The sequence below is a fragment of the Oncorhynchus clarkii genome, chromosome 14, assembly GCF_045791955.1.
Source record: "Oncorhynchus clarkii lewisi isolate Uvic-CL-2024 chromosome 14, UVic_Ocla_1.0, whole genome shotgun sequence".
NCBI classification, from domain to species: domain Eukaryota; kingdom Metazoa; phylum Chordata; class Actinopteri; order Salmoniformes; family Salmonidae; genus Oncorhynchus; species Oncorhynchus clarkii.
The window spans coordinates 20047295-20191473 of NC_092160.1; the positions used below are offsets into that span (position 1 = coordinate 20047295).

The following is a 144179-nucleotide window of genomic DNA, read 5'->3' on the forward strand; positions in this document are numbered from 1 at the left end:
TTACATTAGTTATCAGACAAAACGCCCTAATATGGATGCCGCATTGCTATAGTAACTTTGAATGCAAATTAAGACTCACAAGAAGTCAGTTCTTTATCTTGATATGAGTAGCATTAGATGTATTTTAGTATCAAAATACATTTTAATTGCATGTAATTGATAATAACTTAAGCATGTCAAGCCATCATACAGTATCTCTTGTGGTTGTAGGCCTATCTATTCCAGTAGAATCACTGTTCAGAGCATGATTACTGTGAGCTATTGAGCAACGGAGAAAAATGTGCAGATTACATTACATAATGGTAATTGAGCTGTGGCATAGTTATGTCATTTACAGCCATTACAGTTAAAACAATGCTGCTTAAAATACCAATAATGACTTTACATCAAATAAAGATTGGCAAGTTGAATTAAAAGAATTAAGCATATCTATAGCCGCTGCTTTATTATAATTAGTCGACTCATTCTGATCGTTTTTTTGCTATGTGTTTATATACCTCCTCATCAATACATATATATTTCAAGTTAAACATGCTAATTGTAGTAAACAATAGTCAAAACAGATCATTCACAAAAAATAGGACATGTTTTTTTTTTTGTCTAGAAAGGGTTAAATGCTCTTGACAGAGTGAGCAGGCTACAGCACTTCAGTATGTTCTACATAAAATACATTGTTGGTTGTCATAGGCCATAGCAGACGTGGGTTCAAATAGAATTTGTTTTCTTTCAAATACTTTAGCAGTGTTTGTCTTGTGCGATTGGACCACAGGGATTGTACCAAAAATGCAAACCCTGATTGATCTAGCACTCCAGGAAAGCTCAATCAAAAGCTCAAAGTATTTGAAAGAAATCAAATACTATTTGAACATAGGTCTGCTCCACACAGCAAGAGAAAGTCGGTTACACGCCACTCATAAAAAAGATTAAGAAGGAAATGAAATGAGAAAGAAATGCAGCACCGTGAGAAACGGCCAAAACTAGCTCTTTAGCTACTGTTACAAATTCTTAAAAAAATACTTAATACATGTTGAAAGAAAAATTGCACTTCAGCACACCGATGACACATCAAGGCCTTTTAGAGAAATCGCCAAGATGCTCCCAAAACTCAATTTAGACTTATGAGAGACTGACAGTAGATTTGATTATTTTCAAAGATAATGGGCCTAGGCTGGGTTTACACTCTACCAAGCGTTCACAAAAGCAAAATGTCACTTACTCTTGCTTAGAGTTAATACAAATTCTGGCATGCACTAAAGTCTCTTTGCGGTTGCTGAGACACTAAGCCTACTGCAGTGTAAATACAGCCTTAAATGAATGCACCTGTCATTTGTGCTGAAACATAGTTGAATCCAGTTCCACTATCCAATCAGATCCTCCCGAGCATACGGGCTATCCACCAGTTGCAGGGCATGATGATCTGACAGATGACACGTCCTCCTTGGTAGTAGTAGGGGTAGGGGTTGAACCCCCCCAGAGGCTCGTAGTAGCGCTGGCAGTAGCGGTAACCACGACGACAGTGCTGGCAGCAGTAGCCATGATCATCCAGACGGTTATCCAGCTCAACTCCAATGTCTCTCTGTGAACGACAAACGGCAAGTCGATGAGAGGAAGGAAAGAAGTTAGGTGCTTTAAAGGACAGGTGATCCACACAAAGGAAAGCCAGAGACAGAGATATTGAGAACATTTAATTTGAAGTATAGATGGGATGGATTGCTTACACCTCACTGGAAAGGTTTATTTTTTCTGTGGTAGCTAAATGTTTCTCTTTTTTTAACTTTATCTTTCTCTGTTCAGTGACGTGTGTGTACTTTAAATGAAATACAATTGGTCTCCTTTTCTTTTCCCTGTGAGTGAGTACCAGCTCTCCCAGAGCAGGGACAGTCAGACAGCAGATTGGATTGGGTGAATTGATGTTCTCGCTTCGGTTGTGGGTCAGAAAAATATATGTAGAAGCAGCTAAACAGAAGAGAAAGATTAAAATGGATGTCTAAGGAAACAAATGGGCAAAATGTTTCCACCATCGACTGTGACACAGGGATCAAGATAGCATTGGAAAGTTATGTTAGTAGTAGTATTACTCTTAGCTTCACCGTGCTCCATCTCACATCCCAGAGTCCTCGGCTCCTTTCTCCCAGGGCTATCTTCAATCAAAGTGCCTCTGACACTGCCGGTTACCGGGATAATTGCACTATTTCTTTCATCTCTGACCTCCCTCTACCCCCCCCCCCCCCCCCCCGCTGCGACCCACGCGAGCTGAGTCAAAATGGCCGCCACTCCTCCATTAGAGACTACAAATTAGAGGCTCTCTGTGGGCGCACTCCCCCTGACCTTGACTTTAAGTGGATGGCACATTCCTAAAGCAATTAGCCGAGTAATGATCGCCTAACAAGGATCTTTTTATTTGCTCGTGCCGACTGGGTGTGAATTTATATAAGGGCCAAATGAAAGCCAAACGAAAGGTAAATTGGGTAGAATTAATGGCCCTTGGGTTTTTCCATTGTGCCGGTCGGCCGGGCGCATGCCCTCTCCAGACGGTGGTAGGGCTGAGTGCCATGCCTTTGATCCAGGGAGACTCTGAATTGGGTTCAGAGAAGTGCCAGTTAACTCTCCGCCCCTAGTTGTGGTCGGCGGCAGCACAAATACATTCGACCACGTTTTCAATCTCCTGCAGCGAGTGAATCTGAGTGAATCTTCACAGACAATTCAGCACTGTCTGGTTAAATAGCTTTGATGAAAGAGACCAATTGTCCCCCTTTTGGACTTTACTTCTTGGAGAAGCGGCCATGCCGCTTTGCTTATGAGTCAGTCTTTCGTAACAGCAGAAAAAAATTACAAATAAATCTAATGAGAGGGGGAACTGAAAATGCGAGGTCATTGTTTCACCCCAGTCTTTCAAAGGGCTGGGGCACATAGGAACACGACTTTGACTCTGATTAATCCTCTACAGTAAATTATGGGCAGTGTGGACTGGAGGCTGTTTGGCTTTCCTATAAAGGCAGTATTAGGCACAGGAAATAGTTTACAGGCCACTAAATGGTCTACGGTCTCACAGATGTTGTTGACTCCACTGTTTGTGGCTGGAGTTAAGCTACATTCACCCTCCCAGAATTTTTGGAGCCAGCATAATATAAACACAACAAATAGTGCAGTAGGTAGGATTCAAATCACGAATCAATCATCACAACTGCTGTGACAGATAAACGTACTAACATTACATACTCCTAATACGGAGGACGAACACCTCGGAAAGAGAAAAAGGGTGATATTTAAAATATGTGTTTTGATTTATGACTCTGACAATGGCTGGTGGGCGATTGCTGATTGATGATGTTAGTCATGTTTAGGGTCATCAGCTGCAAGGCAACAATCTATTATGCAGAAAACACAAAAGCTGTCACTGCAACCGACAATAATCTTATCAGCCGCCTCACAGCTAAAACTGTGATGGTATGAAATCCAAATCCAGAGCTTCAGTTTGGGAAAATTAATGGAAATATATTTATTCAAATGATGGGTGATTACAAAAACAAACAGACAATTGGCATTGTACCTCCGAGACAAATTAATCAGAGGCATCCTTTTTAAAAACGGAGCACGCATAGTAATCATTTTGGCTTCAAATTCCCCTCTTCAACAGGATGTGGCGGCGGATGATTGGAATGGGGCACCGTGGGAAATCTGGGGCCGTCACTCACAAACAAGTGGCATTAACGAAGGGTAAAAGTCATTACCCTCGCGCTCTGTCTGATATCTGACTTGGTCACACACCGAAACGCGTCTCACACGTAACATCATATCAGAGATTTGATCAGTCTGTCAAGTCAAACTTTCAGTCAGTCATTCAATAATGAGGAAGCGAATCGAGCCGCGACGACTCCTTCAATTTCCACACTACTGAGTGTTATTTTACACACGCTGATTACTGTTCTCCTTGTGGCTTGAAACACACAAGCCTCGTTGCTGTTATTTAATCGTCTATATCAGAGCTGATCATCACAGTCTCTTTGATATTCTATTATAACACCAGGGACAACATTTCCATTTCATACTGTCACATGACTGTAGGTGTTGGGATTCGTCTTAAATGGAACCCTGTTCCCTATATAGTGCATAACTTTTGAACAGGCCCCATAGGGAATAGGGTGGCATTTAGGACACACCCTAGGTATGAGATGCAGAAGGCACTGCCTTGTACTCCCAGTGCTGGTTGTGTCTTCTTATATCAACCACATTAACTTCATTATGCAGGCAAGGGCAAAACCTGTAATGGTTAAGCCAAGGGGAAGTATAATATGAAATATATTATAAATATGCCACTAAGCTTTTATCCTGAGCGACTTCGATACATTTTTAGTAGGTGTACAGTATGTCGACCTTGGCATCACTAGCACCACACGCCAGGCTCTTACCAACTGTGCCACATAGGCCCAGGAAGTATCTGTGTTTACAGTTTGGCATAGCCTCGTTCAGGGAGGAGAGGAAGTATTTACAGCCTCTGTTCGCCCTCGGTCTCCTGTGAACCATCACTGCCCACTCAGGGAGGACAGGAGGTCTTTACAGCCTCTGTTTACCCTTGGTTTCCAACCTCCACTCATGCCCGGGCATCCTTGTTTTTTTCAATGCTAACCTTGCCTGCCAAAGAGGCCTGGGCATTGGTACAGGGTCACACTATGGCTCAACCCAATCACCCAACCTCCAACCTGTCACGTTCTGAACTTAGTTTGTTTGTTTTTGTCTTTGTTTTAGTATGGTCAGGGCGTGAGTTGGGATGGGCAGTCTATGTTTGTTTTTCTATGTTGGTTTTTGAGTTCGGCCTAGTATGGTTCTCAATCAGAGGCAGCTGTCAATTGTTGTCCCTGATTGAGAATCATACTTAGGTAGCCTGGGTTTCACTTTTGGTTTGGGGGTGTTTGTTTCCGTGTGAGTGTTTGGGCCACAGGGTACTGTTTCGGTTTTGTAAATTCACGTTGTCATTTATTGTTTAGTGTTCTGAGTTTTAATGAAACATCATCATGAACACTTACCACGCTGCGCATTGGTCCTCCTCTCTTTCTCCCTACGACATCCGTGACAGAAACACCCACCAAGAAAGGACCAAGCAGCATGGTAACTAACGGGCAGCAGCAGCGGCCGGAATCGCAGAACTCCTGGACATGGGAGGAGATTCTGGACGGCAAGGGCCCGTGGGCACAAGCTGGAGAGTATCGCCGACCCAAGGCTGAGCTGGAGGCAGTGAAAGCCGAGAGGCGGCGTTATGAGAAGGCAGCACGGCAGCGCGGCTGGAAGCCCGAGAGGCAGCCCCAAAAATGTATTGGGGGAGGCACACGGGGAGTGTGGCGAAGTCAGGTAGGAGATCTGCGCCAACTTCCCGTGCTTACTGTGAAACGCACAGTGTCCCCGGTGCGCATGCTTAGCCCGGTGTGCTACATCCCAGCTCCCCATATCGCCAGGCTAGAGTGGGCATCGAGCCAGGTGCCATGAAGCCGACTCTGCGCATCTGGTCTCCAGTGCATCTCCTCAGGCCGGCGTACATGGCACCAGCCTTATGCATGGTGTCCCCGGTTCGCCTGCACAGCCCAGTGCGGGCTATTCCACCTCGCCGCACTGGCCTGGCTACGGGGAGCATTCAACCAGGTAAGGTTGGGCAGGCTCGGTGCTCAAGAGCTCCAGTGCGCCTTCACGGTCCGGTCTATCCGGTGCCACCTCCACGCACCAGCCCTCTGGTGGCAGCCCCCTGCACCAGGCTGTCTCTCCGTCTTCTCCCTACAGGTGCTCCCGCCTGTCCAGCGCTGCCAGAGCCTTCCTCCTGCCCAGCGCTGCCAGAGTCTCCCATCTGTCCTGAGCCGCCAGAGTCTCCCGCCTGTCCGGCGCTGCCGGAATCTTCCATCCATTCGGGACCCGTGGCGTGGGTCCCCAGTCCAAGGTCGGTGGCGAGGGTCGCCGCTCTAAAGAGGCCACGGAGGCGGGCTAAGAGGCACAAAATAACTATGGTGAAGTGGGGTCCACGTCCCGCGCCAGAGCCGCCACCGCGGACAGACGCCCACCCAGACCCTCCCCTATAGGTTCAGGTTTTGCGGCCGGAGTCCGCACCTTTGGGGGGGGGGGGGGGGGGGGGTACTGTCACGTTCTGACCTTAGTTCCTTTGTTTTTGTCTTTGTTTTAGTATGGTCAGGGCGTGAGTTGGGGTGAGCAGTCTATGTTTGTTTTTCTATGTTGGTTTTTGAGTTTGGCCTGTCAATTGTTGTCCCTGATTGAGAATCATACTTGGGTAGCCTGGGTTTGGGGGTGTTTGTTTCCATGTGAGTGTTTGGGCCACACGGTACTGTTTCGGTTTTGTAAATTCACGTTGTCATTTATTGTTTAGTGTTGTGAGTTTTAATGAAACCACTTACCACGCTGCGCTTTGGTCCTCCTCTCTTTCTCCCGACGACATCTGTGACACAACCGGCCAAAACACGTTTACAATATAATTATGTGTGCCGGCTGGACAGACTGAGGCCTGCTTCCCAATCATATCTGAAGGCTTATCCTTTCCCCGTCTAGGTGAAGGACAGTGATGTGGCTTCTCCAGCGCTGCCAGATGATAGTTATTCAGTCGGAGAGCTGTCCAGGGCCGCTGCTGCAGCTCTGTGCGAAGGCTCTTCCGTGGTAGCCGCGGCTAAAGGTCGGCCCCATATATCTCCCCACCTCTGTCACTGCAACTTTAATGATTATTAGTCAGGTCGCTTCGAAATTACCTGCCGAAATACGTCATCAGGGGCCCCAGTGGCCGTCAGAGGAAAGGCCACGGTGGAGGCCAGATCCGGTGGAGGGGTGCGGGGGTCAGAATCAGCACTCTACAAAAGGTCTCGGTCTATGTCGGCATCCCACTGTCATCAACAGCAACTTCAGACTCATCCCACTGGCATCAACAGCATCTTCAGACTCATCCCACTGGCATCAACAGTAACTTCAGACTCATCCACTGGCATCTGGCATCAACAGCATCTTCAGACTCATGCCACTGGCATCAACAGCATCTTCAGACTCATGCCACTGGCATCAACAGCATCTTCAGACTCATGCCACTGGCATCAACAGCATATTCAGACTCATCCCACTGTCATCAACAGCATCTTCAGACTCATGCATGCCACTGGCATCAACAGCATCTTCAGACTCATGCCACTGGCATCAACAGCATATTCAGACTAATGCATGCCACTGGCATCAACAGCATCTTCAGACTCATGCCACTGGCATCAACAGTATCTTCAGACTCATCCCACTGGCATCAACAGCATCTTCAGACTCATGCCACTGGCATCAACAGCATATTCAGACTCATGCATGCCACTGGCATCAACAGCATCTTCAGACTCATGCCACTGGCATCAACAGCATATTCAGACTCATGCATGCCACTGGCATCAACAGCATCTTCAGACTCATGCCACTGGCATCATCAGTATCTTCAGACTCATACCACTGGCATCAACAGTATCTTCAGACTCATCTCACTGGCATCAACAGCATCTTTAGACTCATGCCACTGGCATCAACAGCATATTCAGACTCATGCCACTGGCATCAACAGCATCTTCAGACTCATGCCACTGACATCAACAGCATCTTCAGACTCATGCCACTGGTATCAACAGCATCTTCAGACTCATCCTACTGTCATCAACAGCATCTTCAGACTCATCCCACTGGCATCAACAGAATTTTCAGACTCATGCAACTGGCATCAACTGCAACTTCAGACTCATCCCACTGGCATCAACAGCATCTTCAGACTCATCCCACTGGCATCAACAGCATATTCAGACTCATGCCACTGGCATCAACAGCATCTTCAGACTCATGCCACTGGCATCAACAGCATCTTCAGACTCATGCCATTGGCATCAACAGTATCTTCAGACTCATGCCACTGGCATCAACAGCATCTACAGACTCATCCTACTGTCATCAACAGCATCTTCAGACTCATCCCACTGGCATCAACAGCATCTTCAGACTCATCCCACTGGCATCAACAGTAACTTCAGACTCATCCCACTGGCATCAACAGTAACTTCAGACTCATCCCACTGGCATCATCAACTTCAGACTTGCCAATTATAACTTGCTACCTTCCCTCCGTCAGTCACAAAGGCCTTTGTTATCTGCTGGGCCCACAAACACTGACTAGCGGTGGCCTTGGAATGGGCAGGTTGGAGCTTTAGCTATGTATTACCTTAACTGATTTTCAAAAGGGGAGTGGGTTTCATCTCCCGGTGTGCTTTAATTGCATAGCATTGCAGCTGGGGCCATAGAGGATGAGCAGGGAGGAGGGGAAGGAAGAGAGGAGGAGAGGGGAGGAGGGAAGGAAGAGAAGAGGAGAGGAGAGGAGAAGAGAAAAGGGAGGAGAGTGAAGGCAGGCAGGCAGGCAGGTATTCCTGGGCCAAGCCTGATAAATGTTAATATTATGGCTGTATGTTTGTTTGTGTTTGTGTTTGTGTGTGTGTGTGTGTGTGTGTGTGTGTGTGTGTGTGTGTGTGTGTGTGTGTGTGTGTGTGTGTGTGTGTGTGTGTGTGTGTGTGTGTGTATGGGTGAGTGTCCGTCTGTCCCTTGGTTCTTCAGAACTCAAAACCATTCTTCCTTTTCTGGAATGAGCTTTTTAATGCTTACCTAGACAGCCTGGGTGGTCTATACTATATATATATGTGTGTGTGTGTGTGTGTGTGTGTGTGTGTGTGTGTGTGTACATTTACCTTTGAGTGCATGATGTGTGTGTTGCTGTTCGTGTGTGTGTTTGCATGTGTGTGTGTCAAGGGTAACTAATCATGGAGCACTAAGCCGCTCACATGCACAAAAACATGGCATTTTGTTCTCTTCCCTCTTTGTTTCCTTCCATGATAATTAAGGCATGATTAATAAATGTGGCGTATCTATTCAGTAATGAGTGACCTTAGGAGTGCTGTTTTGCACAACGTTCGTACAAGCTGCCTGCTAGCTACCTGCCTTTCCCGAAAAGAAAGCAAAAAAGGCTCTGGCTGAGGCTGTGGGGAAAACGTTGCTGCCTTTGAAGGCTAGATATTCCTCTCCATTAATGTAGAGACATTAAGAAAGTCTTAAGCAAGGCAAGTTCATTTAAACAGATATATAGAGTAATTTCTATGCCCTGTGGTACATCAAGACAAGTCTGTTTTATGCTATGAAATTAAGCATCAATTAGCAAGAGTCAATTTCTCTGCAGGAATAAATTAAGGAGAACTAGGCACCACCGTGGCTCGTATCACCTAGTGTGGTGCTGGTTTGCATCCAAAACGGCAGCTTATTCTCTATATAGTGCACTAGAAAGTATTCACACCCAATTACTTTTTCCACATTTTGTTGTGTTGCAGCCGGAATTTAAAATGTATTAAATTGAGATGTTGTATCACTGACCTACACAAAAGTGGAATCTGTATGGTCCCTCAATCGAGTAGTGAATTTCAAACACAGATTCAACCACAAAGACTAGGGAGGTTTTTCAATGCCTCGCATTGAAGGGAACCTATTGGTAGATGTGTAAAACTTTTAAAAGCAGACGCTGAATATCCTTTTGAGCATGAGGAAGTTACTAATTATGCTTTGGATGGTGTATCAATTAGAGGTCGACCGATTCATCGGAATGGCACATTAATTAGGGCCTATTTCAAGTTATCATAACAATCATTAATCAGTATTTTTGGACACCAATGACGGCCTAGGAAAGGTGGGTTAACTGCCTTGTTCAAGGGTAGAACGACAGATTTTTACCTTGTCAGCTCTGGGATTTGATCTTGCAACCTTCCGGTTACTAATCCAACGCTCTAACCACCTGCCTTACATTGCACTCCATGAGGAGCCTGCGTGGCAGGCTGACTACCTGTTACCCGAGTGCAGCAAGAAGCCAAGGTAAGTTGCTAGCTAACATTAAACTTATCTTATAATAAAGAATCAATCTTAACATAATCAGTAGTTAGCTACACATGGTTGATGATATTACTAGTTTATCTAGCGTGTCCTGAGTTGCACATAATCGATGCGGTGCCTGTTAATTTCTCATCGAATCCCAGCCTACTTCGCCAAACGGGTGATGATTTAACAAGCGCGAAAAAAGCACTGTCGTTTCACCAATGTGTACCTAACCATAAACATCAATGGCTTTCTTTAAAATCCTACACAAGTATATATTTTTAATCCTGCACATTTAGTTAATATTGCCTGCTAACATGAATTTCTTTCAATTAGGGAAATTGTGTCACTTCTCTTGCATTCCGTGCAAGCAGTCAGGGTATATGCAGCAGTTTGAGCCGCCTGGCTCGTTGCGAACTGTATGAAGACTATTTCTTCCTAACAAAGACCGTAATTAATTTTCCAGAATTGTACATAATTATGACGTAACATTGAAGGTTGTACAATGTAACAGCAATATTTAGACTTAGGGATGCCAACCGTTAGATAAAATACGGAACGGTTCCGTATTTCACTGAAAGAATAAACATTTTGTTTTTGAAATGATAGTTTCCAGATTTTACCATATTAATGACCTAAGGCTCGTATTTCTGTGTGTTATTATGTTCTAATTAAGTCTATGATTTGATATTTGATAGAGCAGTCTGACTGAGCGGTGGTAGGCAGCAGCAGGCTCGTAAGCATTCATTCAAACAGCACTTTCGTGCGTTTGCCAGCAGCTCTTTGCTGTGCTTCAAGCATTGAGCTGTTTATGACTTCAAGCCTATCAACTCCCGAGATTGGGCTGGTGTAACCGATGTGAAATGGCTAGCTAGTTAACAGGGTGCGCGCTAATAATGTTTCAATCGGTGACGTCACTCGCTCTGAGACCTTGAAGTAGTTGTTCCCCTTGTGCTGCAAGGGCCACGGCTTTTGTGGAGCGATGGGTAACGATGCTTCGAGGGTGGCTGTTGTCGATGAAGTTCCTGGTTCGAGCCCAGGTATGGGCGAGGAGAGGGACAGAAGATATACTGTTACACTGGCAATACTAAAGTGCCTATAAGAACATCCAATGGTATAGAGAGAAATAGTCCTATATTTCTAATAATACCTACAACCTAAAACTTCTTACCTGGGAATATTGAAGACTCATGTTAAAAGGAACCACCAGCTTTCATATGTTCTCATGTTCTGAGCAAGGAACTTAAACGTTAGCTTTCTTACATGGCACATATTGTACTTTTACTTTCTTCTCCAACACTTTGTTTTTGCATTATTTAAACCAAATTGAACACGTTTCATTATTTATTTGAGGCTAAATTGATTTTATTGATGTATTATATTAAGTTAAAATAAGTGTTCATTCAGTATTGTTGTTAATTGTCATGATTACAAATAAATAAATAATTAAATCAGTCGATTAATCTGTATCAGCTTTTTTTTTGGTCCTCCAATAATCGGTATCGGTATCGGCTTTGAAAAATCATAATCGGTCGACCTCTAGTATTAATACACCCAGGCAGTACAAAGATACAGGCGTCCTTCCTAACTCAGTTTCACCATGAGGCCAATGGAGATTTTCAAACAGTTACAGAATTTAATGGTTGTGATAGGAGAAAACTGAGTATGGGTCAACAACATTGTAGTTACTCCAACATACACTTGGAGACAAATTCACCTTTCAGCAGGCTAATAACCTAAAACACAAGGCCAAATCCACACTGGAGTTGCTTTCCAAGATGCCATTGAATGTTCCTGAGTAGCCTAGTTACAGTTTTGACGTAAATTGGCTTGAAAATCTAGGGCAACACTTGAAAATGTCTGTCTAGCAAAAATCAACAATGAACTTATCTGAGCTTGAAGATTTTTTTTAAAGAATAATGGGCCAATATCATCATCATAAAAAACATTACTGTGCAGCCGTATTCATTGATCTGGCCAAGGCTTTCGACTCTGTCAATCACCACATCCTCATCGGCAGACTCAACAGCCTTGGTTTCTCAAATGATTGCCTCGTCTGGTTCACCAACTACTTCTCTGATAGAGTTCAGTGTGTCAAATCAGAGGGTCTGTTGTCTGGACCTCTGGCAGTCTCTATGGGGGTGCCACAGGGTTCAATTCTTGGACCGACTCTCTTCTCTGTATACATCAATGATGTCGCTCTTGCTGCTGGTGAGTCTCTGATCCACCTCTACGCAGATGACACCATTCTGTATACTTCTGGCCCTTCTTTGGACACTGTGTTAACAACCCTCCAGGCAAGCTTCAATGCCATACAACTCTACTTCCGTGGCCTCCAATTGCTCTTAAATACAAGTAAAACTAAATGCATGCTCTTCAACCGATCGCTGCCTGCACCTGCCCACCTGTCCAACATCACTACTCTGGACGGCTCTGACTTAGAATAGGTGGACAACTACAAATACCTAGGTGTCTGGTTAGACTGTAAACTCTCCTTCCAGAACCACATCAAACATCTCCAATCCAAAGTTAAATCTAGAATTGGCTTCCTATTTCACAACAAAGCATCCTTCACTCATGCTGCCAAACATACCCTTGTAAAACTGACCATCCTACCAATCCTCGACTTCGGCGATGTCATTTACAAAATATCCTCCAATACCCTACTCAACAAATTGGATGCGGTCTATCACAGTGCCATCCGTTTTGTCACCAAAGCCCCATATACTACCCACCATTGCGACCTGTACGCTCTCGTTGGCTGGCCCTCGCTTCATACTCGTCGCCAAACCCACTGGCTCCATGTCATCTACAAGACCCTGCTAGGTAAAGTCCCCCCTTATCTCAGCTCGCTGGTCACCATAGCATCACCCACCTGTAGCACGCGCTCCAGCAGGTATATCTCTCTGGTCACCCCCAAAACCAATTCTTTCTTTGGCCGCCTCTCCTTCCAGTTCTCTGCTGCCAATGACTGGAACGAACTACAAAAATCTCTGAAACTGGAAACACTTATCTCCCTCACTAGCTTTAAGCACCAGCTGTCAGAGCAGCTCACAGATTACTGCACCTGTACATAGCCCACCTATAATTTAGCCCAAACAACTACCTCTTTCCCTACTGTATTTATTTATTCTATTTATTTATTTATTTTGCTCCTTAAGCACCCCATTATTTGTATTTCTACTTTGCACATTCTTCCACCGCAAATCTACCATTCCAGTGTTTTACTTGCTATATTGTATTTACTTTGCCACCATGGCCTTTTTTTTTGCCTTTACCTCCCTTATCTCACCTCATTTGCTCACATCGTATATAGACTTGTTTCTACTGTATTATTGACTGTATGTTTGTTTTACTCCATGTGTAACTCTGTGTCGTTGTATGTGTCGAACTGCTTTGCTTTATCTTGGCCAGGTCGCAGTTGTAAATGAGAACTTGTTCTCAACTTGCCTACCTGGTTAAATAAAGGGGAAATAAAAAATAAAAAAATATCAATATCATCATATCATTCCATCACCAAGAATGGAAAGTTTTTGTGTTATGAGAATAATTGCCGTGACCTAACAAATGTTTTGGGAACTTTCACAGAACCAATTTTGGTTTGCTGGGAAAACGTTTGCTGGGAAAACGTTACTGGTACATTGTGTTATTACATTACCTGGGAACTTAATGAGAACTTTGGGGAAGGTTCTGTAATGGTTGTTACAGATGTTATGCACAACATTTAAATGAAAGTTAGGAGAACATTCCAAGGATCTTTCATTTATTTTTATTTTTTTAAATAAAACCCTAATTCAATGGGAATCTTAGCTAATGTTCTGGAAATGTTCCCGGGTTGCTGGGTAGGCCCTATGTACTGCAATACTTTGGCCCTAGTGCACTATATAGGGAATAGGATGCCATTTCAGATGCAGCCCCAGTACAGTACATACGTAGTCGTTGACAGGAACCTGGTCCAGGACGTCACGAGCGACGCGGTTACCTCTGACCTCAGCATCAGGTATGTCCTCCTCATCCTCCACCTCGTGGAACTCAGCATCTGCACCAAAAGGAGGAAGTACAGAGAACATCTGTTGATGTACTTTACTGGATCACAGCAGAAACGTCTGTTTTTCCTGTTTGAAGTGATGTGAAGGAGGGGGTGGAGAGGGGTGGAGAGGCCCCGGTGCCCTGTACCTCTCATGGGGGAGGGATGGATCCAGTGGATGGGCAGCTCCTGGCATATCTCCCAGATCTTGGAGTTGAGGAGGAAGGCTGGATTAGCGATGGGCTCCTCGGCAGGCACCCACACCTGGGAGTCCTCCATCGCCTGCATGTCTATGCCCTCTGTCTCAACCACCTGTCAGGGAAAGCAAACACACGCACGCACACACGCACACATGCACAAACATCTTCATTTTCGTGAAATCTTTGGGGAGTAAAAATGTTTGACCATTAAAAATCGTATTTTCCATAACCCCTAACCCTTAACCTAACCCTAACCTTAACCCGAACCCCAAAAACCCGAACCCTAACTCTAACCTTAACCCTAACCTTAGTGATAAGGAAGGAAATTGATAACTAGCGCTTGCGCAATTCCTAACTAGCGTTAGCGCAAAAACTAGAAGTCTAACTAACTAACTTCCTTCAAACTGGTATCCCTTTAACCATAACCCTGTGACGCTAAGGTACTGCATCTCAGTGCTAGAGGCGTCACTACAGTCCCTGGTTTGAATCCAGGCAGGATCACATCCGGCTGTGATTGGGAGTCCCATAGGTCGGCGCACAATTGGCCCAGCCTGGGTTTGGCCTTGGTAGGCTGTCATTGTAAATAAGAAGTTGTTCTTAACTGACTTGCCTAGTTAAATAAATGTACAATTAAAAACAAACCTTAAGCTTAAAATACCATTTGAACAAATTCAGGACATGAAGAAAGTCCTGCCTTTTCAAAAAAGTGATTGTTTTCCTACCTTGTCAGGACATTCGGGTGAATTGTTAGGACATTGGAGTCCTGATAAGGTAGGAAAACAAGTACACACACACACACACACACACACACACACACACACACACACACACACACACACACACACACACACACACACACACACACACACACACACACACACACACACACACACACACATATACAGTGAGTATCAAACACACCCAGCCTTACATGGCCGCAGGCACGCACACACACCTTCCTCCACACACACCTGTCAGAGCCCAAGAACACACACACACACACACACACACACACACACACACACACACACACACACACACACACACACACACACACACACACACACACACACATATACAGTGAGTATCAAACACACCCAGCCTTACATGGCCGCAGGAACGCACACACACCTTCCTCCACACACACCTGTCAGAGCCCAAGAACACACACACACACACACACACACACACACACACACACACACACACACACACACACACACACACACACACACACACACACACACACACACACACACACACACACACAGTTCTGTACCCTCTGCATTCTCAGCCTTCTCTCCCCAGAGCCACAGCACACAAGCCCTGGCCATGTCCTTTTATTCATCACCCTTTATTGTCCACTGGGAGCACCGCCACTTCCTGCCTCCTAGCCTCCTGCTCATTCTCTGTTTCTTCCTATCAGGCCTCCAGGCAGCCCTTTCTGCCCGACGATTATCCAACGACGGCATAAATTTGACTTTGAAATGACTTTCTAGTGCTTTATACTTTATTGTGCGGTGAAAGGCCGCAATATCATTAAAATACAGCAGCCACAATAATAAGCATAGCGTCCTCCCCCATCCCCTCCTACTGCATTCAGTTCAGCGACGTGCTTCATTTGTTCATACTGTAGTTCATGAGCTGTAAAGTAAACTATTATTGCTTAATGATAGGGAATGCATGTCACTGCTATCTAATAGAGATGTATGAAAGGGGCTTTTGGCGATGCCTGATATTTGTTTCTTTATGTATATGTAAATACGTCGGCAAACAAACCCCTCTTCCCAGTGCCTCGTTAATTAGCGGCTGGAGAGAACAGCAAAACAGTTTACTTGACAAATGTTTTTACAAGGTGATTCTCTCCCGGTTTGAAGCTTAATTGCACATTAGTTGAGCTTGATGAAGGATCCCCGGGCTATGGTTGGAACCACTGGTATCATTTATATTAGGTTGTGCACTCTCGACTCTCCCTCCCTTTCTTCCTCACACCTTGCCGATTCTTGCTTTATTTGAATTTACTGCCCATGCTGCTGTCTCGCTCTAACTGTTTGTTGTGAAGTGACATGATGCCAGTAACCCTGTGGAGACAAACTCGCACCTCGTTCTGGCCAGATGAAAGAATGCGTAGCCACGTGGCTACTCAAGCGCTAGCTGCCTGTGTCAGTGCTTAGCTAAGCTGCCAAGCCACCAAGCCTTTGACACAGTTTGCTCTCACTCTTTTCAGCAAATGTTTAGCCTGGTCCATATCGGGCTAAGCTAATGATGACTCAAAGGAGGACTAGGGCGCTCACTCCCCCTGAACTACAGACATTAAAATGAAGGCCAGGAAACACAAACAGACCTGCCTAATTGGACCTCAGAACCACTGAAGCCGAGCAACTAAGCAAACCTCCCTGAAATGAGTAAGTGGAGGTCAGGACACAGACTGACCAGTTGAGAAACAAGACCAATAAGGAAGATAACCACAATCCGGAAGGCTAAATTGATCATGGCTAGTGTGGAATAGGGATTGAAAAAGGCTATTTGACCACTACAAAGTCAACGTGATTATGATTTTAGAGCTACATTTTTTTATCATGCAGTTATGTCCCAATTTAAGCTGTTTTGTATCTATATAATATTGGACAAAGTAAAGACATTTTGTATTGGGTGTCAGACTAATGTAATGTATTTGTATATTGTAACTTTGAGCCTATGTAAGTACATTCCACACACAATCAGTGTCATACTGTAAGGAACATATACTTGCCCTGTCTTGCTATAATGTCCTAAAGGTGCAAAATGTGTTTTGTGACACATACTTAGGTCACTTGTGTTTGTCATAGATCAATGAACATGTTCTCATGATATCATAAGACTGTATATGACATTACTTCCCATCTGGCTGTCTCCCATACTGAACAGACATTGCACACTTTTCATAATGTTCATTATTTGTATGTTCAAAATGACATACAGCTTTTTGTTTTAGTAATATGACATTTACCTACAGTACATATCATTCCAAGAATGTGTTGTTTTGCATACATGGTATGGCATTTGTTTGTGGTTTTTATCTGAGTGGGAGGTTCTGGCTTGCCAGCTAGGCTGGTTGTGGCCGTACATATTAAGTGGTTCCCCCGAAGAGCAAGAAGGGATCAAATGACACTGTTCTACTGTCTGAAGAAGGAGGACAACAGCAATTCCATCGCTTCAACATTGGAGGAAACTGTAGGGAGGCTCAGGGATTACAGCCTCCCATCATTTCATATGAGGAACACATTGAAAATGGCGGAAAATACTGGTGGCAAACAATTCATGTTTGTCACCTGGTTCTACTCCCCGAGTGCTTTATTTCCTTATCAGCTGCTCGCAGTTTCTCCACCAGCTGCATTGTTTTCACCTGGCCTCTGAGAATCTGAGGCTCCAGACACCCCGCGCTGAGCCCACGTTCACATAGCCCGCAGGCTTGGAGCAGCAGCAAAACCATTACTGTTTTCTCTTCAGCCCCTCTGTGGTTCACAAGGTAGTACCACAGTCAGAACCTTAAGGGAGACTTGTCTGTGAGACAGAGGTCTCCCAGGCCACGGGTGGGTGGATTCTGATGGACAGTAGATCACGTTCTACTTTCTAATGTAGAGGAAGTCTACAAGAGGTCAAAGGTCAGAGAGGTCTTCAAGTCCTTGATATGCTATCCCAATAATGTAGTTCAGTACCACTGTGTGTTATACAATACCGGTAATACTTTACAATGAGCTAATGTAGTAGTTAACATGAGTACATTATCTTATGGAAAATAAGAAACAGATTATAAAAAACAAAACAAAATAAACAAACATGAGTAAAGGATCAATAGATACATTGACAACATTTATAATAACTTAATAATTACAATGCATTGATAGTTAACAAATACATTAATACATGTTTTTTATTAACAAATGCACTGCACAGCACATTGTACTTTAGGGTGTCATAACTTGGTTAAAACTCCTCAGTTAAAAGGCTATGGACCAGTGTGCATATTATGGGACTTGGTTTTCACTAATCCAGTATGATTATGAGCTAACCTTTTGTACATGCACATGTGTGCTTGTGCATCAATGCAGCCTTGTGTCTTTCCCTGTCCTCTGGAGCACCTCCTCCAATTTTCTCCCCTGCCTCCTCCTCACCAAAGACAAGGCACCTACAGTGCCTTGCGAAAGTATTCGGCCCCCTTGAACTTTGCGACCTTTTGCCACATTTCAGGCTTCAAACATAAAGATATAAAACTGTATTTTTTTTGTGAAGAATCAACAACAAGTGGGACACAATCATGAAGTGGAACGACATTTATTGGATATTTCAAACTTTTTTAATAAATCAAAAACTGAAAAATTGGCCGTGCAAAATTATTCAGCCCCTTTACTTTCAGTGCAGCAAACTCTCTCCAGAAGTTCAGTGAGGATCTCTGAATGATCCAATGTTGACCTAAATGACTAATGATGATAAATACAATCCACCTGTGTGTAATCAAGTCTCCGTATAAATGCACCTGCACTGTGATAGTCTCAGAGGTCCGTTAAAAGCGCAGAGAGCATCATGAAGAACAAGGAACACACCAGGCAGGTCCGAGATACTGTTGTGAAGAAGTTTAAAGCCGGATTTGGATACAAAAATATTTCCCAAGCTTTAAACATCCCAAGGAGCACTGTGCAAGCGATAATATTGAAATGGAAGGAGTATCAGACCACTGCAAATCTACCAAGACCTGGCCGTCCCTCTAAACTTTCAGCTCATACAAGGAGAAGACTGATCAGAGATGCAGCCAAGAGGCCCATGATCACTCTGGATGAACTGCAGAGATCTACAGCTGAGGTGGGAGACTCTGTCCATAGGACAACAATCAGTCTTTTGCACAAATCTGGCCTTTATGGAAGAGTGGCAAGAAGAAAGCCATTTCTTAAAGATATCCATAAAAAGTGTCGTTTAAAGTTTGCCACAAGCCACCTGGGAGACACACCAAACATGTGGAAGAAGGTGCTCTGATCAGATGAAACCAAAATTGAACTTTTTGGCAACAATGCAAGACGTTATGTTTGGCGTAAAAGCAACACAGCTCATCACCCTGAACACACCATCCCCACTGTCAAACATGGTGGTGGCAGCATCATGGTTTGGGCCTGCTTTTCTTCAGCAGGGACAGGGAAGATGGTTAAATTTGATGGGAAGATGGATGGAGCCAAATAGAGGACCATTCTGGAAGAAAACCTGATGGAGTCTGCAAAAGACCTGAGACTGGGACAGAGATTTGTCTTCCAACAAGACAATGATCCAAAACATAAAGCAAAATCTACAATGGAATGGTTAAAAAATAAACATATCCAGGTGTTAGAATGGCCAAGTCAAAGTCCAGACCTGAATCCAATCGAGAATCTGTGGAAAGAACTGAAAACTGCTGTTCACAAATGCTCTCCATCCAACCTCACTGAGCTCCGGCTGTTTTGCAAGGAGGAATGGGAAAAAATGTCAGTCTCTCGATGTGCAAAACTGATAGAGACATACCCCAAGCGACTTACAGCTGTAATTGCAGCAAAAGGTGGCGCTACAAAGTATTAACTTGAGGGGGCTGAATAATTTTGCACGCCCAATTTTTCAGTTTTTGATTTGTTAAAAAAGTTTGAAATATCCAATAAATGTCGTTCCACTTCATGATTGTGTCCCACTTGTTGTTGATTCTTCACAAAAAAATACAGTTTTATATCTTTATGTTTGAAGCCTGAAATGTGGCAAAAGGTTGCAAAGTTCAAGGGGGCCGAATACTTTCGCAAGGCACTGTATCTGATTGATTCCACAGCTGTGAATTAAGGTTTAACAGAGAAGTCTAATTAGGTTTGACAGTGGACAAAAGAAGACCAAAATGGCAGTGGTGTAAAGTACGTAAGTAAAAATACTTGAAAGTACTACTTAAGTCGTATTTGGGGGTATCTGTACTTGACTTTAATATCTGTAATTTTTACAACTTTTACTTCTATACATTCCTAAAGAAAATAATATACTTTTTACTCCATACATTTTCCCTGACACCCAAAAGTATTCGTTACTTTTTGAAAATGGTCCAATACAGGAAAATGGTCCAATACACACACTTACTGTATCAAGAGAACATCCCTGTTCATCCTTACTGACTCAGATATGGCAGACTCACTAAACACACATTCTTCTTTTGTCAATTATGTCTGAGTGTTGGAGTGTGCCCCTGGCTATCTGCAAATAAAATAAAAACAAGACAATTGTGCCGTCGAGTTTGCTTAATATAGGGAATTTGAAATGATTTATGGTTTTACTTTATATTTATTTAAAACCAAATGCTTTTAGACTTTTACTCAAGTAGTATTTACTGGATGGCTTTCACTTTTACTTGAGTAATTTTCTATTAAGGTATCTTTACTTTTACTCAAGTATGACAATTGGCTACTTTTTCCACCCGCTGCAAAATGGCAGGAACATATGGTGCAGGCTGGGCAATTAGTATCTGGAAACATGGGCCAGACATTATAAAGATGAGGGAGAAGGGGATGCAGTCTGGTTCTTTGTCTAAACAGCTTGTGTTCTTAAAGTCAGAAAGGGATATCTGTGACTTACTTGGCATGACAATGTACCAACATAATATAGTGTATTTTTTAAATGATGCACCAGGGAAGAGCGCTATGATGATTCCCAGATCCGTTGGAGCCATGTGTAAAATGGAAATGAAAGTGGAGGATGGTAGAGGCGGAAAGTATTGAGAGTGGAGAAGGCTAGTGGTTGAAAGTATTGAGAGTGGAGAAGGCTAGTGGTTGAAAGTATTGAGAGAGGAGAAGGCTAGTGGTTGAAAGTATTGAGAGTGGAGAAGGCTAGTGGTTGAAAATATTGAGAGTATAGAATGGTAAAGGCAAAAAATATTAAGAGTGGAGAATGGTATAGAGGCTGAAACTATTGAGCGTGGAGAATGGTAGAGGCTGAAACTATGGAAAATCTATAATGGTAAAGACTTCAATATATTTAGAGTGAAGAATGCTAGAGGCTAAAAATATTAAGAGTGGAGAACGGTAGAGGCTGAAAATATTGAGAGTGGAGAATGGTAGAGGCTGAATATATTGAGTAAGGGATTCTTTAAAAAAACACAAACACTTTTTTGCACTGTGAATTGTACTGTGGCACCAAGAAATGAGATATTTTGATTGATAGAATTTCGCCCATCATTCTCGCCAAACTTCACATAAGGCTATTGGGCCGGGAGAAGTGAGATGAATGCTATATCTCTTCCTCAGACCCCTCTTTCTCTCTCACACTTCCCCCTTTAGGCTATTTGGGTCAAGCCTTTCAAGAGTACAATTAAATATTTATATTAGTTCAAGATTGGCAGCAAACACCATTTGATATGTGGGCAGCTTTCAGACTGTTTCATGAGCACTGGAGACTGGAGTTTCTTTTTCAGTGGTGGAGGGCAGAGAAGATTGGATGGTCAGGGTGAGTGTTTGTGCTCTGCTCTCTGACTACTCTTCTCTGTTTATTCCTACTACCCTTGCAAAATGCATGATCGTTTCCTGTGGTAACACGCGCGCGCGCGCACACACACACACACACACACACACACACACACACACACACACACACACACACACACACACACACACACACACACACACACACACACACACACACACACACACACACACACACACACACACACACTGAGTGAGTCAGAGAGATGCAGATAGTCATTCTATACCAGTAGCTCTGTGTCCACTGTCACCACCTCTGTCACTTTGGGAAGCTCTGTGGTCTGGGTCTTGATGTAACACCGCTGCTGTTTGGCGAACCAGATCCCTGTGATTCCCTTTGAGGGAAAAAAGAGAGAAGGAATAATAATTATCATTATTTCATCTGTGATGTGGAACAGCTAAGCGCCAGGGCGATATCATTTTTCAACCCGTATCTATGGTCTCTTGAAGAAAAATCTAAGCTCTTAACAACTAAGAGAAGTTAGAATCTAATGAGTGTGCAAAGGGGCTTTCCATCCTCTTTATCTTCTTTAATTTTGTAGTAAATCACAGTTCAAAGACAGCTCGGCACCTACAAAACAAACCTTTTAGAAGAGACTGTGAGTAAAGAACGAGGGGTTCTTCCTAACTAAACAATACTTCATAGAGGGATGTCTCCAGCAGGAGAGTCAAGCGACATGTCAGAGGGCAAAGCAGCAGTTGCACCCCAAATCCCACCCTATTCCTTATTATGTACAGTGCACTACCTTTGACCAGGGCCTATAGTAATGCACTATATAGGGAATAGGGTGTGATTTGGAATGCATCAGGTGTCTCTACGGAGGCTGCCCCAGCTGAATTAGTCAGTCATAGGTCCCTGTCACTCTCTTAATCTGTTCAGCCAAGTGAAGAGCCACTCCCTTCAGCGCCATTGACGATCCTCCACTGTGTGGAATTCAGGGTCTTTTCAATTTGACGACCAGAGAAAGCCTATTTCAACAAAGCAGACATATCTGTTAATTGTCTTTCTGTGTGCCATTCTCTGTTCGACAAAGTAGTTCTGCCGGTATAAGTCTGAAACCCCAGGAAAGCATATCAGATTGTCTGCCGTCTCTAGGGCTACCATATATCAGATTGTCTGGCGTCTCTAGGGCTACCATATATCAGATTGTCTGCCGTCTCTAGGGCTACCATATATCAGATTGTCTGCTGTCTCTAGGGCTACCATAGAATAACATAGAGTCATCAGCATATGACAATAGACTGCTGGATCTTTACCGGCAACGCCTGCCTTCACATTGTATCACGATAAGTGGTAGCATGAAAATGGACTTGATTCAATCAGAATTGAATTGCATCTAAATGGCACAGAGCTCTGATGCATTTCTGACATCTTCTTTAAATCAGTGTTAACTAAGTAATACAGACACTTTTCTCCACTTGTCTCTAGACGCCACACATGACTACACGATATGAAGCAACACCTGTTATAATCTCCTCGCCATAATCCCCCTGTCATAATCCTGTCATAATCCCCCTGTCATAATCCCCTTGTGTATAGTTTCATCTGCGAGGGGGAAAAACAAGGCAATAATAGCCTGCGACACAAAAGCATAATGTTTATGCCTGACTTTATTGTGATGAGCCTGTTTAATTTACTGTAATGGCGAGTGCCGCTACAGAGAGAGGGAAAGGACATTCTCGTGATGAGATGCAATGATTACCGGGATTGGTCAACCAGAAAATGAAGAAAAGACACATCATTACGGGGATAAGAAATGGGAAAAAGATGCGGGCTTATAAAACCACGTCAAAATACCGGCTCGCTATTCTCCCCAATTAAACATGCTACACATACACCAACAGCTTTGAGCTTTCCAACTGAACAATGATTTGATTGGAGGGCCTGTTGCATCGCCATTGCATAGAAAGGTTAGGGGATGCTGTACCAATCAATCAATCATCAATCATACATGGATTTTGTATTGTTGATATGTGGTAGTAGAGTAGTGGCCTGAGGAAACACACTTAACGTGTTGTGAAAAGTGTTATAAAATGTAATACCATGTAATACTTTAAATAGGATATAACTGCCTTAATGTTGCTGGACTAGTGGGGATCCTTAATACATACAAATACATTGTCACTTGGGCTCTATATTCCCGTGTCTTCCTGCGTCTGTTGAGTGTAGGTGACGTGTTGAGGAAACAAACATGGAAGCTCAGGATGCTCATTCTACTTTTATTTAAATAATTATAAAAATTATTAAACTCAAACTCTCCCCTCAGCTCTTCTGAAAGCTGAACCCTTGGCATTAAATATGAAAAACAAAAAAATATGTTTTAAGTGAGAATAGACTCTGAATGGTCTGAAGGCAAGAAATTAACATGAGCACCACAGTGCCTATTCCACACATTCCACTCTAACACTTACTTCAGTAGCTATGTTGGTATTGTACTTCAAACTTTGTGTTGGAAGGTTTATGATTCAAACCTTCTCAAACAGTCTAATTCATACTCTTAGAGAAGGTGCTTCCACAATAATATGATTTGTACTGTATACAAGGTAAACTATTGGATTCTTCACACACCACAGTAAGACATTAACATTATGCTACCTTTCATTATTTTTTGGATTAAATGAAAGTAAGCTTTGCTTTTATACTTACAATATTATCAGGCTTGATTGAGCTGGTTTGTCTTGTAGTAATGTACCTGTATTTCCTTAAACCTTTATTTTAGCAATACATGTCATTGGGGAACAAATATCATAATAACATCATTTTTTGGTCAGTAGGTGCTCAACATAACAACAGGTGGTGGTGTGTGGGACACAGTAGCTCAGATAGATAGAGCCTGTCTGCATTCCTGATGTCTGTAACTGTTATCTTACGTGTAATATGGACATAAGTTCAGAACCTCCTCCTGTGGTCATTTACAATAAACACCTGCTACTCCCTGCGCTTGGAACCAGCTCTCTGTCTCCCATCATGTTCATTATAGAATACCTCACCAAAAACGACAGATTCAGTGGAGCTGCAGCTACGTCTAGCCCGACAGGAGAAACAAATTGATGAACTCTGCGAACCTCCTTCGCCAGTCCATTCCTGCTTCACCGATATCAATTGCCACAGCCTCCTCTCGTTCATCTTGCCCCATATCCATGCCTAATAAATACAATGGCTCCCCAGGGAAATGTCAAGGATTTCTCATGCAGTGTAACCTGTACATAGACCATCCCCCCGCTGACTTCACCTCTGACAAAGACAGGGTGGACTTCGTCATCTCCCTACTCACAGGCAAAGCTCTGGAGTGGGTCACAACCCTATGGGCTGCTCAAAGTGCTGATCTGTCCTCTGAATCAGGTGTTTGACCATTCAGTTTCAGGTCGTCACACCGGGGACCTGTTATGTGAGCTATGACAGGGCCGTCACTCCACCACTGAGTATGCCCTGGAGTTCTGCACCTTGGCTGCTGGCAGTGGATGGAGTGAACCAGCTCTCCTTACAGTCTACCGGAGGGGTCTTAATTGGGAGTTACAGACCGAACTGGCCTGCAGAGGATATTTAACGGACCTCAACCAATACATCTGGACGTCCATATCCATTGGCAACCTACTGGTGGACCGCAGACCTATACAGTCGACCATGGCCTGCGAGTCTTCCAGGCCCATGCAACTCGGCCGTGCCCCTCTCACGCCTGCCGAGAGACATCGGAGGTTACGTGAAAACCTGTGCCTCTATTGTGGAGAGTAACCACCTACTCAATAGCTGTCCGTTTTGCCCCCCACGAAGGGGTGACCACAACCCCTCCACTCCTGCCCGGGTAAGCACCTCTACGTTTTTGAATATTACCAAAAGGCAGTTCGGTATCCCGGCTCTTCTTTCTGCTGATGGGGTCATTCAGTTTGTCGAGGGACTAGTGGACTCGGGGGTCGAAGGTAATTTCATTTACGAACAATTGGCACAACAGTTAAGAGTCAAACTAATCCCCGTTAAGCCTCCCCTTAGGATTAATGCACTGGATGGACAAACTCTCGGAACTGGTCATGTGACTCGCATGACCAAAAGTATCACCCTTCAGATTGGCCTCCTTCACTCTGAGGTCATTCAGTTAATGGTGTTGTCTTTGCCTAAATAACCCCTAATCCTCGGTCACCCCTGGCTAAGCCTTTACGACCCTGCCATCTCCTGGCAGCAAGGGGAACTGCTGTCACGGTCTCCCACCTGTTTTAAGAACTGCTTCAATCTACCCTGTTGAGCCACCTCTATAGAAGGATCGGAGGTTGCCGTTCCAACACACATCCCACCTGTATATGCCCAGTTCCAGAGTGTCTTCAGCGAGAAAAAGACATCCATTCTGCCAACTCATTGCCCGGAGGACTGCGCGATTGACCTCCTTCCTGAGTCATCGCCCCCTAAGGGTCAGATCTACCCCTTGTCCATTCCAGAGAATGAGGCTATGGATTCATCTGTCCATCCAAGTCTCTGGCTGCATCCAGTTTCTTTTTTTGTAAAAAAAAGGATGGTAGTCTCCATCCCTGCATAGATTACTGACCTCTCAATAACCTTACCAGCAATAATTGATTCCCTCTTCCTCTGATTCCGTCCGTACTAGAACAAGTTGGACAGGCTACCATCTACTCCAAACTCGACCTACGTAGTGCTTACAACCTGGTCAGTATACGAAGTAGGGATGAGTGGAAGACGGCGTTCATCACTGCCAGGCGTCATTACGAATACCTGGTTATTACCTACGGTCTCACCAATGCTCTCGCAGTCTTCCAGTCCTTCATGAATGAAGTTTTCCAGCACATGATCAATCAGTTCCTCATCGTGTACATTGATGATATCTTGATCTACCCTGACTCCCATTGCAGAACATGTACAGCATGTGTAACAGGTCCTCCAATGACTACAGGACCACCATCTGTATGTCAAGGCTGAGAAGAGCGCCTTTCACTTTACCACAGTAACCTTCCTAGGTTTTGTGTTGACACCAGGAGGGGTTAATATGGATAAGGCAAAGTCACGACCATGCTTAACTGGCCCAAACCTACCACTGTAAAGGAACTACAACGTTTCCTAGGATTTCCAACTACTACCGCAAGGTTAATCCGAAACTGCAGCAGCACAACCACTCCTCTCTCAGCGCTCACCAGTCAAAAAAACAGTACCATCCAATGGACCGACACTGCCCTTACTGCTTTTGAGACCTTTAAACTCCTCTTCACCTCTGCACCCATCCTTAGGCAGCCAAATCCTACCCTTCCCCTTTTTCTGGAGGTTGATGCAGCCGAGGTCGGTGTAGGAGCGGTTCTCTCTCAGCGGGTAGGGCCACCTCCCAAATTACACCCATGTGGATTATTTTCCAAGAAAATGTCACCTGCTGAGAGGAACTATGATGTCAAGAACCGAGAGCTCCTCGCCATTAAGCTGACTATCAAAGAATGGCGCCACTGGTTAATTAAGAGGGAACTAATCACCCATTCCTTGTCCTTACCGACCACTGCAATTTGGAGTACTTAAGACGTGCTAAGAGTCTCAACCCCAGACATGCTCGCTGGGCACTCTTAATCACCCGTTTCAACTTCACTGTCACCTATCTGCCTGGCAAGAAAAACGTGGCTGATTCCTTATCCCATCTATTTGACTCCCCTTCCTCTAACCCAGCTCCTGAGCCCATCCTGCCACTGTCTTGTGTCGCAGGACCCATACAGTGGGATGTCCAATCATCCGTCCAAGAGGCCCTACAACATGACCCAGCACCTCCCGACACCCCTGCAAGCAAGACCTACGTTCCGGCGTCCATCAGACCCCAACTAATGCAGTGGTGCCATACCTCTCTGAGTTCTGGCCATCCCAGGATCACCCAGACCACGAAGCAACTGACACACAAGTTCTGATGGTCATAAGTAACAGCAGATGTCCAAGATTACATTATTTTCTGTCCTGTCTGTGCATGGGCAGAGAGCCCTTGCCAACTACCTACCGGTAAGCTTGAGCCTTTCCTACACCACACAGATCACGGTCCCACATCGCCATGGATTTCTTCACTAATCTGCTAGACTCTTCGGGCTTCACTATTATTTTAGTGGTAGTGGACCGGTTTTCCAAGATGCAGACTCATCACCCTTCCGCATCTACCTAATGCCATGGAAATGGCCGAGTGCATGTTCCAATAGGTGTTTTGTCTGTATGGGATCCCGGAAGTTCGTCTCCACCAACTGGGGGTCTCCATCAGCCTATCCTCCAGATACCATCCGAGTGAAGTCGCTATCTAGCCTGGGTCGAATACGCACAGAACCCCCTGGTGCATTCCTTACTCCATCTCACTCCTTTGCAGTGTGTCCTCTGATACCAACCCCCCGTGTTCCCTTGGGAGACAGTGCCCGGAACTGTGCCTGCCGTCGATGAGTGGTTTCGGCAGAATGAGCAGGTTTGGGAGACTCCACATGGGCACCCACTTAAAGTTTCCCTCTCTCAGAAACGGTTCACTGACCGGTGTTGCTCCACTCTTCCACCCTGGGCAACGTGTGTGGCTCTCTACCCGGGATATTCGGCTTTGTGACCCCTGCAAAAGTTCAGTCCCCGGTTCATTGGTCCCTTCAAAATAACACACCGCATCAATTCTGTCACCTACCGTCTCCAAGCCATTCCCGTATCTTCTCATCCTTCCATGTGTCCCTTCTCAAGCCTGTGAGGTACAGCCCTCTCCATCCTCCAGTGGCGCACCCCCTCCTTGACTCCAAGCGCCTGGGTGGTCGCATTCACTACCTGGTGGATTAGGAATGGTACAGACCCAAAGAATGACCCGCCCAGGACATCCTCGACCCACCTTAACCGTCCTGACTGCCCAGCTCCATGTCCCCGGGGGAGGCCCCCTGCTCAGCTACTTAGGCCCTCAAAAGCCGCCCGTGGGAGGGGGGGGGGGGGGGGGGGGGGGGGGTTACTGTAACGTCTGCTTCCAACTCACACTCTCAAACACATAGATCCCCTGAATGCAACTCACTCTCCAGATCCCAATCACCAGAATTCTGATCACCTGTTCACACACCTGTATGTCATTATCACACACTATTTAGTTCAGTTCTTTGCACCCCATCATTGTGGGGTATTGTTTGTTTTATGATACACTTCTATTCGGAGCTCTGTTTTCCCGTAATTGAATCCTCCCGTGTTTGATAGTTTTTGCCTGCCTCACTAAGAACGCCTTTTGCCTATTCTCTGTCTGTACCTTAGCCTATAAGATTTCCTCTTATCAACCTATTGCCTGATCTCCCGGACGACTTTACTAGACTTTCCCCAGGCTGTACTGTTGCCTTTTTGGACCCCCTGTGTATGACCTTCTGCCTGCCCCTGGACCCAGCCACCTGCCTCCTCCTGTGTATGACCTTCTGCCTGCCCCTGGACCCAGCTACCTGCCTCCTCCTGTGTATGACCTTCTGCCTGCCCCTGGACCCAGCTACCTGCCTCCTCCTGTGTATGACCTTCTGCCTGCCCCTGGACCCAGCTACCTGCCTCCTCCTGTGTATGACCTTCTGCCTGCCCCTGGACCCAGCTACCTGCCTCCTCCTGTGGTCCTTTACAATAAACACCTGCTGCGCCCTGTGCTTGAAACCACCGTGGTTTATTACATGATTATGCAACATTATTATCAACATTATAATACAGTTTAACACGTGCTCTCCTTGTGAACCCTCACAATGTTGTGGGTTTTATTGGTTTATTTATTGATAAGACCCCAGCTCATAATCCTACTGATCATTGCTCAAAGCAAATTGGTGAGAGCAAGGAAACAAAGACTGAAGCAAATATTTACTATGCGATTAAACAATGCAGCTGGCTAGATGACTACAGGAGTGTGAAATATGGATGAGCTGTTCTCAATGGAATGGTTCTGAAATATTCTCTCTCGCCAAGGCGAGGTTTGACCGTGAATATAGTATAGTCATTCATCTCGGTGGAAACGACTTGGGACGAACAAATGGGACAGCCCTGGTGTGTCAGATACGAGCTGATTTGGAGGTAGTCATACGAATGTTCACTGGGACAACGGTGGTCTACTCTGACATTACACAGTGGAGGAGTTGGATGTTCTTGTGGGAGGAGGACATCAACAAGTGCATAGAGATGGCTCAGTGCTCACATGATACTGTATATGCCTATACTTATAACCACTAGGCTAATAATAAATCACATATTTTTTAATGGTATATCAAGCAGAATATCACATTGTTCAAAATATGCCTAAATTGGTAATGCGTATATGTGGGCAAATTACAGACTTTTCAAACATTATAGGCAAATAGCTACTGTGCCAAGCGATTTAGAGTTGTTTAACGGGAGTGATGAGGGTGTGGATATAATGATAATGTAAATCATTATACTGCATGATTCTGTGCAAAATTACTATCACATTATTCAAAATATCGGAATATCGGAAAAAAAGGTTATTCATGGCAACATATTAGGCAAGAATTAAGCGTAGGCAAAGTGATCGTGCCGGGGGTACAACATTTGATGCACAGTCACATTCACTGTAGTTGTCTGAAGCGTGCTATAAATTGCACAGCTGGCGATGCCTCATTGTGATTGGTTATTCCCCGTAATTTGCAACAAGTCAATGAGTGTCATCACTATTTTTCTTTTGCAGTACCTCAAACTGTCGTGATTACCAGCTGAGATAAACTATTCTGAGTTGATTTTACAACTGGCTCAACGTTTATTGGCAGTTTTTTTTTAACATCATCCTAAAACCTAGGCTGCATTCCAAACACTTAACAGACACACCCTCTCCCCTCAGTCCTCAAATTAAGTGGACACTTCTGATTATGTTTCATGACATCTGATGAGTTTACACTTGCAGGGCAAGGGGCGAGGGAGGAAGGAATTCATTTTAAATGGACCGCCCTTGCCTAGCTACTTCTGAAGAAGGAAAATGTTTTATTATTTCCAAAAGCTAACCAAACAAAAACATAATTATTGTTAGGAGACATGTTTGTGCATTAGTAGCAGAATTGAAACTTATTTACATTCGTTTTTACTTACACTTGTATGTTGACTCCATATTGACGTGACACAACTTCTTCAGGCTCGGGTCCTTTATTCAGAATTTTCACCTGACTGATGTGCCCAAAGTAAACTGCCTGTCACTCAGGCCCAGAAGCCAGGATATGCATATAATTGATATCATTGGATAGAAAACACTTTGAAGTTTGTATAAATGGTACAAATAAGGTATTAGACTATAACACAATTGATATGGTAGCCCGAAAATCTGAAGAAAAACCAACCAGAATTATTTTTTATTTAATTTTTTAGATCCCATACTCTTTCAATGGAAACTATGGGTCTTTTGTAATTCCAGCTCCCAGATTGCAATTCCTATGGCTTCCAGTAGATGTCAACAGTCTTTTTTCAAAGTTTCAGGCTTGTTTCTTCCGAAATGAGGAAGAATTTTGAGTTTTGGCACCGGGAGTCACAGTTGGGAATCAGTCTGTGGGCGCGCGAGGAAGTAAACGCGCACAGGCAGATTTTACTTTTCTATTGAACATACTTCTTTCCGCATGAAATATTATAGTTTATTTACATTTTAGGGTACCTGAGGATTATATGGAAATGTAGTTTGACTTGTTTTAACAAAGTTTAGTGGTATCTTTTTGGATTCCTTTGTCTACATGTTGAACGAGTGGATTACTGAAATCGATGGCGCCAACTAAACAGACTTTTTGGGATATAAAGAAGGATTTTAACTAACAAAACGACCATTCATGTTGTAGCTGGGACCCTTGGGATTGCAAACAGAGCAAGATTGAATTCAAAAAGTAAGTGATGAATAATTATTTAACCTCGATTTTATGAAGCCTGTGCTGGTTGAAAAATATGTTGATGTGGGGCGCCGTACTCAAACAATCGCATGGTAAGCTTTCACTGTAAAGTCTATTGTAAATCGGACGAAGCAGTTAGATTAACAAGGATTTAAGCTTTTAACCGATATAAGATACTTGTATGTTCATAAATGTTAAATATTACGATTATTTATTTGAATTGCGTGCCCTCCAATTTCACCAGATGTTGTGTAGCCATAATAATTTAATTAATAATTATAATTAATGAATAATTAATAATAATTTATTTTGTCTTAAAACTGGTTATAACAGGATTCCTAGGACCTTTTTTGAGACGCTTTGTGGATACGCTTCCCTGGTCACTCCTCCGTTCAAGCAAGATGCATGCAGTAGTACACACCACCTGCCACTTGCCTGCCTCTCCAGGCAATTTAAAGAGCCACCTAAGACATTAACATAAGTGTGTGTGTCATTTAATCACATAGTTAATCAAGTTAGCAAGCATTTCCATTTCTTTTGAGTGCACGCTGCTGCAATTTGATCTCTTAACATTATGTTATTTTTTGACTGCATGCTGCTGCATCCTGATCTCATACAATTTTGTATTATTCTGTACAGAATCTGAAACACTGCATTTAGTATGATATGTTACGTTTCATATTGTATGTATTCAGTTGTGGGTGTCCATCATCCATTTCACATGATATGTTACGAATTGCAATTCGTACAATATGTCATGAATTTCAAATATGTATGATATGTTATGAATTCCAAATTGTTGTGGATAACCTTGGCTAGGTGGCTTATTCTAATGTTAGCTAGGTGGCTAAAGATATATAGGCTAGGGGTTACGTTTAAGGTTAGGAGTTATGTTAAATGGTTAACGTTAGGGTAAGGGTTAGCTAACATGCTAAGTAGTTGCAAAGTAGCTAAAAAGTAGTTAGTAGTTGCAAAGCTGGTAATTAGCTAAAATGCTAAAGTTGTCCATGATGAGATTGGAACAGTCAAACTTTGGGTTACTAGACATTCATGTTTTATGCCCATCCTTTCACCCCAACCAACCACTCTCGTTTTTACCTTATTAAGTAGCTTTCTGTATTAGGTAACCATACCAAACATAACATACTAATTTCAGTGTTCCAGATTTACATTTACTATGTTATGTCTAGTCTATGAGACCAGGCTGGCACACAGCATGTTGTGCAAGCAATTATTCAGATGTTGTTTTTTACCCTGGTGCAATGTTTGCAGCCCACTGACTACTTTTCAGTTGTGCATGGCGACTTCAGATTTTCTGTGAACACATTGAAAAGTAACTTGGCACGGTGTTGATCAGTCAGCACACATTTCGATTATAAGAATGACAAGACAGAAGGAGATAGAGCTGGAATTCATTCTACATGTTTGAAGCAGCGATGCTGTCAGTCGAGTCTGGTAGCTTGATTCTAGCATGCACAACTGAGGTTCTGTTAACATGCGTTTGGGGTACAACCATTTACTATATGCGGTTCATAACTAGTGGTTCATTTGTTTTCTCGGCTATGGTTTGTGTGGTCTTGGTTGTTAGTCGAGGAAATGCATCGTAGCTAACTGCAGTGTTTGTCCTGTCTGAAATCAGGCTACCTCGTCTAACTGTAGCTTAGTCTGTGCAATGGTGGTTTTAAACAACATTAACTAGCTATGTTTTGTGTAATAAAGTTTAATACATTGTGGCACATAAACTAGCCATACACCTTGGCTAATGTTACCTAGCTAGCTAACGTTAACTGGCTCTCATAGCAGCCAATGACTTTTGCTAGCTTATTTATGCATATTTGTTTGTGCTCTGATTACACGTGTCTAGATCAGAAGTTTACATATGATAACTTCAGCCTTATATGAAAATCCTTAGTGCAAAATATAGCTAGCTAGCTTTCCTCGCTTGTTGGTTAGTTACCTAGCCAACGTAAGCTCTCGTGACTGGTTGAACTTTTCATTAGCTACCTAGCTAATCAAAACAAAACCCCTTTCATTGTCTAGCTGTCTTTATTTGCCTGTTCATTAGCTAGCCACTGGACTTTGTAAAAGCAAGGTAACGTTAGCTACCTAGTTAATCAAAATATCTGTTTGCATTTATTGATTAACCTCAGCTTGAATACCACCATATAGCTAGCTATATACAGTAGCCTTGGTTTGTGCTTCTCAGTAGCGGATGGAAGGCTCATGACAAGAGGCGGGGAGTGTGTTGTGTACCTCCAATCAAGTTGATTTGATTGGTGTCATATTGGCTAAAATATGATGGGTAGGGAGATTTGAATTTAACACTGAGCTTCAACCAATGCGACTATCATTGCGTCTATAATAAGCTCTGGGTCGTGTTCATTAGGGAATACAGTAGAACACGGAAAAACAAAATTAGGGTTTCTTATTGGACAAGTCCAAGTAGTTCCTTCCTCTTTCAGTCCATTTTCTTCTGTTTATTCCCGAATGGACACAATCCAGGATTCATGTCGCTGGCCGTAAACAATAAACAAGGTCATTTTTGGATATTGGAGTACCTGAGAAACAGTATGTAGTTCAACGAAAATATAAATGATTTAATGTTAAAATGTAAAGCATATTATTACAGCATAGCATAGCATCTTGATTGCATTTTTTTTTATTTCACCTTTATTTAACCAGGTAGACTGGCAGACTTGTATTTTGGTTCAAATGAAACGGGATCATTAGATTAGTCTTAGTCTAGATTTAATACAGTTGTCGAACACAAGTTTTGTATTGATGTCAAGCTCAAGGTTCTGGGAAACTGGCATTGAGGTAGGCCTACTCTAGTCTATTCTCTCGCCCCCAAGTAAATTCTACATCAATATTGGAAATGTATTCTTAAATTCTTGTGTATTTCAAAATTGTTTGAAGGTTAGTGATTGTGTAATATCATTGATTCAAAGCGTTACTGTAGTTCCAGATAGAATATTACACAAAATATGAACCACTGTTCGCGTCGAATTATTCATGAAATTACTACATTATTTTTTGTTGAGAAGAGCTTCATAAAAATACAGCAGACGTGGTGGTGGTGGCAGGTGGCAGGTGGTTGCACTGTGTGACCATAATGATTCTCATATAATAGACTGTTGAATATACTTGAAAGCCAGTTCCCTAGGTTCTTCCTGCAGCATGTTCCCTGTATTAGCCTGAAACAATAGAAAAGGGATTTCGCCTCTGGCCTTAAGCGGCATTATCTGCCCATTTCAATTCCTCATACACAGCCCTTGGGCTTAACAGAGATTGTTTTAAAGGGGGCTTTTTAATTAGTAAAGACTTGAAACATCCTTTCTTTATAAAATACATTCCAAACCCATCCCCCTCAACTTACAGTTAGTATAACTTATAATAAGGTTTGTGTTTTCCTCCACTCTTCTATTCAATTGTAATCACAATGAGGATTATCCTGCTCGCTCACTTGTTTCATAATGTAGTCTCCCGTGGCCATGCCTGGCCAAACACATCTCCTCGGTGGATTCGCTTCACTGACAGAAGTGGATCATTCAGATTGGATGGGCTGGAGGAGAAACTAGCAACGTGTGTTTGTGTGCATGTGTGTGTGTGTGTGTGCCGCGTGTGTGTTTGAGTATGAGTGAACTGAGACCTCTTGTTATTAGATATTTTGTTTTAGTCACGCCGACTAGCATGAAGCTGTAATATGGAGCTCAATGTTAAAATCAACTTGATTGGCCGTCCGGCTGTTACTGAGAACTACAAACAGTGCACTTGGAAACTATTCAGACCCCTTGACTTTTTCCCCATTTTATTACGTTAGAGCCATATTCTAAAATGGATTGAATAAAAAACAATCCTCATAAATCTACACACAATACCCCATAATGACAAAGTGAAAAATAGTTAATTTTTCGTGCAAATGTATTACAAATAAAAAACAGAAATACCTTATTTACATAAGTATTTAGACCGTTTGCTATGAGACTCGAAATTGAGCTCGTGCATGTTTTGAAGTGTTTCTACTACTTGAATGAAGTCCACTTGTGGTAAATTCAAATAATTGGAGATGATTTGGAAAGGCTGTCTACATAAGGTCCCACAGCTAACAATTTATGTCAGAGAAAAAACCAAGCCATGAGGTCGAAGGAATTGTCCGTAGAGCTCCGAGACAGGACTGTATCGAGGCACAGATCTGGGGAAGGGTACTAAAAAAAATTCTGCAGCATTGAAGGTTCGCAAGAACACAGTGGCCGCCTGCATTCTTAAATGGAAGAAGTTCAGAACCACCAAGACTCTTCCTAGAGCTGGCCGCCCGGCCAAACTGAGCAATCGGGGGAGAAGGGCCTTGGTCAGGGAGGTGACCAAGAACCTGATGGTCACTCTGACAGAGCTCCAGAGTTCCTCTGTGGAGATTGGAGAACCTTCCAGAAGGACAACCATCTCTGCAGCACTCCACTAATCAGGCCTTTATGGTAGAGCGGTGAGACGGAAGCCACTCCTCAGTAAAAGGCACATGACAGCCCGCTTGGAGTTTGCCAAAAGGCTCCTAAAGGGCTCTCATACCATGAGAAACACGATTCTCTGGTCTGATGAAACCAAGATTGAACTATTTGACTTGAATGCCAAGCATCAGGTCTGGAGGAAACCAGACACCGCTCATCAGCTGCCAATACCATCCCTACGGTGAAGCATGGTGGTGGCAGCGTCATGATGTGGGGATGTTTTTCAGCAGCAGGGATACTAGTCAGGATAGAGGGAAAGATGAACAGGGCAAAGTACAGAGAGATCCTTGATGAAAACCTGCTCCGGACCTCAGATTGGGGCGAAGGTTAACTTTTCAACAGGACAACTACCCTAAGCCCACGCCAAGACAACGCAGTAGTGGCTTCGGGACAAGTCTCTGAATGTCATTGAGTGGCCCAGCCAGAGTCCGGACTTGAACACGATCGAACATCTCTGGAGTGACCTGAAAATAGCTGTAAATCTACGCTCCCCATCCAGCCTGACTGAGTTTGAGAGGATCTGCAGAGAAGAAAGGGAGAAACTCCCCAAATACTGGTGTGCCAAGCTTGTAGCCCAAGAAGACTTGAGGCTGTAATTGCTGACAAAGGTGATTCAACAAAGTACTAAGTAAAGGGATTGCATACTTACATTGCATGGACTAAGAGCAACCAAGACCACAAGCAAACCATAGCCGAGAAAACTGTTTTGTTAAGAAACAGGAAGCTAGTTATGAACCGCATATAGTAAATGGTTGAACCCCAAATCCACAGAACCTCAGTTGTGCATGCTAGCATCAGACAACTTACCAGACTTGACTGACAGCATCATCGTTTCCACATGTGTAGCATTGTTTCCAGCTCCGGCATACTCTCTTTCCTTTATTTCATTATTGTAATCCAAATTTGTGCTGACTGATCAACACAGTTACTTTTCTGTATTTTCACAAAAAATCTGAAGTCGCCATCCACAAGTAAAAAGTAGTCAGGGGTTTCGGGTTTTCAACAAATCAACTGTTTTAGACTATTGTCTTTTTACCAAGCAAGATAAATAAACTGTCATTTTAAATGGTCTGTCAATGTTACAGGTTTTATCGTGTAATGGTTAGAGTTACCGCCTGTGGATCAGAAGATTGCGACTCCCTTCCTCCCTCCCTCCCTCCCTCCCTCCCTCCCTCCCTCCCTCCCTCCCTCCCTCCCTCCCTCCCTCCCTCCCTCCCTCCCTCCCTCCCTCCCTCCCTCCCAACACACACACACTTATTTGAATGTATTAGGTGTCTTCTAAAAGCGCCTTTGGGTTCGTGGAGTGGCAGGCAAGGGGCAGTAACTGTGGTGGTGTGTACTACTGCATGTGTCTTGCTAGAACAGAGGAGAGAGGCCTCCCGAGTGGCGTAGCAGTGCTAGCTGTGCCAATAGAGATTCTGCTTAGAATCCAGGCTCTGTCGTAGCCGACCGCGCCCGGGAGACCCATGGGGCGGTGCACAATTGGCCCAGCGTCGTGAGGGTTTGGCTGGCACGAATATCCTTTTCTCATCGCACTCTAGCGACTCCTGTGGCGGGCCGTGCGCAATGTACGCTGACACGGTCGCCAGGTGTACGGTGTTTCCTCCAACATGTTGGTGCGGCTGGCTTCCGGGTTAAGCGGGTATTATGTCAAGAAGCAGTGCGGCTCGGCTGGGTTGTGTTTCAGAGGACACACGGTTCTCGACCTTCGCCTCTCACGAGTCCGTACGGGAGTTGCAGCGATGGGACAAGACTGTAACTACCAATTGGATACCATGAAATATGAGGGAAAAATGGGGTTAAAAAACGAAAATTTAAAAAAGAACAGAGGAGAGGCCAGCTCTCAGACTCTCAAGGAAGAGGTCATTGTCCTCATCCGTGAGATGCATACCTTCTCTATGGTACTGCCCAGGGACACACTGCTTGATGGCAGGGTGGTGGATTGTGGGCATGCGCCTGTCATGGAGAAATGCAAACACCATCTGGTTGACAGGATGCCGGGCCATCTTTATGCACTTGTTGATGTCCTCCCCCCACTGGAACATCCAACTCCTCTGCTGCAAGATGTCATAGTAGACCACCATTGTTCCGGGGAACATTTGGATGACTACCGCCAAATCAACACGCATCTGACTTACTAGGGCTGTTCCCTTTGTGTGTCCCAAGTCTGTTCCACCGAGGTTAATGACTATGATGTCAGGGGGAGCAGCAGCACAGGCCCTCTGCTGGCGCAGAAATTCATCAGTTTGCCCCACTTCATTTCTAGCTATGTGACAGTAGTTAAGGGAGAGGTTGTGATGCTTTCCGACTAGTAGATCCACGAATGCCACACAGTTTTCATGTTGATGAATGAGTAAATGCCTGGAAGCCTGCAAAAAAAGTATGGGAAATGTAGTAGTAGTGTAGATGTGGAATGACTAGAACTGCATTCCTATTGAATAAGATCATAAACAGATTCCTTTCTTCCTCCTGTTCCAGGGCAGCATTAAATGTATAATTTAGACTTTTGCAAGGACAATAAACCATTTTCTCTATGTTTTTCATTTTTCTAGCCAACATTCCCATTGAAGCACCAAGTCCAATCTGTTCACCTGTTATATTTCTATGTGCTTGAGCTTAAAGCGTGCTCTGAGAGGTTCTGTCAGACTTTCACACTCTCCCTTCTTATCTCTGAGATAATCTCCAACAAAGACTCATAAAACTATGAATCATCACCAAACATGAAAATTCTGACTATATTTTAATTGTATTTTCATATTTGTTAGATTTGCCTTATATAGTTCAGTTTAAATAATTAGCAAGTCTGAAGCGTAGGCTACTAGCTAGCCAGCTAGCTGGATAGGTCTATATGTGTGCCTGGTGCACGTGTCAAACTCATTTCACGGATGGCCGAGTATCTGCAGGTTTTCGCTCCTCCCTTCTACTTGATTCATGAATTAAGGTCACTAATTAGTAAGGAACTCTCATCTGGTTGTCTAGGTCTGAAAAAAAAACAAAAAAAACGCCAGGCCCTCCATGGAATGAGTTTGACACCCATGGCCTAGTAGGTCTATCTGATTTATTTGTTACAGTCCAGAATCATCTTATTGAAGAACACCCAATGACCTAGCTGAGCCTTTACAAGTAAGTTAAACACAGAGAGTAGATATATGTTGGTAGTAGGCTAGTATGTGTCAGTCTCACCAATTAGGCCTAGACAGCCAACTAATATGCAAACAGACCAGTGGTGAGTGGCTGATAATGAGCATTGCGAGTGACAAAAACATTTGCCTATACTATTAAGACAGTATGGCAACGTTAACTGTCGTCCAGTCAGAAAGGATGTTTGATCCGTTTTACATGAAATGGACAAAATCAGACACATGCAGAAAACTATGTTGCAAACGTTTCTCCTTGTCAGTTTCACTTTTATGCAGGATTTTTTATTCAAGCCCAGTGCTACCCTACCTGATTATATTACTCATCTGTTCTTCAAGACCTCCTCTGCTCATAGAGACTTTGAGTAGTAGAATATTTACTTCTCAATGACATGTATTGCTAAATGAAAAGGTTAAAGGAAATACAGGCAGGCACCACATTACTAGAAGATAAAACACCTCTCTCAATCAAGCACGACAATCGTGTAAGTATAAAAGCAAAGCTTGCTTTCATATAATAAAAAAAAAGAAGCTTGAAACGGTAGTGGAATGGGATTAGTGTGGTGTGTGAAGAATCCAATACTTTACCTTGTATGCTGTACAAATCATATTATTGTGGAAGCACCTCCTCTCAGAGTGGGAATTAGTCTGTTTGAGAAAGTTTGAATCCTAAGCAACCAGCATAAACGTTGTTGGAAGTATAATATACCAACATAGCTATTGTAGTAGGTCAAAGCTGTGCACTGGGAAACCTTGGTGTAGCTTACTTTTCGGCTTCAGACCAATGCCTACTTCTCACTTAAAATAGTTTTTGGTTTTTATACATGATATTCAGGTGTGGTTGTGTGTGTGCATGTGTGTTTGTATATGTACAGGTAACTGACAAAATAATGGAAACACAAGTAAATGAGGGATACAAAGTATATTGAAAGCAGATGCTTCCACACAGGGGTGGTTTCTGAGTCAATTAACATCCCATCATGCTTAGGGTCATGTATAAAAATGCTGGGCAGGCCATTATTTCGGACATTATTTTGGCTACCATGGCTATGCTTTCATAGGATGACAATGCCGCCCTCCACAGGGCACAAGTGGTTAATGAATAGTTTGATGAGCATGAAAACCATATGCCATGGCAGTCTGTCACCAGATCACAACCCAAATTAATTTATGGGAGATTCTGCAGCAGTACCTGAGACAGCGTCTTCCACCACCATCAACAAAACACCAAATTATGGAATTTCTTGTTGAAAAATGGTGTCGCATCCCTACAATAGATTTCCAGACACTTGTAGAATCTATGCCAAGGTGCATTGAAGCTGTTCTGGCTCGTGGGGGCCAAACAACCTATTAAGAGACATTATGTTGGTGTTTCCTATATTTTGTCAGTTACGTGTGTGTGTGTGTGTGTGTGTGTGTGTGTGTGTGTGTGTGTGTGTGTGTGTGTGTGTGTGTGTGTGTGTGTGTGTGTGTGTGTGTGTGTGTGTGTGTGTGTGTGTGGTGGATAAGGGGTTGCATATGAGAGGGAATTGAAACCTCTTGTTATTAGATGACACATTGGATATCAGATTTTTCCGTGAGAGAGAGAGAGAAAAACACGTGAGAGAGTGCATCGTATTGTCGAAGAAGATGATATGATTTCAGAGAACAGAAATGCTTTTACACAATCTAACAGCAATTTGGAAAGGGCTTGAACACAAACACAAACATTCTGCACAAAACCTATAATAAAGAAAAGAAAATGACAGTATATGAAGTATGCAGAAGGTATACTGTACCTAATGTGAATTTTGACAACACTTACGTGTTTGAAGTCGTGGACCTCGAGCACCTCATCACTGCCGTTCCCCATCCTGAAGATCTCAATGCGGTGGGCGGGGTCAATCTCCATGATACTGTCTGTCTCCATACCGTCCAGCATGGCCTTGTAATGTTGGTCGTACACCTGGAGACACAGGACCAATCAGAAACGTCTTCAGCCTGACTGACAGGTCATTTAACCAATAGTACATGAGGGTAGGGCGACTCAACTCAGTAGCTCTAAACCAATAGCCTTTCAATAAGCTTACTATACTGCCAATAGCGCTAGGTTTTAGCCGGTATCCTAGTGGTTAGAGAGGTGTGACAGCAATCGGAGGATTGCTAGGTCAAATCCTGGGTCTTGCGGGAAATGAGCTGGTGATCGGAGGGTTGCTGGTATCAAATCCTAGATGTCGTTGACTCTTGAACAAGGCACCTAAGCCCCCCAACAACTTATCCATGGGCACCCAGTGTGTTAGCTCCCCGCTCCAACCAGTATGTATGTGTGTCTTTCAGAGGGGTTTGGATAAATCAGAAGTCCAATTTTGTTTGTACCTTGTGTATAATTGACAAATTAAGTGATCTTAATCCTTAATGTATGGCCTTTCAATAGGCTTAACATACAGTCTACAGGCGTAATACACTGCAAATAATTATAATTCAAAGAGAAATACTGTAATCTAAAGATGTGAGGCCCATACACTCACTTGATGCAATCACATTGATGCATCCATCTATGTCATATTCTTCAAAGCATCATGTCCAAGTTTGACCCATGCAACCAATACACCACCCCAGTGGCATCTTGCATGCTGACATTTGTAAAGTGCGAAAGTATTCAAAAACAAGATCAGAGATAATACCAAGTCATTGTTCATACATTTCTATTGACAAACTGCAAGCACATTTGTACATCCATAGAGGCTGCGTAAGTACCCTTCGAGTTTTTATGTCGAATAAATGCCACTTCGAAAATGTGGCTGGGATAGTTGTTTGTTTTTCTTGGCCGTACCTTAAAGCACTTGATTATGTATTGTTCTTGGGCACGCCAGGGCGGCTGTTAAAATTCCCTGTCTACAAAAATGATTCATGCCTACGAGATGAAAACTACGCTATTAATATGTATGTGAAGTGTGGTGTTATGATGAGAAATATATTGCTGAGTTCATCTTCATCTGTTGGGGTGATGAATCAAAGCGCCCCATACTGTACCAATGAGAGAGTTGATTAATGGATACAGGTAGGCGGCCAATGAAATCCATCAAGATTAATTTTCCCAATCAATGCGTCGGGGCCACTGATTGTTAAGGGATCTAACACAGAAATAACCCAAGCCCTGTGACAAATGTAGTTTCTTTCTAGTGTTTATGACTATAATGTCCATGCATGATTCTCCTAGGTTGGTTTAGTGACTCTAGTACCACTAGTTAAAGCTCTATAGCGTGGCAATACCATTCAGAAAGAGGTTAGATAAGCATTCGATTACACTCTTCATACATCTGCTCAACATGTTGCTCACCTACTCACTACCACGCACTCCTTATGACATTTAAATGACCTGCACCACATATTACCATCAAGCTCATCAATAGGGTAGCAATAATGATTGAATGGGATATAATTCTTAACAGAAAATCACAGCAAGTATGGCTCTGGAATATAAATAGCCATTAACATGGGTCTCAATGGCCTTGGCTCAGAAAGGAACCTGAACTTTAAAATCTTAAGACGTAGCCAAATGAAGATGGACCTGATATTCAAGTGTCAGTCGAGCAGTTATGTGAAATTTAGAGGCTTTAAACAGTCTGGGAGCCCTTGCGGTGGATTAAAGTTCCATTTAAGCTTTTTCTTCTATATTAGCATAAAGGTGGAAAGGACTTATTGATTTATACTAAAACAGTTTATCATATTTTCTGTAGGCAGTGATCAATTTGATTAAACTCCAGTGGTGAGATTCTCCTCATCACATCATGTTTAAATGGATTGCAATGTATATCATGAATGAACAGTTTGAATTGACTTGCTCAATGTTTTAAATTGGTGTATAGTGTTGCTATCGTTTTTGTTTAGAAAATGGGAATGGATGGCTTCTGTGGATCCTTGGGTTTGTGGCTGGAAAGTTTTCAGACCCCTTGACCTTTTCCACATTTGTTACGTTACAGCCTTATTCTAAAACGGATTAAATAAATGTTTTTTCTCATCAATCTACACACAATACCCCATAATGACAAAGCAAAAACAGGTCTTTATACATTTTAGAACATTTATTACAAATAAAAAACAGAAATACCTTATTTACATAAGTATTCATACCCTTTGCTATGAGACTCAAAATTTAGCTCAGGTGCATCCTGTTTCCATTGATCATCCTTGAAATGTTTCTACAACTTGATTGGAGTCCAACTGTGGTAAATTCAATTGATTGGACATGATTTGGAAAGACACACACCTGTCTATATAAGGGTCACAGTTGACAGTTCATATGAGAGCAAAAACCAAGCCAGGAGGTCAAAGGAATTGTCTGTAGAGCTCCGAGACACGATTGTGTCAAGGCAAAGATCTGGGTAAGGTTACCAAAGAAATTCTGCAGCATTGAAGGTCCCCAAGAACACAGAGGCCTCCATCATTCTTAAATTTAAGATGTTTGGAACCACGAAGACTCTTCCAAGAACTGAAGAATCGGAGGAGAAAGGCCTTGGTCAGGGAGGAGACCAAGAACCTGATGATCACTCTGACTGAGTTCCAGATTTCCTCTGTGGTGATGGGATAACTTTCCAGAAGGACAACCATCTCCGCAACACTCCACAAATCAGGCCTTTATGGTAGCGCGACCAGATGAAAGCAACTCCTCAGTAAAAGGCACACAACAGCCCGCCTGGAGTTTGCCAAAAGGCCCCTAAAGGATTTAGACCATGAGAAACCAAGATTGAACTCTTTGGCCTGAATGCCAAGTGTCACATCTGGAAGAAACCTGACACCATCCCTATGGAGAAACATGATGGTGGCAGCATCATGCTGTGGGGATGTTTTTCAGTGGCAGGGACTGGGAGACCAGTCAGGATCAAGAATCTGCCGAGAGGAATGGAAGAAACTCCCCAAATACAGGTGTGTCAACCTTGTAGCATAATACCCAAGAAGACTCAAAGCTGCAATCTCTGCCAAAGGTGCTGAGTAAAAAGTCTGAATACTTATCTAAATGTGATATTTTTTTTTTTTTTTTATATATACATTTGCAAAAAAATTGAAAAAACAGTTTTGCTTTGTCATTCTGGGGATATTGTGTGTAGATGGATAAGTGGAAAAAACTATTGAATCAATTTTAGAATAAGGCAGTAAAGTAACAAAATGTGGGAAAAGTCAAGGGGTCTGAATACTTTCCGAATTCACCAAAAGCAAGTGGTCTGAAAACTTTCAGAATTCAGTAACTGTCCAGTGAAAATCTCACTTTTGAAAGTTCATATTCTATTCTCGCATACCTAATGTTATTGATCTGTCCTATACTCGTATTTTTGGCCAAATCAAAAATTGGAGGAAAAACACTTAAAAAAACACCTCAAACTTGTATCTTAAACAGACCTTTTAAAATCCTTGCTATTTCCTCATAGATGATGATGTCATCCTCCTGAGGACGATGAGCTGGCCAATCAGCCGTCTGCTCGTATTAAGCCGCTTTTTAACATATTTAATTACCATGTTTTTTAAGGAAAACTATTTTACTCATATTGTAATCAAATATAGGTCATATTTCTGGAAACACTGGACAATTACTTTAAGCTTGTGAATATAACAGCAAAGAGGTTAGAAATATGGCTTTCTTAGAACTAGCATTTTGGTTAATGGACAATATTCATACCTTTGTTTACCACAAATTGTCATATCAAACATGGTTAATTGTAATGGATTTTTGGGGGTGGATTGACTTTGGATAGCACTAACATTCATCTAATCTTTTCGCAAATTGAATATTTCAATTTCTTATAGCCCATCCTCACCAACATTGAGACTCTTCACTAGAAACCGAGAGTGTTCTTCAGTTTTAACTTTGCTTCATTGTCTCCTCAGCATTTTTACCAATTACTAAACAGCAAATTCTTCCAGAAGCACATGCTCGGCAACCGAAGCCTGACTGCCTCACAAAAGATCTCAGCGTTGCAAGGAATGATAGTGAAAGTTAATTAGCGTTCTGTGCGACTTCACGTAGATGGGGGAGGCCAATGCTGAGGGAGTACATCCTGAGTGCTCCTGAAGCAAATTCATATTGATTTGTACTCGATCGGGCTGGCTATTCAGATATGTCATATAATTAATTTTAAGGTTCCGATTCAATGCGGTTGCATAACATACTCAACATACATGATATATAAGAAATATGACTTATCAAAACAGTGAAGTTAAGTTAAAGGAACAATTTAAAAAGTGTCTGAATTAGTCTCCCCAGTACCAAGGCAGCTAAGAGAATACACTGTATGATAACCTCTCTATGAATGTCACAGTACAAATGATTATGCCTTCCTTACTCCGTACAACCATGACGACTCTAAATACGTTTTTTACAGGGTACGAGGGAAAGATCTCCCATTATCGAAAACGATCATCAGTATCTCCCATTCCCCCTAGGAAGGGCACAGGTTTCCCACGTATCCCTATGTCTCTCACCATCATCAGTCGACATACAAAAATCGAAGGTTCAATCAATCAAAGTTTTTTTGTCACATGTTTTGTACTTGAGCTATTCCTTTCTATTAATGTTCAGTAAAATGTCATGTTTCATGTTCTGTGTGGACCCCAGGAAGAGGAGCTGCTGCTTTAACAACAGCTACTGGGAATCCTGATAAATATCCATACAGTAGGCGTAAAAGAGTGAAATATTTACGCGACATTGCAAAATGTATGGAAGCATTTCCTGACAATGTCTTGTTTATTTATCCACAGCAAGGCCTTTCTCCGATGTGGTCCTTAACAACCTCTACCCAGATGGTTGCAAACATACTGTAGAGCCACAAAAGGGCCTAGTGAATAAGATACAGCAGGCCCAACTAGCCCACAGGTTGATTGTGTGAATGGGGCTCTATCCATCTGTGGTACCGAAGGACATTGCGTAAAGGTCACAGCGATGCTGTGTGCAAGTGAGTGGGTGTATGAAGGACAGGACTGTTTATGTGTGTGTGTGTGTGTGTGTGTGTGTGTGTGTGTGTGTGTGTGTGTGTGTGTGAGCCTCATGGGAGCCTCAGGTACACCGGTGATGGATAGAGGTGGGCAGCAGCTCAGACAGCCATACTGGTCACCAATTACAAGTCAGAGAGAAAGAGCCATGCGGTAGGTCTTGATTGACATAGCCTACATCTTGGATGCTGTATGAACCTCTCATTGTTATTTTTGTATTATTATTTTCACACAATTTAGATCTTGTCTCATCGCTGCAACTCCCCAACAGACTCGGAAGGCGAAGGTAGAGTCATGCGTCCGCCAAAACATGACCTGCTAAACCTCGCTTCTTAACAACCGCCTGCTTAACCCGGAAGCCAGCCGCACCAACGTGTCGGAGGAAACACCATTCAATTGACGACAGCCTGCAGCCACCCGGCCCGCCACAAGGAGTCGCTAGAGCGTGATGAGCCAATTATAGCCCCCCCAGCCGAAACTCTCCCCTTACCCGGACGATGCGGGATCAAACCCGGGTCTGTAGCGTTGCTTCTACCACTGCGAGGCAGTGACTTAGACCACTGCGCCACTCGGGAGGCCCTCACATTGTTTCTAAAGGAAGTTTAGTGGGTGGATGAATAGAAGGATGGGAAATGACATTAGCACCACTGTTACTGTTACAGAAGATGGTCTCCTGGGTAGACAGATCAGTCAGTCTAAACAGCTGCGGAAGGAGGGAGAGGAGAGTCCAGCGTTCAGCCTTGGTTGGTTGCCAGTGAGAAATCGGAATGGAAATTTCCCTAGCTCTCTCTTATAGCTTTTCTCTTTGCTCCTTTTTCACACAGAATCCCCACCATTGTCTCCTTGTCCTCCAGCATGGTAATTTAGCAGAGCTCCTGACTCTCACTTCACATGGCCAGTCACATGGCCAGTCACATGAGAACTAGTTAAATGTCTCCCCAGGGTTGCACTCGCTCCTCTGCAATGTTGTTTTTTTAGAGTCTAGTTTTTCCCCACTCCAACGGAAACGGACATCTCTGTTAGAGACATTGAAAATAACCACTTCTACAACCTTCTGCGAGTACCAGCACCCCCGCTACTCTACTAATCCTCCTCCGCTCTTCAAGAATTAGAGACTGAATTTAATCTACAGCTCTGCTCCTCTCCCAAGGGGGTTTCAGAATGTTGAAACAGAAGGTGGGTAGCAACCGCCAGACAAACGAGAAGATGAGAGATGAGGGAAAACAATTCCAGAGAATATTCAGAGGAAGATGTGAAATTAAACAGAGTGAAGAGAGAGGGAGGGAGATAAAGAAGGTGAACCAGGTACCTATGTTAAATGCTGGAAAATGAAGAACCACAAGGGAAATTACTTCAACCATTATAAACTGAACAAAGATATGAATGCAACATGCAACCAGTGGTGGAAAAAGTTGAGTAAAAGTAAAGATACCTTAATAGGAAATGACTCAAGTAAAAGTGAAAGTCACCCAGTACTGCTTGAGTAAAATTCTGAAAGTATTTGTTTTTAAATATACTTAAGTATCAAAAGTAAATGTAATTGCTGAAATATACTTAAGTATCAAAAGTAAAAGTATAAATAATTTCAAATTCCCTATATTAAGCAAACCATTTTGCTTAATATTTTTCTTTTTTATTTACGGTTAGCCAGGTGTACACTCCAACACTCACTCATCATTTACAAACAAAGCATGTGCGTTTAGTGAGTCCGTCAGATCACAGGCAGTCGGGAAGACCAGGGGTGTTCTCTTGATAAGTGTGTGAATTAGACATTTTTCCTGTCCTGCTAAGCATTTAAAATGCAATGAGTACTTTTGGGTGTCAAGGAAAATGTATGGAGTAAAAAGTATACTATTTTCTTTAGGAATTTAGTGATGTAAAAGTTTGTAAATAAGTATGTAAAATATTAAAGTACAGATACCCCCCCAAAAAAATTACTTAGGTAGTATTTTAAAGTATTATTACTATTATTACTACTGTTGGTCACAGATGCTTTAAAAAAAGTGTGCGGCATGGATCAGAAAACCAGTCAGTATCTAGTGTGACCACCATTTGCCTCATGCAGTGCAACATCTCCTTTGCATAGAGGCTGTTGATTGTGGCCTGTGGAATGATGTCCCACTCCTCTTCAATGGCTGTGAACATGTGTGGACATGAAACATGGGACCAACACTTTATATGTTGCATCTATATTTTTGTTTAGTGTAGATCTGGCAGAGACAGGAGCACAGATGGCATTCACATGTATTGAATGCATGTCAATGTCCACCGAATCAGCTGCCGTGGGCGGACAGAAAGCTGAAAATGCAATAATACTTGTGCTCAAAGTGTCCCCACAGGTCATCCATTTGAAATCAGCTCACTAATGCACACTCATTTCAGTACAACAGGTGCTTTCACCAGAACATATTGTGATTGTCGTACATTGTACATGGAATCAGTCAGACACACCAGGATTATCTCTTGCTATCTCAGATAATTATTCTCATAAAGGGTAGACCTACAAATGTCACCAGTCTTTCAAGGAGAGCTTTAGATAACACTACAAAGTAGCCGTCTCTCGATAGTACTGCTGTGGGTATAGGGGAGAGAAATACAGAGGGGGATTATGCTTGTGGACATTGATTACCAGGCCGGTTAGTTCCCAAGGCCTATAAAATATGGATAAATGGAGTGGGGAATGTTCTGGCACTGCCTGCCACCATCCCAAGTTGCCCAGTGTACCCTTTGGTGATGTCAGCTGACGACAGGCAGCAAAATTCTGGACAGGTGCCAACTTGGAAAATAGCAGTGGTGGTCAGTTGCTACTAATAGATCATCAGCTTAGCACGGTGCACAGGAAAAGGAGACTTTCGGGGGCTGTGCGGTATCAATCTCACTGACGGGAGCGTTGACAGCAAGCAGAGAAAACACAACACAGGAGGGATGTAAATTGATGGTTACATATTGCCCGTGTCAACCGAGCAGAGGCGATAGAGAGATATTAAGCATATTTTGTTTCTTGATTGTTGTAATTTGTGCAATAGTTTGAGATATCAACAACTTTTGCAAACCAGAAGAATTGTCTTATCACAGGTGCGTAGCAGAATCAAAAACTGAAGAGGAATGGATGAAGGGACTCCTACACACTGTGTACTAACCATTTATTAGAACAACGATTTGGTCACAACTGGCACAACTTTTACAGAACCATTTTTTCTATTCCTGTTTGGTCTTTCTATTCACACACATCTTTTTGATATACTCATTGTTGAAATAGGCATTATGTCTTTGGACTTTGTTTATTTACCTATTCTGTTGCAGCTAATCTTTGGATATTAACGTGTGTCCTTTTATTAAAGAAATGTCGCTTGAAGAATAAATACAACGTTTGGTAGATCACTAGAAAGAGTGGAAATGGCACTATTTGTTCTTGATTTAAGTTAGGTTTTCAAAGTTTGTCAGTTAAAAATTAGACCAAGAACAAACAGTGCCATTTCCACTCTTTCTAGTGATCTACCAAACATTGTATTTATTCTTCAAGGGAGATTTTAAAAAATCTGCCAACATTTCTTTAATGAAAGGACACAAAATCAGGAGCAACATCTAAATATTCTAAATATAACGACTTGAGATCCATTGTACATCCACTATTCTCTCTGTGGTTTTCCTGATTGCTGTGGTACATATGGGGATGCAGTGGTACATATGGAGATGCGGTGGTACCTCTAGGGGTGCAGTGGTACATCTAGGGACACGGTGGTACATCTAGGTGTGCTGCGGTACATCTAGGGGCACGGTGGCACACCTAGAGGCACGGTGGTACATCTATGGGCGTGGTGGTACATATAGTGGCACGGTGGTACATCTAGGGACGCGGTGGTACATATAGAGGCACCGTGGCACATCTAGGGGAGCGGTGGTACATCTAGGGGAGCGGTGGTACATCTAGGGGTGAGGTGGTACATCTAGGGGAGTGGTGGTACATCTAGGGGAGCGGTGGTACATCTAGGGGAGTGGTGGTACATCTAGGGGCAAGGTGGTACATATAGTGGCACAGTGGTACATCTAGTGGAGCGGTGGTACATCTAGGGGAGTGGTGGTATATCTAGGGACGAGGTGGTACATATAGGGATGTGGTGGTACATATAGGGATGTAGTGGTACATCTAGAGGTGCGGTGGTACATATAGTGAGTGATGTGGTGGTACATCTAGGGACGTGGTGGTACATACAGGGATGCTAACAGAAGAAAGGTCGTACTTTAGTATGTGCCTCTGTAGGTTGATGGAAATCCCCATCGACTGAGGATGAGGGGCCACCATTATATAGTTGTGTATAATTATGTGTAGAAATAATAATAAATCACAGTTATCAACTGACTTCATTATTATGTGAATAAAGGCAACAGGCCCTGTGTATCTCTGGAGGATCTAGCCAAGGTAGCAAGCCTTACATCATTGCCTGTAGTCTACGGTACATGGTGGAGGAACATATTGCCTGGCTGTAGTCTATTGTACATGGTGGAGGAACATATTGTCTGGCTGTAATCAACTGTACATGGTGGAGGAACACATTGTCTGTAATCCACTGTACGTGGCGGAGGAACATATTGCCTGTAATCCACTGTACATGATGGAAGAACATATTGTCTGGCTGTAGTCTATTGTACATGGTGGAGGAACATATTGCCTGTAATCAACTGTACATGGTGGAGGAACACATTGCCTTTAATCAACTGTACATGGTGGAGGAACATATTGTCTGGCTGTAGTCTATTGTACATGGTGGAGGAACATATTGCCTGTAATCAACTGTACATGGTGGAGGAACACATTGCCTTTAATCAACTGTACATGGTGGAGGAACATATTGTCTGGCTGTAATCCACTGTACATGGAGGAGGAACATATTGCCTGGCTGTAGTCTACTGTACATGGTGGAGGAACATATTGCCTGGCTGTAGTCTACTGTACATGGTGGAGGAACATATTGCCTGACTGTAGTCTACTGTACATGGAGGAGGAACATATTGCCTGGCTGTAGTCTACTGTACATGGTGGAGGAACATATTGTCTGGCTGTAGTCTACTGTACATGGTGGAGGAACATATTGCCTGGCTGTAATCCACTGGTGGAGGAACATATTGCCTGGCTGTAGTCTACTGTACATGGTGGAGGAACATATTGCCTGGCTGTAATCCACTGTACATGGTGGAGGAACATATTGCCTGGCTGTAATCCACTGTACATGGTGGAGGAACATATTGCCTGGCTGTAGTCTACTGTACATGGTGGAGGAACATATTGTCTGGCTGTAATCTACTGTACATGGAGGAGGAACATATTGCCTGGCTGTAGTCTACTGTACATGGTGGAGGAACATATTGCCTGGCTGTAGTCTACTGTACATGGTGGAGGAACATATTGCCTAGCTGTAATCCACTGTACATGGTGGAGGAACATATTGCCTGGCTGTAATCCACTGTACATGGTGGAGGAACATATTGTCTGGCTGTAGTCTACTGTACATGGTGGAGGAACATATTGCCTGGCTGTAATCCACTGTACATGGTGGAGGAACATATTGCCTGGCTGTAGTCTACTGTACATGGTGGAGGAACATATTGCCTGTAATCCACTGTACATGGTGGAGGAACATATTGCCTGTAATCCACTGTACATGGTGGAGGAACATATTGTCTGGCTGTAGTCTACTGTACATGGTGGAGGAACATATTGTCTGGCTGTAGTCTACTGTACATGGAGGAGGAACATATTGCCTGGCTGTAGTCTACTGTACATGGTGGAGGAACATATTGTCTGGCTGTAGTCTACTGTACATGGTGGAGGAACATATTGCCTGGCTGTAATCCACTGTACATGGTGGAGGAACATATTGCCTGGCTGTAATCCACTGTACATGGTGGAGGAACATATTGCCTGGCTGTAGTCTACTGTACATGGTGGAGGAACATATTGTCTGGCTGTAATCTACTGTACATGGAGGAGGAACATATTGCCTGGCTGTAGTCTACTGTACATGGTGGAGGAACATATTGCCTGGCTGTAGTCTACTGTACATGGTGGAGGAACATATTGTCTGGCTGTAATCTACTGTACGTGGCGGAGGAACATATTGCCTGTAATCCACTGTACATGATGGAAGAACATATTGTCTGGCTGTGGTCTATTGTACATGGTGGAGGAACATATTGCCTGTAATCAACTGTACATGGTGGAGAAACACATTGCCTTTAATTAACTGTACATGGTGGAGGAACATATTGTCTGGCTGTAATCTACTGTACATGGAGGAGGAACATATTGCCTGGCTGTAGTCTACTGTACATGGTGGAGGAACATGTTGCCTGGCTGTAGTCTACTGTACATGGTGGAGGAACATATTGCCTGGCTGTAGTCTACTGTACATGGAGGAGGAACATATTGCCTGGCTGTAGTCTACTGTACATGGTGGAGGAACATATTGTCTGGCTGTAGTCCACTGTACATGGTGGAGGAACATATTGTCTGGCTGTAGTCTACTGTACATGGCGGAGGAACATATTGTTTGGCTGTAGTCCACTGTACATGGTGGAGGAACATATTGTCTGGCTGTAGTCTACTGTACATGGCGGAGGAACATATTGTCTGGCTGTAGTCTACTGTACATGGTGGAGGAACATATTGTCTGTAATCCACTGTACATGGTGGAGGAACATATTGTCTGGCTGTAATCCACTGTACATGGTGGAGGAACATATTGTCTGGCTGTAGTCTACTGTACATGGTGGAGGAACATATTGCCTGGCTGTAGTCTACTGTACATGGCGGAGGAACATATTGTTTGGCTGTAGTCTACTGTACATGGTGGAGGAACATATTGTCTGGCTGGCTGTAGTCTACTGTACATGGTGGAGGAACATATTGTCTGGCTGTAGTCTACTGTACATGGCGGAGGAACATATTGTCTGGCTGTAGTCTACTGTACATGGTGGAGGAACATATTGTCTGGCTGTAGTCTACTGTACATGGTGGAGGAACATATTGTTTGGCTGTAGTCTACTGTACATGGTGGAGGAACATATTGTCTGGCTGTAGTCTACTGTACATGGTGGAAGAACATATTGTCTGGCTGTAGTCTACTGTACATGGTGGAGGAACATATTGCCTGTAATCCACTGTACATGGTGGAGGAACATATTGCCTGTAATCCACTGTACATGGTGGAGGAACATATTGCCTGTAATCCACTGTACATGGTGGAGGAACATATTGCCTGGCGGTAGTCAGCTGTACATGGTGGAGGAACATTTTGCCTGTAATCCACTGTACATGGTGGAGGAACATATTGTCTGGCTGTAGTCTACTGTACATGGTGGAGGAACATATTGTCTGGCTGTAGTCTACTGTACATGGTGGAGGAACATATTGCCTGGCTGTAATCTACTGTACATGGTGGAGGAACATATTGTCTGGCTGTAATCTACTGTACATGGTGGAGGAACATATTGCCTGGCTGTAGTCTACTGTACATGGTGGAGGAACATATTGTCTGGCTGTAGTCTTCTGTAAACATTACCAAACGTATAGTCAATCAAAGAAAGACTCTGTAAAACGAGGAATGCATTTACTCAATTCAACTAATAGAATGTATGTCACTAAATGATTGACACATTCTAGTGTACATGAAATACATGACACATTACAGAATACACAGAGTAAATGACTATCAACTATATAAAACTTAACGTGGATACACTTGTCTTCAGTACAGAATAATCTCCAAGAGAAAGAAAAGTGAGTCTGATACACACAGGAGCTTGGAAGCAAGAACTCAAAGTATGAGCATATTCATTGCCATTTTAACCAAATTCCAGTGAGAACGCACCCCCAACCCGAATTAACAAAAGGCTGGAACAACACACACAGACTCAAAGTGAATGTTACGACCGGACAACAGGTAACCAGTCAACCCATTCAACCCATTTAAAATTCATTCACAGTAAAATGAATTTAGTCGATTCACGTTTTCATCAGTCTTCACACCGCCAACGGTGTCTGTGCTCCCAGGACTTCCGCTGGAATGTCTCGCTCCGGAGATTTTCACAGTGAAGGAGTGACTCTCTGAGATGCAAATATATAGCTATCCATCCAAACAATTTATTGAGTCCTCATGCGTGGTCTCGGTGCCAGCAAATCGCTAGTCTCGAGTATCACATCTCATTTTTCCACTACACCTCTCCAAGTTGTTCTAATTACACTATCAATGGCCTAGCCATTTAGTTTTCGCTTCCACTGAAACCCTAAGAGTAAACTCTTCAAACAAGCATCGTTTGGAGAAACTCTGAGGAATTCCCAACACTCATCTGAAAGCCAATGGGATTTAATATGTATCCTCAAGTGTACTAAATCCTTGATACCTAAGAATAACTCTAGGAACTCTGGTTAATTTAGTGTATTTGGAAGTCATACAAATACTACTGTTTCAATTTGCTCGATGTGGCATTTAGGCTGGAATTAGAGCTCAGGGCTACAGAGCTGTGGGGAATTTACACAAGAAAAAACACTTAAAGTGGAGCAGTTTTATCTTTTGTAACTGGATATGGTAAATATAATACCTGACTTCAAATCAAATATGTGGCCATTTCAGAGCATAATTGTAGGGCTATTATAGAGGTATTTTGCCAATTTCGACATAATTCTGAAATGATGATGTTGTTCCACTTTATTTATATTGCTGGAATTAAATGGGTGTTCTTTGTCTGCTTCTCTGCAGGGTATCTGGATGTTGAACGCAACACTATTCTTACCCGCTTCTTTCCTGAAAGGATTGTAATGACCCACATCTATCCTTGATCCCCAGCGACTCTCCGCCGCTTGCCACGTTTGACCACCTTGCTGTGGTCGACTACCATCTGCAGCTGCTTTTAATTTGCAGGAGCACCACGGTCCCCCTTTTTTCAGCTCTAACGCATATATGACTAATCGCACCAGCCATTTTAAACAACTTGAGCCCTCTCTGGCAATAAATCACCTTGATATGAGCTATTGTGCCCATAATAGAGATATGTTCAGGTGTGTGTGTATGAGTGTGTGTGTGTGTGAGGGGGGGGGGGGGGGGGGGGGGGGCCTTTGGGAGCAATTCCATCTCTTCCTGGTCAGCCCACTATTGTGAGACGAACTCAGCGACTGGGACACATTGTCGTCTAAAGCATTGTCTGTTTTTATGATAAAAGAAAGTACAGTGTTTTTTTTACACTGCATTGCAGTCAAGAGATGATTGTCTTTCCTTTTATCTTGGGGTGCAGTTGTATCTCTCTCTCTCTGTCTAACTCGGCACTGCGGGAGATGTCTGAAAATAATGTGGATTTCTATAAAAATCCTTTATTCAGACTAATATTAGAAGTGGAACATCTGATATTAATCTGAGTGGCGCAGTTGTCTAAGGCACTGCATCTCAGTGCTAGAGGTGTCACTACAGGCCCTGGTTCGATCCCAGGCTGTGTCACAACCGGCCTTGATTGGGAGTCGCATAGGGCAGCGCACAATTGGCCAAGCGTTGTCCGGGTTAGGGGAGGGTTTGGCCGGGGTACTTACTTACTTACGGACTCAATTCTCCCCATGGGGAAATTTTATTGCAGTGTCATGTACACGTTTAAAGTGACGTTTAAATACAAAACAAAATTGACAATACAACTTTCATAACAGTTACATACCAATAAAACCATTTTTTTTAAAGACTAGCCTACTGGCCTTACTGCGTCGATAGGAACATTAGACCAAGCTATTTAGGAGGGATATCACACCTGGCACAAATTATTGTCTAGTTCTGTTTTTTCTGCTGGGGTGCCCTATACCTGCGCCCAGAGGGGAGTAGTTCAGAGTCTGGGTACAGGGGGTGGCTTGGGTCTAAAATGATTTTGTGAGCCTTACGGAGGGCCCTGATCTTAAAGATCTCATCCAGGCCTGTCTGTTTGACTCCAAGTACCTTGCTTGCTGTGGTGATAATCCTTCTCAGCATATTTCTCTGGCTGACAGTGGAATTACCAAACCAACAAACAATACAAAAAGTTTAAACACTCTCAATGAAAGATTTGTAAAACAGAGTCAGTATAGTGTACATTAAAAGATCCCAGCTTTTTGAGAAAGTACAGTCTCTGTTGGCTCTTTTTGTAGATCAGGTCTGTACATTTACTCCACTGAAGCATATTGTCCAAGAGGACACCCAGGTATTTGTATTCCTCTACAATCTCTATATTCGGAACTCTGATAGATGTTGCAGAGGTAGGTGTTGTACACTTCCTGAAGTCTATGCACATCTCTTTGGTCTTGTCGGTAGGAAGTCATTGTAAAATAAGAATTTGTTCTTAACTTGCCTAGTTAAATAAAGGTAAAATAAAAAAGGGACGGGGGTTGGGGACTTATACTTTGTTAAAGGGGATGGGGCTGGCAATGTATACTTTGTTAAAGGGAAGGGGGTTGGGGACTTATACTTTGTTAAAGGGGATGGGGCTGGCAACGTATACTTTGTTAAAGGGGATGGGGTTGGGGACTTATACTTTGTTAAAGGGGATGGGGCTGGCAACGTATACTTTGTTGAAGGGGATGGGGTTGGGGACTTATACTTTGTTAAAGGGGATGGGGCTGGCAACTTATACTTTGTTAAAGGGGATGGGGTTGGGGACTTATACTTTGTTATTAAAGGGGATGGGGCTGGCAACGTATACTTTGTTAAAGGGAAGGGGGTTGGGGACTTATACTTTGTTAAAGGGGATGGGGTTGGGGACTTATACTTTGTTAAAGGGGATGGGGTTGGGGACTTATACTTTGTTAAAGGGGATGGGGTTGGGGACTTATACTTTGTTAAAGGGGATGGGGCTGGCAACGTATACTTTGTTGAAGGGGATGGGGTTGGGGACTTATACTTTGTTAAAGGGGATGGGGCTGGCAACGTATACTTTGTTAAAGGGGATGGGGTTGGGGACTTATACTTTGTTAAAGGGGAGGGGGCTGGCAACGTATACTTTGTTAAAGGGGGTGGGGTTGGGGACTTATACTTTGTTAAAGGGGATGGGGCAGGCAACGTATACTTTGTTAAAGGGGATGGGGTTGGGGACTTATACTTTGTTAAAGGGGATGGGTTGGGGACTTATACTTTGTTAAAGGTGATGGGGTTGGGGACTTATACTTTGTAAGTTGGGGACTTGAGCAGCTCTTTAATGCTAGTATATAGGTTAGAATGAGCATATTACCACATAACCTTTGCTCAGGCAACTGTGACCTTTCTCTCCACCTGCAATCTATAACTTCCCATCTCTCTGAGGTCTTTTTCACCAACCCTTTCAAAGACAGGACAAAATCACTTTTTCAGGACATTATAAATGACGGAGTGCCTCCAAGTTCCACTATAGTCTGCTTCTGTGATTGTTATCTCTGTGCTGGAATGGGTAACAACCAATGAAAGGTTTTAAAATAAAATGTAAAAAAAATGAAGGGCACTAAAGATTTGGCCCCTTTCACTTGGTCTCACCTTCTCTCTCCTCCCTCTTTCTGTCTCTTTCTTACTCCTCTCTCGCGCCTCCCTCTTTCTGTCTCTTTCTTACTCCTCTCCCTCTCCTCCCTCTCTCTACCTCTTATTCCTCTCTCTCTCTTCCCTCTCTCTGCCTCTTATTCCTCTCTCTCTACCCTCTCTCTGCCTCTTACTCCTCTCTCTCTCCTCCCTCTCTCTACCTCTTATTCCTCTCTCCCTACCCTCTCTCTGCCTCTTATCCCTCTCTCTCTCCTCCCTCTCTCTGCCTCTTTCTTACTCTTCTCTCTCTGTTTCATTCTCTCCTCTCTACCTGTGCCTCTTTTGCTCTCATCTATTTCTTATTTTTCCTCAATGCATCTTTCTTTCTCTCCTTTCTCTCTCTCGCTTTCCTTTTCCCGTGATGGCCGGCGAGTACCATTTTCCTCGCGAGGAACATGTCAAACGAATCCTGTTGCAGATTTTTTGCCTGAATACATTTCCACTGTTTGAATATGGCCAATCTTGTCTAATAAAAGGGCAGTTGATGTAACATGAAATATTCATCAAAGGCCTTCCCCCAAGATTCCGGCACTCTTCGACACATCTCCATGAATGAGAAACAGACTTGGCCAGACCAAATACTAAGGTAAACGTCCACGCGTGCCACTGAATGAGAAGCCTAGGAAAGCCATCAAGGAGGTCACCTCTATGGTGGATATGCATCTCTGTCACTCCGGTTTGGTTTCCAGTCACACCACGTCTTAATACATCGACAAGTGTGTGCTCGGCGCTCCCGCAGCTCAGTGGCATTTAGGAACAGCTTGTGAGTAGCTGTAAGCCTGTATTTTAGATCATTTAGATGCATGGGTTCATTTGGCCAGAAGAACAGCATTAGCTGCTAATGAGGACCGGAACGGAAAAAGGAACTATTAAACAAGCGCTACCGTATGGTAGCATGAGGTAAAGTCGTGAAAGGCCGAACTTAAGAGTTTTAGAAGGACAACCAAATACTTTAGCAGCCATTAGCCAGGTAGGTTTGTAATGTTTTAAGCAGGGATTCAAGGCTTGTCAACAGCATGGTTTGCAGAAGAGCACAACACATTACACGTGACCACAACTTGGCAATCTCAAACTTCTGTAAAAAAACGACAATTATCAAAACAGTCTTCTGACTGAACATAGACACCAGCTCGACCTCCATTGTTTCATCAAATATATTTTTCTCTCCTTTAATGTTCCACAATGCCATTGACATTCTCCGCACAGCAGTTCCCACAGGGTTGAGTATTTCACTACCATTACTACGATCTTATTACTAATATAACATGCTACCCCTTGAACAAGGTAGACTGTAGGGGACAGCACCTTTGAAATGGCTGTGATATTTACAGCCTCATAATTGTTCAAACGTTGTTTACATCGAACTGCTTCCCTAAAGACACAATAAAGGGAAGTCATTGTGTGCAGCAGCAGACACACTGTAGCCCTCCTACTGAGTCCCTGCTGGTGGTTGGTGCTGGTGATGAGGATAACTCCCTGATCTATTGCCATGGCCCCTGGGTGCGTGGGCGCGAGCTGCCAGCACTAGTTTAGGGCTTCAGATGAGAGAGCCTCTCATCCAAGGGCCCTCTGGTGGCCCAACACTCACAGGTGCTAAGACGAACACTAGTCCATGTCGACTGTGAATGGATGGCACTATTGATCCGCCAACCCCAGGATCCTTCAAGCATACTTGACTTATTTTGCATTGAGAGAAACTATGGAATTAAAAAAAATATATATTTTCACAAAGATTGTATTTAAATAAATCCGCTTACATACTGGTTGAATAGAAAAATATGAATGTGTAAGTATATTAAAATAACAAAATAGATTAATGTAATGTTGTTTCAGAAAGACAGAAGTTGGAACTTACTGAGATAATTGGGCAAACATGGATGGGTATGAGAATTGGTTTGAATGACTCTACCCACCTGATCCCAGCAATCACCTAGAGTAGACTAAACAATCACCTAGAGTAGACTAAACAATCACCTAGAGTAGACTAATCAGTCACCCAGAGTAGACTAATCAGTCATCTAGAGTAGACTAATCAGTCATCTAGAGTAGACTAATCAGTCACCTAGAGAAGACTAAACGATCACCTAGAGTAGACTAATCAGTCACCTAGAGTAGACTAATCAATCACCTAGAGTAGACTAATCAGTCACCTAGAGTAGACTAAACAATCACCTAGAGTAGACTAATCAGTAACCTAGAGTAGACTAATCAGTCACCTAGAGTAGACTAATCAATCACCTAGAGTAGACTAATCAATCACCTAGAGTAGACTAATCAATCACCTAGAGTAGACTAATAAGTCACCTAGAGTAGACTAATCAATCACCTAGAGTAGACTAATCAATCACCTAGAGTAGATTAATCAATCACCTAGAGTAGACTAATCAATCACTTAGATTAGAATAATCAATCAACTATTCCATTGTCTTCTGTAACTTGTTTTATAATAATGTGCTGAGGGGCTCTACACGTCAGCATTGAAGATTGAAAATGACCTATCATCGGACTGGTTGAGGAGGTTCCTCAGATGGGAGCTGTATGAACAACTTCTCAAGCTCTTAAGCTTTAAGGGTATAAACGGTATGCAAAAACATCATTCTGGTGTACATGTGCTTTCAAAGGCCCATGTCCCAAGTCTAAAACGCTCATAATTTAGAGTCACTTTTGATGAATCCTTCTATGTCCCTAGGCTTTTCTGCCAAGATTCAAAGACGAGTGCGAAACATCAAAACACGTTGAGGTCATTATATTCCACTCTGAATGAATTCTCCCATTTCAACTCTATAACTATCATTTTATGACTAGCTAGTCCATTATTTAGAGCCAATAGATGTAAAGTCATTCTTGGAAATAACAGCAGTAGACTACTGATTGACTTTTTCAAGAGGCAAATAGGGTTTTGTTTCGCCGACAGCCATCAGTAAGTAGTTCAGAGAGTCCAGTGCTAAACTATGAATTTCTGCCTCTACTGGAAAATGAACAATTGTTGACACTGTCTGCCAAAGATTTACACTATGATATTAGCAGACAGGATGATGAGTCACTGTTATTATTCAAACGGACCGGAGAATTGCAAAGCATTGTGATTAGTGTAAACAAGCATAATTATACTTGATAAAACCTACTAACTGTGTGCATTAAAATAGACCTTTACATCTCTACTTGACTTCTTTTTGTGTTTCATACTAGTGAGAGGTATGGCTTGGGAACATTCTGCCACATGTAAAACTATTTAATAGGTTAACAACTTAACCTGAAGCATCACTACATCACTAAATGTACAAACCTTTTGAGATGTCGTCAAGCCTCACCAGATATGAATAAAATAAAATAAAATGACATTGTATTGGTCGCATACACATATTGAGCAGATGTTATTGCGGGTGTAGCGAAATGCTTGTGTTCCTAGCTCCAACAGTGCAGTAGTATCTAACAGTGCAGTAGCATATTAAAGCGATTCGCAACAATACACACAAATCTAAAGATATACGTCACTCTATGAATCTCCATAGAGGCAACTTAGCAACCGTAAAGGAAGCTGGAATAGAATAACTTGGTTTAACGTCACCAGCTGTGACAAAGTTTTGTTATTCGCCGACCTGGCAGGATATTGTACCCATTCATAAGACCATGTGAGGCATTTGTTTTTCATGCATCAACAGACTTCCTGTCCTTGGAGCTACAGTACACTGCACCAAGTCCAAGATCAGAGGAAGAACAAGTACACAGTCCACCGTGGAATCGACATGATACTTTCGCGCTGCACTTCTAGTCAAGGATCTTCGAAGGAGTGAGACTACAATGCTTTGTCTGGCTTTCACGTGGTGCAAATGACAGCTTGCCATCCGCACAGTGTACCGCCAGAGATAAATTATGCAATAATCAATTTAAAGATGTTTGTAGCCGAGATTGCTTCGGTGTATGCTGTCTGATGTTTGATTTATTTCCAGATCTGACGCTTGTCTTCCAAGACGTCTGCTTTGTTTCGCAAGGTGCCGTAAAAATGTAATACTTTGAGCTCTCGGAGCAAATTATACCAATCTCTAACATTTTATGGCTGACATGTACTTTTAAGTTTGAGATTGGAGCAAATATATAAATCAACCTAGAGGGGCTCCCTGAACTAGACGGTGAGAGCTGAAGCACAGGGGCAGATGATGCTTCACCCGCTCTGAATCAAAACAGGCCTGTTTCCCAAAGGGAGATGTCAATCTTCCTGTGCTTAATATTTTATTATCTTTATTACCGTTGAATGACAAAGCAACCAACATCTGGCGGGCAAAGGGGACATTTGCACTCTATCTTTGATAAGTTATGCCACGTGAAACAACCACAGAGCGTCCCGCATCCATCCGGCTTAGTCCAGTTGAGATGCTGCGTTGCATAGCGCAAGCGATGTTGACAGAGCATGATAGAAACACAACACATGAGGTGAGGCAGGGTACTCTCAGACTGATGTCCCGGTAGTCTTTGTCGGCTTCGATTCTCAGTTCATATTCAATGCAACATTCAAGGAGAATTGTTCATTCACTTTTACTTAGTACATGCATACAATGCAAAGCGTTGTAATGAATAACATTTCATTCCATTTTCAATCCATTTCCAACTGGATTTGTCAATGTGAAGACTCTGGGGATTTGTGACTATAGGTGCAGATACTGCCTATAATAATACTTTGAGAGTATGGAGTGTGTGCTCCTCTTCCACACTTCATTAGTTTGGCTAGAGAACTGTTTCCACTAGCTTCCACAGCCACAAAGTCAAACGTGCTATGTCTGAAAAATGTTTGAAAACAAAAACGTGCCTAATTTTTTTTGCTTAATTACCCACAAGGTTAGCAGTGTGTTTAAGGTTAGGGTTAGTTTTAAAATCACATTTTAAGAAGATACATTTTATAAATAGGCAGGGTTTCAGACTTTGTGGCTGTGGTAACTAATGACGACCCTAGAGAATGCACTAGGACAGAAGCAGAAGATCAGACTCGTTGGGAGAGCCAAACAGGATGTGAAAGCTCAATCAGAATCCAAATTGTACAACAGAGGGGAGAGTAAGACTGCTTGGCTTTCGCTCGAGTGAGAGATGGAGGAGGGGGAGCATGGGGAGAGTAGGAGAGATGGGGAGGGGGAACATGATGAGAGTAGGGGAGATGGGGAGGGGGAACATGATGAGAGTTGGGGAGATGGAGGAGGGGGAGCATGAGGTGAGTAGGGGAGATAGGAAGGGGGAACATGATGAGAGTTGGGGAGATGGAGGAGGGGGAGCATGAGGTGAGTAGGGGAGATAGGGAGGGGGAACATGATGAGAGTAGGGGAGATGGAGGAGGGGGAGCATGGGGAGAGTAGGGGAGATGGGGAGAGGGAGCATGCGGAGAGTAGGGGAGATGGGGCGGGCATGGGGAGAGTAGGGGAGATTGGGAGCATGGGAAGAGTAGGGGAGATGGGGAGAGTAGAGGAGATAGAGGAGGGGATATGGGGAGAGTAAAGAATATGGAGAGAGTAGAGGACATGGGAGAGGTAGATGAGATGGAGGACGGGAGATGGGTAGAGTAGGGGAGATGGAAAATGGGGAGAGTAGGGGAGATGGAAGATTGTATGGAAGATAAGGAGATGGGGAGAGTAGGGGAGATGAGGAGAGTAGGGGAGATAGGGAGAGTAGGGGAGATGTAAGATAGTATGGAAGATGGGGTGAGTAGAGGAGATGGGGAGAGTAGGGGAGATGGAAGATTGTATGAGAGATGGAGGAGAGTAGGGGAGATGGAGGAGAGTAGGGCAGATGGAGGAGAGTAGGGGAGATTGGGAGAGTAGGGGAGATGGGGAGGGGGGGAAGAGATAGCCTGCCAACCTTGCCCCAGTGAATGAGTTTACAGACTGTGCATGCAACACGTCACACATCAGGTGCCTACAGATTGGGAAGTAAACTGCCGGCCATTCAAATGCTAATTCCGACTTCTCTTCTGTCACTCTCGCTTTTGGAGAGGGAGATGCACAGACTCGCATTGAAACGCCACATGGCCCCGACGAGTGTTCCCAACACGCTTTGTAGCAGTGTTCTCAATGCTCCTAGCAGAAGCTACAGTTGAAGTGCACCCAGTTCCCAGAGGTGGGCAGCATGCCACAGCCACCCCTTCCTTCACATACCACAACACTGTCACTACCTCGGGGTCTCAGCTGGACAGGGTTTAAGAATACAGTGACAACTTCGGGCTTTCGGCTGGGTAGGGTTTAAGAAAACAGTCACTGCCTCAGGCTTTAGGCTGGGCAGGGTTTAAGAACACAGTGACTACCTCAGGCTTTTGGCTGGGCAGGGTTTAAGAACACAGTGACTACCTCAGGCTTTTGGCTGGGAATGGTTTAAGAACACAATGACTACCTCAGGCTTTCGGCTTGGCAGGGTTTTAGAACACAGTGATTACTTCAGGCTTTCGGCTGGGCAGGGTTTAAAAACACAGTGACTACCTCAGGCTTTAGGCTGGGCAGGGTTTAAGAACACAGTGACTACCTCAGGCTTTTGGCTGGGCAGGGTAACTCTTAAGGATCAGACTTTAGCCCAAAATGACATACCCAAATCTAACTGCCTGTAGCTCAGGACCTGAAGCAAGGATATGCATATTCTTGATACCACTTGAAAGGAAACACTTTGTAGTTTGTTGAAATGTGAAATTAATGTAGGAGAATATAACACATTAAATCTGGTAAAAGATAATATAAAGAAAAAAACATATTTTTTTGTTTTTTTGTTTTATCGTCTTTGAAATACAAGAGAAAAGCCACAATGTAGTATTCCAGTTTAGGTGCAATTTAGATTTTGGCAACTAGATGACAGCAGTGTATGTGCAAAGTTCTAGACTGATCCAATGAACCATTGCATTTCTGTTCAAAATGTTGTATCAAGTCTGCCCAAATGTGCCTAATTGGTTTATTAAGAACACAGTGACTACCTTGGGCTTTCGGCTGGGCAGGGTTTAAGGGTTTACGGACACAGTTTTACCTCAGGCTTTTGGCTGGGCAGGGTTTAAGGGTTCAAGAACCTAGTTACTACCTCAGGCTTTCAGCTGGGTAGGGTTTAAGAAAACCGTCACTACCTCAGGCTTTTAGCTGGGTAGGGTTTAAGCATGACATTTGTTTTGTCCCTCCCCCCTCCTTCACTTCTGGGTCCAAGAGAACTTGAAGTCTGTTGGAGTTAGTGCGGTCATCCTCCTCCCTTGGAAAAACAATGTGACCATATGACAGGTTGGTAGGATGACGTTAAATACAAAACATGCGAACCAGTCTCCTTTGGTGACATTTCTAGGGCACCGCTGGAATTGTCAAAACAAACTCAGGACACAAACTGAGGAGGGCAGTAGAAAGCCCAGCACCTGTGACCATTCGAAAGGAGCAGGTGCAAGACTGTTCATTAGGCCACCCCAGCCTGACACTGAAGTCTTTAAGTTGCAGTCTGGGGCAACGTGTGAGGGACTGCCCGGGGACTGGGGCGAGACATCAAGGTGAGCAATGCAATTCCAGCTTGAATAATGGAGTGCTTCCCTTCAGCCTGACACCTGTGTTTCTCATGCAATTTCACCACACTGTCCCAGCAGCACCTGGGAACTATTTGGGCTCCCCCTGGAGTCACTGGTTCACAAACAACTCTCGATTCACAATTATTCTGTGGCTAGTTGCCATTAACGTCATATTGCAGACACTTTTATGCAAAGCAACTTACAGGAGCAATTAGGGAACATAGACAGATTTTTCTCCTAGTCCTCTCAATTTTTGAACCAGCAACCTTTACTGGCCCAACTCTCTTAACCGCTAGGCCACCTGCAGCCCCAAGAAGTTATTCTGCACCCAAATTGTTTCACGTCTCGAAGAGGCTGTGGAGAGTATAGCAATCACCTGAACAACATGAAGTGAAAGAGAATACCCCCTACGAACTGGGTGATGAATTATGTTCATAGAATTCTTACAAAGGACCCCCAGCATAGTACCGGCACTGATTTAAATCCATTGTAATGTATCAAACCGCAGGTCTATTTTCACCACAGGTAATCCCTTGATGAGTGCAGGTATGAAGTCATAATCACGCATACATTTCTACAGTTGCTAAGCACACCATATAATACATCCATGGACGAACCATTGTATGTTGGTAATAACAGTAGATTAATACACAAGGAGGCAAAATCCCCTGTGAGCTTTGGAGCCCACTAACAATAATGACTACACTGTAAACATTAAGACAGAAATGTACCGGAAGCTAAGAGAGGACGTAGGCAGCAGCCCAGCCTGCACACTAAAACACACACAGGCAGGGAGAATGATGGCAAACTATCTTCCCCAGCAGGCCTCTCTAGCAACATATGTTTGCAAGTAATTAAAATAAGTTCCCAAGTGGGTACCGTGTCATATTGAAATACAATGTGCAAAACAAATTACCTTTCCATGGCAGGGGACAGGAGACCAGCGTGTTGGAGGCTCCTGCCAGAGTGGGGAGTGGCAGAGGCAAGCTCAATTGATGTATTGACTTCTAATTAGTTTGTCAGGGGTTAAAGCTTTCCAGAGCAATGTAATAATTGATGAGAGCTTACAGGGAAACGGAAAGGTAAGAGCAGCAAGCCATTCCACATTAAGATATTTTTTTAAAGAGACTCCATCCACACGGGCAGAGGAGGTTGTGCATTAAATACATATTATTGTGGTTGAAATATTTATTGGGAGCTGTGAAGTTGTGACTGCCTAAAGCTGTAATGTTTGCATATACTGTATACAGGTTTCATTGTCATTGTCTGTGGAAACATAGCTTTTTTATGCACACACACACACACACACACACACACACACACACACACACACACACACACACACACACACACACACACACACACACACACACACACACACACACACACACACACACACACACACACATTCCCATTCTCTGTTCAAACTCTCCTTCAGATGAGTCCCAAGATGGGCTTGGCGAGGATACAATTGGTGTGTTTTACTGCAGTGTGTCTAAGGGGGCTTCCCATCAAGCAGACAGACAGGTGATTGGGCTTTGAAGCGGCTCCATCTTTCTCACTGATGAAGGCCAGAGAACGGGGCCTCCCCTCAAGACCCCATTAAAGGGGAAGTGAGGGGCCACGGGTTTGATGTCCAATCCCTGGGAAGCCTCTGCCCTCAACACATTGTGTGCGTCCCAAATGGCACCCTATTCCGTTTATAGTGCACTACTTTTGACCAGGGGCCATAGTGGCATTTGGGATGCGGGCATTATGTGCCACGTGAGAGTGATCACAGCTTATTAAAGTGGAAATAATGACTCCTCCACCTCCGGCATGAAATATTTAACAAGGACAAAGAAGACAGACCCAAAGGTGATTTATACCTGGTGAGCAAGGAGGAGGAGAAGGTGGACAATGCCTGTCCATACAGAGCATTTCGCTGTACCTTGATTAGCCTGTGCTCTGTTACCTTCCAGCACTATCCCTCATGTGAAATTAAAAGTTCCCATTTGGATGCATACAGCAATTCACAACTTACCTGTGCTACAAATCGACAAAAAGGATATTTTACTTCAATATTATTCCAATAGCTTCTTAAGAGAGGGTTATTGAAGCTGGTTGTTGTACAGTATACGTAATATATAAAATAGTTGTATTATTGCTAATTGAAGGCCCCTATAAACAGTAAACCATTTGTATTATTTGTTCAAGCATATGGACTACTGTGGTTTACTGTCGACATTGAAATACAGTGCCTTGCGAAAGTATTCGGCCCCCTTGAACTTTGCGACCTTTTGCCACATTTCAGGCTTCAAACATAAAGATATAAAACTGTATTTTTTTGTGAAGAATCAACAACAAGTGGGACACAATCATGAAGTGGAAGGACATTTATTGGATATTTCAAACTTTTTTAACAAATCAAAAACTGAAAAATTGGGCGTGCAAAATTATTCAGCCCCCTTAAGTTAATACTTTGTAGCGCCACCTTTTGCTGCGATTACAGCTGTAAGTCGCTTGGGGTATGTCTCTATCAGTTTTGCACATCGAGAGACTGAATTTTTTTCCCATTCCTCCTTGCAAAACAGCTCGAGCTCAGTGAGGTTGGATGGTGAGCATTTGTGAACAGCAGTTTTCAGTTCTTTCCACAGATTCTCGATTGGATTCAGGTCTGGACTTTGACTTGGCCATTCTAACACCTGGATATGTTTATTTTTGAACCATTCCATTGTAGATTTTGCTTTATGTTTTGGATCATTGTCTTGTTGGAAGACAAATCTCCGTCCCAGTCTCAGGTCTTTTGCAGACTCCATCAGGTTTTCTTCCAGAATGGTCCTGTATTTGGCTCCATCCATCTTCCCATCAATTTTAACCATCTTCCCTGTCCCTGCTGAAGAAAAGCAGGCCCAAACCATGATGCTGCCACCACCATGTTTGACAGTGGGGATGGTGTGTTCAGCTGTGTTGCTTTTACGCCAAACATAACGTCTTGCATTGTTGCCAAAAAGTTCAATTTTGTTTTCATCTGACCAGAGCACCTTCTTCCACATGTTTGGTGTGTCTCCCAGGTGGCTTGTGGCAAACTTTAAACGACACTTTTTATGGATATCTTTAAGAAATGGCTTTCTTCTTGCCACTCTTCCATAAAGGCCAGATTTGTGCAATATACGACTGATTGTTGTCCTATGGACAGAGTCTCCCACCTCAGCTGTAGATCTCTGCAGTTCATCCAGAGTGATCATGGGCCTCTTGGCTGCATCTCTGATCAGTCTTCTCCTTGTATGAGCTGAAAGTTTAGAGGGACGGCCAGGTCTTGGTAGATTTGCAGTGGTCTGATACTCCTTCCATTTCAATATTATCGCTTGCACAGTGCTCCTTGGGATGTTTAAAGCTTGGGAAATCTTTTTGTATCCAAATCCGGCTTTAAACTTCTTCACAACAGTATCTCGGACCTGCCTGGTGTGTTCCTTGTTCTTCATGATGCTCTCTGCGCTTTTAACGGACCTCTGAGACTATCACAGTGCAGGTGCATTTATACGGAGACTTGATTGCACACAGGTGGATTGTATTTATCATCATTAGTCATTTAGGTCAACATTGGATGATTCAGAGATCCTCACTGAACTTCTGGAGAGAGTTTGCTGCACTGAAAGTAAAGGGGCTGAATAATTTTGCACGCCCAATTTTTCAGTTTTTGATTTGTTAAAAAAGTTTGAAATATCCAATAAATGTCGTTCCACTTCATGATTGTGTCCCACTTGTTGTTGATTCTTCACAAAAAAATACAGTTTTATATCTTTATGTTTGAAGCCTGAAATGTGGCAAAAGGTCGCAAAGTTCAAGGGGGCCGAATACTTTCGCAAGGCACTGTATCTAGTTAAGTTAGTAGGTCTTTTTATCATTGGTCTAAATATTCTGTACAAGAAGCAAAATCATTTACAGTTATTTTCTCTCATTCAAGGTAGCGCCTGGAACACAAATACTGGCTAATGTTCCTTGAGAAGAAAGTATCGATGTATTTATTTTTCCATGGTCTTGAGTAAATTAGCTTTTTTCCCCCCATGGGGAATCTGGGGGAAAGAAGCGGAGTGAAAATGCTCTCCATCAAAAGTGAGTGAATTGGATTTTCACAAGATGAATGGCTCAGACAAGAGTTTACTCCAATTATAACATGAAGAGGCTTGAGTTCTAGTGCTGCCAATGTGGTCAACCGCAATTAAGGTCGATTGGACAGAGGTATCAGGAGCACCAATTGCGTAAACATATTTACACTGCTAGTAGAGAGAAGTTAATAGACAAAATGATAAATGACGCTGCAATCAAACATTTCCAACAAGAGATATCATCGTATAACATGACAGCTTCTTCAAATTACATATGCGAAAACCAAGACATTGAGAAAGTTATTTCAAACCACAGCTGTCTTTTCGATAGAGCTTCGATAGAGCCAATAGAGCTTTTAATTCAGTGCAATATTATACTGACTGCCGACTAAGGCTGCCTTGGCTCTTTGTGTGGCCATCTCTCTCCATTTCAACACATTTTCCATGGAAGTCATAGATAGGATTTGGTCAGGAAAAGCTTGAGTGGGTCTTTTATCCTGAGTCCTAACAATTCTAACTTTCCATTAAAAGCTGGGCCATACAGCATTGAAGCATGACATCAATATACGTAGCTGTTTTCATGGTAGAGAAGGATGAACGGATGTGTAACTTTTAACCCGTATCAAGGTTGGACATGAGCTAGTTTGATGAGAGCGATGGAAACCTACCATACTGGTTTATTGTGAAGCAATACAATGAGTCATTATGACATTCCACAGTTATTGACATAAGCCAGGCCTTACCTTGCTGAGGCCCAGACTAAACCTTTACCACAACTCTAGTGTACTGGTTAATCATGAAGCAATACTACTGTTACTGACATAAGCCAAGCCTTACCCTCCCTAGACTAAACCTTTAATATGACTCTAGTGTACATTGTAAAAAAAATAATATTGAGATTCCGTTAAAATTACACATTTTAAGTAGCCAAGAAAATTTGCAAAATTGGGTTGAGTTGAAAAAAATAGATGAATTAAGTTGACTTCAACTCACTCAAAATGTCATAACTTATTAAATCAAGTTGAGTTAGCAACAAACAATGTGTTTACTCAACTTAGAAATTAACCATGAAGTCAAAACAACCGAAGCAACATAACAGACTGTAATTGTCTTAACTTATGAAATCAAGTTGAATCAGCTAAGAACTACGTGTTTACTCGACTTCGAAATTCACAACCAAAAAGTCAAATCTAATGAAGCAACATAAGAGTTATGTTGACTGAAATTGTCAAGTTCAGATGACTTCAACTTATTTTGGGGTTGCTGAGCTCTTAGAATAATGCAACCGTTAATTAATTTTGACATTTACATTTTGGTCATTTAGCAGATGCTTTATCCAGAGCAACTTCACTTACTGAATTCAACGAAGGTATTTAAACAACCACATGTTAACAATAAATGTTTTTCTTTAACTGTTACTGAGAACACTTTAAGTGTTGTGTTGGTTGGTTGACTTAACTGAGTGCACTGCCAGTTTTCAAACTGGTGAAAAAGCTCACACATTGAGCAAGAGACAGATGGGAGCATAAGGTTCCCTACTGAAATCTGTGTTATATAATTGTTATGGTCAGGGTTAATGTTGTTATGTCAATGTATATATGGTCTACTTAACTTGATAGTAAGTTAGATTCATTGAAAATATGAAGTCATTTCAAAATGGAGGCTAGTTATTTCTACTAAATTGATTAACCTGCTGAGTGTAGGGGGCAGTATTTTGATGTTTGGATGAAAAACGTACCAAAATTAAACTGCCTATTTCTCAGGCCCAGAAGCTAGAATATGCATATAATTGTCAGATTAGGATAGAAAACACTCTAAAGTTTCCAAAACTGTCAAAAAATTGTCTGTGAGTATAACAGAACTGATATTGCAGGCGAAAACCTGAGGAAAATCCAACTAGGAATTGCCTCTTATTTTGAAAGCTCCCTGTTCCATTGCATGCCTTCCCTCCATTTAAAGGGATATCAACCAGATTCCTTTCCCTATGGCTTCCACATGGTGTGAACAGTCTTTAGACATAGTTTCAGCCTTTTATTCTGACAAATGAGCGAGAACGATCACATCGCATCAGTGGATGGCTGGGTGCCAGCAGAGTTTTGCATGCGCAGCAGCTTGGAGCAGACATTTTCCCTCTCTCTCCTATTGAAAAAGCTATGGTCCGGTTGAAATATTATTGATTATTTTTTGTAAAAACAACCTGAGGATTGATTATAAAAAACGTTTGACATGTTTCTACAAACTTTACGGATACTATTTGGAATTTTCGTCTGTCCCGTCGTGACCGCTCGAGCCTGTGGATTTCTGAACAAAACTTGCCAACCAAATGGAGGTATTTTGGATATGAAAATAATCTTTATGGAACAAAAGGAACATTTATTGTGTAACTGGGAGTCTCGTGAGTGCAAACATCCAAAGATCATCAAAGTAAGCGATTCATTTTATTGCTTTTCTGACTTTCGTGACCAATCTACTTTGCTGCTAGCTGTTTGTAATGTTTTGTCTGCTGAGAGAGATGTCCTTACATAAACTCTTGGTTTGCTTTAGCTGTAAAGCTTTTTTGAAATCTGACACGCCAGGTGGATTAACAACAAGCTAAGCTGTGTTTTGCTATATTGCACTTGTGATTTCATGAAAATTTTATTTTAAAAATTTAATTTGAATTTGGCGCTCTGCAATTCAGCGGATGTTGACGAAAATGATCCCGCTAACAGGATGGGTGCGCCAAGAAGTTAAACTATAAATAGAGGTTAAACTGACAATAAAGTTGACCTGACTTTATTTTATTAGTCAAAGTAAATTTGGTGCTAGTTAAATTAAGTTTAAAGTTGAAGTTATCCTAACTAAAGTTGAAATTGATTCAACAAGGAATAGTAGGTTATAATGACAAATGGTGAAGTTGACCTAGTCAAAGTAAATTTGGTGTAAATTAGGATAGCTTGAAATTCAAAGTTGATAGAACTTGAAAAAGGCCATTCAACTTTATGACTCTGATAACAAGCTAAAACAACAAATATTTTGAATCATGAATCATGAAGCAATACTACTGTTACAGACATAAACCAGGCCTTACCCTCCCCAGACTTGGACTCCAGAAGTGTCTGAGGCTGAAGATGCCCAGGGTTAACATCAAGAAGACCACCCCTAGAATCAGGGCTCCTCGCTGGTAACTCCGGTACCTGGTCTTCTTCTCTTTTCCGACCTCCACCTAAGGAGAACATTTTAAAGAAAATGTCATGGTACAAAATGTATTTATATAGCCCTTCTACATCAGCCGATATATCAACGTGCTGTACAGACACCCAGCCTAAAACCCCAAACAGCAAGCAATGCAGGTGTAGAAGCACCTGAGAAGCACTGCTAATCCATTCACACCTCAGCGTGGTTCATGTACATATCATATAATGTCGTTGAAGAAGTAACTATAATTTAAAACTTTAAAATAGTCTCTCAACACTTGGTATACACCTGCAGTGAGGATTTTTTTTATTCCAATGGTAGTGTTATAACATTGTAATAACCACATTATAACATGACATAATTTAAATAGTGTCAGACAATCATTTATTGATGCAAGATTCCTAATGTTGCTTACACTCCATAGCCTCTATAGGCCTACTCTACAACATTGCAGAAATATTATATCAATAATTATATCAATAAAAAACCCACATACTTCTTTATTATAGTATTAATGCGGTTCAGCATGTCATTTTGAACCTTGTACAACATTGCAGTCCCTTGAGAAGAACTAGGAGAAGGCATCTGAAAGAGGAATTGGAGATTGAAAACTAGGCAACCTTGCCACCTGTACAACTCCTTACTCTCTGTTTCCAGGCTTCCATTGATGAAGTTGGTGATAAACATATGCTTGCAACTTTGAAAAACTACTTTCTGGAAGTACCTTACTATACCCGCACGAAGTAAATAATCAGCATATGGAAAATCTGCAGTGCTTCAGAGATACTAAAAGGTCACGTTTATTAAATGTTTCCTCCAATTAAAACTCTCCCCACTGGACTCAATTCCCAGAGCTCAAGGCCACAAATGAATAAAACAGGGCTTTTGTTCCCCCTCAAAGCTCCAGGGGTGAGGGAATGAAATGTTCTAATTCACACTGGACTGCTTTCAAAGGTTTCCGAGGACCATGAAAAGAAGACATCGAAAACGGAGCTAACTTCGATTAGCAAAATTGTTGTTCCTTAAAAAAGAATTGATCAATTTTCTTGCATCTAAGGCAATGATAAAAAGTATACGTTATTCAAATACAATATCTTGTTTAGGAATGCAGAACAAATGGTTAATTAACAACTATGAATTAAGGTAGAATTGAATGACTGTCATTGTGCTTGCTAGGTGCTTGCTAAATGTGTATATTGGGCTTCTATAGACTATACTTATTGAGTCGTAATTTACACTAAACTTGCTTTTAAGGTGATAAGATGATGATGCTGCCAATGTTTGATGACTAATGTCTAACCAGCAAGAATATGGATTTATAGAGATGGACAGATAGTTTTCTCTCCGCGTCTGGATTTCTATCTGGCTTTCATCCCTGACAGATCCGATCATACTTTCAACATGAAGAATGCAAAAGTGAAATGTATGTATTTTAGTATGCACATATAATGCACATGTACACTGTATATACAGTATGTGGATCCCCCTTCAAATAAGTGGATTCGGCTATTTCAGCCACACCCGTTGTTGACAGGTGACTAAAATTGAGAATGCAGGCATGCAATCTCCATAGACAAACATTGGCAGTAGAATGGCCTTACTGAAGAGCTCAGTGACTTTCAACGTGGCACCGTCATAGGATGCCACCTTTCCAACAAGTCAATTCGTAAAATGTCTGCCCTCCTAGAGCTGCCCCGGTCAACTGTAAGTGCTGTTATTGTGAGGTGGAAATGTCTAGGAACAACAACATCTCAGCCTCGAAGTGGTAGGCCACACAAGCTCGCACAGCAGGACCACCGAGTGCTGAAGCACATAGCGAGTAAAAATGGTCTGTTCTCTGTTGCAACACTCACTACCGAGTTCCAAACTGCCTCTGGAAGCAACATCCGCACAAGAACGTTGGGAGCTTCATGAAATTGGTTTTCCATGGCCGAGCAGCCGCACACAAGCATAAGATCACCATGCGCAATGCCAAGCGTCGTCTGGAATGGTGTAAAGCTCAAAGCCATTGGACTCTCAGTGGAAACTCGTTCTCTGGAGGGGTGAATCACACTTCACCATCTGGCAGTCCGACGGACGAATCTGGATTTGGCGGATGCCAGAAGAACGCTACCTGCCTGTATGCACTGTAAAGTTTGTTGGAGGAGGAATAATGGTCTGGGGCTGTTTTTCATGCTTCAGGCTCCTTATTTCCAGTGAAGGGAAGTCTTAATGCTACAATGACAATCTAGATGATTCTGTGCTTCCAACTTTGTGGCAACAGTTTGGGAAAGCCCTTCCTGTTTCAGCATGGTTTGATCGGTGTGGAAGAACTTGACTGGCCTGCACAGAGCTCTGACCTCAACCCCATCGAACACCTTTGGGATGAATTGAAATGCCAACTGCGAGCTAGGCCTAATCGGCCCAACATCAGTGCCCAACCTCACTAACCTCTTGTGGCTGAATGGAAGCAAGTCCCCACAGCAACGTTCCAACATCTAGTGGAAAGCCTTCCCAGAAGAGTGGAGACTGTTATAGCAGCAAAGGGGGGACCAACTCCATATTAATGCCCATGATTTTGGAATGACATGTTCGACAAGCAGGTGTCCACATACTCTTTGTCATGTAGGGTATGTGATAAACCATAGCAGTAGCCATAAACATCCAATGTGGCACATCAAGGCACCGGGTCTCCTCTCAAGGTCTGATGATAGGAAACAGAAGGATACATAATCACAGGGCCAGAAATACCTATCATAAAGAGAATTTCTCCCAGCATGGAAAAAAATGTGTCCTAAGTCTACTCTCTCCTCCAGCAGCTTGCATAAGCAGTGGAAACTTGACTCGAGTACAGTTTAGACAGAATATCAATTGCACAGAGAAAGAGAGAGAGAGAGAGGGGGTGGGGGGGTGGAGAGGAAGTGAGAGAGGAGTAGAGCGTTTACAGACAGGCGACTGCCAGTCGACCAGTGTTAATCAGGTTTTAGGGTTGACAATCAGCCAGGTGGTTGGTACCTCTATAGCAGGACTCAGTCTGTGATGAGGGAGCCTGAGGACCCCTGCTGTTCTGAGACAGAAAGAGAGAGGGATGGAGCGCTTACTTAAAAAAATAGAAAGCTGCAAAAGCTTAACAACGGGGCAGTGGGGGGTCATGGCAGTGGGCATTTTTGCCATCCTTACACATATCATTGAATTGTGGTGGATTAAGGTAACACACAAACAAAACATTTAAATTATTCCACAAGACTAGTTTAAATTATTCCACAAGACTGGACTAAGAGTAGTCCACTTTGGATTCAGTACAATCCTATTGATTCCCTCTATTCACATCTTAGCGAGTCTGTTGTAACAATTGACAAAATCTTCACATGAGAGAAGAGTGTGATGGATGAACAGCTTCTTAATCTCTTATTGGAATGTACGATTTTAATTTGGTACCAAAAGCATAGACACACAACAGATGAAATAAATAGCAAGTCACTGTCACTTTTAAGAAGCAGAACTTTGTGTCCAACATCACATTATTCGGGAGAATATCTATGGATTATAGAGGCAATGTGGTTTTTTATTCTGTCAGAGAGCAATAAGCACTCAAAAACAGCCACAGACATATTGAAATCTCACTGTACGTGATAACACATGTTATTGAGGAATAAAGTCCCCTAGCTCAGGTGAGTCTGAGGAAGAATAAACAACACAAGGACCCAAGGAGGCAAGGTGGAGAGGAAAGATGAGTAAAATATGCCTCTGGAAACACTCAGGCACCAATATCAAGTCCCCTTCTATTTGTGATTCCAAAGAGAAAACATTCGGTGACTGTATGATGTCAGACATAACTCTAGGCATTTGTTTTATTTTATTTATCTTAGCCTCATCATGACCTTCAGGTCTCTCAACCCACCTAAAACTCACAATATACCAATTGCAATGGCTCTATTCTCTGTAAGGTAGTTTTTTCCCAATATGCATGACAAAATACTGACATTTGTTGTCATTGTAATTGCATTCATTGTCTTTTCATCACCCAGTAAAATAAATACTGAATTCATTACTACTTATTACCAATATCAATTAACAACAACAAAAAATACATTAAGACTCACATCTTTCCATAGAGCCTGTTGACTGCTGGACTGAGAGCTATTTTCCATAATGCAAGCCCAGAGGAGAATTCCTTCAGATTCACCCGTCCTAGCTGGTAAAACTACTGAGTCTCTAGAAGGAAAAAAGTCCAAACTTCATTCCATTGGTAATTTCAGAGTGCACTGAAAGGGGAGGGATGTTTTAGATGGGATGGAATTACCAAAACAATTGTGATTCCCATTATAAGAAAAGCAGATGTTTCCAGTGGAAATGTGCTCCAAACTCAAAGAGTGAAATATCTTTTTTTTTTTAAATCTTCATTTTATTTAACTCGGCAAGTTAGTTAAGAACAAATTCTTATTTACAATGACGGCCTACTGAAAGGCAAAAGGCCTGTGGGGATGGGGGCTGGTAATAAAAAAAGATATAGGTCAAAACAACACACAGCACAACAAGACAACAAGGTAGGTTTTTAACTATAAGACTCTGTACTACAGTCAGGAGAGTTATACTCATTTTACTTTAAGATGTATTCCTCTTGGAGGACAAGTCAACTTTTGAAAGTGTTTGAGAAAATACATGGAATTATGAGAAAGAGAAGGCTTGTAAAAGTTTGGCATTTGTGCTCCAGTCTGGCTGTCTAACCAATCTCAAGTGAATGCACCCACAGCAAACAAAGCAAAGACAGCAAAGACAGCAAGCACAGTAAACACAGCAAAGACAGCAAAAACAGCAGACAGCAAAAACAGCAAAGACAGCAAGCACAGCAAGCACAGCAGAGACAGCAGAGACAGCAAACACAGCAGAGACAGCAGGCACAGTAAACACAGCAAAGACAGCAAGCACAGTAAACACAGCAAAGGCAGCAAAGAAAGCAAGCACAGTAAACACAGTAAACACAGCAAAGACAGCAAGCACAGTAAACACAGCAAAGACAGCAAGCACAGCAAACACAGTAAACACAGCAAGCACAGTAAACACAGCAAAGACAGCAAGCACAGTAAACACAGCAAAGACAGCAAGCACAGCAAGCACAGCAGAGACAGCAGAGACAGCAGAGACAGCAGGCACAGTAAACACAGCAAAGACAGCAAGCACAGTAAACACAGCAAAGGCAGCAAAGAAAGCAAGCACAGTAAACACAGTAAACACAGCAAAGACAGCAAGCACAGTAAACACAGCAAAGACAGCAAGCACAGCAAACACAGTAAACACAGAAAACACAGTAAACACAGCAAAGTGACTAATAGAAACAACACTCAGGATGATGTTCCCACACAGTGTAACAGAATCCAATTCATTGCCTGTTCCTTTGTTCGACAAAGAGCTTACTTTGACACACAATGAAACACTATTATAATTTGACACTCTATGCTGTTTGACACCTTTACAGTCTAAGGCCATGTGACACTGTGCAAACAGTTAAGCAGGAAGCTATCTAACATCTGGTGAAATCTGGCAGATTTCCAATCTTTCAGGCAAAAGGAGGACTTGAAGTTGTCTGGGAGTTAAAGTTGATAGTCCATATAGTATGTTGCTTCTACAGCACTAACTTTAAAGAATGTTAAAACCGCTTAAGATAAAAAATAAAATAAAAAGAAGGGAATATGCCTGGACAAATCAACGGAATTGTCGTGGTGTTGTCCATGTCATTTTAGTAGATGGTCGAGGTAAATACTCCCACATACCTAGATTTCATAAGGAATAGGAATACCAAGGACCAAGGTCAGTACAACGGAAATCATGGTGAAGCAAGACTTTAGTGTGACATGCAACATTTCAACACTCATTAAGTCTGTCAGATCTGATAGCCATGCGGCTTTGTCAGCTTTTTCCTATTGATATAAATCTTTACAATTACTGTCACATTTTGCCTGGGTAAATCAAGCAGCAGCTATTTCAGGAATAGTGTTGTGTCAGCACTGGAGTCAAGCAGCCACAGACCATCCTCCTTGCAGCATTCAGAGCAATACTGGGGCCTCAACACCCATAGGATGGAATAAACAGCTATTTGGAGTCGAGTGTACGCCAGATACCTACAGATTAGAGGCGGGCTGATGGGAGCAGCTTGAGCAAACCTGGAAGAATGATCAATGTAAGACCATAATTTCAGTCAGTTTGCTACAGCAGGAAACAAGAAATGTGACTTATTATGTGGATTATAATTCATTTGTAAGGGTTGATACATTTTTCATTAGGGCAAATCAGGTCTGAAATTTCAAAGTGGAAATTGCTAACTTTAGAAGCCTTTTAAAACTCAAATACACTACAAGTTTGCATTTCCTGCTGTGGGAAATTCTCCGCAACAAAAGAGTGATTAAGATCCTACATCTGAAATAAACATGTACTCTTTCCCCTTGAAGCTCCATCGCTGACCAGCATTTGATAGGAATTTGATGAACTATTCAGCCTCTTGTCTGTTTTGTTGGCTGTTCAGACGCAGCCATGGAGTAGAATGTGAGGCACATAAAAGTTCAAAATAAGTGAAGGTGCAAACAAGGCAAGTGTAACTTTTCCATAGCTTTGATGGCATGTATGTCACATTCTTCTTCACCCCTCACTCTCTCTCCTCCCCAGTCAAGACCTTCCCACTCCGGCACAGAGCTGTTGAGGACACTCCACACATTTCCCCAGCCCATTGCCAAGGTACTCCAGCAGCCCCACTCTTCCCTGTCGCTACAGTAAGGCCTGCATCCATCTGGTCACGGCCAGTAGGCGCAGACATAGATTAACTGGGCTGCACGTGTGCAGTGAGACGATCAAGAGATAGGGTCCCATCTCTCACACACTAACAGCAGACGAAGCCAGCCCCTCCCTTTGGACTACACCGCAGCACCCCTGAGTGGCTCTGCACAGATCAAACATGGCCTTATTATCCTGTGTGATTCCATTATCCTCTCATGACCATTCTACAGGTACTGCCTCAGTCTTTCATTACTGTGGAAGGAGAGGTGAGGGCGGAAGGGAGAGAGTAAGTATTAACGTTGAAGGCAGTCATGGAAACTACAGCTCTGGGGTCTGAGGAAGGAGTTGGCTGCCTCCCTTTCTCTCTCCCTGCCTCTCTCTCGCTCCGTCTGCCTCACTCTGTCTCTCCTTCCCTCTTTCTCTATCTGTGTCCCTCACTCTCTCTCCCTCACTCTCTCTATCCGTCTCACTCACTCTCTCCATTCCTCTCTATCCGTCTCCCATACTGTCTCTCCCTCACTCTCTCCCCCTCCCTCTTTCTCTTTCTGTCTCCCTCTCTCCATTCCTCTCTCTCTATCCGTCTCCCTCACTCTCTCTCCTCCCTCTCTATCTGTCTCCCTACCTCGCTCTCTCTCTCGCTTTCTCTGGGTTGTCATGCTTCAGTGAGGAGAGGAAGAGGTGTAGCCCAGCACATGAAGCTTATGCACTTCACTGAGGAGCCTCTTGACTGTTTAATGTAGTGTAGCTGGAAACTGACCAGAACTGTCATTTATTCCACTAATCCTTTTCAATTCTGCTCTGCTATGTGCACAATTTCTTGGAAAATAACTGCCCCTCAAACATACACAAATATATACTGTATATACCCTATATTATTATTATTATTATTATACATGAGGTTATAATAGATTTGTCATTTGACAATACTGGTGTAAATGGCCGGTACTCTCTCAAAAACCAGGATGCTGCAGATGAAGTTTCAAATCAGGGTTCATCACCAGAGCCTAGTCATTAATTCATTAATTATCAGATAATTATGAGCACAGCAATGTACTAGGGAATATACTTCTCAATGACAAGCGAGGCGACCACAAAAGGATACAAATATGAGTGCAACAATAGAACAAGAATATATAATCTGGTAATGCAACATCTAGACATTGGCTGAAGGAAATCCTAGACAGAAGAAGCCATGGATGTTGCACCTATTTCTCCAGACGGAGCCATAATTTCCATGGATTTCTATGTGCAAGCAAAATGAGTAAATTAAAGTTGGAGGGAGAACACTACACCCTCTCTTACGAGTTCCTTTGAACTGACAAACTGCGGGAAGCAAATGAATAGAAAGGTGGATTACCACGTTGCAAATCTCTCCAAGTTGCTGCAATCATTTTCCTAAAGCTCACCTTGAGAGGGAAAGCTGCTTGCGGTGGGATTTTCTCAATTTCTTGCTTGGCGGAACAGGTGTATTTACCTTGGTAATTGTATTCCTCATACAATTCATAATGTGATTAAATATTAATACAATTCAGAGTTCGAGGGGAGGCAGATCGGCAAAATTATCTAAGCGGCAATATTGTGGAATCGCTTTCTGCACTCCTAGACATTTCCCATAACCTTATAAAGAAAGGGAAATGTTAAAAGGGAAATCGTCCTCAATACAGCTTGCATAGAAAAAGTGTGCAGAGGTAAAAAAGGGTATCAAAGTTAATGCTAGAAATGTGGGTATTTTTCACTGTCGTGATCTCTATTCACATTGACTGATTTGTTTAGCTCCTGGCAGTGCTCTCTGAGCCAAGCAACTGTTTAGTGGCATATTCAGAGCAAAGCTCCCTGTATGAGCACTACGAGAGCAATGGGCCTTGTGCGTCCTTGGGCAGCGGCTGCAAATAATAGAGCCTTCCCATAAGTCATAGTCAAACAGTAATTACAAGGGCCCTAAACTGGCAGAAAGAGCACCGATTGACTCCTCATGGTTATTGACGTCAAGGTAGAAGGGTGATGATTCAAAGAAATAGAAAAAACGTATACTTCTATGTGATGATTAGCCTCGAGTCTCAGAGGCATGTTCTACACATGTTGTGCACTCTGAGCGACCACCTGAGTGCCACAGGGCAGCAGATGTGACTAAATAAGTAGGTGTAATAATTACTTTCAATCAGCTTCTTGTGTTTAATAGACCTGTCCTGGCTTTCAGAGATGGTAGGTCATAGTAGAGTATTAGTGGATCCAAGCAATAATCAATATCAAGTGAGCTTTTATATTAAACCACACAACATCATGTTTTGAATATGACACAGATGACCCCCTATAAACAATGACATTATAGAGTTAGGCTCTAGTTTTGAGTCCACTTGTGACTGTGTTAACTTAACATCAATTATTGTCAATTCCCTTCACTCTGAGACCTGCCAATAAAATACTATGCAGTAGACAGTTAGCTGTCAGGCAGTCTTATTGAAAGTAACATACAACTGACAGTGATTCTCGTGTAATCAAATCCTCAAGGACATAAAGAGAGGAGCTGTTAACTATGATAACGATCCCTTAACTGGCCCGAACCATACCATTTATCATGTACAGCAGCCCGGCTTTTTCCAGGAGCGATCAATTACAGCATAAATAATACAGTCTGGCAAGCACAACTAACTTGACTATCTTTTTTAAAAAGTGGACATTGAACATAAGTAGGGGATGTGCATGTAAGTTCCACCCTAACTCCCTTTGGGGTGACAATAGCAGTTTTACTTATGAGCAGGAGAGTATAAGCCTGTAACATTTACTCTGTGGTATGACTCTAGTGACTTAGTGGCAGGACTTGCATGTAATCACCTGGAAAGGAGTTGATATTGAGCTGTAGTAGGTGTTTTACTATAGAATTAAGGAAGTCATCATGTAGGCAAAGGTGATTGGTCCAGATTCAAATCTAGCAAATTCGAACTCAGTACAGTAAATAACAACTTGCAGACTCTGCCCCCTAAGACAGTACAGTACACAGTAATGTATGGCATGCATATTGTGACAAAGTGGAAATTCCTCCCTGACCTGGGTGCAAACTCAGAACCCTCTGCACCATAACACAAATACTCAAGAAGCACCAGCTGAGGCATTTCTGGATCCGGGACAACAGTATTTCTTGGTCTCAGGAAGGTATCAGCGATGAGCTTAGCCATCTGCTACATACTGTATGGGACATGTATGGTTCATTCTTAATACTTCATTGGATTAATGCCAGTCTCACCACTTCCCTCCAATTCAAGACATCTGTATATCGAGGGAGAAAAACATAATTAAGTCAAAGGATTATTTCAAATCCACGAATTGGATTATGAAAGCTGAAATAACAGATTTGTATTTTATTTGACAATTTAAAATACGTAAAGAAGCCACACCAGGCAACTTGGAATCCCAATCCCTTACAGGGAACCCATCTGGCTTGCCCACGTCTACTGGAGCAGGTAAACAACTATTTGCCAAATTATGCTAATAAACTTGCTACAGAAAGAACAGTGGGAGTTAAACTGAGCAAATACCCATTAAAAGCCTCCGGGGCCTAAAGGCGAATAAATAAAGTCATGCAATGAGCTACAACAAAAGGACTGGTGGGAACGGGGAAGTGGTTCCTAAGCAACTGTTGCAGAGACGCCATAGGGGGACGGTGGTGGGCCAATTGAGACCTGATCATTACGAGAGCTCCCTATTCAATCTCCAAACAGGCCTTCAGTTCACCATATTAGACCCAAATTAACTAACATGCGGGCTCAATTATGTTTGAGTCTTGCCAAGACACACTTTCTGGGAAATATCAACTTAATGTATGATTTGGGCCTTACAAGACGATAGCTGGTGATTTCAACCTGCACCATTGCAGGCTTGAAGGGAAATTCCACCACTTTTAACCTAATTTTCATTATCTCCAGCACTATACCAGTGTCTACATAAATGTATGTGAAAACGGCGTATTTCTACAAAAAACATATAAAGTTAAAAGGTTCTACCGATGACATCATCAACAGTTAAAACACTTTAAAAACAACGATTTTCAAACACTATGAGATTCATGGTGATGTAGAGAGCAAGAAAATACCCTTCCTCTGGCTAGAAACTCATTGCAGGATTTGAAAATCATTGTTTTTCTTACTTTTAATCCTACACTGTGATCTTTTTAACCCCAGATCATAGAAACACATACGTAGACACTGGTTTGGTGATGGAGATAATGAATATGGAAAGTGGAGGAATTGCCCTTTTAAACTTTTACAAGTTTTGAAGGCAGAAAAAAGTGGAAATGTCAGATAATGTCATAATAACAGTAATTACAGACCTTTTTGAAAATGTTGTTCCTGTCGACTGCCTTGGTTCTGTAATAAAGTTAGTCAAAGAGCAGTCCTGTCTAAACGAATAATCAATCAAATTATGATTGATTTGTGTCTATTACTGTCTCCGAAAGGGTGAAGGAACATTCTCTTATATCTATCTGAGGTATTTAAACAGTACATCCAAAATCATAGAGGAAATGACAAGGCCTGTATTCTATATTCTGTGCAGGGTTGTCATTTAGTGGCATTTTTCTATACCACAACTGCAGAGCAGATGTCAAGGACATAACATAGGTGCTATATCCTGATTTCTAAACGTATTAATCATTATTCCAAAGCTACTTGACTTATGAGAAGTTATAGAAGAAATAAACACGAATTTGTCATGTGCTAAGAAGAGCTGGGAAAAAACAGTCCTATTTATTACATAACAATTATTCAACATTTGTGTCTGTATTTTGCCTCTATACAGTATTAAACAATTGGATTAAATTGAAAGATTATTCAAATGGACTGTTAGTCAAATAGTCTTTATCCAAAAAGAACGTTATTCAGAGTCTTTATCCAAATGGATTGTTATTGAGAGTCTTTATCCAAATGGATTGTTATTGAGAGTCTTTATCCAAATGGATTGTTATTGAGAGTCTTTATCCAAATGGACAATTATTCAGAGAGTCTTTATCCAAATGGACTGTTATTCAGAGAGTCTTTATCCAAATGGACTGTTATTCAGAGTCTTTATCCAAATGGACTGTTATTTAGAGTCCTTATCCAAATGGACTGTTATTCAGAGAGTCTTTATCCAAATGGACTGTGATTCAGAGTCTTTATCCAAATGGACTGTTATTCAGAGTCTTTATCCAAATGGACAATTATTCAGAGTCTTTATCTAAATGGACTGTTATTCAGAGAGTCTTTATCCAAATGGACTGTTATTGAGAGTCTTTATCCAAATGGACTGTTATTCAGAGTCTTTATCCAAATGGACTGTTATTCAGAGTCTTTATCCAAATGAACTGTTATTCAGAGTCTTTATCCAAATGGACTGTTATTCAGAGAGTCTTTATCCAAATGGACTGTTATTCAGAGTCCTTATCCAAATGGATTGTTATTGAGAGTCTTTATCCAAATGGACTGTTATTCAGAGAGTCTTTATCCAAATGGACTGTTATTCAGAGTCTTTATCCAAATGGATTGTTATTCAGAGTCTTTATCTAAATGGACTGTTACTCAGAGTCTTTATCCAAATGGATTGTTATTCAGAGTCTTTATCTAAATGGACTGTTACTCAGAGTCTTTATCCAAATGGATTGTTATTCAGAGTCTTTATCTAAATGGACTGTTATTCAGAGTCTTTATCCAAATGGACTGTTATTTAAAGAGTCTTTATCCAAATGGATTGTTATTCAGAGTCTTTATCCAAATGGACTGTTATTCAGAGAGTCTTTATCCAAATGGATTGTTATTCAGAGAGTCTTTATCCAAATGGACTGTTATTCAGAGAGTCTTTATCCAAATGGATTGTTATTCAGAGAGTCTTTATCCAAATGGACAATTATTCAGAGAGTCTTTATCCAAATGGACTGTTATTCAGAGAGTCTTTATCCAAATGGACTGTTATTCAGAGTCTTTATCCAAATGGACTGTTATTCAGAGAGTCTTTATCCAAATGGACTGTTATTCAGAGTCCTTATCCAAATGGATTGTTATTTAGAGTCTTTATCCAAATGGACTGTTACTCAGAGTCTTTATCCAAATGGACTGTTATTTAAAGAGTCTTTATCCAAATGGATTGTTATTTAGAGTCTTTATCCAAATGGACTGTTATTCAGAGAGTCTTTATCCAAATGGACTGTTATTTAAAGAGTCTTTATCCAAATGGACTGTTATTTAAAGAGTCTTTATCCAAATGGATTGTTATTCAGAGTCTTTATCCAAATGGACTGTTATTCAGAGAGTCTTTATCCAAATGGACTGTTATTTAAAGAGTCTTTATCCAAATGGATTGTTATTTAGAGTCTTTATCCAAATGGACTGTTATTCAGAGAGTCTTTATCCAAATGGACTGTTATTCAGAGTCCTTATCCAAATGGATTGTTATTGAGAGTCTTTATCCAAATGGACTGTTATTCAGAGAGTCTTTATCCAAATGGACTGTTATTCAGAGTCTTTATCCAAATGGATTGTTATTCAGAGTCTTTATCTAAATGGACTGTTACTCAGAGTCTTTATCCAAATGGATTGTTATTCAGAGTCTTTATCCAAATGGACTGTTATTCAGAGTCTTTATCCAAATGGACTGTTATTCAGAGTCTTTATCCAAATGGATTGTTATTCAGAGTCTTTATCTAAATGGACTGTTACTCAGAGTCTTTATCCAAATGGATTGTTATTCAGAGTCTTTATCTAAATGGACTGTTATTCAGAGTCTTTATCCAAATGGACTGTTATTTAAAGAGTCTTTATCCAAATGGATTGTTATTCAGAGTCTTTATCCAAATGGACTGTTATTCAGAGAGTCTTTATCCAAATGGATTGTTATTCAGAGAGTCTTTATCCAAATGGACTGTTATTCAGAGAGTCTTTATCCAAATGGATTGTTATTCAGAGAGTCTTTATCCAAATGGACAATTATTCAGAGAGTCTTTATCCAAATGGACTGTTATTCAGAGAGTCTTTATCCAAATGGACTGTTATTCAGAGTCTTTATCCAAATGGACTGTTATTCAGAGAGTCTTTATCCAAATGGACTGTTATTCAGAGTCCTTATCCAAATGGATTGTTATTTAGAGTCTTTATCCAAATGGACTGTTACTCAGAGTCTTTATCCAAATGGACTGTTATTTAAAGAGTCTTTATCCAAATGGATTGTTATTTAGAGTCTTTATCCAAATGGACTGTTATTCAGAGAGTCTTTATCCAAATGGACTGTTATTTAAAGAGTCTTTATCCAAATGGACTGTTATTCAGAGAGTCTTTATCCAAATGGACTGTTATTCAGAGTCCTTATCCAAATGGATTGTTATTGAGAGTCTTTATCCAAATGGACTGTTATTCAGAGAGTCTTTATCCAAATGGACTGTTATTCAGAGTCTTTATCCAAATGGATTGTTATTCAGAGTCTTTATCTAAATGGACTGTTACTCAGAGTCTTTATCCAAATGGATTGTTATTCAGAGTCTTTATCTAAATGGACTGTTACTCAGAGTCTTTATCCAAATGGATTGTTATTCAGAGTCTTTATCTAAATGGACTGTTATTCAGAGTCTTTATCCAAATGGACTGTTATTTAAAGAGTCTTTATCCAAATGGATTGTTATTCAGAGTCTTTATCCAAATGGACTGTTATTCAGAGAGTCTTTATCCAAATGGATTGTTATTCAGAGAGTCTTTATCCAAATGGACTGTTATTCAGAGAGTCTTTATCCAAATGGATTGTTATTCAGAGAGTCTTTATCCAAATGGACAATTATTCAGAGAGTCTTTATCCAAATGGACTGTTATTCAGAGAGTCTTTATCCAAATGGACTGTTATTCAGAGTCTTTATCCAAATGGACTGTTATTCAGAGAGTCTTTATCCAAATGGACTGTTATTCAGAGTCCTTATCCAAATGGATTGTTATTTAGAGTCTTTATCCAAATGGACTGTTACTCAGAGTCTTTATCCAAATGGACTGTTATTTAAAGAGTCTTTATCCAAATGGATTGTTATTTAGAGTCTTTATCCAAATGGACTGTTATTCAGAGAGTCTTTATCCAAATGGACTGTTATTTAAAGAGTCTTTATCCAAATGGACTGTTATTTAAAGAGTCTTTATCCAAATGGATTGTTATTCAGAGTCTTTATCCAAATGGACTGTTATTCAGAGAGTCTTTATCCAAATGGACTGTTATTTAAAGAGTCTTTATCCAAATGGATTGTTATTTAGAGTCTTTATCCAAATGGACTGTTATTCAGAGAGTCTTTATCCAAATGGACTGTTATTCAGAGTCCTTATCCAAATGGATTGTTATTGAGAGTCTTTATCCAAATGGACTGTTATTCAGAGAGTCTTTATCCAAATGGACTGTTATTCAGAGTCTTTATCCAAATGGATTGTTATTCAGAGTCTTTATCTAAATGGACTGTTACTCAGAGTCTTTATCCAAATGGATTGTTATTCAGAGTCTTTATCCAAATGGACTGTTATTCAGAGTCTTTATCCAAATGGACTGTTATTCAGAGTCTTTATCCAAATGGATTGTTATTCAGAGTCTTTATCTAAATGGACTGTTACTCAGAGTCTTTATCCAAATGGATTGTTATTCAGAGTCTTTATCTAAATGGACTGTTATTCAGAGTCTTTATCCAAATGGACTGTTATTTAAAGAGTCTTTATCCAAATGGATTGTTATTCAGAGTCTTTATCCAAATGGACTGTTATTCAGAGAGTCTTTATCCAAATGGATTGTTATTCAGAGAGTCTTTATCCAAATGGACTGTTATTCAGAGAGTCTTTATCCAAATGGATTGTTATTCAGAGAGTCTTTATCCAAATGGACAATTATTCAGAGAGTCTTTATCCAAATGGACTGTTATTCAGAGAGTCTTTATCCAAATGGACTGTTATTCAGAGTCTTTATCCAAATGGACTGTTATTCAGAGAGTCTTTATCCAAATGGACTGTTATTCAGAGTCCTTATCCAAATGGATTGTTATTTAGAGTCTTTATCCAAATGGACTGTTACTCAGAGTCTTTATCCAAATGGACTGTTATTTAAAGAGTCTTTATCCAAATGGATTGTTATTTAGAGTCTTTATCCAAATGGACTGTTATTCAGAGAGTCTTTATCCAAATGGACTGTTATTTAAAGAGTCTTTATCCAAATGGACTGTTATTTAAAGAGTCTTTATCCAAATGGATTGTTATTGAGAGTCTTTATCCAAATGGACTGTTACTCAGAGAGGCTTTATCCAAATGGACTGTTATTCAGAGTCTTTATCCAAATGGACTGTTACTCAGAGTCTTTATCCAAATGGATTGTTATTGAGAGTCTTTATCCAAATGGACAATTATTCAGAGTCTTTATCCAAATGGACAATTATTCAGAGTCTTTATCCAAATGGACAATTATTCAGAGTCTTTATCTAAATGGACTGTTATTCAGAGAGTCTTTATCCAAATGGACTGTTATTGAGAGTCTTTATCCAAATGGACTGTTATTCAGAGTCTTTATCCAAATGGACTGTTATTCAGAGTCTTTATCCAAATGAACTGTTATTCAGAGTCTTTATCCAAATGGACTGTTATTCAGAGAGTCTTTATCCAAATGGACTGTTATTCAGAGTCCTTATCCAAATGGATTGTTATTGAGAGTCTTTATCCAAATGGACTGTTACTCAGAGTCTTTATCCAAATGGATTGTTATTGAGAGTCTTTATCCAAATGGACTGTTATTGAGAGTCTTTATCCAAATGGACTGTTATTCAGAGTCTTTATCCAAATGGATTGTTATTGAGAGTCTTTATCCAAATGGACAATTATTCAGAGTCTTTATCCAAATGGATTGTTATTCAGAGAGTCTTTATCCAAATGGACTGTTACTCAGAGAGTCTTTATCCAAATGGACTGTTATTCAGAGTCTTTATCCAAATGGATTGTTATTGAGAGTCTTTATCCAAATGGACTGTTATTCAGAGTCTTTATCCAAATGGATTGTTATTCAGAGAGTCTTTATCCAAATGGACTGTTATTCAGAGAGTCTTTATTCAAATGGACTGTTATTGAGAGTCTTTATCCAAATGGACTGTTATTCAGAGAGTCTTTATTCAAATGGACTGTTATTCAGAGTCTTTATCCAAATGGACTGTTATTCAGAGAGTCTTTATTCAAATGGACTGTTATTCAGAGTCTTTATCCAAATGGACTGTTATTCAGAGAGTCTTTATTCAAATGGACAATTATTCATAGTCTTTATCCAAATGGACTGTTATTCAGAGAGTCTTTATCCAAATGGACTGTTATTCAGAGAGTCTTTATCCAAATGGACTGTTATTCAGAGTCTTTATCCAAATGGACTGTTATTCAGAGAGTCTTTATCCAAATGGACTGTTATTCAGAGTCTTTATCCAAATGGACTGTTATTTAGAGTCGTTATCCAAATGGACTGTTATTCAGAGAGTCTTTATCCAAATGGACTGTTATTCAGAATCTTTATCCAAATGAACTGTTATTCAGAGTCTTTATCTAAATGGATTGTTATTTAGAGTCTTTATCCAAATGGACTGTTACTCAGAGTCTTTATCCAAATGGATTGTTATTGAGAGTCTTTATCCAAATGGACTGTTACTCAGAGAGTCTTTATCCAAATGGACTGTTACTCAGAGTCTTTATCCAAATGGACTGTTACTCAGAGTCTTTATCCAAATGGATTGTTATTGAGAGTCTTTATCCAAATGGACAATTATTCAGAGTCTTTATCCAAATGGACAATTATTCAGAGTCTTTATCTAAATGGACTGTTATTCAGAGAGTCTTTATCCAAATGGACTGTTATTGAGAGTCTTTATCCAAATGGACTGTTACTCAGAGTCTTTATCCAAATGGACTGTTACTCAGAGTCTTTATCCAAATGGATTGTTATTGAGAGTCTTTATCCAAATGGACAATTATTCAGAGTCTTTATCTAAATGGACTGTTATTCAGAGAGTCTTTATCCAAATGGACTGTTATTCAGAGTCTTTATCCAAATGAACTGTTATTCAGAGTCTTTATCCAAATGGACTGTTATTCAGAGAGTCTTTATCCAAATGGACTGTTATTCAGAGTCCTTATCCAAATGGATTGTTATTGAGAGTCTTTATCCAAATGGACTGTTACTCAGAGTCTTTATCCAAATGGATTGTTATTGAGAGTCTTTATCCAAATGGACTGTTATTGAGAGTCTTTATCCAAATGGACTGTTATTCAGAGTCTTTATCCAAATGGATTGTTATTGAGAGTCTTTATCCAAATGGATTGTTATTGAGAGTCTTTATCCAAATGGACTGTTACTCAGAGAGTCTTTATCCAAATGGACTGTTACTCAGAGTCTTTATCCAAATGGACTGTTACTCAGAGTCTTTATCCAAATGGATTGTTATTGAGAGTCTTTATCCAAATGGACAATTATTCAGAGTCTTTATCCAAATGGACAATTATTCAGAGTCTTTATCCAAATGGACTGTTATTCAGAGAGTCTTTATTCAAATGGACTGTTATTCAGAGTCTTTATCCAAATGGACTGTTATTCAGAGAGTCTTTATTCAAATGGATTGTTATTCAGAGTCTTTATCCAAATGGACTGTTATTCAGAGAGTCTTTATTCAAATGGACTGTTATTCAGAGTCTTTATCCAAATGGACTGTTATTCAGAGAGTCTTTATTCAAATGGACAATTATTCATAGTCTTTATCCAAATGGACTGTTATTCAGAGAGTCTTTATCCAAATGGACTGTTATTCAGAGAGTCTTTATCCAAATGGACTGTTATTCAGAGTCTTTATCCAAATGGACTGTTACTCAGAGAGTCTTTATCCAAATGGACTGTTATTCAGAGTCTTTATCCAAATGGATTGTTATTGAGAGTCTTTATCCAAATGGACTGTTATTCAGAGTCTTTATCCAAATGGATTGTTATTCAGAGAGTCTTTATCCAAATGGACTGTTATTCAGAGAGTCTTTATTCAAATGGACTGTTATTCAGAGTCTTTATCCAAATGGACTGTTATTCAGAGAGTCTTTATTCAAATGGACAATTATTCATAGTCTTTATCCAAATGGACTGTTATTCAGAGAGTCTTTATCCAAATGGACTGTTATTCAGAGAGTCTTTATCCAAATGGACTGTTATTCAGAGTCTTTATCCAAATGGACTGTTATTCAGAGAGTCTTTATCCAAATGGACTGTTATTCAGAGTCTTTATCCAAATGGACTGTTATTTAGAGTCGTTATCCAAATGGACTGTTATTCAGAGAGTCTTTATCCAAATGGACTGTTATTCAGAATCTTTATCCAAATGAACTGTTATTCAGAGTCTTTATCTAAATGGATTGTTATTTAGAGTCTTTATCCAAATGGACTGTTACTCAGAGTCTTTATCCAAATGGATTGTTATTGAGAGTCTTTATCCAAATGGACTGTTACTCAGAGAGTCTTTATCCAAATGGACTGTTACTCAGAGTCTTTATCCAAATGGACTGTTACTCAGAGTCTTTATCCAAATGGATTGTTATTGAGAGTCTTTATCCAAATGGACAATTATTCAGAGTCTTTATCCAAATGGACAATTATTCAGAGTCTTTATCTAAATGGACTGTTATTCAGAGAGTCTTTATCCAAATGGACTGTTATTGAGAGTCTTTATCCAAATGGACTGTTACTCAGAGTCTTTATCCAAATGGACTGTTACTCAGAGTCTTTATCCAAATGGATTGTTATTGAGAGTCTTTATCCAAATGGACAATTATTCAGAGTCTTTATCTAAATGGACTGTTATTCAGAGAGTCTTTATCCAAATGGACTGTTATTCAGAGTCTTTATCCAAATGAACTGTTATTCAGAGTCTTTATCCAAATGGACTGTTATTCAGAGAGTCTTTATCCAAATGGACTGTTATTCAGAGTCCTTATCCAAATGGATTGTTATTGAGAGTCTTTATCCAAATGGACTGTTACTCAGAGTCTTTATCCAAATGGATTGTTATTGAGAGTCTTTATCCAAATGGACTGTTATTGAGAGTCTTTATCCAAATGGACTGTTATTCAGAGTCTTTATCCAAATGGATTGTTATTGAGAGTCTTTATCCAAATGGATTGTTATTGAGAGTCTTTATCCAAATGGACTGTTACTCAGAGAGTCTTTATCCAAATGGACTGTTACTCAGAGTCTTTATCCAAATGGACTGTTACTCAGAGTCTTTATCCAAATGGATTGTTATTGAGAGTCTTTATCCAAATGGACAATTATTCAGAGTCTTTATCCAAATGGACAATTATTCAGAGTCTTTATCCAAATGGACTGTTATTCAGAGAGTCTTTATTCAAATGGACTGTTATTCAGAGTCTTTATCCAAATGGACTGTTATTCAGAGAGTCTTTATTCAAATGGACTGTTATTCAGAGTCTTTATCCAAATGGACTGTTATTCAGAGAGTCTTTATTCAAATGGACTGTTATTCAGAGTCTTTATCCAAATGGACTGTTATTCAGAGAGTCTTTATTCAAATGGACAATTATTCATAGTCTTTATCCAAATGGACTGTTATTCAGAGAGTCTTTATCCAAATGGACTGTTATTCAGAGAGTCTTTATCCAAATGGACTGTTATTCAGAGTCTTTATCCAAATGGACTGTTACTCAGAGAGTCTTTATCCAAATGGACTGTTATTCAGAGTCTTTATCCAAATGGATTGTTATTGAGAGTCTTTATCCAAATGGACTGTTATTCAGAGTCTTTATCCAAATGGATTGTTATTCAGAGAGTCTTTATCCAAATGGACTGTTATTCAGAGAGTCTTTATTCAAATGGACTGTTATTCAGAGTCTTTATCCAAATGGACTGTTATTCAGAGAGTCTTTATTCAAATGGACTGTTATTCAGAGTCTTTATCCAAATGGACTGTTATTCAGAGAGTCTTTATTCAAATGGACTGTTATTCAGAGTCTTTATCCAAATGGACTGTTATTCAGAGAGTCTTTATTCAAATGGACAATTATTCATAGTCTTTATCCAAATGGACTGTTATTCAGAGAGTCTTTATCCAAATGGACTGTTACTCAGAGAGTCTTTATCCAAATGGACTGTTATTCAGAGTCTTTATCCAAATGGACTGTTATTCAGAGAGTCTTTATCCAAATGGACAATTATTCAGAGTCTTTATCTAAATGGACTGTTATTCAGAGAGTCTTTATCCAAATGGACTGTTATTCAGAGTCTTTATCCAAATGAACTGTTATTCAGAGTCTTTATCCAAATGGACTGTTATTCAGAGAGTCTTTATCCAAATGGACTGTAATTCAGAGTCCTTATCCAAATGGATTGTTATTGAGAGTCTTTATCCAAATGGACTGTTACTCAGAGTCTTTATCCAAATGGATTGTTATTGAGAGTCTTTATCCAAATGGACAATTATTCAGAGTCTTTATCTAAATGGACTGTTATTCAGAGAGTCTTTATCCAAATGGACTGTTATTCAGAGTCTTTATCCAAATGAACTGTTATTCAGAGTCTTTATCCAAATGGACTGTTATTCAGAGAGTCTTTATCCAAATGGACTGTTATTCAGAGTCCTTATCCAAATGGATTGTTATTGAGAGTCTTTATCCAAATGGACTGTTACTCAGAGTCTTTATCCAAATGGATTGTTATTGAGAGTCTTTATCCAAATGGACTGTTATTGAGAGTCTTTATCCAAATGGACTGTTATTCAGAGTCTTTATCCAAATGGATTGTTATTGAGAGTCTTTATCCAAATGGATTGTTATTGAGAGTCTTTATCCAAATGGACTGTTACTCAGAGAGTCTTTATCCAAATGGACTGTTACTCAGAGTCTTTATCCAAATGGACTGTTACTCAGAGTCTTTATCCAAATGGATTGTTATTGAGAGTCTTTATCCAAATGGACAATTATTCAGAGTCTTTATCCAAATGGACAATTATTCAGAGTCTTTATCCAAATGGACTGTTATTCAGAGAGTCTTTATTCAAATGGACTGTTATTCAGAGTCTTTATCCAAATGGACTGTTATTCAGAGAGTCTTTATTCAAATGGACTGTTATTCAGAGTCTTTATCCAAATGGACTGTTATTCAGAGAGTCTTTATTCAAATGGACTGTTATTCAGAGTCTTTATCCAAATGGACTGTTATTCAGAGAGTCTTTATTCAAATGGACAATTATTCATAGTCTTTATCCAAATGGACTGTTATTCAGAGAGTCTTTATCCAAATGGACTGTTATTCAGAGAGTCTTTATCCAAATGGACTGTTATTCAGAGTCTTTATCCAAATGGACTGTTACTCAGAGAGTCTTTATCCAAATGGACTGTTATTCAGAGTCTTTATCCAAATGGATTGTTATTGAGAGTCTTTATCCAAATGGACTGTTATTCAGAGTCTTTATCCAAATGGATTGTTATTCAGAGAGTCTTTATCCAAATGGACTGTTATTCAGAGAGTCTTTATTCAAATGGACTGTTATTCAGAGTCTTTATCCAAATGGACTGTTATTCAGAGAGTCTTTATTCAAATGGACTGTTATTCAGAGTCTTTATCCAAATGGACTGTTATTCAGAGAGTCTTTATTCAAATGGACTGTTATTCAGAGTCTTTATCCAAATGGACTGTTATTCAGAGAGTCTTTATTCAAATGGACAATTATTCATAGTCTTTATCCAAATGGACTGTTATTCAGAGAGTCTTTATCCAAATGGACTGTTACTCAGAGAGTCTTTATCCAAATGGACTGTTATTCAGAGTCTTTATCCAAATGGACTGTTATTCAGAGAGTCTTTATCCAAATGGACTGTTATTCAGAGTCTTTATCCAAATGGACTGTTATTTAGAGTCCTTATCCAAATGGACTGTTATTCAGAGAGTCTTTATCCAAATGGACTGTTATTCAGAGTCTTTATCCAAATGGACTGTTATTCAGAGTCTTTATCCAAATGGACTGTTGTTCAGAGTCTTTATCCAAATGGACTGTTATTCAGAGTCTTTATCCAAATGGACTGTTATTCAGAGTCTTTATCCAAATGGACTGTTATTTAGAGAGTCTTTATCCAAATGGATTGTTATTGAGAGTCTTTATCCAAATGGATTGTTATTGAGAGTCTTTATCCAAATGGATTGTTATTGAGAGTCTTTATCCAAATGGATTGTTATTGAGAGTCTTTATCCAAATGGACTGTTATTCAGAGTCTTTATCCAAATGGATTGTTATTCAGAGAGTCTTTATCCAAATGGACTGTTATTCAGAGAGTCTTTATTCAAATGGACTGTTATTCAGAGTCTTTATCCAAATGGACTGTTATTCAGAGAGTCTTTATTCAAATGGACAATTATTCATAGTCTTTATCCAAATGGACTGTTATTCAGAGAGTCTTTATCCAAATGGACTGTTACTCAGAGAGTCTTTATCCAAATGGACTGTTATTCAAAGTCTTTATCCAAATGGACTGTTATTCAGAGAGTCTTTATCCAAATGGACTGTTGTTCAGAGTCTTTATCCAAATGGACTGTTATTCAGAGTCTTTATCCAAATGGACTGTTATTCAGAGTCTTTATCCAAATGGACTGTTATTTAGAGAGTCTTTATCCAAATGGATTGTTATTGAGAGTCTTTATCCAAATGGATTGTTATTGAGAGTCTTTATCCAAATGGATTGTTATTGAGAGTCTTTATCCAAATGGACTGTTATTTAAATAGTCTTTATCCAAATGAATTGTTATTGAGAGTCTTTATCCAAATGGATTGTTATTGAGAGTCTTTATCCAAATGGATTGTTATTGAGAGTCTTTATCCAAATGGATTGTTATTGAGAGTCTTTATCCAAATGGATTGTTATTGAGAGTCTTTATCCAAATGGACTGTTATTGAGAGTCTTTATCCAAATGGACTGTTATTCAGAGTCTTTATCCAAATGGACTGTTATTCAGAGTCTTTATCCAAATGAACTGTTATTCAGAGTCTTTATCCAAATGGACTGTTATTCAGAGAGTCTTTATCCAAATGGATTGTTATTCAGAGTCTTTATCCAAATGGACTGTTATTCAGAGTCTTTATCCAAATGGACTGTTGTTCAGAGTCTTTATCCAAATGGACTGTTACTCAGAGAGTCTTTATCCAAATGGACTGTTATTCAGAGTCTTTATCCAAATGGATTGTTATTCAGAGAGTCTTTATCCAAATGGACTGTTATTCAGAGAGTCTTTATTCAAATGGACTGTTATTCAGAGTCTTTATCCAAATGGACTGTTATTCAGAGAGTCTTTATTCAAATGGACTGTTATTCAGAGTCTTTATCCAAATGGACTGTTATTCAGAGAGTCTTTATTCAAATGGACTGTTATTCAGAGTCTTTATCCAAATGGACTGTTATTCAGAGAGTCTTTATTCAAATGGACAATTATTCATAGTCTTTATCCAAATGGACTGTTATTCAGAGAGTCTTTATCCAAATGGACTGTTACTCAGAGAGTCTTTATCCAAATGGACTGTTATTCAGAGTCTTTATCCAAATGGACTGTTATTCAGAGAGTCTTTATCCAAATGGACAATTATTCAGAGTCTTTATCTAAATGGACTGTTATTCAGAGAGTCTTTATCCAAATGGACTGTTATTCAGAGTCTTTATCCAAATGAACTGTTATTCAGAGTCTTTATCCAAATGGACTGTTATTCAGAGAGTCTTTATCCAAATGGACTGTTATTCAGAGTCCTTATCCAAATGGATTGTTATTGAGAGTCTTTATCCAAATGGACTGTTACTCAGAGTCTTTATCCAAATGGATTGTTATTGAGAGTCTTTATCCAAATGGACAATTATTCAGAGTCTTTATCTAAATGGACTGTTATTCAGAGAGTCTTTATCCAAATGGACTGTTATTCAGAGTCTTTATCCAAATGAACTGTTATTCAGAGTCTTTATCCAAATGGACTGTTATTCAGAGAGTCTTTATCCAAATGGACTGTTATTCAGAGTCCTTATCCAAATGGATTGTTATTGAGAGTCTTTATCCAAATGGACTGTTACTCAGAGTCTTTATCCAAATGGATTGTTATTGAGAGTCTTTATCCAAATGGACTGTTATTGAGAGTCTTTATCCAAATGGACTGTTATTCAGAGTCTTTATCCAAATGGATTGTTATTGAGAGTCTTTATCCAAATGGATTGTTATTGAGAGTCTTTATCCAAATGGACTGTTACTCAGAGAGTCTTTATCCAAATGGACTGTTACTCAGAGTCTTTATCCAAATGGACTGTTACTCAGAGTCTTTATCCAAATGGATTGTTATTGAGAGTCTTTATCCAAATGGACAATTATTCAGAGTCTTTATCCAAATGGACAATTATTCAGAGTCTTTATCCAAATGGACTGTTATTCAGAGAGTCTTTATTCAAATGGACTGTTATTCAGAGTCTTTATCCAAATGGACTGTTATTCAGAGAGTCTTTATTCAAATGGACTGTTATTCAGAGTCTTTATCCAAATGGACTGTTATTCAGAGAGTCTTTATTCAAATGGACTGTTATTCAGAGTCTTTATCCAAATGGACTGTTATTCAGAGAGTCTTTATTCAAATGGACAATTATTCATAGTCTTTATCCAAATGGACTGTTATTCAGAGAGTCTTTATCCAAATGGACTGTTATTCAGAGAGTCTTTATCCAAATGGACTGTTATTCAGAGTCTTTATCCAAATGGACTGTTACTCAGAGAGTCTTTATCCAAATGGACTGTTATTCAGAGTCTTTATCCAAATGGATTGTTATTGAGAGTCTTTATCCAAATGGACTGTTATTCAGAGTCTTTATCCAAATGGATTGTTATTCAGAGAGTCTTTATCCAAATGGACTGTTATTCAGAGAGTCTTTATTCAAATGGACTGTTATTCAGAGTCTTTATCCAAATGGACTGTTATTCAGAGAGTCTTTATTCAAATGGACTGTTATTCAGAGTCTTTATCCAAATGGACTGTTATTCAGAGAGTCTTTATTCAAATGGACTGTTATTCAGAGTCTTTATCCAAATGGACTGTTATTCAGAGAGTCTTTATTCAAATGGACAATTATTCATAGTCTTTATCCAAATGGACTGTTATTCAGAGAGTCTTTATCCAAATGGACTGTTACTCAGAGAGTCTTTATCCAAATGGACTGTTATTCAGAGTCTTTATCCAAATGGACTGTTATTCAGAGAGTCTTTATCCAAATGGACTGTTATTCAGAGTCTTTATCCAAATGGACTGTTATTTAGAGTCCTTATCCAAATGGACTGTTATTCAGAGAGTCTTTATCCAAATGGACTGTTATTCAGAGTCTTTATCCAAATGGACTGTTATTCAGAGTCTTTATCCAAATGGACTGTTGTTCAGAGTCTTTATCCAAATGGACTGTTATTCAGAGTCTTTATCCAAATGGACTGTTATTCAGAGTCTTTATCCAAATGGACTGTTATTTAGAGAGTCTTTATCCAAATGGATTGTTATTGAGAGTCTTTATCCAAATGGATTGTTATTGAGAGTCTTTATCCAAATGGATTGTTATTGAGAGTCTTTATCCAAATGGATTGTTATTGAGAGTCTTTATCCAAATGGACTGTTATTCAGAGTCTTTATCCAAATGGATTGTTATTCAGAGAGTCTTTATCCAAATGGACTGTTATTCAGAGAGTCTTTATTCAAATGGACTGTTATTCAGAGTCTTTATCCAAATGGACTGTTATTCAGAGAGTCTTTATTCAAATGGACAATTATTCATAGTCTTTATCCAAATGGACTGTTATTCAGAGAGTCTTTATCCAAATGGACTGTTACTCAGAGAGTCTTTATCCAAATGGACTGTTATTCAGAGTCTTTATCCAAATGGACTGTTATTCAGAGAGTCTTTATCCAAATGGACTGTTGTTCAGAGTCTTTATCCAAATGGACTGTTATTCAGAGTCTTTATCCAAATGGACTGTTATTCAGAGTCTTTATCCAAATGGACTGTTATTTAGAGAGTCTTTATCCAAATGGATTGTTATTGAGAGTCTTTATCCAAATGGATTGTTATTGAGAGTCTTTATCCAAATGGATTGTTATTGAGAGTCTTTATCCAAATGGACTGTTATTTAAATAGTCTTTATCCAAATGAATTGTTATTGAGAGTCTTTATCCAAATGGATTGTTATTGAGAGTCTTTATCCAAATGGATTGTTATTGAGAGTCTTTATCCAAATGGATTGTTATTGAGAGTCTTTATCCAAATGGATTGTTATTGAGAGTCTTTATCCAAATGGACTGTTATTGAGAGTCTTTATCCAAATGGACTGTTATTCAGAGTCTTTATCCAAATGGACTGTTATTCAGAGTCTTTATCCAAATGAACTGTTATTCAGAGTCTTTATCCAAATGGATTGTTATTCAGAGAGTCTTTATCCAAATGGACTGTTATTCAGAGTCTTTATCCAAATGGACTGTTATTCAGAGTCTTTATCCAAATGGACTGTTGTTCAGAGTCTTTATCCAAATGGACTGTTACTCAGAGAGTCTTTATCCAAATGGACTGTTATTCAGAGTCTTTATCCAAATGGACTGTTATTCAGAGAGTCTTTATCCAAATGGACTGTTATTCAGAGTCTTTATCCAAATGGACTGTTATTTAGAGTCCTTATCCAAATGGACTGTTATTCAGAGAGTCTTTATCCAAATGGACTGTTATTCAGAGTCTTTATCCAAATGGACTGTTATTCAGAGTCTTTATCCAAATGGACTGTTGTTCAGAGTCTTTATCCAAATGGACTGTTATTCAGAGTCTTTATCCAAATGGACTGTTATTCAGAGTCTTTATCCAAATGGACTGTTATTTAGAGAGTCTTTATCCAAATGGATTGTTATTGAGAGTCTTTATCCAAATGGATTGTTATTGAGAGTCTTTATCCAAATGGATTGTTATTGAGAGTCTTTATCCAAATGGATTGTTATTGAGCGTCTTTATCCAAATGGACTGTTATTCAGAGTCTTTATCCAAATGGATTGTTATTCAGAGAGTCTTTATCCAAATGGACTGTTATTCAGAGAGTCTTTATTCAAATGGACTGTTATTCAGAGTCTTTATCCAAATGGACTGTTATTCAGAGAGTCTTTATTCAAATGGACAATTATTCATAGTCTTTATCCAAATGGACTGTTATTCAGAGAGTCTTTATCCAAATGGACTGTTACTCAGAGAGTCTTTATCCAAATGGACTGTTATTCAGAGTCTTTATCCAAATGGACTGTTATTCAGAGAGTCTTTATCCAAATGGACTGTTGTTCAGAGTCTTTATCCAAATGGACTGTTATTCAGAGTCTTTATCCAAATGGACTGTTATTCAGAGTCTTTATCCAAATGGACTGTTATTTAGAGAGTCTTTATCCAAATGGATTGTTATTGAGAGTCTTTATCCAAATGGATTGTTATTGAGAGTCTTTATCCAAATGGATTGTTATTGAGAGTCTTTATCCAAATGGACTGTTATTTAAATAGTCTTTATCCAAATGAATTGTTATTGAGAGTCTTTATCCAAATGGATTGTTATTGAGAGTCTTTATCCAAATGGATTGTTATTGAGAGTCTTTATCCAAATGGATTGTTATTGAGAGTCTTTATCCAAATGGATTGTTATTGAGAGTCTTTATCCAAATGGACTGTTATTGAGAGTCTTTATCCAAATGGACTGTTATTCAGAGTCTTTATCCAAATGGACTGTTATTCAGAGTCTTTATCCAAATGAACTGTTATTCAGAGTCTTTATCCAAATGGACTGTTATTCAGAGTCTTTATCCAAATGGATTGTTATTGAGAGTCTTTATCCAAATGGACTGTTATTCAGAGTCTTTATCCAAATGGATTGTTATTCAGAGAGTCTTTATCCAAATGGACTGTTATTCAGAGAGTCTTTATTCAAATGGACTGTTATTCAGAGTCTTTATCCAAATGGACTGTTATTCAGAGAGTCTTTATTCAAATGGACTGTTATTCAGAGTCTTTATCCAAATGGACTGTTATTCAGAGAGTCTTTATCCAAATGGACTGTTATTCAGAGAGTCTTTATCCAAATGGACTGTTATTCAGAGAGTCTTTATCCAAATGGACTGTTATTCAGAGTCTTTATCCAAATGGACTGTTATTCAGAGAGTCTTTATCCAAATGGACTGTTATTCAGAGTCTTTATCCAAATGGACTGTTATTTAGAGTCCTTATCCAAATGGACTGTTATTCAGAGAGTCTTTATCCAAATGGACTGTTATTCAGAGTCTTTATCCAAATGGACTGTTATTCAGAGTCTTTATCTAAATGGATTGTTATTTAGAGTCTTTATCCAAATGGACTGTTACTCAGAGTCTTTATCCAAATGGATTGTTATTGAGAGTCTTTATCCAAATGGACTGTTACTCAGAGAGTCTTTATCCAAATGGACTGTTACTCAGAGTCTTTATCCAAATGGACTGTTACTCAGAGTCTTTATCCAAATGGATTGTTATTGAGAGTCTTTATCCAAATGGACAATTATTCAGAGTCTTTATCCAAATGGACAATTAGTCAGAGTCTTTATCTAAATGGACTGTTATTCAGAGAGTCTTTATCCAAATGGACTGTTATTGAGAGTCTTTATCCAAATGGACTGTTATTCAGAGTCTTTATCCAAATGGACTGTTATTCAGAGTCTTTATCCAAATGAACTGTTATTCAGAGTCTTTATCCAAATGGACTGTTATTCAGAGAGTCTTTATCCAAATGGACTGTTATTCAGAGTCCTTATCCAAATGGATTGTTATTGAGAGTCTTTATCCAAATGGACTGTTACTCAGAGTCTTTATCCAAATGGATTGTTATTGAGAGTCTTTATCCAAATGGACAATTATTCAGAGTCTTTATCCAAATGGACAATTAGTCAGAGTCTTTATCTAAATGGACTGTTATTCAGAGAGTCTTTATCCAAATGGACTGTTATTGAGAGTCTTTATCCAAATGGACTGTTATTCAGAGTTATTCAGAGTCTTTATCCAAATGGACTGTTATTCAGTTATTCAAATGAGTTATTCAGAGTCTTTATCCAAATGGACTGTTATTCAGAGAGTCTTTATTCAAATGGACTGTTATTCAGAGTCTTTATCCAAATGGACTGTTATTCAGAGAGTCTTTATTCAAATGGACAATTATTCATAGTCTTTATCCAAATGGACTGTTATTCAGAGAGTCTTTATCCAAATGGACTGTTATTCAGAGAGTCTTTATCCAAATGGATTGTTATTGAGAGTCTTTATCCAAATGACTGTTATTCAGAGTCTTTATCCAAATGGATTGTTATTCAGAGAGTGTTATTCAGAGTCTTTATCCAAATGGACTGTTATTGGACAATTAGTCAGAGTCTTTAGTCTTTATCCAAATGGACTGTTATTGAGAGTCTTTATCCAAATGGACTGTTATTCAGAGTCTTTATCCAAATGGACTTTTATCCAAATGGACTGTTATTCAGAGAGTCTTTATCCAAATGGACTGTTATTCAGAGAGTCTTTATCCAAATGGACTGTTACTCAGAGTTTTATCCAAATGGATTGTTATTGAGAGTCTTTATCCAAATGAGAGTCTTTATCCAAATGGACAATTGTTATTAAATGGACTGTTATTCAGAGAGTCTTTATCCAAATGGACTGTTATTGAGAGTCTTTATCCAAATGGACTGTTATTCAGAGTCTTTATCCAAATGGACTGTTATTCAGAGAGTCTTTATTCAAATGGACTGTTATTCAGAGTCTTTATCCAAATGGACTGTTATTCAGAGAGTCTTTATCCAAATGGACTGTTATTCAGAGAGTCTTTATCCAAATGGACTGTCTTTATCCAAATGGACTGTTATTCAGAGTCTTTATCCAAATGGACTGTTATTCAGAGAGTCTTTATCCAAATGGACTGTTATTCAGAGTCTTTATCCAAATGGACTGTTATTCAGAGAGTCTTTATTCAAATGGACTGTTATTCAGAGTCTTTATCCAAATGGACTGTTATTCAGAGAGTCTTTATTCAAATGGACTGTTATTCAGAGTCTTTATCCAAATGGACTGTTATTCAGAGAGTCTTTATTCAAATGGACAATTATTCATAGTCTTTATCCAAATGGACTGTTATTCAGAGAGTCTTTATCCAAATGGACTGTTACTCAGAGAGTCTTTATCCAAATGGACTGTTATTCAGAGTCTTTATCCAAATGGACTGTTATTCAGAGAGTCTTTATCCAAATGGACTGTTATTCAGAGTCTTTATCCAAATGGACTGTTATTTAGAGTCCTTATCCAAATGGACTGTTATTCAGAGAGTCTTTATCCAAATGGACTGTTATTCAGAGTCTTTATCCAAATGGACTGTTATTCAGAGTCTTTATCCAAATGGACTGTTGTTCAGAGTCTTTATCCAAATGGACTGTTATTCAGAGTCTTTATCCAAATGGACTGTTATTCAGAGTCTTTATCCAAATGGACTGTTATTTAGAGAGTCTTTATCCAAATGGATTGTTATTGAGAGTCTTTATCCAAATGGATTGTTATTGAGAGTCTTTATCCAAATGGATTGTTATTGAGAGTCTTTATCCAAATGGATTGTTATTGAGAGTCTTTATCCAAATGGACTGTTATTCAGAGTCTTTATCCAAATGGATTGTTATTCAGAGAGTCTTTATCCAAATGGACTGTTATTCAGAGAGTCTTTATTCAAATGGACTGTTATTCAGAGTCTTTATCCAAATGGACTGTTATTCAGAGAGTCTTTATTCAAATGGACAATTATTCATAGTCTTTATCCAAATGGACTGTTATTCAGAGAGTCTTTATCCAAATGGACTGTTACTCAGAGAGTCTTTATCCAAATGGACTGTTATTCAGAGTCTTTATCCAAATGGACTGTTATTCAGAGAGTCTTTATCCAAATGGACTGTTGTTCAGAGTCTTTATCCAAATGGACTGTTATTCAGAGTCTTTATCCAAATGGACTGTTATTCAGAGTCTTTATCCAAATGGACTGTTATTGTCTATCCAAATGGAGTTATTGTCTTTATCCAAATGGATTGTTATTGAGAGTCTTTATCCAAATGGACTGTTATTTAAATAGTCTTTATCCAAATGAATTGTTATTGAGAGTCTTTATCCAAATGGATTGTTATTGAGAGTCTTTATCCAAATGGATTGTTATTGAGAGTCTTTATCCAAATGGATTGTTATTGAGAGTCTTTATCCAAATGGATTGTTATTGAGAGTCTTTATCAAATGGACTGTTATTGAGAGTCTTTATCCAAATGGACTGTTATTCAGAGTCTTTATCCAAATGGACTGTTATTCAGAGTCTTTATCCAAATGAACTGTTATTCAGAGTCTTTATCCAAATGGACTGTTATTCAGAGTCTTTATCCAAATGGATTGTTATTGAGAGTCTTTATCCAAATGGACTGTTATTCAGAGTCTTTATCCAAATGGATTGTTATTCAGAGAGTCTTTATCCAAATGGACTGTTATTCAGAGAGTCTTTATTCAAATGGACTGTTATTCAGAGTCTTTATCCAAATGGACTGTTATTCAGAGAGTCTTTATTCAAATGGACTGTTATTCAGAGTCTTTATCCAAATGGACTGTTATTCAGAGAGTCTTTATTCAAATGGACTGTTATTCAGAGAGTCTTTATCCAAATGGACTGTTATTCAGAGAGTCTTTATCCAAATGGACTGTTATTCAGAGTCTTTATCCAAATGGACTGTTATTCAGAGAGTCTTTATCCAAATGGACTGTTATTCACAGTCTTTATCCAAATGGACTGTTATTTAGAGTCCTTATCCAAATGGACTGTTATTCAGAGAGTCTTTATCCAAATGGACTGTTATTCAGAGTCTTTATCCAAATGAACTGTTATTCAGAGTCTTTATCTAAATGGATTGTTATTTAGAGTCTTTATCCAAATGGACTGTTACTCAGAGTCTTTATCCAAATGGATTGTTATTGAGAGTCTTTATCCAAATGGACTGTTACTCAGAGAGTCTTTATCCAAATGGACTGTTACTCAGAGTCTTTATCCAAATGGACTGTTACTCAGAGTCTTTATCCAAATGGATTGTTATTGAGAGTCTTTATCCAAATGGACAATTATTCAGAGTCTTTATCCAAATGGACAATTAGTCAGAGTCTTTATCTAAATGGACTGTTATTCAGAGAGTCTTTATCCAAATGGACTGTTATTGAGAGTCTTTATCCAAATGGACTGTTATTCAGAGTCTTTATCCAAATGGACTGTTATTCAGAGTCTTTATCCAAATGAACTGTTATTCAGAGTCTTTATCCAAATGGACTGTTATTCAGAGAGTCTTTATCCAAATGGACTGTTATTCAGAGTCCTTATCCAAATGGATTGTTATTGAGAGTCTTTATCCAAATGGACTGTTACTCAGAGTCTTTATCCAAATGGATTGTTATTGAGAGTCTTTATCCAAATGGACTGTTATTGAGAGTCTTTATCCAAATGGACTGTTATTCAGAGTCTTTATCCACATGGATTGTTATTGAGAGTCTTTATCCAAATGGACAATTATTCAGAGTCTTTATCCAAATGGATTGTTATTCAGAGAGTCTTTATCCAAATGGACTGTTACTCAGAGAGTCTTTATCCAAATGGACTGTTATTCAGAGTCTTTATCCAAATGGACTGTTATTGAGAGTCTTTATCCAAATGGACTGTTATTCAGAGTCTTTATCCAAATGGACTGTTATTCAGAGAGTCTTTATTCAAATGGACTGTTATTCAGAGTCTTTATCCAAATGGACTGTTATTCAGAGAGTCTTTATTCAAATGGACTGTTATTCAGAGTCTTTATCCAAATGGACTGTTATTCAGAGAGTCTTTATCCAAATGGACTGTTATTCAGAGTCTTTATCCAAATGGACTGTTATTCAGAGAGTCTTTATCCAAATGGACTGTTACTCAGAGAGTCTTTATCCAAATGGACTGTTATTCAGAGTCTTTATCCAAATGGACTGAGAGTCTTTATCCAAATGGACTGTTATTCAGAGTCTTTATCCAAATGGACTGTTATTCAGAGTCTTTATCCAAATGGACTGTTATTCAGAGTCTTTATCCAAATGGACTGTTAGAGTCTTTATCCAAATGGACTGTTATTCAGAGAGTCTTTATCCAAATGGACAATTATTCAGAGTCTTTATCCAAATGGACAATTTAGTCAGAGTCTTTATCCAAATGGACTGTTATTCAGAGAGTCTTTATCCAAATGGACTGTTATTGAGAGTCTTTATCCAAATGGACTGTTATTCAGAGTCTTTATCCAAATGGACTGTTATTCAGAGTCTTTATCCAAATGGACTGTTATTCAGAGTCTTTATCCAAATGGATTGTTATTGAGAGTCTTTATCCAAATGGATTGTTATTGAGAGTCTTTATCCAAATGGATTGTTATTGAGAGTCTTTATCCAAATGGACTGTTATTCAGAGTCTTTATCCAAATGGATTGTTATTGAGAGTCTTTATCCAAATGGACAATTATTCAGAGTCTTTATCCAAATGGACAATTATTCAGAGTCTTTATCCAAATGGACTGTTATTCAGAGAGTCTTTATCCAAATGGACTGTTATTGAGAGTCTTTATCCAAATGGACTGTTATTCAGAGTCTTTATCCAAATGGACTGTTATTCAGAGTCTTTATCCAAATGGACTGTTATTCAGAGTCTTTATCCAAATGGACTGTTATTCAGAGAGTCTTTATCCAAATGGACTGTTATTCAGAGTCTTTATCCAAATGGACTGTTATTCAGAGAGTCAAATGGACTGTTATTCAGAGTCTTTATCCAAATGGACTGTTATTCAGAGTCTTTATCCAATTATTCATTGAGTCTTTATCCAAATGGACTGTTATTCAGAGAGTCTTTATCCAAATGGACTGTTATTCAGAGAGTCTTTATCCAAATGGACTGTTATTCAGAGAGTCTTTATCCAAATGGACTGTTACTCAGAGAGTCTTTATCCAAATGGACTGTTATTCAGAGTCTTTATCCAAATGGATTGTTATTGAGAGTCTTTATCCAAATGGACTGTTATTCAGAGTCTTTATCCAAATGGATTGTTATTCAGAGAGTCTTTATCCAAATGGACTGTTATTCAGAGAGTCTTTATTCAAATGGACTGTTATTCAGAGTCTTTATCCAAATGGACTGTTATTCAGAGAGTCTTTATTCAAATGGACTGTTATTCAGAGTCTTTATCCAAATGGACTGTTATTCAGAGAGTCTTTATTCAAATGGACTGTTATTCAGAGTCTTTATCCAAATGGACTGTTATTCAGAGAGTCTTTATTCAAATGGCCAATTATTCATAGTCTTTATCCAAATGGACTGTTATTCAGAGAGTCTTTATCCAAATGGACTGTTACTCAGAGAGTCTTTATCCAAATGGACTGTTATTCAGAGTCTTTATCCAAATGGACTGTTATTCAGAGAGTCTTTATCCAAATGGACTGTTATTCAGAGTCTTTATCCAAATGGACTGTTATTTAGAGTCCTTATCCAAATGGACTGTTATTCAGAGAGTCTTTATCCAAATGGACTGTTATTCAGAGAGTCTTTATCCAAATGGACTGTTACTCAGAGAGTCTTTATCCAAATGGACTGTTATTCAGAGTCTTTATCCAAATGGACTGTTATTCAGAGAGTCTTTATCCAAATGGACTGTTGTTTAGTCTTTATCCAAATGGACTGTTATTCAGAGTCTTTATCCAAATGGACTGTTATTCAGAGTCTTTATCCAAATGAATTGTTATTGAGAGTCTTTATCCAAATGGATTGTTATTGAGAGTCTTTATCCAAATGGACTGTTATTTAAATAGTCTTTATCCAAATGAATTGTTATTGAGAGTCTTTATCCAAATGGATTGTTATTGAGAGTCTTTATCCAAATGGATTGTTATTGAGAGTCTTTATCCAAATGGATTGTTATTGAGAGTCTTTATCCAAATGGATTGTTATTGAGAGTCTTTATCAAATGGACTGTTATTGAGAGTCTTTATCCAAATGGACTGTTATTCAGAGTCTTTATCCAAATGGACTGTTATTCAGAGTCTTTATCCAAATGAACTGTTATTCAGAGTCTTTATCCAAATGGACTGTTATTCAGAGTCTTTATCCAAATGGATTGTTATTGAGAGTCTTTATCCAAATGGACTGTTATTCAGAGTCTTTATCCAAATGGATTGTTATTCAGAGAGTCTTTATCCAAATGGACTGTTATTCAGAGAGTCTTTATTCAAATGGACTGTTATTCAGAGTCTTTATCCAAATGGACTGTTATTCAGAGAGTCTTTATTCAAATGGACTGTTATTCAGAGTCTTTATCCAAATGGACTGTTATTCAGAGAGTCTTTATTCAAATGGACTGTTATTCAGAGAGTCTTTATCCAAATGGACTGTTATTCAGAGAGTCTTTATCCAAATGGACTGTTATTCAGAGTCTTTATCCAAATGGACTGTTATTCAGAGAGTCTTTATCCAAATGGACTGTTATTCACAGTCTTTATCCAAATGGACTGTTATTTAGAGTCCTTATCCAAATGGACTGTTATTCAGAGAGTCTTTATCCAAATGGACTGTTATTCAGAGTCTTTATCCAAATGAACTGTTATTCAGAGTCTTTATCTAAATGGATTGTTATTTAGAGTCTTTATCCAAATGGACTGTTACTCAGAGTCTTTATCCAAATGGATTGTTATTGAGAGTCTTTATCCAAATGGACTGTTACTCAGAGAGTCTTTATCCAAATGGACTGTTACTCAGAGTCTTTATCCAAATGGACTGTTACTCAGAGTCTTTATCCAAATGGATTGTTATTGAGAGTCTTTATCCAAATGGACAATTATTCAGAGTCTTTATCCAAATGGACAATTAGTCAGAGTCTTTATCTAAATGGACTGTTATTCAGAGAGTCTTTATCCAAATGGACTGTTATTGAGAGTCTTTATCCAAATGGACTGTTATTCAGAGTCTTTATCCAAATGGACTGTTATTCAGAGTCTTTATCCAAATGAACTGTTATTCAGAGTCTTTATCCAAATGGACTGTTATTCAGAGAGTCTTTATCCAAATGGACTGTTATTCAGAGTCCTTATCCAAATGGATTGTTATTGAGAGTCTTTATCCAAATGGACTGTTACTCAGAGTCTTTATCCAAATGGATTGTTATTGAGAGTCTTTATCCAAATGGACTGTTATTGAGAGTCTTTATCCAAATGGACTGTTATTCAGAGTCTTTATCCACATGGATTGTTATTGAGAGTCTTTATCCAAATGGACAATTATTCAGAGTCTTTATCCAAATGGATTGTTATTCAGAGAGTCTTTATCCAAATGGACTGTTATTCAGAGAGTCTTTATCCAAATGGACTGTTATTCAGAGTCTTTATCCAAATGGATTGTTATTCAGAGAGTCTTTATCCAAATGGACTGTTATTCAGAGTCTTTATCCAAATGGACTGTTATTCAGAGAGTCTTTATTCAAATGGACTGTTATTCAGAGTCTTTATCCAAATGGACTGTTATTCAGAGAGTCTTTATTCAAATGGACTGTTATTCAGAGTCTTTATCCAAATGGACTGTTATTCAGAGAGTCTTTATTCAAATGGACAATTATTCATAGTCTTTATCCAAATGGACTGTTATTCAGAGAGTCTTTATCCAAATGGACTGTTATTCAGAGAGTCTTTATCCAAATGGACTGTTATTCAGAGTCTTTATCCAAATGGACTGTTATTCAGAGAGTCTTTATCCAAATGGACTGTTATTCAGAGTCTTTATCCAAATGGACTGTTATTTAGAGTCCTTATCCAAATGGACTGTTATTCAGAGAGTCTTTATCCAAATGGACTGTTATTCAGAGTCTTTATCCAAATGGACTGTTATTCAGAGTCTTTATCCAAATGGACTGTTGTTCAGAGTCTTTATCCAAATGGACTGTTATTCAGAGTCTTTATCCAAATGGACTGTTATTCAGAGTCTTTATCCAAATGGACTGTTATTTAGAGAGTCTTTATCCAAATGGATTGTTATTGAGAGTCTTTATCCAAATGGATTGTTATTGAGAGTCTTTATCCAAATGGATTGTTATTGAGAGTCTTTACCCAAATGGATTGTTATTGAGAGTCTTTATCCAAAGGAATTGTTATTGAGAGTCTTTATCCAAATGGACAATTATTCAGAGTCTTTATTCAAATGGACAATTATTCATAGTCTTTATCCAAATGGACTGTTATTCAGAGAGTCTTTATCTAAATGGACTGTTATTCAGAGAGTCTTTATCCAAATGGACTGTTATTGAGAGTCTTTATCCAAATGGACTGTTATTCAGAGTCTTTATCCAAATGGACTGTTATTCAGAGTCTTTATCCAAATGAACTGTTATTCAGAGTCTTTATCCAAATGGACTGTTATTCAGAGAGTCTTTATCCAAATGGACTGTTATTCAGAGTCCTTATCCAAATGGATTGTTATTGAGAGTCTTTATCCAAATGGACTGTTACTCAGAGTCTTTATCCAAATGGATTGTTATTGAGAGTCTTTGTCCAAATGGACTGTTATTGAGAGTCTTTATCCAAATGGACTGTTATTCAGAGTCTTTATCCACATGGATTGTTATTGAGAGTCTTTATCCAAATGGACAATTATTCAGAGTCTTTATCCAAATGGATTGTTATTCAGAGAGTCTTTAGTCTTTATCCAAATGGACTGTTACTCAGAGAGTCTTTATCCAAATGGACTGTTATTCAGAGTCTTTATCCAAATGGATTGTTATTGAGAGTCTTTATCCAAATGGACTGTTATTCAGAGTCTTTATCCAAATGGATTGTTATTCAGAGAGTCTTTATCCAAATGGACTGTTATTCAGAGAGTCTTTATTCAAATGGACTGTTATTCAGAGTCTTTATCCAAATGGACTGTTATTCAGAGAGTCTTTATTCAAATGGACTGTTATTCAGAGTCTTTATCCAAATGGACTGTTATTCAGAGAGTCTTTATTCAAATGGACTGTTATTCAGAGTCTTTATCCAAATGGACTGTTATTCAGAGAGTCTTTATTCAAATGGACAATTATTCATAGTCTTTATCCAAATGGACTGTTATTCAGAGAGTCTTTATCCAAATGGACTGTTACTCAGAGAGTCTTTATCCAAATGGACTGTTATTCAGAGTCTTTATCCAAATGGACTGTTATTCAGAGAGTCTTTATCCAAATGGACTGTTATTCAGAGTCTTTATCCAAATGGACTGTTATTTAGAGTCCTTATCCAAATGGACTGTTATTCAGAGAGTCTTTATCCAAATGGACTGTTATTCAGAGTCTTTATCCAAATGGACTGTTATTCAGAGTCTTTATCCAAATGGACTGTTGTTCAGAGTCTTTATCCAAATGGACTGTTATTCAGAGTCCTTATCCAAATGGATTGTTATTGAGAGTCTTTATCCAAATGGACTGTTACTCAGAGTCTTTATCCAAATGGATTGTTATTGAGAGTCTTTATCCAAATGGACTGTTATTGAGAGTCTTTATCCAAATGGACTGTTATTCAGAGTCTTTATCCACATGGATTGTTATTGAGAGTCTTTATCCAAATGGACAATTATTCAGAGTCTTTATCCAAATGGATTGTTATTCAGAGAGTCTTTATCCAAATGGACTGTTACTCAGAGAGTCTTTATCCAAATGGACTGTTATTCAGAGTCTTTATCCAAATGGATTGTTATTGAGAGTCTTTATCCAAATGGACTGTTATTCAGAGTCTTTATCCAAATGGATTGTTATTCAGAGAGTCTTTATCCAAATGGACTGTTATTCAGAGAGTCTTTATTCAAATGGACTGTTATTCAGAGTCTTTATCCAAATGGATTGTTATTCAGAGAGTCTTTATTCAAATGGACTGTTATTCAGAGTCTTTATCCAAATGGACTGTTATTCAGAGAGTCTTTATTCAAATGGACTGTTATTCAGAGTCTTTATCCAAATGGACTGTTATTCAGAGAGTCTTTATTCAAATGGACAATTATTCATAGTCTTTATCCAAATGGACTGTTATTCAGAGAGTCTTTATCCAAATGGACTGTTATTCAGAGAGTCTTTATCCAAATGGACTGTTATTCAGAGAGTCTTTATCCAAATGGACTGTTATTCAGAGTCTTTATCCAAATGGACTGTTATTCAGAGAGTCTTTATCCAAATGGACTGTTATTCACAGTCTTTATCCAAATGGACTGTTATTTAGAGTCCTTATCCAAATGGACTGTTATTCAGAGAGTCTTTATCCAAATGGACTGTTATTCAGAGTCTTTATCCAAATGAACTGTTATTCAGAGTCTTTATCTAAATGGATTGTTATTTAGAGTCTTTATCCAAATGGACTGTTACTCAGAGTCTTTATCCAAATGGATTGTTATTGAGAGTCTTTATCCAAATGGACTGTTACTCAGAGAGTCTTTATCCAAATGGACTGTTACTCAGAGTCTTTATCCAAATGGACTGTTACTCAGAGTCTTTATCCAAATGGATTGTTATTGAGAGTCTTTATCCAAATGGACAATTATTCAGAGTCTTTATCCAAATGGACAATTAGTCAGAGTCTTTATCTAAATGGACTGTTATTCAGAGAGTCTTTATCCAAATGGACTGTTATTGAGAGTCTTTATCCAAATGGACTGTTATTTAGAGTCTTTATCCAAATGGACTGTTATTCAGAGTCTTTATCCAAATGAACTGTTATTCAGAGTCTTTATCCAAATGGACTGTTATTCAGAGAGTCTTTATCCAAATGGACTGTTATTCAGAGTCCTTATCCAAATGGATTGTTATTGAGAGTCTTTATCCAAATGGACTGTTACTCAGAGTCTTTATCCAAATGGATTGTTATTGAGAGTCTTTATCCAAATGGACTGTTATTGAGAGTCTTTATCCAAATGGACTGTTATTCAGAGTCTTTATCCACATGGATTGTTATTGAGAGTCTTTATCCAAATGGACAATTATTCAGAGTCTTTATCCAAATGGATTGTTATTCAGAGAGTCTTTATCCAAATGGACTGTTACTCAGAGAGTCTTTATCCAAATGGACTGTTATTCAGAGTCTTTATCCAAATGGATTGTTATTGAGAGTCTTTATCCAAATGGACTGTTATTCAGAGTCTTTATCCAAATGGATTGTTATTCAGAGAGTCTTTATCCAAATGGACTGTTATTCAGAGAGTCTTTATTCAAATGGACTTATTCAGAGTCTTTATCCAAATGGACTGTTATTCAGAGAGTCTTTATTCAAATGGACTGTTATTCAGAGTCTTTATCCAAATGGACTGTTATTCAGAGAGTCTTTATTCAAATGGACTGTTGTTCAGAGTCTTTATCCAAATGGACTGTTATTCAGAGAGTCTTTATTCAAATGGACTGTCTTTATCCAAATGGACTGTTATTCAGAGAGTCTTTATCCAAATGGACTGTTATCAGAGAGTCTTTATCCAAATGGACTGTTATTCAGAGTCTTTATCCAAATGGACTGTTATTCAGAGTCTTTATCCAAATGGACTGTTATTCAGAGTCTTTATCCAAATGGACTGTTATTTAGAGTCCTTATCCAAATGGACTGTTATTCAGAGAGTCTTTATCCAAATGGACTGTTATTCAGAGTCTTTATCCAAATGGACTGTTATTCAGAGTCTTTATCCAAATGGACTGTTGTTCAGAGTCTTTATCCAAATGGACTGTTATTCAGAGTCTTTATCCAAATGGACTGTTATTCAGAGTCTTTATCCAAATGGACTGTTATTTAGAGAGTCTTTATCCAAATGGATTGTTATTGAGAGTCTTTATCCAAATGGATTGTTATTGAGAGTCTTTATCCAAATGGATTGTTATTGAGAGTCTTTACCCAAATGGATTGTTATTGAGAGTCTTTATCCAAAGGAATTGTTATTGAGAGTCTTTATCCAAATGGACAATTATTCAGAGTCTTTATTCAAATGGACAATTATTCATAGTCTTTATCCAAATGGACTGTTATTCAGAGAGTCTTTATCTAAATGGACTGTTATTCAGAGAGTCTTTATCCAAATGGACTGTTATTGAGAGTCTTTATCCAAATGGACTGTTATTCAGAGTCTTTATCCAAATGGACTGTTATTCAGAGTCTTTATCCAAATGAACTGTTATTCAGAGTCTTTATCCAAATGGACTGTTATTCAGAGAGTCTTTATCCAAATGGACTGTTATTCAGAGTCCTTATCCAAATGGATTGTTATTGAGAGTCTTTATCCAAATGGACTGTTACTCAGAGTCTTTATCCAAATGGATTGTTATTGAGAGTCTTTGTCCAAATGGACTGTTATTGAGAGTCTTTATCCAAATGGACTGTTATTCAGAGTCTTTATCCACATGGATTGTTATTGAGAGTCTTTATCCAAATGGACAATTATTCAGAGTCTTTATCCAAATGGATTGTTATTCAGAGAGTCTTTATCCAAATGGACTGTTACTCAGAGAGTCTTTATCCAAATGGACTGTTATTCAGAGTCTTTATCCAAATGGATTGTTATTGAGAGTCTTTATCCAAATGGACTGTTATTCAGAGTCTTTATCCAAATGGATTGTTATTCAGAGAGTCTTTATCCAAATGGACTGTTATTCAGAGAGTCTTTATTCAAATGGACTGTTATTCAGAGTCTTTATCCAAATGGACTGTTATTCAGAGAGTCTTTATTCAAATGGACTGTTATTCAGAGTCTTTATCCAAATGGACTGTTATTCAGAGAGTCTTTATTCAAATGGACTGTTATTCAGAGTCTTTATCCAAATGGACTGTTATTCAGAGAGTCTTTATTCAAATGGACAATTATTCATAGTCTTTATCCAAATGGACTGTTATTCAGAGAGTCTTTATCCAAATGGACTGTTACTCAGAGAGTCTTTATCCAAATGGACTGTTATTCAGAGTCTTTATCCAAATGGACTGTTATTCAGAGAGTCTTTATCCAAATGGACTGTTATTCAGAGTCTTTATCCAAATGGACTGTTATTTAGAGTCCTTATCCAAATGGACTGTTATTCAGAGAGTCTTTATCCAAATGGACTGTTATTCAGAGTCTTTATCCAAATGGACTGTTATTCAGAGTCTTTATCCAAATGGACTGTTGTTCAGAGTCTTTATCCAAATGGACTGTTATTCAGAGTCCTTATCCAAATGGATTGTTATTGAGAGTCTTTATCCAAATGGACTGTTACTCAGAGTCTTTATCCAAATGGATTGTTATTGAGAGTCTTTATCCAAATGGACTGTTATTGAGAGTCTTTATCCAAATGGACTGTTATTCAGAGTCTTTATCCACATGGATTGTTATTGAGAGTCTTTATCCAAATGGACAATTATTCAGAGTCTTTATCCAAATGGATTGTTATTCAGAGAGTCTTTATCCAAATGGACTGTTACTCAGAGAGTCTTTATCCAAATGGACTGTTATTCAGAGTCTTTATCCAAATGGATTGTTATTGAGAGTCTTTATCCAAATGGACTGTTATTCAGAGTCTTTATCCAAATGGATTGTTATTCAGAGAGTCTTTATCCAAATGGACTGTTATTCAGAGAGTCTTTATTCAAATGGACTGTTATTCAGAGTCTTTATCCAAATGGATTGTTATTCAGAGAGTCTTTATTCAAATGGACTGTTATTCAGAGTCTTTATCCAAATGGACTGTTATTCAGAGAGTCTTTATTCAAATGGACTGTTATTCAGAGTCTTTATCCAAATGGACTGTTATTCAGAGAGTCTTTATTCAAATGGACAATTATTCATAGTCTTTATCCAAATGGACTGTTATTCAGAGAGTCTTTATCCAAATGGACTGTTACTCAGAGAGTCTTTATCCAAATGGACTGTTATTCAGAGTCTTTATCCAAATGGACTGTTATTCAGAGAGTCTTTATCCAAATGGACTGTTATTCAGAGTCTTTATCCAAATGGACTGTTATTTAGAGTCCTTATCCAAATGGACTGTTATTCAGAGAGTCTTTATCCAAATGGACTGTTATTCAGAGTCTTTATCCAAATGGACTGTTGTTCAGAGTCTTTATCCAAATGGACTGTTATTCAGAGTCTTTATCCAAATGGACTGTTATTCAGAGTCTTTATCCAAATGGACTGTTATTTAGAGAGTCTTTATCCAAATGGATTGTTATTGAGAGTCTTTATCCAAATGGATTGTTATTGAGAGTCTTTATCCAAATGGACTGTTATTTAAATAGTCTTTATCCAAATGGATTGTTATTGAGAGTCTTTATCCAAATGGATTGTTATTGAGAGTCTTTACCCAAATGGATTGTTATTGAGAGTCTTTATCCAAATGGATTGTTATTGAGAGTCTTTATCCAAATGGATTGTTATTGAGAGTCTTTATCCAAATGGACTGTTATTTAAATAGTCTTTATCCAAATGGATTGTTATTGAGAGTCTTTATCCAAATGGATTGTTATTGAGAGTCTTTATCCAAATGGACTGTTATTTAAATAGTCTTTATCCAAATGGATTGTTATTGAGAGTCTTTATCCAAATGGATTGTTTTTGAGAGTCTTTATCCAAATGGACTGTTACTCAGAGTCTTTATCCAAATGGACTGTTACTCAGAGTCTTTATCCAAATGGATTGTTATTGAGAGTCTTTACCCAAATGGACAATTATTCAGAGTCTTTATCCAAATGGATTGTTATTCAGAGAGTCTTTATCCAAATTGACTGTTACTCAGAGAGTCTTTATCCAAATGGACTGTTATTCAGAGTCTTTATCCAATTGGATTGTTATTGAGAGTCTTTATCCAAATGGACAATTATTCAGAGTCTTTATCCAAATGGATTGTTATTCAGAGTCTTTATCTAAATGGACTGTTATTCAGAGTCTTTATCTAAATGGACTGTTATTCAGAGTCTTTATCCAAATGGACTGTTATTCAGAGAGTCTTTATCCAAATGGACTGTTGTTCAGAGTCTTTATCCAAATGGACTGTTATTCAGAGTCTTTATCTAAATGGACTGTTATTCAGAGAGTCTTTATCCAAATGGACTGTTATTCAGAGAGTCTTTATCCAAATGGACTGTTATTCAGAGTCTTTATCCAAATGGACTGTTATTCAGAGTCTTTATCTAAATGGACTGTTATTCAGAGTCTTTATCTAAATGGATAGTTATTCAGAGTCTTTATCCAAATGGACTGTTATTCAGATAGTCTTTATCTAAATGGACTGTTATTCAGAGTCTTTATCCAAATGGATTGTTATTGAGAGTCTTTATCCAAATGGACTGTTATTCAGAGAGTCTTTATCCAAATGGATTGTTATTCAGAGAGTCTTTATCCAAATGGACTGTTATTCAGAGTCTTTATCCAAATGGACTGTTATTCAGAGAGTCTATCCAAATTTATTGTTATTCAGAGAGTCTTTATCCAAATGGACTGTTATTCAGAGAGTCTTTATCCAAATGGACTGTTATTCAGAGAGTCTTTATCCAAATGGACTGTTATTCAGAGAGTCTTTATCCAAATGGACTGTTATTCAGAGAGTCTTTATCCAAATGGACTGTTATTCAGAGAGTCTTTATCCAAATGGACTGTTATTCAGAGAGTTGTTTTTCAAATTGTCTGTATTTCAGAGTCTTAATCCAAAAGGAGTGTTATTTAGAGTCTTTATCAAAATTGACTATTTTTCGTAGTCTTTTTCCAAATATACTGATATTCAGAGCGTCTTTATCAAAATGGACTGTTGTTCAGACAGTTGTTACCCAAATAGACTCTTACTCAGAGGGTCTTTATCTAAATGGAGTGATTTTTAGAAATTCTTTACCCAAATGGAATGTTACTCAGATAGCATTAAATGGACTGTTATTCAGAGAGTCTTTATCCAAAGAGGATCCCTTAATTATTTTAATGTAGTCATTTGTCTGCTCTTTTCATCAGCCGACTATTAAGGGACCTTATACTGCACACAACTACATTTTAATTTCACATGCAGCCAGCAAGGGATAATGCACTTAATCACTTTTAATTAGCTATGCAGTTTATAATTGAATAATGGCTTTTTGGTATTTTATTATCCGTGTTCCATTTATGGCCAAGGTGACAAAAAAGTGTTAGGCTGACCTCAGGAAAATAATAGAAAAGAAGAGCAGAGAAGTAAACTCTGTGGTTCATGGCTTTTCCATCGTTTTAATAGTGGGAACATTACTGTAATGACACTTAACCTTTATTCATTCTCAGTTTTCTACTGGAGCGAGATCCTGATTGTAAATCAAGATCCACATGAGCTCTCCCATGGAGACAACTCCTCCTTAACTTTAAACTCAGTCCCATGAGTATAACATCTTATTTCTTAACGACTACAGGTGCCATTGCTACGACACAGGGTTTATCCTAGTAATGTTATTTAAGAGGAACATGAAGGAACTTAATGTAGAGTAGAACAGATCGTTCTCTGTCTTAACCCATCAATAACAAACATTGTACAGTGGATTTGATCCCATTGATTGTCAGGCCTTGCATCCATAGGTCCATCCAATTCATATGAAAGTGCTTTCTCCATCCCCGTTGCTCAGCTTTATAGTAAACAAGTGGCGGGGATGCCGTACCCACACTATTAATTCAACTGAATTTTGGTATGTAAATCTAAATAAATGTTGCGAATATATGAAACATGGCTAAAGTTTTCATCAAAGTGGCTGACGTGTAGATATCTACATAAGAATGAGCCGTCGATGGAAAATTCACTCGTCCGTTTAATCCAAGGCCTGAGGCGATTGAACTTCCCCCAGAGGGTTGGCGAGCACACTCTGCGGCAAACAAATTGAAGCGTCTCTGTTAACACAGTACATTTCCTGTGCGGGGTGGTTACAAAGACAGAGGGAATGTGACAGAGCAGATTTCCTTGGGTCTCCACCAACTCATGAGCAAATTTAATCAAACAGAATTAAACTGATTAAAATATGCAGAGAAATGGAGAGCGGACAGAGCATTACACTTTACAACATTTCCTCATTCAAATGATCTAATGCATAATTTTAATCAACCCATATGTACCCTCTACTCTAAATGTGCTCAATTCCGTCAGAATAGAGGGCTGTAATTGCTGTGTAATTACTCTGTGATATAATTAGACAGTGATTAGCTGGATGTTTTAATGATTTTTTATTTTTTTCCCTCCCTCTGTTTGAAATAGTCCTCATTGTGAAAGGCTAAGGTGATGGCGAGGATTGCTAAACACTATAAATGCTTGAAAGTAAAACCTGTTAACAATTGACCCAGAGTTTAGTTGCGATTGTCCTCACGTTATTGTTCATGGTTGCTGAATTTTTCATGTGATACTCAATTCTATATCAGTTGATTATGATAATGTGGAGATAAGGTGTTAATGATTTTTTCAGCCATGTCGTTGACCATGAATTCACTGTATTCATAACTCATGAGGTGTGGTGGATTCATGCAATTGTAGTAGTCAGGTGGACTTTTTCAACAACCACATACCTTATGGAGGAGTTACACAAGAAGATTGCCATATTCAAGATTACAATCAAATAATTTGCAGTCAGTTAATAATTATAAACAGTGGAATAACATGCACAAATGCCACATCCAACTAAATAGAAAGTTAAACACCATCAAAATGCTGTTTTGCTCATTTTCATCAAGGCACTCTGTGGACCAGACAGTCAGTTATGATCAAATATAAGGTGTTCATGATAGCAATCTGAAGGTCTGACCCCTCCTAGAAGTCTGTGTTCCAATTCATCCCAAAGGTGTTCGATGGAGTTGAGATCAGGTCTATGTGCAGGCCAGTCAAGTTCTTCCACACAGATCTCGACAAACCATTTCTGTATGTCATTGTATGTTGTAGCGTTAAGATTTCCCTTCACTGGAAGTATGGGGCCGAGCCCGAATCATGAAAACAACCCCAGACCATTATTCCTCATCCACCAAACTTTACAGTTGGTACTATGTATTCGGGCAGGTAGCATTCTCTTGGCATCCGCCAAACCCAGATTTGTCCGTCGGATGATGGTAAAGCGTGATTCATCACTCCAGAGAAAGAGGTTCCACTGCTCCGGAGTCCAATGGTAGGGAGCTTTACACCACTCCAGCCGACGCTTGCCATTGTGCATTGGTGATCATAGGCTTGTGTGTGGCTGCACGGCCATGGAAACCCATTTCATGAAGCTCCCGACAAACATTTATTGTGCTAACGATGCTTCCAAAGGCAGCTTGGAACTCGATAGTGAGTGTTGCAAACGAGGACAGATTTGCGTAGATTTTTACAATCTACGCACTTCAGCACTCGGCGGTCCCTTCCTCTGAGTTTGTGTGGCCTACCACTTCGAGGCTGAGCCGTTGTGCTCCTAGATGTTTCCAGTTCACATTAACAGGATTTACAGTTGACCGGGGCAACTCTAGCAGGACAGAAATTTGACAAACTGACTTGTGCCACATTGAAATGACGGTGACACATTGAAAGTTAGCTCTTCAGTAAGGCCAGTGTACTGCCAATGTTTGTCTATGGAGATTGCATGGCTGTGTGCTCAATTTGATACACCTGTCAGCAATGGGTGCGGTTGAAATAGTCGAATCCACTTATTTGAAGGGGTGTCCACATACTTTTGTCTATAAAGTGTATGTCAAATTGGAGCGCTTGCTAAATTGCCATGAAGGCATTCGAACAAGCCTTTCAAGTTTGATGTGTGTCCAAATCCTCAAAAGAAAAGAATGTGAAAAAAAAACAGCCTCAAATCCTACCTTTTGAGATGGTGTCAGGTTGTTAACAGTAATTAAACATTAGTGTAAAAAGAGATTAAATATTATTGATATGAAATGTTAGAAGTGTTAACTGGTTACTGTTCCAATATCCAACCCCAGGCCTTCAGATTATCTGCAGTATATACAGCAAATAATCCAGACATAAACAGAAACTTCAGGGTCATCTGTACAAATCCTTAAAACATTGAAACTGAGGTGACCTGCAGTCTTTTGTCAGATTTACTGCCGCGCTAGTTCTGAAATGTGTACTAAACATCACATACAGTCTTTCTCATTCCCCCTCTCTCCCCTCAACCCCACCCCCCCTCCCATCTCCACCTCTCATTCCATCTATGCATCAGTCAGATTCCGAGAGGCTGTCCTAATATTACCAGTATCCAGAGGTCATTGTAAATGTCCTGTGGAGAAAGCCCGTCACGCCGAGCGCTGCATGCTTGAGGCCTCTCCCCATCAACATTCTTTGCTGCCCCTAGGCCAATGAGCAGATTTTTCATGTCAGCTGGCATGCACCTCCAACTCATAAGTAGCTGTTTGACTTTCACAAGTCGCCCATCATCCAGGCAGCCTACACACTTCCACACAAGGTTGTCATATCCTTGGGTCTATAATTATATGCCAGTTAGGAGTGTCCGGTTACGCATGCAGATTGCCTCTGCTGTTCGCAACCAGGAGGTCACAGTCATACTACATAGCATGTATAGCAATACCAAAATACATCAATGACTGGTTGTGCTAAAGGTTGTTTTCATAACATTCCCTTTCCCCTTGTCAACGGAATACTTTCTATGTAAATATATAACGATTACCTTGGCTGTTCGTTCACAAAGTAACATTGGAGTGACATATACATCTAATGGCTCTAACATGAATGACCTGTGGGGAATGATTGATTGAAAACACATGAATATTAGACAAAGGGAAGATTGTCAACACATCCCTTAATTGATGGCACTTTTTTTGGACCAGAACAATTGTTTGAAAGAGGGGTTGGACCAGAACTACTGTTGAAAGTGGGGTTGGACCAGAACTACTGTTGAAGAGGGGATGGACCAGAACTACTGTTGAAGAGGGGATGGACCAGAACTACTGTTGAATAGGGGTTGGACCAGAACTACTGTTGAAGAGGGGTTGTGCAAATCCAAATTGCAACAAAAAGATATACAGGAAATAGGCCACGGCTATAAAGACGGGTAAAGAACTTTGTAAGAATAATGATATCCCCTGCTCCCCATTTAAAAGAGAGAGAGAGAGAGAGAGAGAGAGAGAGAGAGAGAGAGAGAGAGAGAGAGAGCTCAGCCGTGCCTTTGAGAAGATGACAGCTACAATATCATATTAAAGGATCCATCAAAAGTGGCTGAGTGATTGCAACACACCCCGGCTGATGACTGATTGCAACTCACCCCGGCTGATGACTTATTGCAAAACATTGCGGCTGATAACTGATTGGAACACACCGCGGCTACAGTACCAGTCAAACGTTTGGACACACCTACTCATTCAAGAGTTTTTCTTTATTTTTACTATTTTCTACATTGTAGAATAATAGTGAATACATCAAAACAATACATATGGAATCATGTAGTAACCAAAAAAGTGTTAAACAAATCAAAATATATATTCGATTTTAGATTCTTCCAAGTAGCCACCCTCAGACTTGATGACAGATTTGCACACTCTTGGCGTTCTCTCGACCAGCTTCATCTGGAATGCTTTTCCAACAGTCTTGAAGGAGTTCCCACATATGCTGAGTACATGTTGGCTGCTTTTCCTTCACTCTGCAGTCCAACTCATTTTTTATTTTTTTTTATTTCACCTTTATTTAACCAGGTAGGCTAGTTGAGAACAAGTTCTCATTTGCAACTGCGACCTGGCCAAGATAAAGCATAGCAGTGTGAACAGACAACACAGAGTTACACATGGAGTAAACAATTAACAAGTCAATAACACAGTAGAAAAAAAGAGAGTCTATATGCATTGTGTGCAAAAGGCATGAGGAGGTAGGCGAATAATTACAATTTTGCAGATTAACACTGGAGTGATAAATGATCAGATGGTCATGTACAGGTAGAGATATTGGTGTGCAAAAGAGCAGAAAAGTCAATAAATATAAACAGTATGGGGATGAGGTAGGTAAAATTGGGTGGGCTATTTACAGATAGACTATGTACAGCTGCAGCGATCGGTTAGCTGCTCAGATAGCAGATGTTTGAAGTTGGTGAGGGAGATAAGTCTCCAACTTCAGCGATTTTTGCAATTTGTTCCAGTCACAGGCAGCAGAGAACTGGAAGGAAAGGCGGCCAAATGAGGTGTTGGCTTTAGGGATGATCAGTGAGATACACCTGCTGGAGCGCGTGCTACGGGTGGGTGTTGCCATCGTGACCAGTGAACTGAGATAAGGCGGAGCTTTACCTAGCATGGACTTGTAGATGACCTGGAGCCAGTGGGTCTGGCGACGAATATGTAGCGAGGTCCAGCCGACTAGAGCATACAGGTCGCAGTAGTGGGTGGTATAAGGTGCTTTAGTAACAAAACGGATGGCACTGTGATAAACTGCATCCAGTTTGCTGAGTAGAGTATTGGAAGCTATTTTGTAGATGACATCGCCGAAGTCGAGGATCGGTAGGATAGTCAGTTTTACTAGGGTAAGTTTGACGGCGTGAGTGAAGGAGGCTTTGTTGCGGAATAGAAAGCCGACTCTAGATTTGATTTTAGATTGGAGATGTTTGATATGAGTCTGGAAGGAGAGTTTACAGTCTAGCCAGACACCTAGGTACTTATAGATGTCCACATACTCTAGGTCGGAACTATCCAGGTTGGTGATGCTAATCGGGCGTGCGGGTGCAGGCAGCGAACGGTTGAAAAGCATGCATTTGGTTTTTACTAGCGTTTAAGAGCAGTTGGAGGCCACGGAAGGAGTGTTGTATGGCATTGAAGCTCGTTTGGAGGTTAGATAGCACAGTGTCCAAGGACGGGCCGGAAGTATACAGAATGGTGTCGTCTGCGTAGAGGTGGATCAGGGAATCGCCCGCAGCAAGAGCAACATCATTGATATATATATACAGAGAAAAGAGTCGGCCCGAGAATTGAACCCTGTGGCACCCCCATAGAGACTGCCAGAGGACCAGACAGCATGCCCTCTGATTTGACACACTGAACTCTGTCTGCAAAGTAGTTGGTGAACCAGGCAAGGCAGTCATCAGAAAAACCGAGGCTTCTGAGTCTGCCGATAAGAATATGGTGATTGACAGAGTCGAAAGCCTTGGCAAGGTTGATGAAGACGGCTGCACAGTACTGTCTTTTATCGATGGCGGTTATGATATCGTTTAGTACCTTGAGCGTGGCTGAGGTGCACCCGTGACCAGCGCAGAAACCAAATTGCACAGCGGAGAAGGTACGTTGGGATTCGAGATGGTCAGTGACCTGTTTGTTGACTTGGCTTTCGAAGACCTTAGATAGGCAGGGCAGGATGGATATAGGTCTGTAACAGTTTGGGTCCAGGGTGTCTCCCCCTTTGAAGAGGGGGATGACTGCGGCAGCTTTCCAATCCTTGGGGATCTCAGACGATATGAAAGAGAGGTTGAACAGGCTGGTAATAGGGGTTGCGACAATGGCGGCAGATAGAGGGTCCAGATTGTCAAGCCCAGCTGATTTGTACGGGTCCAGGTTTTGCAGCTCTTTCGGAACATCTGCTATCTGGATTTGGGTAAAGGAGAACCTGGAGAGGCTTGGGCGAGTAGCTGCGCGGGGGGGGGGGGGGGGGGGGGGGGGGAGCTGTTGGCCGAGGTTGGAGTAGCCAGGAGGAAGGCATGGCCAGCCGTTGAGAAATGCTTGTTGAAGTTTTCGATAATCATGGATTTATCGGTGGTGACCGTGTTACCTAGCCTCAGTGCAGTGGGCAGCTGGGAGGAGGTGCTCTTGTTCTCCATGGACTTCACAGTGTCCCAGAACTTTTTGGAGTTAGAGCTACAGGATGCACATTTCTGCCTGAAGAAGCTGGCCTTTGCTTTCCTGACTGACTGCGTGTATTGGTTCCTGACTTCCCTGAACAGTTGCATATCGCGGGGACTATTCAATGTTATTGCAGTCCGCCACAGGATGTTTTTGTGCTGGTCGAGGGTAGTCAGGTCTGGAGTGAACCAAGGGCTATATCTGTTCTTACTTCAGCATTTTTTGAATGGAGCATGCTTATCTAAAATGGTGAGGAAGTTACTATCTCAATTGGGTTGAGGTTGGGTGATTCTGGAGGCCAGGTCATCTGATGCAGCACTCCATCTCTCTTCTTCTTGGTAAAAATAGCCCTTACATAGCCTAGATTTGTGTTGGGTCATTGTCCTGTTGAAAAACAAATGAAAGTCCCACTTAACTCAGACCAGATGGAATGGCGTATCGCTGCAGAATGCTGTGGTAGCCATGCTGGTTAAGTGTGCCTTGAATTCTAAATGAATCACAGACTATGTCACCAGCAAAGCACCCTCACACTGTCTGTCACTCCTCCATGCTTCACGGTGGGAACCAGACATAAAGAGATCATCCGTTCACCTACTCTGCGTCTCACAAAGACAAGGCGGTTGGAACCAAAAATCTCAAATTTGGACCCCGGACGGATTTCCACCGGTCTAATGTCCATTGCTCGTGTTTGTTGGCCCAAGCAAGTCTCTTCTTATTATTGGTGTCCTTTTGTATTGGTTTCTTTTCAGCAATTTGACTGTGAAGGACTGATTCACCAGTCTCCTCTGAACAGATGATGTTGAGATGTGTCTGTTACTTGAACTCTGTGAAGCATTTATTTGTGCTGCAATTTCTGAGGCTGGTAACTAATGTACAGTATTTGTCCTCTGCAGCAGAGGTAACTCTGGGTCTTCCTTTCCTGTGGCGGTCCTCATGAGAGCCAGTTTTATCGTAGCGCTTGATGGTTTTTGCAACTGCACTTGAAGAAACTTTCAAATTTCTGAATTGGCTGACCTTCATGTCTTAAAAACTTCTCTAGGATAGGGGGCAGCATTCTGAATTTTTGATGCAAAGCGTGCCCAAATTAAACTGCCTGCTACCCATGCCCAGAAGTTAAGATATGCATACTATTAGTAGATTTGGATAGAAAACACTCTGACGTTTCTAAAACTGTTTGAATCATGTCTGTGACTATAACAGAACTTATTTGGCAGGCTAAACCCCGAATACAAACCATTCAGATTTTTTTTTTTTCAGTTCACTCTCTTGTCAATCATTTTCATTGGGAATCCAGATTTTTAAGGGACATTCTTGCAGTTCCTATCGCTCCCACTGGATGTCAACAGTCTTTAGAAATTGATTGGGGTTTTTCCTTTGAGAAATGAAGAAGTAACTGTTCAGAATGAGGCTCGAGGGAAGTGTACTCTTTGTTAGAGGCGCGTGACCTGAAAGCATGCTACACATTGTTTTCCTCCGGTATTGATCACAGATCATCCCATCTTCAATTTGATCAATTATTTACGTAAAAAAATACCTAAAGTTGTATTACAAAAGTAGTTTGAAATGTTTGGAAAAAGCTTACAGGTAACCTTTGTAGTCATGTTGCGCGAGTTGGAACCGGTGTTTTTCTGGATCAAACGCGCCAAATAAATGGACATTTTGGAGATATATCGACGGATTAAATCGAACAAAATAACCATTTGTGATGTTTATGGGACATATTGGAGTGTCAACAGAAGAAGATCGTCAAAGCTAAGGCATGAATTATATATTTATTTCTGCGTTTTGTGTCGCGCCTGGAGGTTTTAAATATGATGGTCTGTGTTTGTTTGCTTGGGTGCTATTCTCAGATAATAGCATTGTTTGCTTTCGCCGTAAAGCATTTTTGAAATCTGACACGTTGGCTGGATTGTAGCTACAAGTGTAGCTTTAATTTGGTGTATTGAATGTGTGATTTCATGAACGTTTCATTTTTAGAGTAATTTATTTGAATTTGGCTCTCTGCATTTTTACTGGATGTTGGCCAGTTGGGACGCTACCGTCACACATATCCCAGAGAGGTTAAAGTAATGATGGACTTGGTCTTTAACCAAATGGGACTATGTTCTGTATACCACCTACCTTGTCACAACACAACTGATTGGCTCAAACGCATTAAGAAGGAAAATTAACTTTTAACAAGTCACACCTGTTAATTGAAATGCATTCCAGGTGACTAAGGTGTAAAGCTGTCATCAAGGCAAAGGGTGTCTACTTGGAAGAATCTCAAATATAAAATATGTTTTGATTTGTTGGTTATTACATGAATCCATATGTGTAATTTCATAGTTTTGATGTCTTCACTATTATTCTACAATGTAGAAAATAGTAAAAAATAATGAAAAACCCTTGAATGAGTAAGTGTGTCCTAAATTTTAACTGGTATTGTAGGTGTAGCAACAATCAATTAAATCAAATCAAATAAAACGTTATTTGTCAGATGCGCCGAATACAACAGATTACACAGTGCTATTTCAGTATACTTATAAAACAATATGCATAGACAGCCTTTAATGAGGGATATACACATTTTATATGTCACAATCAAAACCACTCATTCTTCTACAGTACTTACGAAGCTTCAACAGGGTGAGGTGGCACCTGATTGACTTGTGACAGTGTGATGTGGAGGACTCAGGAGGATACAGAGTGATTGCTGTCTTCCCTTGGTCTATACTCTAATTACCATGGCTAATGTACTGTACACTACAGTTACAGGAAACAGCTGTAGCATATATCAGCACCTGGCAGAGGAGGAACATTCTATTCTCTATTAATAAGTGCACTAGGGCTCTGCTCAATAGTAGTGCACTATGTAGGGCATAGGGTGTCATTTGGGACGTAGCCTAGATATTCAGTCAGAGCTTGGGGTTTGAACTATGCACAAGATACGGAAGCAGAAGGTGGTATAGTTTGATTCTCACATTATTTGTCACGCCCTGATCTGTTTCACCTGTCTTTGTGATTGTCTCTACCCCCTCCAGGTGTTGCCCATCTTCCCCATTTTCCCCTGTGTACTTATACCTGTTTTCTGTTTGTCTGTTGCCAGTTCGTCTTGTTGTTAAGCTTACCAGCGTTTGTCCTGTCAGCACCTGTCTTTTCCTAGCCTCTCTTTTTCTCACACTCTTTTTTTTTTCACCCTTGCCAGTCCTGACCCCGAACCCGCCCACCTGACCACTCTGCCTGCCCCTGAGCCTGCCTGCTGTCCTGTACCTTTGCCCAATCTGGATTTCCGACCTCTGCCTGACCTGACCCTGAGCCTGCCCGCCATCATGTACCTTTGGGTCTTGCCTTATTCTGATAGTACGAACTAGCCATGACTGACCCAGCAGACCCCCAAGGAGCAACCAGGAACTGCTTCGTGGCCTTAAGGAGGGGGTCCAAATGTTGGCTGAACGCCATGACCGGGCATTGGACGGTTTGCTGGAGCAATTCCGTGGGTTGTCTGAGAGGCAGCCTACCACGGTGGTAACCCCACAGCTCCTCAGTAACCCAGCTGCTAGTAGCGTTGTCTCATTGGCCACTCCACCTTGTTGCCAGCGGAATGGCAATACAAGATCGACACAAAGAGTTGTTTGTATTGCGGGACTCTTGGTCATTTCGTGTCCTCTTGTCCTCTAAATAAGCCAGGCTCACCGGTAGGAGAAAGGACTCTGGTGGGCCAAATGGAGAACGTTCCTGCTTCCCTGCTCGCACCCCTTTCCACTCTGCTGTGGGAAGACCAGTCCAAATCTCTCCAGGTTCGACAACAGTTTTTTTGGACGCTACCCTGGCGCCTGAGCTGAACATCCCCACTCAGCCCCTCTCCATTCCCATGGACGTTAATGCGATGGACGGGCGCTCTATAAGCCGAGTCACCCACAACACCACTCCCATCCACCTACGGGTGTTACGGAACCACAGCGAGGCTATCCAGTTTCTGCTCATCAAGTACCCTCTAATTCCCGTGTTATTGGGATTCTCCTGGCTCCAACAACACAATCCCCTCATGAACTGGTCTACTGGTGCCATCATGGGCTGGAGCCCGTTCTGCCACTCCCATTGCCTGAAGTCAGCATAACCTGCCCCGGGACTTCTTCCTGGGGGCTCGGAAGGTGCCCCAGACCTCTCCACCGTTCCCGCGGAGTACCAGGACCTCCGGGAGGTGTTCAGCAAGGCCCGGGCCAAGTGGCTTCCGCTGCACCGACCCTATGACTGTGGGATTTACCTTCTCCCTAGCACCACACTGCCCTGGGGACGTCTGTACTCTCTGTCGGGACCGGAGACCAAGGCTATGGATACCTACATTTGGGACTCCCTCGCTGCTGCATTTATCTGTCCCTCTTCCTCTCCCACCGGCGCAGGCTGCTTCTTCGTGGAGAAAAGGAACAAGACCCTGCGCCTGTGTATTGACGACCGGGGACTCAACAACATTACGGTTAAGAACTGTTACCCATTACTACTCATCTCCTCGGCCTTCGAGCCACTCCAGGGGGCCATTGTGTTTTCCAAGCTGGATCTAGGGAATGCTAACTACCTGGTGCGGATACAGGAGGGGGACGAGTGGGAGACCACCTTCAACATGGCCAGTGGCCACTATGAGTATCTGGTCATGCCCTTTGGCCTCACCAATGCCTCTGCTGTGTTTCAGGCTCTGGTGAATGATGTTCTCCGCGACATGTTGAACCGGTTTGTCTTCATCTACATTGACATCCTCGTCTTCTCCCTCTCCCATCAAGAACACATGTTCCATGTCGGGCAGGTCCTTCAACACCTTCTGGAGAATCCGCTGTTTGTGAACGTGGAGAAGTGCGAGTTCCATCCCTCCACGTTCTGGGTTACATCATCTTTGCTGGGGGTGTCCAGGTGGATCCCGGAAAGGTGAGAGCCTGTGATGGATTGGGTTCAGCCTACGTCCAGGGTGCAGCTGCAACGTTCCTGGTGTTCGCCAATTTCTATCGCCACTTTATCCGGGATTACAGCTCCCTGTCTTCCCCCCTGTCAGCACTCATCTTGCACAAGGTTCCATTCACGTGGTCCCCAGCTGCTGACCAGGCATTCTGGGACCTCAAACATCGCTTCACCACAGCTCACATCCTGGTTCATCCGGACCCATCTCGTCAGTTCGTGGTGGAGGCCGATGCTTTGGACTTCGGAGTGTGGGCTGTCCTGTCCCAGCATTCTGCCCTTGACCTCAAGCCACATCCCTGCACCTTCTTCTCCCATCACCTCAACGCCATGAAAAGAAACTACGATGTGGGGAATTGGGAGCATCTCGCAGTGAAGATGGTGTTGGTGGAATGGAGGCACTGGCTGGAGGGGGGGAACATCCGTTCATCGTGTGGACTGACCACAAGAACCTGGAGTATCTCCGCACCACCAAGTGCCTCATCTCCAGGCAAGCCAGATGGACCCTGCTGTTCACCCGGTTCAACTTCTCCCTCTCGTACCGGCCGGGATCCAAGAATGTCAAGCCGGATGCACTGTCCCGCCGCTATATCCCCACGACTACTACCCCTGAATCCGAGACCATCCTTCCCACCTCATGCCTGGCAACGGAACTCAGCTGGGGAATTGGGAAGCAGGTCCGTGAGGCGTCGCATTCCCAGCCAAACCTTGGGGGGGGCCCTGATAACCGGATGTTTGTTCCCGACACCGTCCGCTCTACTCCGCGGTCCTGGAGTGGTCCCATTCCTCCAGGCTGGCCTGCCACCCTGGCGCCTGTTGTACCCTGGCTTTTGTGCGACAGCACATTTGGTGGCCAACCATGGTTCCGGACGTGTCCGGATTCGACGCCGCTTGCACAGTTTGTGCACAGAAGAAGACTTCTCAGCATGCTCCAGCTGGTCTCCTCCAACCTCTGTCTGTCCCCAACCGTCCCTGGTCTCACATCTTCCTGGACTTAGTTACGGGACTTCCCCCGTCTGATGGCAACACCGCCATCCTGACCATGGTGGATCGGTTTTCCAAAGCTGCCCACTTCATTCTACTTCCAAAACTACCCTTTGCCAAAGAGACGGCCCAGCTCATGGTGCAGCACATCTTCCGGATCCATGGACTGTCCGTGGACATGGTCTCCGACCTGGGTCCTCAGTTCTCGTCCCAGTTCTGGAAGGCGTTCTGCACACTCATTGGGTCGTCATTCAGCCTGTCCTCCGGGTTCCACCCCCAGTCGAACGGCCAGTTGGAGCAAGCCAACCAGGACCTCGAGACCACCCTGCGCTGTCTGGTCCCCGCAAACCCCACCACCTGGAGCCAGCAGCTGGTGTGGGTCGAAATGGCTCGCAACACCCTTCTCTGCTCTGCCACTCCCTTCGAGTGTTCCCTGGGGTATCAGCCTCCGCTCTTCCCTGAGCAGGAAGAAGAGGTCGGCATACCTTCTGCCCAGATGTTTGTCTGCCGCTGTCATCATACCTGGAGGAGAGCCCGGTCAGCCCTCCTCAAGACCACCTCCAAGTATCGATGACAAGCGGATCACCATCGGACCCCGGCTCTCAGGTATCGTCCCGGGCAGAAGGCAGGCTATCCACCCGAGATCTGCCCCTCCGTGTGGAGTCTCACAAACCGTCCCCTCAGTTTATCTGCCCTTTCACCATCTCCAAGGTCATTAGCCCCTCCGCTGTTCGTCTTCTGTTGCCCTGTACCCTTCGTATACACCCCACATTTCATGTGTCCTATATCAAGCCTGTGTCTCTCAGTCCCTTGTCTTCCATTTCCAGGCCCACCTCTCCACCCTGTGTCGTAGATGGCCATCCGGCATACACTGTGAGACGCCTCCTGAGGGTTTGACCACAGGCAGGGGTTTCCAGTACCTGGTTGACTGTGAGGGTTATAGCCCAGAGGAGATGTGCTGGGTCCCCGCTAGAGACATCCTGGACCATGCCCTCATCGCCGACTTCCTCCACCGGCACCCCGGGCAACCAGATATGCGCCCAGGTAGGATGCCAGATGGCGCCCCTAGGGGGGTACTGTCACACCCTGATCTGTTTCACCTGTCTTTGTGCTTTTCTCCACCCCCTTCCAAGTATCACCCATCTTCCCCATTATCCCGGTGTATTTATACCTGTGTTTTCTGTTTGTCTGTTGCCAGTTCGTCTTGTTGTTAAGCTTACAAGCGTTTGTCCTGTTCTGTCTTTTCCTAGCCTCTCCTTTTCTCCCCCTCCTGGTTTTTGACACTTGCCTGTCCTGACCCCTCTGCCTGCACCTGAGCCTGCCTGCCATCCTGTACCTTTGCCTCTGTTGCTGTAGTAAACATTATTACTTCGAAACAGTCTGCATCTGGTTCTTACCTTATCCTGATATTATTGAACATTGCAGCACAGAACTTCCCACTCGATGTTGGAAGTCTATTGGAAAATATACAGGAAACAGATGTTTGTTGTCATAGGAGAAAGAGTAAGATGAGCTGTGTAGTACCATAATGACAGAATGATTAGTACCATTGTACTAATATAATATATACCACTTAGCAGACACTTTATCCAAAGCAACCCTTTTGGACATAATTGAATGATATGTACCCATTTATTCTTGAAGAAATTAACTTATCATTTCCTCATTAACCCAAAATATAATATTGTTTTACGCCAATATCTGAAAACAAAGTAAATGTAAACACAGCCTCAAAATGGTTAAAGCTAATCTTGATATCATGGATGGCATCCATAGCTCTGTCTATGCATTTGAGAGTGGTTACATTTACCGAAACCAGGGCAGGGAAAACACTTTATTGTTTTAACTGCTGATTGCCCCCTTCAAATAGTGTTTGCAAACATTGTTGAATGGGTGGCAGCAATGGGAATTCAACACACGACCATGACATTTTAAGCTTTATCTTGGCAAGGTCGCAGTTGTAAATGAGAACTTGTTTTCAATTGGCCTACCTGGTTAAATAAAGGTTAAATACATAAAAAAAACACCATGCTCTACCAACTGAGCCACACAGGACTACTAACATGGAGTTTTCTGTTTGTACTAAAGATGTGGACGCCAACCGGTTGATCACAATCGACTGGTCGATCTCTAAAGCATGCCCAGTCGATCACCTAACATGTCTTTAAAAAAACGAACGAGAAAGCCTTGCTTTCGTATTTTTTTATTCGTTGCTCGCTGTTGGCGGTAGATGCCGGGAAGGAAAAGGGCTCCCATGTTGATCCATTTCATGTGTCTGAAGGTAGAACTCCGCCTACCCAGCAGGGCAAGAGAGCAAATCAAGTGCATCTATTGGTCTACCGCTGGCCAATCAGATAGCTCAGACACCAGCACAGTTTCCTTGAGCTATTGAGTGTAAAAAGAAACCTCGAACGTACAGCAAAATGTATACTGTGAGAATGAAAACCTTCTAAAACCATGACTAGAGAGAGACTCAACGAATACAGCAAAGAGCTGCTGTTTTTATGAGTGAGTTCATCTTTAAATTGTTATTCAGCACTGTCAACACTTTTATAAGACATAAAATGTGCGTACTCCAGCTCTGCAGCTGCAATAATTAGCATAGCAAAGTGTTCCTTTAAGCTTGCGTTGTTATTATTAGTGGCTTGTGTTCTTTTAAATATCGAGGAATATTTCACTTTCGCTGGTCACAGAAGTAACAACATGAATTTGTGCATGAGGCAGAAATAATGCAGTGCTACTTGATTTTCACCATCAGCTGGACTGTGTGCCCTTTTCTCAGTGGAGGTAGGGAAAGCGGCGGGATGGTGGAGGTACGTTTCGGCGATCAAATCAAATTTATTACATCAGCTGATATCTCAAAGTGTTGTACAGAAACCCAGCCTAAAACCCAACACAGCAAGCAACGCAGGTGTAGAAGCAAGGTGGCTAGGAAAAACTCCCTAGAAAGGCCAAAACCTAGGAAGAAACCTAGAGAGGAACCAGGCTATGAGGGGTGGCCAGTCCTCTTCTGGCTGTGCCAGGTGGAGATTGTAACAGAACATGGCCAAGATGTTCAAATGTTTATAGATGACCAGCAGGGTCAAATAATAATAATCACAGTGTTTGTCGCGGGCGCAACAGGTCAGCATCTCACAATTAAATGTCAGTTGACTTTTCATAGCCGATCATTCAGATTATCTCTACTGCTCCTGCTGCCTCTAGAGAGTTGAAAACAGCAGGCCTGGGGCAGGTAGCACGTCCGGTGAACAGGTCAGGATTCCATAGCCGCAGGCAGAACAGTTGAAACTGGAGCAGCAGCACGACCAGGTGGACTGGGGAGTCATCAGACCCGGTAGTCCTGAGGCAAGGTCCTAGGGCTCAGGTCCTCTGAGAGAAAGAAAGAAAGACAGAATTAGAGACAGCATAATTAAATTCACACAGGACACCGGATAAGACAGGAGAAATACTCCAGATATAACAGACTGACCCTAGCCCCCCGACACATAAACTACTGCAGCATAAATACTGGAGGCTGAGACAGGAGGGGTCAGGAGACACTGTGGCCCCATACGATACCCCCGGATAGGGCCAAACAGGCAGGATATAACCCCACCCACTTTGCCAAAGCACAGCCCCCACACCACTAGAGTGGATATCTTCAACCACCAACTTACCATCCTGAGACAAGGCCGAGTATAGCCCACAAAGTTCTCCGCCACGGCACAACCCAAGGGGAGGCGCCAACCCAGACAGGAAGATCACGTCAGTGACTCAACCCACTCAAGTGACGCACCCCTCCCAGGGACGGCATGGAAGAGCACCAGTAAGCCAATGACTCAGCACCGGCAATAGGGTTAGAGGCAGAGAATCCCAGTGGAGAGAGGGGAACCGACCAGGCAGAGACAGCAAGGGTGGTTCGTTGCTCCTTTGCCTTTCAGTTCACCTTCACACTCCTGGGCCAGACTACACTCAATCATAGGACCTACTGAAGAGATGAGGTTAGGTTAGGTTAGGTTGAAACCGAGTCTGCGTCTCTCACATGGGTAGGCAGACCATTCCATAAAAATGGAGCTCTATAGGGGGAAGCCCTGCCTCCAGCTGTTTGCTTAGAAATTCTAGGGACAGTTAGGAGGCCTACATCTTGTGACCGTAGCGCACGTGTAGGTATGTACGGCAATCAGCCCTTGCCTTAACAGGAAGCCAGTGTAGAGAGGCTAGCACTGGATTATTTTTTGGTTCTAATCAAGATTCTAGCAGCCGTGTTTAGCACTAACTGAAGTTTATTTAGTGCTTTATCCGGGTAGCCGGAAAGTGGAGCATTGCAGTAGTCTAACCTAGAAGTGACGAAAGCATGGATACATTTTTCTGCATCAATGTTACGTAGATGGAACAAAGCTGTCCTTGAAACAGTCTTGATATGTTCATCAAAAGAGAGATCAGGGTCCAGAGTAACGCCGAGGTCCTTTACAGTTTTATTTGAGACGACTGTACAACCATCAGGATTAGTTGTCAGATTCAACAGAAGATCTCGTTGTTTCTTGGGACCTAGAACAAGCATCTCTGTTTTGTCCGAGTTAAGTGGTTCTGACGATAAGTGGTTCCTCCCCTTGACAACTCTTCGCTCCAAAATGTTGGCCTCTTCGTGGGCGTAGGCGTGAACCTACAAGTAAGTAATTAAATACATTTAGAAAATGTACAAAAATGATGTGTTATCAGCTAGCTAGCTGCAGCAGTCCACCGTGTCTAGGTTAATTATCTGCTTGTTATCTAACGTTAGCTAGCTAACTTTACATACTACAGCTAGTTATGTAGGCCTATTTATCTTTGCAAACTAAAAACTCATGCTCCAAAAACATTTGTAGATAACAGCAGTGGAAGAGGGTGAAAGGATTTTCTGCTCCAGCTGTCAGAAAAGGAAGTAGGTGTACTAGTTCGATAGGGCAGGTTGTGGGATGACATTATGAAAATATTCTCCAGTTTTAATCCCTAGAGAGTAAAACTATCAAGACAGATAATATTCATGGCTGTCTGATTGTAATAAAATGACGACTGTTTCTTTGTGATGTCTGTCCTCAGATAAGGAGAGCTGTGAAAGTCTGTCTGCAGATGGAGGTCCCAGTGAATGTCCCAAGAGACTGCTGGCACATCCTTCCTTGTATGCCAGGGTTTGTATGTGTACTTATGTTAGCAAATGTTGTATTTGACAATACAGTTAAAAGTCACACACAATGTAGGCTTCAAACGTATTACAACTGGAGCAGGCCTATCCTTCTCCTAGAGGTCTGCTGGGTGTGCAGGCTTCTGGCCCAGCCCAGCACTAACACACCTGATTCAATTTATCAAACCTAATGAATTGATAATAATGTGTATTATTGCTGGGCTGGAATAGAAGCCTGCTCACCCAGTAGATCAGGGAGTGGAGCAAGGTTGGCTACCTATTGTATGGACTTTTTTGTTCACCTGAAATTATGCTTTAGTAATAATAGCCTACTTTCCTAAGATGTTTAACATTTACAAACAAGTTAGATTATTTGTACATTTTGAAATTATATTTTGATTCATTCAATGTTGATTCATTGAAGTGAAGTGTTTAAACGTGTTTTAATTGTTAACTTAGAAACATTATTCAAGATGAACTAGTGTCAATGTTCATTCATCACAGATCACAATTCTGCAATATAAAGGTATGAAGGGCATCTGTCTAATTTGTCGGTGTTTCTGTGTCGCTTTCTCAAATGAACATGACCTTTTCATCCAGTCGCGAGCTCTTCAATGTAAAATTGTACAAGTAGATATTGTATATGAGGCTAACTATAAGACAGATTTTTGTGGCATGGGGAGCATTGATAATGCTAATGCAGAACTAATGACAGGCGGAAACTAAGTTTTATGAACAAGATTTTCAAGCAAAAACATCTGCTCTGCACATGATTGGTTAACGGCAGCGGTGGCGGTGTGCAATTTGCATAAAGTAGAGCAGAGCTGAACTTTTTCTATCACTTTGCTTGCAGGGTTTGCACCTCTCACCTTCCCACAATCCCCTGCACATTGCTCCGCGGGCTCCAGTTGAAAATGAATGCTCCCTCCCTCAGACTGACCATCAGATGCAGGTCATCAGTCCAGTAAATAAAAATAAGCAAATTATTATGTTCACTCAGCTGGGCCTCACAAGTAATACAGCAAATTATTATGTTCACTCAGCTGGGCCTCACAAGTAATACAGCAAATTATTAAGTTCACTCAGCTGGGCCTCACAAGTAATACAGCAAATTATTATGTTCACTCAGCTGGGCCTCACAAGTAATACAGCAAATTATTATGTTCACTCAGCTGGGCCTCACAAGTAATACAACAAATTATTAAGTTCACTCAGCTGGGCCTCACAAGTAATACAGCAAATTATTATGTTCACTCAGCTGGGCCTCACAAGTAATACAGCAAATTATTATGTTCACTCAGCTGGGCCTCACAAGTAATACAGCAAATTATCTATTACCAGTGATCATCTACTAATAACATTTTTTAATTAATTTTTACAAATACTTTCTAATTTCAAAATGGTCTGAGAAGAACAACACTGGCAGGGCAATTCAAGCTTAGCCAATGTGCAGTGATAATGTATTGGGCCTATAGCCTACTGCACAAACCTCATTGCTAAAGAGCAGTTTTTAATCGGTTATTGTTGCGAAGGCTTACGTTTCTAAGTCATGTTCAAAAATAAATCTGAGCGGTAGATCATTTTGACTCAGAAAGTGATCTCGACTCAGAAAAGCTTTGTGACCACTGTTCTAAAGAGTTACCGTTTATTAGAACCTTTTTATAATTTACTTAATGAGTACAGCATCAATAATTTATTATTTTTTCAAACATTTTTACTGTTGCTTCGACATCACTGGCAATTACCCCTCAAACAACACATAAAGCTTAAGTTGTAAACACATGTTCTGACTTGGAGTGACAACTTTGTGTATTCCACTTGACACCAGTGTTAAGGCAGAGCAGACATTGAGCCATGAGGCAATTTCATTCTGCAGCCCTAGATCCAGTCTAAGTATGCGTCCCGAATGGAACCCTAGTCCCTTAAAAGTACACTACTTTTGTCTAGGGCCCACAGGGCTCTGTTCTGGTGAGCTCCACTACAAAATACTCATGTCAAAGTTCGCTGTAGTCAGCACATTCAACATGGAGAACTTTGTGGCATGTTGTTGGCAATGGCAAGCCAACTCAAACTAGACACTGAGGAAAGATTGTATTTCTACTGTTGCAGTGTAGGACCCGCATCTCAGTCCAATAGTGTCAATCAAATTAATTATTTGTTTGTTTATTCTTTGGGACACATTACTTGAAATGTGAATATGTTGTCTGTGAATGGCACTTTGCATAAGTAGTAAACAATGAATCCAGAAATGCAAATGTGTCTAGCAAACATTAAACTAATGAAACACACTTCAAGGCAGTTGACAGATTTTGGAACTCCTTCCACTCTGAATAGTGGCAAAGTGTAATGTATGAAACCTCAATGCTTTGGAACAGATGGTTTATTTATCTTCACAGAAACACAGAGAGCAACTCTGAGCACATAGGGAACAGGTGCAATAGACATCAACCATGCATATCCATCTGCTTTCAGAGTTAACACAGGGTGTGACTGGGGGATGAGGACATGGTGTGACTGGGGGGTGAGGACAGGGTGTGACTGGGGGATGAGGACAGGGTGTGACTGAGGGGATGAGGACATGGTCTGACTGGGGGATGAGGACATGGTGTGACTGGGGGGATGAGGACATGGTCTGACTGGGGGGTGAGGACAGGGTGTGACTGGGGGGATGAGGACAGGGTGTGACTGGGGGGGTTGAGGACATGGTCTGACTGGGGGATGAGAACAGGGTGTGACTGGGGGATGATGACAGGGTGTGACTGGGGGATGAGGACATGGTCTGACTGGGGGATGAGAACAGGGTGTGACTGGGGGATGATGACAGGGTGTGACTGGGGGATGAGGACAGGGTGTGACTGGGGGATGAGGACATGGTGTGACTGGGGGGGATGAGGACATGGTGTGACTGGGGGATGAGGGACAGGGTGTGAGTGGGGGATGAGGACAGGGTGTGAATGGAGGATGAGGACAGGGTAGGACGTAATGTGAGCCGCTCTAAAAATGGTCCTTCTTAAGATGAGAACATTGAAGAAGACGACAGTGTTATCAGTTTCATGCTTGTTCATTTTACGTTATTGGGCTACTTGATTGGGCTACGTGGGTAAAGGTAGCTAATATTTAGCCTAATTTGCACAATGCTGACCTCACAGCTGAACATTTACTTCAGACGTTTAGCAGTTAACCCTCTCTACTTCACCTCGCTGGTTTTATTCTTACCCCATGGATTGAGCACACACGGGAACAGAGCTGCAAATTACGATCCAAAAAGACAGCCTTGTGCTCCTAATGACAGAGGCTGATCCATTTATAAAGAAAATATGTCCCTTTAAAAAGAATGAAAAGCAAGCTAGGGGTATAATTAAGAGGTAGTGTCTGCAGAACTCACAAAGGCTACCGGCACAATGGTCGGTCGCCATAGCAACTGCCTTGTGGCCGGAGTGGGCTTAGGGCCGAAGGGACTTGATTATATCTTGGCCAAACAGGGAAGGTAAATATAATATCTCTGGGTAGAAATGCCAGTCATTGATTAGATATGATTGAGCCACATTAGTGGGGCTGTGCATGAGACCACACACCTGCTGCCGAGCGTGGATGGCACTCTGGGGTTTAGGTGGGTAATGAGAAAGGGGAAGGTTAAAAGCATTGCAATGGAACTAACAGTCCTAGATCTGCTTCATACAGTACAATGATCAGGTTAGTTGCCTTATAAAGATGTTAAGTATTCCAATTTCAGCTTATTTTAGTAAATGCATGGAAGCAACAGCATTTGTGACATTTCCAAACGTCTATCAGATTACAGTTGTAATGTATTCTCTGCATTACATCCCATGATAATTAGGAATGCAAGGCTGTGTGTCCCAATTTACCCATGTGCAGTTGTGAATGTACAGCCTGAAATTCCCAAGCAGCCAGCACATATGTATTGGTGTGTGTGTGTGTGTGTGTGTGTGTGTGTGTGTGTGTATTTGTATGAATGTGTGAGCGCGTATGCCCGAGTCTCTAGCCTTTAATGAGGAAATTTTCTGCACTGCCAAACTGCTTCTTCTCCATTAGCGATGTGCTGTGGATGGTGGATTGACACACTTGATTTACCCTATCCTCAACGACATTAGAGGCATCATTGAAAGAGAGGTGAATGCAGTGCTTAATTTGAGCCGGTGCTGGAACAGGATCCATCCAACTCTTTTGTTCCGGAACCTATTTGCCTGGATCCGGTATCTCCTTTTTTTTATTTTTTTATTTTTTATTTTACCTTTATTTAGCCAGGCAAGTCAGTTAAGAACAAATTCTTATTTTCAATGACGGCCTGGGAACAGTGGGTTAACTGCCTGTTCAGGGGCAGAACGACAGATTTGTACCTTGTCAGCTCGGGGGTTTGAACTCGCAACCTTCCGGTTACTAGTCCAACGCTCTAACCACTAGGCTACCCTGCCGCCCCATATCTCCTTACAATGTAAAAATCCTAATAAAAGCGATGAAAGTTCATTCGAGTTGCCTCTTAGTTAATTCTCCTGCCCCCACAAAAAAAACGTAATGTGAAAATGTAGATTTTCAGCCTGGGCCTAATATTCTAAGAGTTTATTTGGCTTGGGTTTATGATTTGCGCAACACTGTAACCTATGTTTGAGACCAACAATTGGCCGTGGCTGTGTGAGAAGCAAGCCAGTGTCTCTGTTAGCGGGTCCAAACAACCACATTGTTGGCTAGCTATGGGCAGCTAGCATGCTAGCATACAGAAGCTTTAATTCATGCTAAGTGATACGGTACTTTGTCAACCAATACCCACTGATCATAAGGGACGGCTTTATTGAGGCATTAGCAATATTTGAACCTTTGAGAAAGCACAGGTATTATTTTGTTCTGATGCAGGTATGAAGAATATGAAGACAATGTATGTCAGGTAAACTGTTTCACCTTTAACTGCCCAGCTGTTCAAGACTTTTGGAAGCTACTCTCATTTACTTTGAATAAAGTGAATATGCCTACACTGTAGCTAGTTACTGTAGGTCGATACACATGGAAAACATGACAATGACACCAATAAAAGGACTAATTCGAGGTAAAAAGGATGGAAAACACTTTAAGTAATTGAAGGGCATACTACTGTAAAAACTATAAACTAATTCCCAGATAGCCGGGTGTTTCCAAAAACAAGCAAATTCAACATTAATATTTATCATGGTATCTTACACACTTAGTGTTAAAGGAATTAGGGGAATTTCTATTGAAAGAAAGCCTCTTGAGTGGAGAAAAGGATGACATTTCAAAACACTCACAATACTGTTGATGTCAACTGCACACCATCCTAACAGGAGATATTACTACCAGATTAGTGTGAATACCATCCCATTGTGAATATTGTACAATACAATAGATCACATGTAAGCTGGGTTTTCACCCATCAGGTTTTCCCAACGCCTGTGGTTGAAACCCTAGGCTTCTCCCCTGGGGCATCACTTATCTAGCACACTGGAGTTGTGCCACCTTAGGTGTTGTCTCACCCTCCTCTTTCCTGTGCCATGTACAGACTACCTATGACTATGAGTATCTTTGCATCCTCCTTGGAGTGTGATTATGGTAACCCCCATGGCTCAGCTCTCTACTGGCAGGTATGACACCTCACCCTTTTTACTTAGCTATCAGCGGAGCGTCTATGTGACTTGGCCTGCTTTGAGGCCCTCTGACAGGGTACGCTTAAGGTTTTCAGGGCTTCCTCACTTCCTCCAGGTGACAAGGTTCAATAAAACATTGTATGTGTTCTGAATTCTTTCAAAAAGTTTTCCTCCCTAATAAATGAAAATGTGCCAGAAAAGACCTCTATTACCATTACTGTCTGTGGACCATCTCAATGTGATGAAAGAGTTGATTTAATGTGAGCTGGAATTCCCAACAGTATTACAATGTAAAGAGGGAACGCTCCGCATACATTAGCCCTTGAAAGTGTCTCGTTTTAATGGTATCAAACAGCTTATGTGACTTTGGAGAGGGACATTGCAGAAACACTGAAATCATGTCATCCATCTTAGGCCATGCCTTCTCAAGAGCCTGCTTTGATTCGAATGTGAAAACGGTTGCGTGTTACTTCCCCGGAATTGAATTGATTGCTGTTATGTGCCTTTGTCCATATCTACATTAGATTCACTGCATTAGCCTAGGATACAGGCCCTCTGAGCTGCCACATAATTAGCCCAGAAGCACTCCAATTTGAGCCTTTCTTCATATGTAGCAGCAGAGAGTATGAAAAAAATCCCTCTCTACTTAGTCAAATTCAGCGCTTGCCTGGATACCCCTAATTCCCATCCAACTACTTTTGCAGATTGCTTCTGAAGAGTGCAGAAAAGGAATGTCCATAGAAGCTGTTAGCTCCATGCCATGCTAGTGCCCCCTGCTTTAGAAGTCTAAGTACAGGTTATTGTACCTTGTGATTGAGGTCAGGATGGCTGAGGCGGTGAAGAGAAGTGAGACGATTTGACAGACAGACTAATACATACCCTCTGAACTGAGGACTCCCTGAGGAACCGATCCGAGTTTGATCGTCAGCTCATACAACACTGTGAAACACACCTACTTAAATAACCTCTAGCGGCATGTGCATCTGGTCCAAATCAAATCAAATTTTATTGGTCACATACACATGGTTAGCAGATGTTAATGCGAGTGCAGCCAAATGCTTGTGCTTCTAGTTCCGACCATGCAGTAATATCTAACAAGTAATCTAACAATTTCACAACAAATACCTTTTAAACACAAGTATAAAGGAATGAATGAATAAGAATGTGTACATATAAATATATGGATGAGCGATAGTCGAACAGAATAGGCAAGATGCAGTAGATGGTATAGAGTACAGTATATACATATGAGATGAGTATTGTAGGGTATATAAACATTATATAAAGTGACATTGTTTAAAGTGACTAGTGATACATTTATTACATCCAATTTTTAATTATTAATGTGGCTTGAGATTTGAGTCAGTATGTTGGCAGCAGCCACTCAATGTTAGTGATGGCTATTTAACAGTCTGATGGTGTCACGTTCGTCATAAGGATTGGACAAAGGCGCAGCGTGGTGTGCGTACATTCTTTTTTAAATGAATGAACAAAAACAACAAACAACCAAACGAAACGTGAAGCTATACAAACTAGTGCTGACAGGCAACTAAACATAGATATACAAAAATCCCTAGACATACAAAAACTTGAGTACCCACCCTAGTCACACCCTGACCTAACCAAAATATATAGAGAACAACAGAGATATCTAAGGCCAGGGCGTGATAGTATCCCCCCCAAACGTGCAGACTCCCGGCCGCAAACCTGAACCTTTAGGGGAGGGTCCGGGTGGGCATCTACCCTCGGTGGCGGCTCCGGTTCTGGACGCAGCCCCCCTCCTTACGCTGATCCCTCCGCTTCTGTGGAATCGGACCATGGATCATCGTCAGAGGCTCTGGACTGCAGCTCGTCGCTGAAGACTCTACACTGCAGCTCGTCGCTAGAGGCCGGACTGGGGATCGTTGCTGAAGACCTCAGACTGGGGACCATCGCTGGAAATCCCGGACTGGGGAACATCGCTGGAGACCCCGGACTGGGGACCTTCTCTGGAGGTCGCCGGAAGCTCTGGACTGGGAACTGTCGCCCATAGCTCTGGACTGTGGAGGCGCACTGGAGGCCTGATGCGTGGTGCCGGCACTGGTGGTGCCATGCTGGTGACACGCACCTCAGGGCGAGTGCGGGGAAGAAGCACAGGATGTACTGGACTGTGGATGCGCACTGGAGACCTGATGCGTGGGACCGGTACAGGTGGCACCGGGCTGATGACACGCACCTCAGGGCAAGTGCGGGAAGCTAGCACAGGATGCACTGGGCTGTGAAAGCGCACTGGAGTCCTGTTGCGTGGGACCGGTAGATGTGGCACCGGGCTGATGACACGCACCTCAGCACACCCAATCTGCAGCACTCTCAATGCCAGCACCTCTCTCCGGGAATCTTGCGTCGAGCTCCTCACTCGACTCCCTGACTGGCTCCATGTGCCCCCCCTCAACATTTTCTTGGGGTTGCCTCTCGTGCTTGCCTCTCTCGTATCGTCGCCGTTCCACTTTCGCTGCCTCTATCTCCTCCTTAGGAAGGTGAT

At 41.0% G+C, this 144179-nt stretch overlaps 1 protein-coding gene across 1 annotated transcript; it reads right to left on the reverse strand.

The window, feature by feature from the left end:
- Positions 1-425: 425 nt before the first annotated feature.
- On the reverse strand, positions 426-76611 carry LOC139366403 (tenomodulin). Its single transcript, XM_071103851.1, has 7 exons — positions 76448-76611; positions 72259-72393; positions 40892-41032; positions 21869-21976; positions 14083-14245; positions 13839-13945; positions 426-1576 (listed from the first exon to the last, which is right to left on the reverse strand). The coding sequence occupies exons 1-7, from the start codon at positions 76493-76495 to the stop codon at positions 1367-1369; spliced, it is 912 nt and encodes a 303-aa protein (XP_070959952.1). The 5' UTR covers positions 76496-76611; the 3' UTR covers positions 426-1366.
- Positions 76612-144179: the final 67568 nt, after the last annotated feature.

Coding starts and splice junctions, on each gene's coding strand:
- LOC139366403 (XM_071103851.1), bottom strand. CDS start 76,495: ATGGAAAATAGCTCTCAGTCCAGCAGTCAACAGGCTCTATGGAAAGAT. Junction 41,033..72,258: donor GGAGTCCAAGTCTGGGGAGG/GTAAGGCCTGGT, acceptor CTGTGTCTCCAG/GTGTACGACCAACATTACAA. Junction 13,946..14,082: donor CCATCCCTCCCCCATGAGAG/GTACAGGGCACC, acceptor CTTTTGGTGCAG/ATGCTGAGTTCCACGAGGTG.